Source organism: Salvia miltiorrhiza, chromosome 8 (assembly GCF_028751815.1).
Source record: "Salvia miltiorrhiza cultivar Shanhuang (shh) chromosome 8, IMPLAD_Smil_shh, whole genome shotgun sequence".
Taxonomy (NCBI): domain Eukaryota; kingdom Viridiplantae; phylum Streptophyta; class Magnoliopsida; order Lamiales; family Lamiaceae; genus Salvia; species Salvia miltiorrhiza.
The window spans coordinates 51,808,167-51,950,455 of record NC_080394.1 but is presented as its reverse complement, the minus strand read 5'-3'; the positions used below and the strand labels follow the sequence as shown (position 1 = coordinate 51,950,455).

The following is a 142,289-nucleotide window of genomic DNA, read 5'->3' as shown; positions in this document are numbered from 1 at the left end:
CAACAAATGGAAGTGTTATACTTAGGGTAATGAAGACCTTTGAGGACCTAACGACATTTCGTGATTTCAACTTGTGCGAGTATGTTGTGGAATCTTTGATTTTTAGCAAGGGGAAGTGGGAAAAAGATACAAAACAAATGTTCATTAGACCTATAATGTTTCTTACAGTGAGACAACAACAGTTGTTGACATATATTTATTTATAATAATTTTTGTTGCATATGTTGTCCCTAAAAATTGTATTAATGCTCGACATATTCGACCACTGTGCAGTGGTCGAACATCAGTGTAAAATGAGGAGATACTAGCTATAAGTGGCTGAGCATTAATGCACTAAGTCACTAACGTTCAACTCACCTATACCATTAATAAAAGATGCAAGTTTTTTGAAGATCTAGAGAGAGAGATGCACGCATGTTATATGTCACCATTGAGAGATAGACGGCCAGAAAAAAAACAACACTAAATCATTACAAACGAAAAAAATAAAAATTCAGATACCGACGAATCTCGCACCATTGTTGATATCAGTGGCAACTATGTAGAAGAAATAAATCGACATAGTTATGAACGTCAAAGTTTTATAATCTTTCTCAATCTCTTCCCTTTAAATGCACACCAATTTCAATCTCCAACCATCACCTCCAAAACTCACACTATAATATTAATTAATTCATTCATTCATTCATCATATTCTTCAATGGCTTCGATTGCTTCCACCGTACAAGCTCCTCCGCCCGCCGCTGCCGCCCTCAGCCGCCGCTCCATTTCCGGCGCCAGACCCGTCTCCGCCGCGTTCAGCGCCTGGCCGAGGGCGGCGGGGCTGAGACTGGCGCCCAAAGCCCGTCAAATCCACGTGGCGAAGGCCGGAAAGTCGAGGATTTCGTGCGCCGCCGCGCAGCCGGAGACGCTGCAGGTGGTGCGGAACACGATCGCGAAGCAGCTGTCGGTGGAGGAGTGCACGGTCACGCCGCAGACCAAGTTCGCCGATCTCGGCGCCGACTCCTTGGACACGGTGGAGATCATGATGGCGCTGGAGGAGAAGTTCGGGGTTTCCGTCGGAGAGGGCGGCGCCGAGAGTATCGCCACCGTGCAGGACGCCGCCGACTTGATCGAGAAAGTCAAGGCTGCCGCAGCTTAATGCAATAACCACTGCTTTTTTTTTTCCTCGTCGTGTTTTTTTTTTTTAATCTATTCGTGGTTTAAAGTTTGAATGTCATCTTTAAACTAGAACGAAAAAGGTGAGTTTAATTACATAATTAATAACTAGCTCGATGCTTCTGCTTCCGTCTCGGAGAATAAAGAAAAGGATAAATCTATACGGATCAATTTGACCCGGATCAGTAGGGGTATAAAAGTCCAAAAAAAATAACTGAAAATGTGTTTTACCTTAAATGCCCCTTATAAAAGTTTATTATTTTAAAATACTAAATTTAATATATTGTGAATATAAATTGAATGTCTTTTCAATTTTCTAGGCCATAAATTAAGTTCATGAACATATGCACTTAAATCAATACATTGAACATATATAGGATACATAAAATTCGGTGCTATGTAAAATTGAACATTTCATTTAATTTTTTTATAAAAAATTAAACATTTCATAATTCGTAGCATTTTTTATTTAAGAAAATAATTACTAGTTTGGTATATATAAATAACTTGTTTTTTAATATGTTTTCATGTTTTATCTGACTTTTTTGTTTTTGTAACATTTTTTTATTTAAACACCCCTGATCACTATAAAAAGTATTTCAATTTAAAAATGTATATATTTATATATTATTATTATTATTATTATTATTATGTTGGATAATATATCTAAATTAAATTTCTTTACATAAATCATTAATGAGTATTGTAACATTTTTTTTATTATTATTTATCAAGTTTGTAACATTATTTATCAAGATTATAAAAGTTTGTAACATTTTTTTATAATATAAAATATAAAATATTTTTTTATAAAAGTTTGTAACCAAAAAAAATTGTAAATTTTTTTAGAATATAAAATATAAACTATTTTCACCCGTTAGATCATCAAGATCTACGATAGGTTCAATCTCACACACACTAAAATTAGTAAACTCAAATTCTTCGTAATTTATTCATGATTTCATTGGAGATTACAATAGGCTCAATCTCACACAATTTTTTTTTCATACTAAAAATAATTACTTGTACAAAATATTCTAATTTATTAAGTATGTGATATACATATACATATAAATACACACACACACACACACACACACATATATATATATATATATATATATATATATGTATATATATATATATAGGAGGGCTATCGTGAGAGCACCTCTTAAAATAAAAAATAACAACTAGAAATAATGTACTCCCTCCGTCCCAAACGAAATGTCCTCCTTCTTTTGGGCACGGTTATTAAGGATGCATTATCTACCTAATCTAGTAGAAATTGAAATAATGCCGTGAAATGTCATTGAATCTTATATGCTACCTAATCTAGTAGAAATTGAAATTTCCTTAATATTCTACTAGATTAGGTAGATAATGCATCCTTAATAAGCGTGCCCAAAAGAAGGAGGACATTTCGTTTGGGACGGAGGGAGTATGAATTTTATGTTGAACACATATCAATTCGCTGTATAAAGGTATGAATTGCGAAAAATAAATTTTTGCTACTTTTGGGATTCGAACTCAGGACCATGAATTCATCCAACAGGATGTTGAATCAACTGTAGATCTTGATGATCTAAGGGCTGAAAATGATTCTTATTTTATATTTTAAGAAGTGTACTTATTTTAGCCCGTCCTATACATACATACATACATACATACATACATACATACATATATATATATATATATATATATATATTTGTAAATAAATCATATCATATATATATGAAAGCTCAACCAATTACATAAATAGTGACATATTGCCTAAGTTTATAATATTATGAAAAAATTTCATATTTCATATTGATTTTTAATGGGTTTTCCAAAAGTGATACATGAAAAGAAACGCCAACAGCACGCGGTGACTTTTTGGTCTGCCTTTTCCAGCAGCCCACGCGGATGCGCCACCGCACGCCCCCTCCTCCAGTGAAACTTCCGCCACGCTTCTCCCCTGTCGCTCGGCCGGCAAGCAACAGCACGGCCATCGACGCCCCCGCGTCGACAGCAGCACAGCCCAGCCGCAGCATCCCTCCGCCCATCCGCCTCCTCTCTTCTTCCCTCGAAGTGGAGGAGGATTGATTCCGATCAGTGGTTCGCCCGAGCAGCGGAAAGCGTCAGCCTCTCAACTGCGGCGCCACGCCGCGCCACGCCGAGCGCCACCTCCTTCGCCGGAAACTGGCAGAAGGACCGCGCAGCTGCGCAAGAACCCATCTGGGCCACCTCTCCCCGCTGCCCAGTTCCCCTGCAGGCCGTTGTGCCTCCTCTCGGCAGTCCAATGACTACCTCATCGGCCGGAACTCAAGATAAGGGATTCCTAAATCTCCCCTCTGTTTCTGCGAATTTTGAACACCCTCAACCTCGATCTTCTTCCGCTCGGTCTATATCTGCCACGGTTGGTAACAGCGCGGTGAAGACTACTGAGGCCCAGGATGCCGCTGGGAAGACATCGGCCACAAATCCTTGTGGTGCTGATTGCACGACAGTTGATAGGAATTCTGTAAATCCTAGCGTGGCCGATAACGCTAGGATTTCTTATGCTAGTGCTACTGTTAAGCGACCTGTTAAACGGCAAGATTTAGCTGCTCATATTTTTCATGATTTGCGTCCAACGAAGGACGGAGATCAATTCTCTCTCAAAATTCCTAAGGCTTTATATTTAAAGGAGGTCCAAGCTTTTGAGCATGCACTAACAGGACGACTTCTGTTGGGGAAAGGCGATAAGCCACGTTCAACTATGGAGTTGAAGTCGGAGCTTCAACAGATTTGGGGTATAAATTATGACTGGCAACTGATTCCGCTGGGAAAGGGATTTTACACGCTCCGTTTTACTACAGCGACTGATAAAGCTACGGCAAAGGCAAAGGTGATCTGGGAGCTGTCAAAGGGTCTTCTTCGGCTCCGAGAGTGGACTCGCAACTTTGACCCATTCAAAGAAAACTCTCCCTTGGCGAATGTTTGGGTGCGAATTCATTATCTTCCTATCGAGTATTGGAATCCACAAATTATCTCTGGAATTGGTCGTTACTTGGGCCATCCTCTAAAGATTGATGGTGCTTCGGCAGGTAGAGATTTTGGACATTTCGCCCGTATTCTTGTTGAAATAGATATGTCTAACCCTCTTCCTAATACTCTTCTTATTGATATGGAGGATTTTTCTTTTCATATTGAGTTTGTTTTCGAAAACCTCCCTCTTTATTGTGGTCGTTGCAAGATTACGGGACACTCCCCCGATAGATGCCGCAAGTCGAAGTTTGGGGGGATGGGTGAGCAGAATGACACTGTGAATGAAAATGCTAAACTTACGCAAGTTCACAATGGGCCGCATTGGCAGGCGGCGATTACCTCGAATGAACAGGCTGCAAATATAAATGTCCAACAACAACTAACTTGGAAGCCGGTGCAGCCAGAGTTTGGGCAGCAGGAGGCTGCCCCTTTGAAGAAGCAGCAACAGGTTGCTCCGACGGAATCGACAGAGAAAGATTCTACTTTTGGGAAGACTCGTGATAAACCTGCTGCGGCTTGGTCAAAGGTCGCCGAACAGGCGGTAAAAAATCAGATTGTTGTTCCGGTTCTTCAAAAAGAGGCTGTCGAGACGCGAAATGCATTTCAGGCTCTGGACTTGGAGAATAATGCGGAGACTTGTTTGGATACGGGCGTGGATCCTATTTCTGGACCGTCTTTCGGGGTTCATTTATCTGAGCCGGATTTGTTGGAGAAAATACTGGTTCCGATTCAGGGGGATAAAGATGTAATTAAAGATAGTGACTTGGTCATTAACGAGGAGGACTCGGATGTGGATGAAACTTTGGAGATGGAGGCTCCGGATGGCACGGGTTTGAACACACCGATTATTGACGACACAGCTGTTGCTCTCGAACGTGACCCAACTTTGGACAAAAGCGGGGGTGTTTCGCATGAAGGTAACAAGGATTTGTCCACTCTTGGCCCGGACAATATTACTAGTCGCATTAGTCGGTTAGAGGAGCAGGTTAGTCAGGGGATGCAATTACTCTCGGACAAGACGACCAAGCGGGGACGTGGCCGCCCAAAGGGCACGGGAAAGGGCATGGTAAGTGAGCCGATGCAAGCAGTTCCGGAAGGTAGCATAAAAAGTCGCCTCAGGAATGCGGGGGAAATGGGCTACAATCCGAGGAACTTTGTGGTTGATTATAGCAATAGTGATAGCATGAATGCAATGAATAATATAGTTCATAGACGTTGGTCAGATGAGATGGACGACTATCCTGATTTATGGGATCACTAGTGTCTTCAGGTTTCTTTGTTTAACGATCTCTTTTCGAGTTTCGTGCCCTTAGTCTGCGTTTTGTGCTCTCAAGGGATTTTTTTACTTTTTCTTTTATAAAAAACCTCTATATTTGGATGAAAAAATTTCATATTGCGTAAATTAAATTATTAGTTAATTTTTTATCTTTTTAAAATTTATATTGGTAATATATATTATTAAAATAGAATTAAAATAGACTTTAAATGAAATAATAATACTATATTTTTGTATTAAATGATCACACATGTTCAGTAAATGTAAATAAAATATTTAGTAAGTATATGTATTAGAGATTTAACAAATGGTGGTGTTAATGATTGTTATGCATCTATCGATCTCCTTTAGTGTACATTGGCATTGCTTAATGCATCTAAAGTTTCAATAATAGACATCATTTCAAATGGTGGTGTTAATGATTGTTATGCATCTATCGATCTCCTTTAGTGTACATTGGCATTGTTTAATGCATCTAAAGTTTCAATAATAGACATCATTTCAAACATTTACACGTCCTATTCTAACGATCATTTCCGATCGTTTTTATTTTGATATAACGAGCAATAATTGTTCCTACCCGTTTCTTGTATAACATAAAATTTTAACATTCATATAATATTATTTTCATAATTTAAATATAAAATATACTTTAAAATAATATTTATTGTTGAATATAAAATGCTTCTCAAACAATCTTAAAGTCAGTGGATTGACTCATGTGTGCATGTGTTTTTGAAATTTAAAAAAAATGTATATATGCAAGGACGATGTACGAAATTGTAAACCCTCTACCCTTGATAAAATATTGAACTCTTTGTTTATAGTTAATGAATATTAAAATTTATGAATTAATTATATTTAATAAAGTATAGTTTATTTTCGTCAAGTTACCATACTAAAAGCTACAAAACTAATACAATCATTGTAGTTAAGCCGTTTTTTCGTATATATTAAGCAATAACTTTTTAATGCATTAAGATATTCACCGAAAAAGAATGAAAAGTACACAATATATTTTAAAATTATGTTGGCGATCACTAAAGCTAAAGTTGTTATTCATATATATTTGTGAGCAAGGAAAATATATACTTCAATTGTAGCAATTGGACAAGAGGTGACAATTTCATTTACATGTATTTATTTTTAAAATATAAAATTTCGACTCTTTATTTTTAGTTAATAAATATAAAAATTAATTATATTTCATACAATATATATAATTTATGAATTATGTGTATATTTAAATCACTTTACATATTATCAATCAAATGCGTACGAAAACTTTAGCTTAAAATGTATCCATTGAATTTAATCTTTACATTTTCATGTTGTACATCGTCGGAATTCATAAGACTATCATCATCGCTTAATCCCAATAACTTGTGCATAACATGTCCAATATTATCCATGTCACCCTTGTTTACACAAGTCACAAAAGAAGTTGTTGTAATATTTTGAGATTCGAAATGGAAATCAACAAATTAGAGAGATTATTAAGTTAGATTATAGATTCAATGAAATTATACAATTCTTTTAGCAAGAAACTTGAATAGTCTCATTAAAACTTTGAAAATATTGACCACTATAGCTTCATTTATGTTTTTAGTGACATGAAAGAGTGGTGACATTTTTTAATTACCATCATATATAATTTCGGTTTTTGCAAACATATATGGATCAAATATGTAAGTTAAATTTTGGCTTTAAAATAAAATAAACTAAAGCATGTTAATTAACAAAAAAAATATAACAGATTCATGCATGTCATGAAATAATAGATTCATGAACTTAATTTAATTTATACACTCAAAATTAAACATTTCTTTTCATGAATATTTTATGAAGATTTTAAGTTTTAACTAGGGGAATATAATTCTATCAAAAAAACTAGAGAACAATATTAATAGAGACGTATTTTTTTATTTTTATTTTTGGACATGGAATAGTACATACGTATTAATACAACTTTAGTATACTTACTTTGATATCTATGTTTTTATGTTTTGTTTCATATTTTTGTTTTTGTAATATTTTTTATTTAAATAAAGGGTGTGTTTACAAAAAAGAAAAGCATACATAACAAAAATAAAAGTAAAGAAACACTTCAGGAAAATAAAAGTAAAACATGTTAACAAAAAAAATAAAAAACGTCAGTTACATAAAGAATATCAAAGCATGATAACAAATGCATAATTGAGTAATTAAATACATTCATGTTGGTTTACAAAATATATTACTCCCTCCGTCCCAATAATGAAGACACACTTTCCTTATTGGGTTGTCCCAATAATAAAGACACACTTCTAAATAAGGAAATAATTAGGGCACTTCAATATCTAATTAATTGTGGCTTAATTACGGTATAAATAAGAAAAAAAAACCTTATTCTCCTCAAACCCTCTCCGCCTCTCTCATTCTCTCTTCTCGAATGTTCTCTCTTCTCACTCTCTCCACCGCCGCCTGCTTCTTCTTCTTCCCCCGACGGAATCTGGTCTAGTTTGTAGGCGCGGCGGATTTGGTTCTGGTTCTAGGGGCTAGGGATTGCAGGGCGGCGGATTTGGGGGCGGGCTAGGGTTTGCAAGGTGGCGGCGCCATCGCGTCTGTGAAGAGAAAAGCAGAGGCGAAGGGAAAGGGGGTGGGGGGACAGCGACGATGGCTGACTTCCAGTGCCTGCCTCCTCAGCTTCTTCCGGTGAAGAGCGCCGCTGCTGAATTCCGTTTCACCGCCGCCGCTTCCTTCCAAATCTCCGGCGAGCAGCAGGAAGTCACGACTGCCGCCGCTTTCTTCCAATTTTTGGGTTTTCTTTTGGATTCGATTGTGAGTTCGATTATGAGAATTTAATTTAAGTAATCTGTTGGTTCCATTTATGAATTTGTTCGATTTAATGAATTTTTTCCATTTTGGTTCCATTTATGAATTTTTGGTTCCATTTTCGTTTTCTTTTGGGATTCCATTTTAATATCAACATTCAAGGCAACTGAATCCAGCTTTCATTTTAGAATCACATTGAATTGTTGACAGTAGAAGAATAAAAAAAAATCGCATAACAGTAAATTAAAAAATACTAATAATTTTATTTAATTAATTAAAAAATTCAAATTTTATTAATTTAAATATTTATTTTTCCAGAATGTTTTTAAAATAAAAGTAAATACAACTCCTAATCAATTCCTTAATCAAATACACTAATGAGGTGGACCACAACACTTTATCACTTAAACTACCTCTCCTTAACCTCCGTGCCCAAATGAAGTGTGTCTTCATTATTGGGACGGAGGGAGTATAAATTAGTCAAACTTCTCATTGAAAATACAAACGTATTTATTGAAAATAATGTTCTCAATAATATATATACATATTTCATTAATATTAAAATGAAAAATACATAAAGGGTAAATATGTCTTTTTATGTTGAACATTAATTATTTTTTGGATTTGATCCGGATCAAATTGATCCAAATAGCAAGATCCTAAAGAAAAAACACATAAATTTTGAGATATATAGAGAAAGATGTGGGCGGAGCTAGGATTTGTCAGGAGAACTATAAATTTGTTGAAGCATGATGTCTAAAAGTATTTGCACCAAGTTCAGGAGCGGGAACTCTAGAACTATTTTTCTTTTAACATTATAACTAAAATTTTAATGAACTTTGGATTACAATTCAATTACTCCTTGATATAATAAATAGTTATTTGCACTTTATTAATTTAACTAGTACTACTACATTAAAGGTATATAAAAACATAACCCTATGCATTTTTTTAAACCAAAAAATGTTTCATCTTTTAAAAAAAAGAAACTAATTTTCATTGTTAATACTAGGAATAGTTTATAACTTTACTTTAACTTCAGAATTGACTCAAATTCAATATTAAAAATTAACTAAGAGAAAGAAATAGGATAAAAATAACATAAATTTAACAAATCGTTGTAAATTGTTTAGCAATTACATGAATACTACAATTATTAAAATAATGTATTAATGTATAATATTCTCTTTTATATTTCTGTTATATATATATATATATATATATATATATATATAACTCAAAAATTGGAAGGGGCCCCCTGGATCCGCCACTGGGTAGAGCCGCCGTAGACAGCGGAGGAGGATTGGCGGTGCTGACGTGGCGGAGGACGGTTATATTAATATATGGTGGTTTTCCAATATTTATGAATATTCAAGAGATTTCTTGCACTATACAATCGACAAGCTGTAAAGTTGTTCCACGCTTGCAAAATCAAAACAAAACTATCCAAGAAAAAGAATCAAACAAACAAATAAATAATTAAAATATTGCAAAATCCGGTGGAGACAAAATTTATTTTGCATGCGTGAAAATTAGTATTTCAATGGTACAAAAAATGTTTGACTCTTGACTCCGTGATTCTGTTTCCACGAGTTGATGTACAGCCTCATTCTTTATGAATGATCCTTGCAATTATCTGTTAATTGATAAAATTATCTGACTTTATAATTTTTTGAGTTGGATAAAATTATTTGACTTTAATTTGAGAGAGAATGGTCTAATTCTTATTCTTCACGTATAAAAGGTAAAACAGTCTCTCATTCTTTGTTTGGTACATTCAAACAAAATATTTATCTAATGTGTAATTACTTGTGGCTGTTTATAATTATAGGAGATTCACTATCTATCAGGATGAGATCCAAACCACGTAAATCCAACTCGAGCTGAACTCAACTAAGACTTCAAAAAAAGATCGAGCAAATAATTATAGGAGCATCATGCATGTTACAATTTAGAATTACATAAAACTAGCACTTATCTGGTTTGATCATTGACCAGTCTTTCGAAAGAAATGCTCAATCTGCAAGACTCCTTGTGCCCCCAACTTGCTTGGTTTGCCACTTTGCTTGGATTTAGTATCCTGGACGACGATAAAATCAGCTCAATGATTCATGATTTACTAAGTGGGAGATGTGAGTTATGAAGAGTTGTATTTTCAGATTGAGGAAACTAAGTAGTGGTGAGTAATGTTATTATGTTAAGACTCTCACCAGTGATGGTTGATGAAGAGGTCTCATAACCTTGATTCGGCCACCTCTGCCATCAGCTCCAACTGCGATTAAGTCGCCTGCTCTTGCATTTGATCCTTGGTTCTGAGCTTTCTTGCACCATTTCCCCAAGTGCCAATTGGTTCCATCAGGGCCGAGTAAACCACCAGTGAAGCAATGGGTATCTTGAAATTTGGCAGAGGTTGTTGAAGTGATGTGAATTGCTAAATCAAGATGTATAGTGTTTTAAGCAAGAATGGACTAAGAATTGATAGGTTTGGATTTACCAGGTTCAGAAACTGGAGTGGATGAACTAGTCTCTTTTCCATTATGTACTGAGGTTTGAACTGGATTAGTGTCCCCAAAGCATATCACCTCATCATCTATGTTGGATGGAACTTCATCGGCCCGATGCCTCTTTCTACTCTTTTTCAAAGACAAAGAGAAAGATACTCCAACTTTGTTGTCAGAGTTTACCAATTCTACATCATCTTTCCCACCATCAAAGCATGGGACTGGTCTTGGATCACGGCATTCTTCAACAATTACATTGTCATCAGCACATGGTATTGAATTTTTGTACGAGGATCCTTGTATTGAAGTAGAGGAGCACAGTCTATCCTTATCTTCATTTGGTGAGGGAGGGCCTCTGACTTGTTCATTCCGGTCATGAGTAAATCCAGGTACCTTATTGTTGATTGTGCATTTTCCACTCATAGGCTTGGGGAATTCTTCTTTCTCCAAACTAAATGATATGTCTAGGATATCATCTAAACCAGTCTGATTTACAGGTCTCTTCATTTGATTATCATGTGAATTCCTCTTGAGTTTAATATTTTGATCTTTTAGCACTCTCAGAGCAGCATTCTCCTTCATTTCAACAACAGTCGCAAGTTCTCGGACCCTCAGCTGAATAATACTGGGTATTAGCTTATCCTTAACATGAATGAACAAATTTATCTGTTGGGATCAGACTTACCTTCAGCTTCTTAATCTTTTTATTAGCATTCTCAAGTTCTTCACTGCACCGAGCCTCTCGTCTTCCTAAATCATTGCACTTCGCCAACAGTTCCTTGTAACTCCTGCATGGAGAAGTTAGATGATGATCAGAAGGGAGAAACAAAAAGATGAGAAACAGAATATAGAAGTTGGTTGTGAAAAGCTCCAGTTGGAAATGGCTAAGCAGCACTTAGACACTACTTTTACGTTCAAACCTGTGGAATGAGGTTGCTAGTTTGGTATGTGAAATAAATAAATTATCAACCTTCAATTAGTACGCACTCTGAAACTAAAAACATCTTGCCTCACTCAATAACTGAGTCGTGTTTCAAGACTTCTGAAAATTCCATTCATGGCTAGAGGTCTTTCAGTGAAATAAAAGGCAATCGATCCATGAAAATAACCGATTATTAATATATTATTCAGGAAAAGATCTAATCGAACAACTGATTGTGAGAACTGAAATTGGCTAGTGCTTCATTCTAAGAGTAGAATTAAGAGCAGCCACGTATAAGAAGATAACAATTTTATTCCTGCCACAATCAGACATCCAATCACTTCAGTAATTGAAGACGATAGGGTGTCTAAAAGAAAGAAACTTGTATATTGGCCGCCAAATCTGTTGGATAGAGGGCATTGCTCCGAATATACATACTCTTACTTTTTATGAGTGTCCAAAGATTTTATTAGAAGATAATTTCCTTCTCTGCTGCCACCATCATTTCCTAGTGAAGCAAGTTTCATGGCATCATCTTCTTTCAAGTCCATATCATAGGCCCTGTAACAAAACAAAAAAAGATCCAGTGAGCAACAAAAAGTTATATTGTAATCAAACATGAAAAATTTGTGAACCCAACACTAGCTTTTCATACAGTCTATATGTTGCAAGTTCCCTTGCCAAAGCCATATTTCTCTCTTTAAATCTCATGCACTCCAAAGTTGATCTGTCAAGCTCCTGCAAAATGATCCACTAGCTTAATGAACTCATATTACACTATGAAACTAAACCAAAAAGTGATAGTCCAGTGTAAGAGAAATCTTAGTAAGTTCCTAGAAGTCCATAACATCTCAATGATGCAGAAACATAATGCTTACCTCAGATTTCACACGAAGCAACTGCTGACTGGTTGCTGTCTGACTTAAAGCTTCATGTTTCAGAGCCACCTCAGTTTTCAATTGCTCACTGCACATAAGGAGCTATAGAAAAGTTCACCATTAGATGGGCAACAATTTCACTTTATATCCTTGACAGGAAAGTAAAGAGGAAAAAAATAGATTCCACATTGCATGAATATTAGCACCACCTGTTGTGAAAATGGGGATTAAATATTTAAGATATGTTCAATCTTTTGTGTCTGAATTTTAAATTTTGTTTAGAGTTGTTGCAAATGTAGTAGATGATCAATCCAAGCTGCTAAAGAATGACCATCACTACTCCAAGCTTGTGTAAGATTCCCACTAATGAAGCTAACCAAAAAGAAAAGCTCAATGAATTACCTCCTCTTTAACTTCCTTAAAGTCTTTCTGTTGCTGCTCCAAGGACGAAGAAAGACCTGCAACTTTTCCCTCCAATCTATTGACCTCTCTCTGCAATTCCTTAGGATTCCCCTCGCAATCATGTGGCTTTTGAGAACTACAATCATCTGAATCACCAATTGACTGGAAATAAAGGCGTCCAACATTTGCATTTGTGCAGGCTTGTTTGCATATAGGACAACTCCTCTTCTTCACATTGGGACAGTACTCAAACCATTGTTGTAGGCTATGTTTTTCAGTAAATACAAAATGTCAGGTTCACTACTATTTCAAATAGAAGATCTAATTCTCATTTACTGGTGGAATGCCTTCAGTAACCATCAATATGCCCCACGCATTCACATGCATCAATTCATGGCTCCCCAAATCAAGAAAAGAGAAGAGATTCTCCCAAGATTTTAAGGTGCAAGTGAAACTAATACATCAAAAGTACAGTAAGATACATGTAGCATATAAAAATCAAAATGAGTTTTAAAGGTTCTATTCTTACACTGTTACAATACACACACTGCACTCTTTGTATAAGTTCTTTATATCCAAGATATAGAATGCATCATTTCAAGTAAAACATCTACATCAAACACCAGGACAACTCCGCAAAACCTGCTCAATCTATCGCATCTCCTAAGTGACATATAAAAATCTACTCACTTAACCCATTCCAAAGTTTCTCCACCAAAAACAACTGAAACAAAGATCAATTCCACTTTCTTCAACATCCCGAGAATCAAAGTCGGAATCAATCAAGAAACAAATGAGGAATTCAAATGCAACTGACCAGAGCTCGTGAAAGACGTGGCCGCAAACAGAGATTGATTGAAGATCTTCTACTAAGGGTTTCAGATCTTCGAAGCAAATTGAGCATATAGTTTTCGCGAACGAATTGCTGTTGGAGTCGACATTGCTAGCCCGAGCCATAGCCCCGGCATTCTGGCCATAATCTCTTCGATTTTCTCCGATTTATTGCTTTTGGACAAATTTTTTGAAATTTTGAGAAAAGAGGAATTTGGCGCGGAAGAAGCGGAAGTAGAAAGGTTCGCGGAAAACAATTTCCCTCAATTTCACAAGTATTTGGGCTTACAATTTTAGGGTTTGCAATTTCATAAATAAGGTAAATGGGCTTAACACTTTGGCCCAATTTAAGTTGGGCTAGTTTTGGGCCGCTTGCATAAGTGTGTTGGGGAAATTCTATATGCAGCCTCTTTTCCTCATTGAAATCCACTTTCCTACTTGATGAGAACGTGTGGGCCTCCAATAAAGTAAGTAGAAGTTAGTAATTTAATAATTAGAATTTATTAATATACAATTAAAACTTAATACTCCATTCATTTCACTAAAAGTGTGGTCTGTATCTGTTGGCCTAGCGGTGGGTGGTTAATATCCAAGGTCTGAGGTCCTGGATTTGAGTTCACTATCGTGTGGTCTAATTTTTATTTATTTATTTATTTATATATATAATTTATTAAAAATAAATAAAAATGTGGTCTTTTTACTTGTCATTTTGGTTGATCCACAATAAGTCTGGTGTTTTTATTTTGGTACATATAATTTTATATTTTCAACTTCATTCTCACTCAATATTCACAAAAAAAAAAATTACCTAACAAATCATTTAAAAATTACCTAATAAATTAACTTTAGTGAATCTCTCGTTTTTTTTAATCTATACACATCTATTAACTATTTATTAAAATTTAAACCCCCAAACTACACTACACCTATGGTGGATCGATGGAGTGATTTATGGTTTGAATTTATTTAAATTCTAATTGAAATATCCCTCTTCCGACACGACGGCAATAGCATGATGAGCCATCACAAGAGTCGAGCGAAATGTAAGGCTTTTTTGAATGACAAAAGGAGCAAGTAAGCTAGTGATGGGGAAATATTGGAGATGCATATTTTACCTCTTAGTATGTTAGATTAATAATGCATGAAAAAAAAGATAAGAAATCGATGGGATTGATTTGATTGAGTAATTCAAGAGTGCCCCTAATAGTGGAGGAAAGTGGAATTTATCTAATCCATCTAACCAAAAAGTCGATAACAATGACAATTCTTAACCTAACTATGTCTATCTCTATCAATAACTTTAATTTTGGTTTTCTAATCATTTTTTCAATTGCAAATTTTGTCAAGTACTTCTTAACACGGCTCTTGCACATAATCGTCCATCTACTACGATACATTCCTCACACAACAAATTTAATTACTTGAAATTTTTTTGAATGTATGTATTTCATACCATATTTCACTTTGTTATATGGTAGAGAACATGAGTTTCGAAATAGTTACTTGTAATGAGGTTGGTGAAGCCATGAAAAATGAGGTTAGAGGTGTTTATGGTGATATAATTAATTGCAAAAATAGTCACATTATATATCTTGCGACGAGAATAAAATAAATAAATGCAATGACACGAAAATAGACTTTGGAAAAGCAAATTAAGAAACAAATGACCCGCATCGAAACAAATTAAGTACACACGTGATTCTCATGATATAGTATTAAAAAAATGTTTCTCGTGAACTTCAATATAATTCCACTACATTTATCGAATTTTCAAGACCCCCATTTAGTTCTCCAAATGCAAGTATATATGCAAATAAAAGTGTATATGTATTTTGGTCGTATATACATGTATCGTATTTAGTAGCATGTATTAAAATATTTGTGATATGTAATCTATTGTTTAGTAAAATATAGTATTAAAATTATATACAATTAATATTTGTAATAATATGATTTGTATTAGAGCATCCACATTCGTTGAGTCAATTATTAGATCATCCATATCCAGGATCACTTATGAGTCAATGCCTCTACATTGGTATGGCTCATCCTGTTGACTCATATCTTTTACTCCTTCCGTCCCAATAAGCTTGTCCCCTTTCTTTTGGGCACGGAGATTAAGGAGAGTTGTATTAGAGGTTAAGTTGTATGACCCACATGTTTAATTATATTATTAATTGATTTAAGTATGGTTCACAAAGCAATAACTAATTCTTCAAAATTATGCTGCCGTCGTCGCTCTCAACTCCGGCAAGCCGGCGCCGGCGCCGACGCCTCCTTCCCTTATACACCATCATTCCAACAACCAACTGATAAATTTAACACACATCATTTCCCCCAAATTGAAGAAGTGTTTATAGAAATTCAAGAAATTAAAGAAACACACCATTTCTGTAAACCCCAACCCCCAAATTGCTAACCCTCATTTCTATAGGTGGCGGCGGCGGTGGCTCCGGCCGTTCAGCCGAAGAAGATGAAGCAGGAAAGGTGGCGACACGGCGGCGCGGGAAAGGGAGAACATGGCGCGCTGGTCGTGGAGGTGGGAGAAGGGTGAAGGCAGCGCATGGGTGGAGGCGAGAGGGCGAAGGAGCTCGAAAGGGTGGAGGTGGGAGAGCGCCGGATGTGGCGCTCAGATTCAGGTGGGAGGGCGGCAGGTGCATTGAGGCTCCTCTACGGTGCCGATTAGGGTTCCGTCGACCTCTCATGGGCTTTTCACCACAACGGTTTTACAGATCTCCCCTCCCTTGGCTTAGATCTGAGCACAGTGGCGCGATGGAGAAGATGAAGCATGAGGGGTGACGAGTCTGACGACGGCACGGCGTGGGCCATGTCCGTGTGTGTCAGAGAGAGATAGAGAAGATAGGACAGAAGGCGCCGGCCGTGGTGTTGAGGCGGCGGCCGTGAGGATGGAGGAGAGGCGGCGGCCGTGAGTTTCCGGCAAAGAGAGAGAGTCCAGAGGGTGGGTAGGAGAGAGGGGTTTAGAGAGAGAGAGCTATGAAAGAGATGTGAGTGTGTTAATTAGGAGAGAGATAGAATGCTAAACATTTTTTAATTATTACCAAAAAAGAAAATGAGACAAGATTATTGGGACAACCCAAAAAGAAAAGTGGGACAAGATTATTGGGACGGAGGGAGTAATTTTTTAAATTTTCTTTTGTAAAAGTGGCGCGTGCATTCCACGCACGTGTATAAAATAATGGATGAATTCGGCTCATCTATATGAGCCACAACTGGAGTCGGCATGCCCTGCACCAGTTGGCTCATCGCCAACATCGACTCGAGCCGGGGCGATGAGCCAACCGATGTCAATATGCTTATAATATATATTATATGTGACGTGATATAAAAAATTACATAAATGTGTTTAATTTTTATAGATTTTTGGTATTTCAAAACGTTATTTTATACCCTCTTATAAGTATTCTATGTGTGTTTAAAAAAATTAACAAGTAAAAAATAAAAAAAAAATTAAAAATCGTGCTATAATAGACTTGAATTCAGAATTTTTGATCTTAAACATTAATCATACAGTATTATTATTAGGCCAGCACATACGCACAATATTATACGTATATTATACTACCCTACCCGAACTGTACCATTAAATTACAAAATCATATTAAAGAAAAAATTGTTCTCTTGCTAAATAAATAATCACCGTAATTGAGTATTTATACAACGTAACTGCAAATATAAAGGATCGGCGCAATTGACTTGGTATTTTGTCAGCGCAATAATTACAAATACAACAAATCAACGTCAATATAATGTCCTTATCTTAAGGTTCTCAAAAATAAAAGTAAAAGTTCTTACAAAAATAAAATAATTTTACAACCGTCGTAGCAACTTGATTAACAATATGCACTTTTTTTTTTTTCAATATTTCACGTTCCCAATCAAAATATCTACCAATTTAATACTCCTTCGATCCTAAATTCCTAATGATATGCGTTTGTTTCATTTTTCAGAATGTCTTAAATATATAAAAATGATTTTGATAAAAATTAATATTTTCAGTTCATCTATATAATATATAATAACAACCCTGTATGCTATATATATAGTAAGTTCCCTTCAGCCCAAACAATAATTTTCAGATCAGGAAAATACAAATTATAGGAGATGATTGAGATAATTAAGCTGTAAAAAACGTTTCTGCCTCATTTCTAAGTAAGCTAAGTTTTATCATATTTCTGCAAGTCAAACTTTAATTTAGTATAATTGTAATTGAAATGCTGCAGAGCTCAATTAATGGCTACTAATAGCCGAAAAGTCATTATAAATAATTGTGCTTTCTGAAAAAATTTAAGCATTCTTTTATTTTCACTATTTGCATCAAATTTTTACCATTATTTTACGTGCATCCAAAAAATATGGCTCATTTCTATAGCTTAATCAAACATATACAAAACACGGGGGAAAGTAGAGCGGATTTGGTTTTAAAGCTACGAGTTGTTCGGTCGTATACGTTATCTTCCTACGGGAAGACCAATAATTTTACATCACACGAGTTAGTGTTTCATGATCGAAGCAGTAATCGGATCCATGGATTGATTAAACCCGTTGATCATAAAAGACTTGATTTTATTGTTGGTAATATTTACGCTTTTCAATTTGTTAAAGTACAAGACAATAACATGCGTTTCAAAACTACCACAAACATTTTTAAATTTACGTCCACTTCAAAGACTCGTGCGGTTGAGGTATTCGATGATACTTTTCCATCGAATTCATTCATTTTCCGTGAATTTTCTACTCTAACAGATATTGCACAATTGGATGCCAATAGTTTATTTGGTAACATTTTTATATCTTTTTTTTATTAAAATATTACTCAACAAGTTGCTCTTTTTTAAAATTTGTAATTTGCAGATGTTATAAGTAAAGTTGATCATGTTCTAGAAGCACAAAGGAAAAAGATCAATGATCGTGATTCTATTTTGGTGGATGTATATCTCAAAAATATCGAGTAAGTTCACTATTTTTTTTAAATATATTTGTGATTTACTGCAATTTAATATTATTTGTTACTATATTGACGACTGACAATGATGTTAGTGATTTTACATTGATCACAAATTTTAAATCCTCCACTAATCACGTGGATGAGGATTTAAAAAGTGGACAAAGCACGTTGGTCACTATACAATCGTTGAATGAAAGAAATCAGGTTAATTATATTTATTTGAAATTAGGAAATATTAATTTTAATATAATTTATATATAGTTATATGAGGTAATATATAAAAGTGGCCACTTTGATATTGTAAAATTAAATTTAAGCCTATGAAATTAAAAGATTAAAAAATGGCCAGTTTTTGTGTAAAAGTACAAAATTACCCCTAACAATAAAAAATTAAAAAGTAGCCATTTTTCTCACCCTCTCTCTTCTCTCTCTATTGTACACTCATTTTCTCTCTCTTCTCTCTCTTCTCTCCCTCTCCGGCACTCCCTCTCCCTCTCGTCCTCGCCGCCGGCCACCGCCTCCGCCGCACAGCGAACCACCACCACCGCGACGCACAGCGGCAGCGGATCTCTGGAGGCGCGCGGTGGAGGATTTCGACGATTTTTCTCTCCCTCTCCCTCTCGTCCTCGCCGCCGCTCCACAGTCGCCGGCCATCGCCTCCGCCTCCGCCGCACAGCGAACCACCACCACCGCGACGCACAGCGGCAACGGATCTCTGGAGGCGGTGGAGGATTTCGACGATTTTTCTGTCCCTCTCTCTTCTCTCCCTCTCCGGCTCTCCCTCTCGTCCTCGCCGTCGCTCCACAGTCGCCGGCCTCCACCTCCGCCACACAGCGAACCACCACCACCGCGACGCACAGCGACAGCGGATCTATGGAGGCGGTGGTGGATTTCGACGATCTCTCTCTCTCTAGGGTTTTGTTTGGTCCTCTTCCTCTCTAAGAGATCGTTTCTTCTTCACCGAAGAATTTTCCAGCGTCCGAGGAGGATTGAAGAATTTCCAGCGTTCGACAAATGTGTTCAAAGCTGTAAATAGGCACATCATTGAAGAATTTCGATCTACTTTTCCTTCACAATTTTTGTCGAGATTTTTGTTTTTAGCTTGATGAATGAGAAATAGATGTGAAAAAACAGAGGAAATTTATTTCACTGATGTATAGTCGATTGATGGTAGATTGAGTTGTTGTATTTTGGTGTTATTCACCAATTTGATTGAGCTGTATAATTATTTTTTTAATGTTCTTAAATTGACAACCAAATTTATGAATTCACAATTTAATGTTCTTGAATTCACGACCACATTTATGAATTCACAACTAGATTTAAGAATTCACAACCAGGTCGATGAATTCACAACTTAATGTTCTTGAATTCACAACTAGCTCGATGAATTCACAACTTAATATTCTTGAATTTACAACCAAATCTATAAATTCACAATCAAAATAAATTACAGTTTTAATTGTGAATTCAAACTTTAAAAACTCAAATTCACAACTACTTGAATTAACAACCAAAATAAATTCTAGTTGTGAATTAAATTCAGGTTGTGAATTCGACTGATTGTGAATTCACAACCAACATAAATCTGGTTGTGAATTAAATTTTGGTTGTGAATTCGTTTGTTGTGAATTCACAAGCAAAAAATTCTAGTTGTGAATTAATTTTTGGTTGTGAATTCGACTGGTTGTGAATTAAATTTTGGCTGTGAATTCGACTAGTTGTGAATTCACAAACAAAAAATTCTGGTTGTGAATTCTCAATTCACAACCAGTGTGAATTCACAACCAAAAAATTTTGGTTGTGAATTCACACTGGTTGTGAATTGCGGGATTTTTTAAAGGGGTGATGTAAAGTGGCCATTTTTTTAATTTTTAATGTGGAAGGGCATTTTGGTAACAGTGGCCATTTTTTAATATTTTTATCTTAGTGGACAATTTTTAATTTTACAATATGAAAGTGGCCATTTTAAAAATCCACTCTAGTTATATCTCCATTTTTCATCTATGACTAACTACAATTATACATATCTTAGGTTGGTACTGTTTGAGTCTATGGAAGGATTGATTCAATTACTTCAAGAGGAAGTTGGTTTTATCTATCATGCACACGTTGTTCAAGAAAAGTTTCCAAGGTTGGGGATAAATTGTTTTGTGGTAAGTGCAATTTATCCAATGCAATTGGAACTCTAAAGTACAAATTAATAGTGAACATTTTCGATGAGACTGGAGATGCATCATTGTTATTATAGAACAAAGAGTGTGTACAATATTGATAGGAAAAACAACAACCGAATTAAGAGCTGCACATGTTATTGTAAGTTCGTACTAAAATATAAGCACTAAAATATTTTTTAATATTTTTTTATTTTTAATACTTTCTGAAAAATTATTAACTAATTTATTATATGTATGTAGGGTGATCAAAGCTATGAATTGCCCAATAAAATTACATCAATGGTTGATCGAGAGGTTATGTTCAAAATACATATTAAAGCCGGTCACATATTTGGACAATCATTCAATGTTGTCGCAATTAATTTGGATACTGATGTCATTTCAAAATATGGTGGCATGAAGAACTCTACCAATGAGGTTGAATTTGAATAATGCAATTAAAAAAATCATATATTATAGGAATTTGCATAATTACATTAATTTGTCTATCATTCTATTTCAAATAGGGAACCGAGCCGGATTTGATTTCAATTCTCGCTAGCTCGAAATTTGTTGATGAAATGCATGGATCTTCAGAGCAACCAATTGAATGTTCACCAAACACAACTCCAACCACAGAGTGGACCATTGAGGAAAATGATTGCAATTCGATAAAGAAATTTGAATGATCAATTTTCTTCGACCATCAATGCGAAGAAGATCAAAACGATGGTCAAATTGGAGAAATAGTGGAATTGTGTAGTACTATACGTCGCTTTATTTATTTCATACTTAATTTTCCAAACAATTTGAACTTGATATTTGGTATTCTGCACAATATGAAGTTTTTATGTTTTGATCATGAAAGTTTTTATCTTTTATTTATTTATTAATCGATGTTATCAGAATACATATTAGTTTAATAGGTAGTGTTGAGCTATAATTTAAAAAAATTATACGATTTCTGTAATACCCCGTTTCCCCGAGATAAATTTAGAATTTATTTTGAACTTAGAAGTCAGGATGATTCACGTCGGATGTAAAGAAAATAAATTTATTTTTAATTCCAACAAAAATAATTTACAAAAACATTTGTAAATTTAGTTATTAAATTTATGTGCGTCGCATATTTATTTAATTTAGCATTCAAAGCATTTTTGCGAGCATTTAGTCAGCAAACCCTGAAGAATTATTACAGTTTTCATAGTACAACCCGGAAGATTTTTATTTTATTTTATTTTATTACTCCCATCTACTCCTACACCCACCTACTCCATCAGCCACCATATGCCACAACTTTATAACTTTTGTTGAGACACCTCATTCACCACCATACCTTTCAATCATACCATTCTCTGCAATCATACCATACACCTCATTCATCACCATACCTTTCTCTACAAAGTCATTTCACTTCAATAAAGGATCTATCTTTTCCCTCACTTAGCATTTTCGATCAATCTCATTTCTCCCTCAACAAACCCAAAGAAATCCAAGTACAGAGCTCAGCCATATTGCGAATGGATCAAATTGCCACAAAACTCAGATTTCAGCAACTCAAACCAGAGGTTTCATCTTTGAATCTCTCTATCTATTTTATACTTGCTCATTCAGTTATGACACTGCAATTGTAACACATCAAACCTTCACATACTTTCATCTCATCATTTCGGTGCATATGTATACACATTCATAAAGAACAACAATTTCTTAAAATCACCAAGTGTTCAGACATACAATTTATGTGCATATAGATACATATATGAAGCATGCCAATTTTGATGTATTTTTGAAAAATGGAGTCGAGAGGGAGGCTAGGCGCTGCGGCTCTGCCGTTGCTGCCTAGCCACGGTGAAGAGTGGAGAAGGAGTCGGCGGACGGCGGTGGTGGCCGTCTGTTTTGCTCGCTGGAGACCGAAGAGGGGTGACGGCCGGCGGCCTTGCTGCCGTCGATCTGAGGAGGGAGAACCGAGTGTCGTCAGCGGCTGTCGCTGCTCCCCGGCGAGCTTCCACGGCGGTGCGGCTGGTTGTTGCTGTCGGCAGCAACCTCGTCGTTTGTCGCTGGGAGTTTGATGGGGGCGGCTGGTCATTGTAGGTGTCGGGTAGGAACAGGAGGCGGCTGCTCACGGCCGGCAACGGCGCGGCGGCAGGCGGCGCTCAGTCCCTGTTCTGCCAGAAAACAAGAGAGGAGAGGAGAGAGTTTAGGATTTCAGTTTTCAAATAAAAAAAAAAGAGAGAGAAAGGGGAGGACAGAGAGAAAAGGGGGAGAAACTTACCTATTTCCGGTGGCGACGCGGCGGCAGAAGCACCACGGCTGCTGCTGTCGGCCAAAGGAGAAAGAGAGGCAGGGCAGTGGTGGCGCCGGATCCGGAAAAGGAGGGCGCGGCCGCTGCTGCCCGGCCACGGCTGGAGAGAGAGAGAGGCCGGAGATTCGAGGGAGAGGGGCGGACCGGCAGTAGCTTCTCGCTGCTGACTCGCCGGGGTTCCAGAGAGGAATCGTGGCGGCACGATTTGGTTAGGTCGAGTGAGATGGGTGGCCGGCGATAACTCTTCGCCGGAGAAGAGGGCGGCACCGCACCAATCTCTGGTGTGTGCGTGCGCCGATGTGTGAGTGTGTGCGTGTGTTTCAGATGTGTGTGTGTGAGATTAAAAGAGGGGGAGGATAAATGGGAGTGTTGGGCTAGGGCTTAGTTTGGGGTTGTTGGGCTTGGGTTGGGCTTAGAGGTTTGGGCTTGAGGGACTTGGGCCGAGTTTTGGGCCTATTTTTAAATAGTTTTGGGCTGCGATTTTTTTTTAAAAGCTTGGGCCGATTTTTTTTAATTTTATTTAGCTGGGCCCGATTCATTTTATTCAGTTTGGGCCATTCCTATTTTATTGAGTTGGGCCTCATCTTTTAAATTTATATGGACTATTATTTATTTAAGCATGGGCTCTATTTCATCTATATAAATGGCTTCCCTATTTTATTTAATTAGACTATTAATTAGTTTGATTAATTATTTTTAAAGACTTTGGATTGCCTTCAATTAATTAAATTGGGCTTTCTTATTTTTAATTAATTGAACTATTACTAGTTTGATTAATTTATTTAAAGGATAATTTTCATAATAATATCATATTATTATTATGTGCATATTTTAAGTAAATTACTTATTATATGCTAAGCATGACATGAAGTTGCATTTATTTTGCAATAAAAGTATTTAATTGGTTTTAATTATAATTCCAATTATTAAAGAAAGATGAGTAAGAATATTGTTGGTGTTCTTAACTCAAGAAAAATGTTTTCAATTATTTATTCATTAAATTTTGAAAACCCGGCTAAGTGAATCATAGAATATTAAGCACTTCACCGTGACTTAAGATTAGATTTAAGGAGACCTATTGAGAATAGATTTCTTGTAGGCTTTGAGCATCATGAGGATTAGCACTGCTATTCCGAATCAGAGATAACGTTAAACGACAGGCATTGCCTATACAGGTGGGCATTACTTTTACTATATGTATATAGAGATCCCCTGCGTGTCGTAGGCCTCTTATACGAATATATGCATGAGATGATTTTAACTGTTAATTTCAGTTTATTATTATGCCCAAAATGATAAATGAAATGTTTATGAAAATGAAAATGTTTATGAAATGAAATGAAATGAAATGTTTATGAAATGATTGACTGCCAAAAATGTTTATGTTTTACGTATGTATCCTATCTGTGTTGGTTCGCCAACTTTAAAAGGAAATCCAATTGGGATCCTATGCTAGACAAAGGTCGCTAGCTAGGGTTAACGTGTACACTTATGGAGACCGCGAGTCGCTTGCGACCGGTCTTGGCGTCCGTGGTAAGGAGGCCTCCTTCCCGGCGCGTGATAGAAAGGAACAGATATGGATCATATGAAGGAAAATGATCGGCCGATCGACTTTATGAAAATGAAAGAAATATTTTAGTAAGCGCAGGTCATTTAAGAAAACACCTGTGTGTTACTGTTATGGCAGTTCAATTTATATATGTATGCATGTTGTATTTTCGGCTATGCCCACTGAGTATTTTTATACTCAGCCCTGCATGTATTTCTAAATGTGCAGGTTGAGCAGCTGATGGAATGGAATGATGTTGAGCGGGTGTTCCTTTGACATTTCAAGAAATGTAACCTTGAGTATACATCTTCATATGTATATCTCACACGTTTTCCGCTGCAAAACACTTTGATTAGGATAACTTTATGTTATGAAATTGTGATACGTGTTATTGGGTAACCCACCTTAATCAGTTCTCATTTATGTGTATGTTTTATAAGTATCCAAATAATCATATATGATCCTAGCATTTTATCTATGAGTGACATTTCCATATACTTTAATGTTAAGTAATTGTCCATTTCCATTTCTTATTGTTCACCCCAAGTCATAACCCCTGTTAACCCGTCATTGGGATAGTGGGCTGTGACAGAGTGGTATCAGAGCGGTTCGTTCGCTCTGGCCCTAGAAACCTTATTCTAAAGAGTCGAGTTTAGTTTGATTCTTTATACTTACATGGGTTCATATGGCACCGCTCAACACTCCATTGCATCGTGCTCAATCAAGGAAAGAAGGTAACTGCAGTTTCAACGTTTTAAAGATGTTAATGTTCTAAAATGCTTCATGAATATGTTTATGTGAAGAGCATGTTATGATGAAATGTTGAATGTTTTGCCTTTCATGGCATATTTTCGCAGTCTATGATGTTATGATCAGATGAATGATAGAAAAGTGACATATGTTTTCCCAGAGAACATAGATTGCTATAAGATGCATGATCACAATTTCAAAAGAACATAGACTACTAGATTAGTAGGATATCTCTACAATCTAGATTCTTAAGGTAATGATTTAGAAGAATGAAAGAGAACTTAGAACGTCTCAGCTCCCTTAAGAAAATGATGGTTCTTTTGAACTACAAAGAGGAATGAAAAGATATGTACGAGGTAAAGGAAAAGCACAGAATGAAAATACGAGACGAATTCAAGGTAAACGTTGCATCAAAGGTTGAACCATAGTCTCTACGTTCGAATGTTCAAGTGCGACGGAACATCGAATCGACTTTTGCTACACGATAGATTTTAAGAATAGTGTGTTTTGCCTGTGTACGTATGTCTGTGTATATATGTCTTAAGAGAGGTTTGGGGTTTGAGATCAATAGGATAGAGAACCTTAAGATAAGTTTAGTTGTCATAATGAGCTTATGTTTTGTTATGTATAATATGTTCATGGCTCTTCAAGTTCGGGACGATGTTTTCCCGTGTGACTGGGAGGTGATGATGTTGGACCTGGCCAGTCCACATGATCCAAATCTCAGTAGACGTCTTTTGGGTTGAAAACCCATGTGTTTCAACTTTCGGTTGAAAAGCCAGATAGGTTCTTACTCGAGGTCATTTTGTTCGACCTAGTAGTTAATCATTTCATACCCTCTGGTCATTCTTTTGATTCTCTTGAACAATTTCTACAACACCTTGCTTTGATGTTGTGTTGAGTTTGAGCCGTGCAACTCGTGAGTTGTCATAATAGATTCCCTTGTTTGATAAGACCAAGAAGTGTTAGTCTACCGATGTAGTATACTATCCAAATTATGACTTCGTATAATTGTGTCTCATTGTAATTAGTTGAGATTATTAGTCTTTGTCCTATAAATGATATCGACCACTCATTATGATAGAAATTCAGAGTTCAAGCTAAGACCGTAATATAGTGTTCGAGTACGAGGACTTAAGTTAATTGGTCTATGATAGTTTTAAGATAAATTCATAGGAAAGTGTTATTCATGTGATAGGTAACAAGAAATGGGTTGATGACTATTTTAGTCTTTGGAAAAAAAAGAATACCCCGTAGATGAGCCCTAGGAATGAGGTAGGAGCAAAATGAACCGCCGAAAAAGGACGAGGGAACTTATTCTCAAGTAAATCTCGTATATATAAATTGGAATTAGGAATCCAATTGATATGAGGAGAGACCCGAATCTATTCTAGATCGGAAAGTTAAAGTACTAAGGAATAAGTCGATACCCTTAGTAATAGTTCTTTGGAAGCACTATGATCAAGAAAAGGCGATGTGGGAACTCGATTCTAGCATGAATGAGAAGTACCCAGAATTATTTTCTGTGGTACAAATTTCGTGACGAAATTTCTTTTAAAGTGGATAGTATGTCATACCCTGACTTTTAATCCCTGATTAAGGGCTTAATTATTAATAATTAGGATTCGGCATCCATTTATAATAAAAACTGGTTTGATTTATCTGATGTGATTTGATCGTTATATATGTGTTTTAATGTGCTTAGTTAAAGAAAATTTTTATAAATGTGGTGCATAAGTTTTAATTGGTGAGTTAAGTGTATTTATATGAGCCACATGAATTTTAAATTATGCATGAAGTCATGAATTTTATCTAAATTTGATAGTACATGTAACACCCCGTACTTTTCCCTATGTTGTGAGATAGTGTCTTAACACTATTGAGAATACTGAGATGTCAGAGAGATTGACTGTCCTATTAAGAAAATAGGAATAATGAGTTGGAAATAGAGTCGAGAAAGAAAGAGTGAAAAACCTTGATAAAAAAAAAAAAAAAAAAAAATCGGTCGGAGAGACGTCTAGTTTGTCTGTGTTTGCCGACTGCTTTGACGTGATATTATGTGAAATTACGTGACTGATTGATTATGTGAGTTTTGTTACGTATGTCATTGTGAGCAAGTTATTATGATTTTTTGAGGATATTAGCACTTGAAATTTTAATTAAGTTTCTAAAGCAAGTGCAGTTTATTTTTACCGAGAAATCAAAGAATGCTGGTTAATGAAAATATTTCCAAGCATATATTTTGTTTTAAAATTATTTTTCCTATGAGAGGAATATTATAATTGAGTGGGTGCACTAATATTAGTGCTATAATTATTTTATGTGGTCACATGAATAATTATGTATTGGTATTTTATTAATTAGTACATTTCCATAGTTTTTGTGATTTATTTTTGATCACCCTTCTCACCCTATTACTTTAATTTCCCTACCATGTGTCTAAATACCACAATTTGCCAAGTGTAGAGATTATTGAAGAGAGTGTAGAGATTAGAGAGATAGTGTAGAGATTAGAGAGAGAGAGATCAAGGCATTAATTGCCAATATTTCCTTAAGATTACAAAATCCTCTTTAAAGATCACAAGATCATTTACAATCTTGCAAAATCCTCTCTCACTACTCACTCATCATTTTCGACCAACACCTCTCTCCCTCTTTCTCTCACTTTCCTCCATTTTCCTCCATTGAAGAGACCTTCGGAGCTTTCAAAAAAAAATTTTTGCAAAACACTTTGATTAGGATAACTTTATGTTATGAAATTGTGATACGTGTTATTGGGTAACCCACCTTAATCAGTTCTCATTTATGTGTATGTTTTATAAGTATCCAAATAATCATATATGATCCTAGCATTTTATCTATGAGTGACATTTCCATATACTTTAATGTTAAGTAATTGTCCATTTCCATTTCTTATTGTTCACCCCAAGTCATAACCCCTGTTAACCCGTCATTGGGATAGTGGGCTGTGACAGAGTGGTATCAAAACACCTCAATCCACTCTAAAATCTTCCATAAACACATCCTAGCTACTTATATTCAAGAGAATCATTGAAGAAAGGCTTCCAAGCTAGAGTGAGAAAATGTGAGTTTTGGTGAGAAATTTGGGTAAGTGGTCATGTATTCCATAAATCTTGCTTGAATGATGTTGTATGAAGAAAGAAAATCACCTCTCCCTTGTTCTTAAAATTTTCAAAAAAAATGGGTCTTTACCCTTCAAAAATTTTCTTTTTCTTTCCTTGATTTGGGGGGAAAAAAAAATGAGACCTATGTGGTGTTTGTTGATGATTGATGTGTGTTGTGAAAGTATGTGCTTTGAGATGTGAAAGTCGATTGAGTTTAGTTTACAAAAAAAATTGGGAAATTGTGAGTCGATGATTTATATGATGATTGATGATTATTGAGTTAATATATATGAATATCTTGATGATTAGCCATGAGATATAGATTTTTCTATTAGGTTAGTTTACCTAAAATTGGGATGTTGAGATCCTATGAATCAATTGATGTATTGATGATGGATTTGAGTTTATGAGATGATCTAGATGATTAATGATGGATGAGATTGAAGTTTGAGGTTGAGAGGTGAAAAATGAAAAGTGTTAGTTTGAGGAAGAAGATGACATACATGTGTATCTATATGTGATCTTGTTTTATGATGTTCAATTGTGCTAATTGGTAACCTAGGATGTTAGATCTATGATTTGATCAATAGGTTATACATGATTAGTGATATTTTCAAAAGAGCTTAGTTTAATAAAAATTAGGACTTTTGCCTATGTGTTATTAAAGTGATTTTGGCTTAAGATATATGTATTTGAGCATGATATTAGTGTATAATTATGTTTGAGTAAGTCTTTTGTTGGCTAAGAAAATTTTTGACTTAGTTTAGTTTATATGAATTTTTGAATTTTCATATTTTGAGAAGTCGATGATTGATAAAATGAGGTTTAATTGCTTTATGACCATTATGTGAAAGTTTGTCATGTTTTATTAAGAGTTTTATGATGATACATGAAGTTTCATTAGAGTTTAGTACATGATAAAAGGGAATCTATATGTGTATAATGATTTATATGATGAATGAGATCATGTTTGAATAATTGAGTAATTTTGTGCATGAAAATGAAAAGAGAATTTTAATGATGCGTTCATTGAAACGTTTTACTAGAGATTTGAGGTTATGATGTAAGAAGAGAGTTAAGATTTGAGTATGATGAGCATTATAATGTGCTTGAATGTTTGTGAGTGTTATATGTGTTTAAAATAAGCTTTGATGAGTTTCCTTGAAGGAATATTGAGTTGAGTATTTCAAGAGTTTGAGATGAGATTTTGGTGAATTTCGTAGGCCTACTGACCTACTGTGATCGACGGTTTTTCAATGTCAAAAAGCTTTGAAAATTTTATACCAAGTCTCTACATGAGTCTTGAGAACATCGGTAAAATTTCAAGTCATTTGGACTTCGTTTACTATTTTTATAAAATACAAAACCGAAACTGCACATTACTACCAAGAGTTTCAGATAGCAGGGGAAAGAGTCATTCATTTCAGTAGCTTCCTGTGTGATCTAGCTTTCCAAAATTTTATGGTATTAACCTTATTGTGTTAGCTAGATATCCACAAAATTTGAGCTCAGTTTGACAACATTTACTATTTTTCAAAAATCCAAGTTTTCGATTGCTCAAAACTGCCGAATATGGTAAACTGTAGTAAAACAGTCATATCTCCTACAATACTTGGAGTTTTGACTCTATTTTTTTTTATATGAAAATAGACTCGAAGACCTTTCTTTTGGTATGAGTCTCGAGTCCAGGAGGTGTCGAAGTAAGAACAGGATAGATTTTGAAGTTGAGTCAGTGTAAAAACAGAGCATGTTTTGATAATGTTTGATTGTGTTTTCTTATATGCTTTATGTGATTGTGTTGTCTATGTGTTGAATGAGATTGGACGAGCCTTATATGAGAGATAAATCGAGACTTAGTACCATGATCTTCTTGAAACTTATCCTTGAACTTAAGGATTTGAGATGAGTGGAGAGTTATATAGAGATGAGTAAAGAGATAGAATATGAGATAGAGCATGAGTTAAGGCTTTATGAGTATGGATTTTAAAAGGATTAAAATGTTTTAAATCAATTCCTTTTTAATGGAGTTTAAAATGCTTATTTAAGTCATTTATAAATGAATAATGAGAAATGCGTAAAGGAGTTCGTAAATGAATCGCGGCATGAGATTTTCAATTTCCTAATAAACTAGGGAGATATTATGAAGGAACAAGCAATGAACGAGACTCTCACTACCGAGTCACTACAACAAATGGAGAAGTAAAAAGTTCACGCACAAACAAGATATGTACACCACCTCAAGATGGAGGTAAAGAAAAAGGAAATGGAAGGAAAGCACTAGAACTAAACTTAAGGTATAACCCAAACCCAAGGCTAGTAGGCTCTAGCTAAGAGAGTGAATGCTTTGGCTAAAGTGCCAGAAGCTACAACAAGAATAAAGTTGGAACGCCACCACAATGGAAACTTAGAAACCTCATTAAATAATCATTTGGAAATGAGAAAATGAGTTTACATGGCAGAAGGGAGTGCCATTAATCTTTAAGTGAAAGTTACCAAGATGATGAGAAAAGTTTGATGTTAGAATTTCCTAGTCAAATCTGAGAAGGTGACTTAGGACGAAGGAAACAATTAAGGTAGTTCACCACTTTACTAAGATGAAGTGGGTGAAAGAATGTTGTTAGGTCCTAAACTGGTCCAACAGATGATTGAGAAAGTCGACCACATCAAGCAAAGAATCAAAGAAACCCAAGATAGACAAAAGTCTTACGCCAATAAACGCCGATCGAAATTAGAATTTAATGTTGGGGATCGAGTTTTCCTCAAAGTCTCTCCCTCAAAGGGAGTTATACGTTTCGGAAAGAGGGGCAAGTCACGACCCCGTTATATAGGACCTTTTGAGATCCTAGATAAGTTAGGTCTTTGTAGCCTATAAGTTGGCTCTGCCACCAAGCATTGTGGATGTATACAATACGTATAGCATCTCGCAATTAAGAAAGCATGTGATTAAGCAAGATAAAGTAGTCCTAGCCAGGACTTAAGTTGTGAAGAGAAATCAGTCCAGATACTTGATCGCAAGATTCAAGTTTTACGAGGCAATGATATTGTTCTCGTCATGTAGTGGAACCAACACAGGATGGAAAGGGCCACAAAAGAGAAGGGTTAAATGAATGACTAGTATCACAAGCTAGAATACCAGATATGCAATTCCGAGGACGGAATTTTTTTTAAGGAGGGAGGGATGTAATACCCCGTTTCCCCGAGATAAATTTAGAATTTATTTTGAACTTAGAAGTCAGGATGATTCACGTCGGATGTAAAGAAAATAAATTTATTTTTAATTCCAACAAAAATAATTTACAAAAACATTTGTAAATTTAGTTATTAAATTTATGTGCGTCGCATATTTATTTAATTTAGCATTCAAAGCATTTTTGCGAGCATTTAGTCAGCAAACCCTGAAGAATTATTACAGTTTTCATAGTACAACCCGGAAGATTTTTATTTTATTTTATTTTATTACTCCCATCTACTCCTACACCCACCTACTCCATCAGCCACCATATGCCACAACTTTATAACTTTTGTTGAGACACCTCATTCACCACCATACCTTTCAATCATACCATTCTCTGCAATCATACCATACACCTCATTCATCACCATACCTTTCTCTACAAAGTCATTTCACTTCAATAAAGGATCTATCTTTTCCCTCACTTAGCATTTTCGATCAATCTCATTTCTCCCTCAACAAACCCAAAGAAATCCAAGTACAGAGCTCAGCCATATTGCGAATGGATCAAATTGCCACAAAACTCAGATTTCAGCAACTCAAACCAGAGGTTTCATCTTTGAATCTCTCTATCTATTTTATACTTGCTCATTCAGTTATGACACTGCAATTGTAACACATCAAACCTTCACATACTTTCATCTCATCATTTCGGTGCATATGTATACACATTCATAAAGAACAACAATTTCTTAAAATCACCAAGTGTTCAGACATACAATTTATGTGCATATAGATACATATATGAAGCATGCCAATTTTGATGTATTTTTGAAAAATGGAGTCGAGAGGGAGGCTAGGCGCTGCGGCTCTGCCGTTGCTGCCTAGCCACGGTGAAGAGTGGAGAAGGAGTCGGCGGACGGCGGTGGTGGCCGTCTGTTTTGCTCGCTGGAGACCGAAGAGGGGTGACGGCCGGCGGCCTTGCTGCCGTCGATCTGAGGAGGGAGAACCGAGTGTCGTCAGCGGCTGTCGCTGCTCCCCGGCGAGCTTCCACGGCGGTGCGGCTGGTTGTTGCTGTCGGCAGCAACCTCGTCGTTTGTCGCTGGGAGTTTGATGGGGGCGGCTGGTCATTGTAGGTGTCGGGTAGGAACAGGAGGCGGCTGCTCACGGCCGGCAACGGCGCGGCGGCAGGCGGCGCTCAGTCCCTGTTCTGCCAGAAAACAAGAGAGGAGAGGAGAGAGTTTAGGATTTCAGTTTTCAAATAAAAAAAAAGGAGAGAGAAAGGGGAGGACAGAGAGAAAAGGGGGAGAAACTTACCTATTTCCGGTGGCGACGCGGCGGCAGAAGCACCACGGCTGCTGCTGTCGGCCAAAGGAGAAAGAGAGGCAGGGCAGTGGTGGCGCCGGATCCGGAAAAGGAGGGCGCGGCCGCTGCTGCCCGGCCACGGCTGGAGAGAGAGAGAGGCCGGAGATTCGAGGGAGAGGGGCGGACCGGCAGTAGCTTCTCGCTGCTGACTCGCCGGGGTTCCAGAGAGGAATCGTGGCGGCACGATTTGGTTAGGTCGAGTGAGATGGGTGGCCGGCGATAACTCTTCGCCGGAGAAGAGGGCGGCACCGCACCAATCTCTGGTGTGTGCGTGCGCCGATGTGTGAGTGTGTGCGTGTGTTTCAGATGTGTGTGTGTGAGATTAAAAGAGGGGGAGGATAAATGGGAGTGTTGGGCTAGGGCTTAGTTTGGGGTTGTTGGGCTTGGGTTGGGCTTAGAGGTTTGGGCTTGAGGGACTTGGGCCGAGTTTTGGGCCTATTTTTAAATAGTTTTGGGCTGCGATTTTTTTTTAAAAGCTTGGGCCGATTTTTTTTAATTTTATTTAGCTGGGCCCGATTCATTTTATTCAGTTTGGGCCATTCCTATTTTATTGAGTTGGGCCTCATCTTTTAAATTTATATGGACTATTATTTATTTAAGCATGGGCTCTATTTCATCTATATAAATGGCTTCCCTATTTTATTTAATTAGACTATTAATTAGTTTGATTAATTATTTTTAAAGACTTTGGATTGCCTTCAATTAATTAAATTGGGCTTTCTTATTTTTAATTAATTGAACTATTACTAGTTTGATTAATTTATTTAAAGGATAATTTTCATAATAATATCATATTATTATTATGTGCATATTTTAAGTAAATTACTTATTATATGCTAAGCATGACATGAAGTTGCATTTATTTTGCAATAAAAGTATTTAATTGGTTTTAATTATAATTCCAATTATTAAAGAAAGATGAGTAAGAATATTGTTGGTGTTCTTAACTCAAGAAAAATGTTTTCAATTATTTATTCATTAAATTTTGAAAACCCGGCTAAGTGAATCATAGAATATTAAGCACTTCACCGTGACTTAAGATTAGATTTAAGGAGACCTATTGAGAATAGATTTCTTGTAGGCTTTGAGCATCATGAGGATTAGCACTGCTATTCCGAATCAGAGATAACGTTAAACGACAGGCATTGCCTATACAGGTGGGCATTACTTTTACTATATGTATATAGAGATCCCCTGCGTGTCGTAGGCCTCTTATACGAATATATGCATGAGATGATTTTAACTGTTAATTTCAGTTTATTATTATGCCCAAAATGATAAATGAAATGTTTATGAAAATGAAAATGTTTATGAAATGAAATGAAATGAAATGTTTATGAAATGATTGACTGCCAAAAATGTTTATGTTTTACGTATGTATCCTATCTGTGTTGGTTCGCCAACTTTAAAAGGAAATCCAATTGGGATCCTATGCTAGACAAAGGTCGCTAGCTAGGGTTAACGTGTACACTTATGGAGACCGCGAGTCGCTTGCGACCGGTCTTGGCGTCCGTGGTAAGGAGGCCTCCTTCCCGGCGCGTGATAGAAAGGAACAGATATGGATCATATGAAGGAAAATGATCGGCCGATCGACTTTATGAAAATGAAAGAAATATTTTAGTAAGCGCAGGTCATTTAAGAAAACACCTGTGTGTTACTGTTATGGCAGTTCAATTTATATATGTATGCATGTTGTATTTTCGGCTATGCCCACTGAGTATTTTTATACTCAGCCCTGCATGTATTTCTAAATGTGCAGGTTGAGCAGCTGATGGAATGGAATGATGTTGAGCGGGTGTTCCTTTGACATTTCAAGAAATGTAACCTTGAGTATACATCTTCATATGTATATCTCACACGTTTTCCGCTGCAAAACACTTTGATTAGGATAACTTTATGTTATGAAATTGTGATACGTGTTATTGGGTAACCCACCTTAATCAGTTCTCATTTATGTGTATGTTTTATAAGTATCCAAATAATCATATATGATCCTAGCATTTTATCTATGAGTGACATTTCCATATACTTTAATGTTAAGTAATTGTCCATTTCCATTTCTTATTGTTCACCCCAAGTCATAACCCCTGTTAACCCGTCATTGGGATAGTGGGCTGTGACAATTTCTCTCCGTGGACGTAGATCTTAACGATCAAACCATGTTAAATACTTTGTGTTATTTTTATATTATTTATGTTGAGATTAATTTCACATTCATTAGTTATATTATTATTATTATTATTATTGCACTCATATTTGTAATAGTATAATTTAAAAAATAAATTATTTGCTTAGTTAAATGTTATGCATTTTTTTTCAATATAACACAATAATTTTTGTTTATTATTTTAACACAATACAATGTTAATTAATATATAATTAACGTTATACAAAAAAGACTACAACAATTTACCCCGTGCGTATGCACGGGTGGAATACTAGTTTACTAATATAAGTTACTCTCTTCGTCCCGCGAATCTTGACACATTTTCAAATAAGGTAATAATTAGTCCAAAAATATTATATTTTCTCTCCAACTTTATTACTTTATTATATTCTCTCTCCTACTTTTATCACTTTATTACCTTCTATCTCATATTTTATCACTTGTATACTAATTTATTACCTACACACTTAAACACTAATCTACAACTCCTTAATTCTCGTGCCGAAACCAAACGTGTCAAGATTCGTGGGACGAAGAGAGTATATAACCATTTTTTAATATTTTAAGCATTAATTTAATATTAAAGAATCTAGAGTTAATTGGCTATAAATTCACAAAATTTCAATTTTTCATATATTTTCCATGATTTTATAATTTTTGCATAATAATCCACCACCTATAAATTTCATCTTAATATTTTTGCGGTGATAAAATTCAGCCAAATTACATGACAATCATTTATGATTGGACATTCATTTATTCAGCAACAAATAATCTAATGTACTTCAATTTATTAATTTATGGTTGAGGATTCTTTTTTATTGATATTTGTAATCTTGGAGTGGCTTGAAAAGATGAAATTTGTCCGAATTTTTTCATCGCTGAAACATTAAAAAAAATTACAAGTGATGGATTATTATGCAAAATTAAAAAATCGTGAAAAACATTTGAAATAAAATAAAACTTCATGAATTTTCAGGCAATTAATCCAAAATCTATATAAGCATATAAATAGAAAGTTATATAAATTTTAATCAATTTATATATTCCATCCATCTCATTATTATTGGTATATTCCTTTTGTTGGGGGGGGGGGGTATTTAGAAGAATAAGATTGTAATCTGAAAGTGCGTAAAAATGTGTAAGATTATATTATTTGTAGTGTAAAATTATTATTAAAAATAAAAATATACCAAGATTAATGGGACACTTTAAAAAGGGGTTCAAGTTTTTAAATACCACCTTTTAATAGTAAAGTGTTTAATAACCCCTCTTTAAAACTAATTCTTTTGAATACCAAAATGAATTAAAAGACTAAAATACCATTTACGATCCCCATCATTTTGACTTCCGCGCAACATGACACGTGCCCACAATCGTGGACAAGATCGTGCCCATCGTGTCTACGATTGTGGGCACGTGTCATGTTGCGCAAAGATTAAAGTGACGGGGACCGTAAGAGGTATTTTAGTCCTTTCGCTGAATTTGGTATACAAAAGAATTAGTTTTAAATAGGGGCTAAAAAATACTATATTTTTAAAAGAGGTAATTGCCCCTAAATACATAAATTTTTCTCATTTTCTGGAATTGCACATCATCTTTAAAATTCGTCTTATAATACATCACTTTTTTGGGAATTTCCCACCCCTCACAATACATATTCTCGTGACATTTTTCGACGTCCACGTTATTTTCACGTTGGGTGGTTGGATGGCCGTGAGAAATTCTAGAATAAAAAGAAAAATGATATACTATGAGGTGAATTTTAAAGATGACGTGCAATTTTAAAAAATGAAAAAAGTTTATGCATTTAGGGACCATTAACCTTTTTTAAAAGGTGGTTTTTTTTTTTTTTTTTTAGGTTTCGACCTTAAAAAAATTGCCAATAACAATGAGAAGAAGGAATGAATAAAAAAGGAAGGAGTAATAAAATAGGTCAACATATGCGACCTCAAGTATTAACTAAAGAAAATTGACGTATTGGGAGAAAACGAGTCGTAAATTTTTGAGATAATTAAGCATTATTGAAAAAAAAAAGGGGTAGATGAGGAGAGGCGTAAGATGTTGAGGTAATGTGAAGCAGAGGCGTTGGATATACAATACGATGCAGTGCAGTAGAAACAGGCTTTTCAAAGTATTGGTATTTAAGACTACGGCGCACGCTTGTCGCTCTACCCCTTGCGGGGTCCACCATATCTCGCTCTACCCCACGCGCCGATCTTCCCACGCGCCCTATCTCAGGTGTGAACTCGCCTCAGATGTAGAAGTGGAAAAAGTCAGCCTTCCAGTTCAGTCCAGTCGCGCGGATACAAATTGAAACCAAAAAATAAAAATGAATAAACTCACAAGTTTTCTAAATAAATACCTCCTCTCAACTAATTTGATTAATATTTTTATTTTATTATCTTAATTAACTTGATCAATTTTTTATATAAAATAAATTTAAACCCAAAAAAATCGATCATATATTGACTTTATTATCAAATATATTTAAAATATTGATTTATTAAATTTCGTGCGAAAAGAAATTGATCAAGTTAGCTGGAATAGATGATGTATATATTAAGATTAATTATCTATAAATATATGAAGTATATTTCAATTTTATTTTTTAATTAATAGGAGTATTAAAGATCACTTTTATGTTAATAATTTTTTCATTTGAATAACGCATTACATAATTCACAATTTTGAGCACCATAATATTACAAATATACATCTTTATGATTATTAATAATAATAATCATACTTTTTATTATTATTATTATTATTATTATTATTATTATTATTATTATTATTATTATTATTATTATTATTATTATTATTATTATTATTATTATTATCTTTTTGGGTCCTTTTTAGGACGAATAATTCACGTAAAATGTATTGATAAAATCGAGGATGAGTGATACGTGATTTATTAAAAAAATAATGATACCATGTCACAGTTGTTTTTTCTAACAGTTGAGGTATAATTTTGACAAATAAAAATAGTACTCTATTGCTTTAATTTTGACAAATAAAAATAGTATTGTATTACTTTATTAACATGGATTGATATTTTGATATATTTTAATTTTTTTGATAACTTTTAAATTTTGGACTATAGTTAATTAATTTCCAATTAAAAAATAAAATTAATAATAAAAATATAGATATTAAACTATATATAAAATTCATCATGACAAATAAACCCCTTTTAGTGCAATTACACAAAGTTATGACTCTAAAATTATTTATTCCACATTTAAAAAATAGCATTCGTCTCCTAAGAAAATAGATAATAGTCGTCTCAACTATTAAGGATCCATTTATTTTAATGGAAAAGAAGAGAATACATATATTCCCACTACTTTTTTCATCATCTTCACATATTTATTATAATATAATTTTTTTTAGAGTATGGTGGAATATTTCATTGAACAACTCATTTCCACTCATTTTATCTTTAATGTTAGATAATACTCCCCCAACCATGAAAATGACGACACAATTTTCTTTTTCGTCCATCCACATAAAATTTGTCTCATCCATATCATTCCACTCACATTTAAAGTAGGCCCCTTACAACACCACCAACTCCACTCACATTATCAAAATTCATGTAAAAAGCAATGTGACTTATAGGGGTGGCACAGTACGGTATACCTTATTAAATCGACCATACCTTATACCTTACATTTACCTCCGGTATGGATAAAATTCATACCTTTACCTTACCTTTACCTACGGTATACCTTAGTTCGGTATACCTTAAGTACGGTATGAAGAATATACAAAACCTTTACCGTACCTTTATTTCGGTATACCTTACCGAATTTCGGTATACCGTACTTTCACGGTATACCGCACTTTAACGGTATACCAAAATAATCGGTATTATCAAAATCGAAAAAATTCTATTGGTATACCGTACTTTATATTCGCATACTTGTATGCATTCATGTAATATATAATAAATTATATAAATGTTATAAGTTACATATAATTTATATGTTAGAAGTAATATTATTTATAATATAATACTAATATTATAACTATGCTATTATATATGTAACTATTATAAGTTAGATGTACAATTTATTGTAAAACAATAATTTTAGTTATATATTATAACTATACTATAATATCAAAATAAATAATTTTATTTTATTGTATAACTTATACTATATATTATATTTTATTTGTTTTTGTATCATTTGATGATATTTATAAATTTATAAGTTATATAGTATATACTATATACTATATAGATGTTATAAGTTATATAGTATATACTATATACTATATAGATGTTATAAGTTATATGAGATTTATAAGTTAGATGTAATCTAAGTTATAATATAATATCAATATTAATTATAGCTATGCTATTATATACATAGATGTTACACGTCAGATGTATAATTTATTTTAGAACAATAATCTTAGTTATATAATATAGAATATTATATTATAACTGTGTTATGATATCAATATAAATAATTCAGTTATATTAAATTATATAACTTACATACTATATTATATTTTATTCACTTTTATATCATTTGATGATATTTATATTCGCATACTTGTATGCATTCATGTAATATATAGTAAATTATATAGATGTTATAAGTTACATATAATTTATATGTTAGACGTAATATTATTTATAATATAATACTAATAATATATGTAACTATTATAAGTTAGATGTATAATCTATTGTAAAACAATATTTTAGTTATATATTATAACTATACTATAATATCAAAATAAACAATTTTATTTTATTGTATGACTTATACTATATACTATATTTTATTTATTTTTGTATCATTTGATGATATTTATAAATTCATGTACAATTGTATATATTCACATAATATAGATTATATACATCATTTTATAAAATTTATAAATATTTTTAAAAATATAGACATAAAAATAAATATTATATATTTTAAAAATATAGATTTTGATACGATATATACCGCGATTTTCGGTATACCAATATATACGGACAACTACGGTATATCAGAATAAGGTATTGTACCTTGTTACCGGTATATACCGAATATTAAGGTATACCAGAATAAGGTATGATACCGCATCACCGGTATATGCAGTAATATTCGGTATACCAGTAATACGGTATCATACTGTATTCTGGTATATACCTTTAATACGGTATTTATTGATTTTTTCGGTATATACCGCGGTATCGGTATACACCGATATACCCCGGTATTTGGAAAATCCATACCTTTACCTTATCGTAAATCTCCGGTACGGTATCATACCTTACCAAAAAAACCGGTATACCTTAAATTCGGTATTTTGCGGTATTTTATGGTACGGTATGACCGGTATACCGAGTTTTCGGTATATTTTTCCAGCCCTAGTGACTTATTTATCGTGGACGAAGGAAGTACTCCCTCCGTCCACGAAATAAACTCCCACTTACTCTTAAATATTTGTCCATGAAATAAACTCATACTCTACTTTTTGGACAATTATACCCTCTTTTATTTCCTAAATTTACTATCCTTCACTATTCATGGGCCCACCACACAACACCTTTATCATTTTTATATTCTATATTTACTTCTCTTTACCACTCATGGCCCCACCTCATAATACTTTATCATTTTTATATTCTATATTTACTACTCTCTATCACTGGCCCACCTCACAATACCTTTATCACTTTTGGTCAACTACTCTTTTATTTCAATCACAACACCTTTATCAATTTTCTTAGTCTTCGTGCCGAGCATCAAATGAGAGTTTATTTTGTGGACGGAGGGAGTATTATTTTTGGATAATGGTGTGAAAATATTTTTCAATATTCTATCCACCCATTAATAATTTTTTCACTAATTTTCAACCAAGTAAATAAGTGTATAAGATAAATGTAGTACTATATAATAGTCTTTTTTCAATCTATAATAAATATATGATAAAAATAGAGAAATCTAAAATATTTTCTTATATTTTTCGTTTATTATTTTTTAATAAAAATTTTACAATTAAAATAAAAGTAACCTAATTATTAAACATTTGTAAAATAAAATGGAAATTAAGCTCGATTTTACGAACATGAGGATTGAGCCCCCATCACGTAGTTGAAGTTGTGAAGAAACGAGGTGGTGGCCTCCACCACCACGTGGCTTGCCTCTCTTTGTTTCCGTCGGCAGGTGCCCCCCACCACCCCCCCCACCCACATAAACTCTCTCACGAGCCGAATGAATACAAAACCGCGTGGACCTCTTCTCTTTTCTAATCTCCCTTTGACAATCACCAAAGTCAACTCACAAAATATTAAATCACCATTATTTATTTTAAAGAAAAAAGAGGGCTACAAGATAAGCGAGAAGCGAGAAAACTTCCGTGAGCCTTTGAGAATGCCCATCAACCCCCTCTCTCTCTCTCTCGACTTTTTTAGTGAGAGAAAGACAGAGGCATCCTCAGCCGCGCATCCCCTCTCTCTCTCTCTATAAATAAATTTGCTTTCTTTTCCACTCATTTCATTTACATATCCCACCACTTCTCTCTCTCTAAAAAAGTCAGCGCCTCCTTTTGTCCCTGCTTCATAACTCACAAGAGCAAAGGAATGGAAGATGACTGGGATCTCCACGCCGTCGTCAGAGGCTGCGCCGCCGCCACGAGCAACACCAGATCCCTTCAAGCTCTCTACGGTCATCAGCAGGCTTGCAGCAGCTTCTCCGCCTCCAGCTTCCAAGATCTGCTCGAGCCCAGACGAAACGGCGGCGTTCGAGAAGGCCTGATTGATCTCTACAATTACAAACCCCTTTTCCCCAACTCGGAAATCCCATTCTCTTTGCCGGTTTCAACCATCTCCGCCCTCGTAGGATCGCAGGATCCGCCACCGCCGCAAACGCAGCTCCGCCCAAAGCACCACTCTTTCTCTGTTTCTAATGCCTCGAAAACTAGTGCCTCTCACTCTCCCACCCCAAGGTCCAAAAGAAGGTATATTTTTGGATTTAAACTTCAAGATTGGATTTTTTTTCAATTTTTTTGCAGTTTTTTACTAATTTTTTTTTACAGAAAGACCCACACCAAGAAGGTTTGCCACGTGGCTGCCGAGAATTTATCTTCCGACGTGTGGTCGTGGAGGAAATACGGCCAGAAGCCCATTAAAGGCTCTCCATATCCAAGGTGTGTGTTTTTTTAGAGAGAGAGAGATTTTTGTCAAATTTTTTTCTTGTAAAAGTTTGTTTATTTTTTTATTTTATTTTTATTTTTTAGGGGTTATTACAGATGCAGCACCTCAAAAGGTTGTATGGCGAGGAAGCAAGTGGAGCGGAATAGATCCGACCCGGGAATGTTCATCGTGACCTACACGGCCGAGCACAACCACCCCATGCCCACCCACCGGAACTCCCTCGCCGGCAGCACCCGCAACAAGCCGGCGGACCCCATCGGCACTTCTTTCTCGCCGGAGGTTTCGCCGGCGACAAGCCTCTCGCCGGCGGCGGAGAAGCTGGAGAGCAGCAGGGAGGAGGAATTGGCGGAGGACGACGACGACGGCGTGTTCAGCGTCTCGGAGATGGCGTTGGACGACGATTTCTTCGCCGGTTTGGAGGACTTCACGGCGGCGGATCCTGACTGCGCCTCCGGCCACTTGCAGTTCCCCTGGCTGTCGACTAGCGCAACCACTACCACCACCGCCGGCGGCGGTTGACCGGCAGAGGAGAAGTGATAAGATAGTTAGATGCTTTTCTTCTCACTCACTTTTCTTCATTTTTGTATTTTGTAGTACAAGTCAACATTTTTTTTTATCTTTTTCTTTTTTGTTGTTTGTGGGTAGAGTTGTAAAGAATCTAGAGATCACAATGTCTTTTTTTTTGGGTAAAATAAATTAGTTTCTTTTTTTTTGAGGGAAATAAATTAGTTTCTTCAATCATGTATATATGAGAAAAGGGGTTATTTATTGTTATGCAAGATGGCATATAACAAGGTATAGGCTTTATGCTTAATGAAATCATGATTAATATTATGCTTAAATGAATACCTTTTAACATTCCTTTAAATGGGGTTTCGATCATTGCTTGTTTGGTGTTGCTACTTCTGTCACCCAATTTTTATTCCCACTCCAAAATGGAATCTATGGTACAAATACATTCAATGTGGCCTTATTCCTTATAGGGACAGATTCCGAATCGGATCTCTTCTATTACAAATCATGTTTCACTTTCTATTAGCGAGGCTTCGGAATTTTCTAGAAGCTTTGGTGTTATTAATCAAGAATCAAGATTCCCATTGCCAAATACTATCAAGGTTTTTCATAGTGATTCTCCAAAACTCAAATTACATGAAAATGCAGGTTTTCAAGAGAGCTCAAATTCTCCCACCTCCACCAAGAAACTAAACAATGCTACAACAAAGGCAGAGGCGCATCATCCCTCGATTCACCTCTCACTGTGAAGCTCTACACAGTCGGATCAGAAGCCCGGTAGGCCCGGACGAACTCTTTCAACTTCTCCGTCTCGCCAGCTGCAGAGAGCCACTCGGTGAGGATCTCCATCGTCGAATAATCCGGCACACATTCTTGCTCAATCATCTGCTTCATAAACTGCAGAGCCTTTTCAGACCAATTCCTCTGCTGCAGGCCTTTAAACAGAGCATTATACGTGGTGGTGCTTGGCTTCACCCCACGGTCCCTCATCTCATCCATTAACGAAAGAGCAGTGTCCACGTGGTCCCCCTTGCAATGTGAGTCGATCAAGATGTTGTAAATCACAGTGTTGGGAGGCACCTTCGATGTGGATTTCATGTCTCTGAATATCTTCATCGCTGATCCGAGCTTCTTCTTCGAGCAATACCCTTGAATCAAAGCACCATAGGTAACAACAGTAGGTGTTAATCCATCACCCACCATCCTCTTCATCACTCTCCGTGCATGCTTGAAATCCCCCTTGTCACAGAAATACGAAAGCAGAGTGTTGTAAGTGACGCGATCCGGCCTCAATCCGACACTCTCCATCTCTTTCAGAAGCTCAGAGACTTCATCGATCCTGTCCTTTCTACAAAATCCACCAGTCATGATATTGTAGCCAACGATGTCCAATCGGAAACCGGCTTCCTCCATCCTCAACTTGATACTCATAGCATCATCCATTTTTCCAGCCCGTGTAAGGCCCGAGATCAAGGTGTAGTACACGATAGCATCCGGGGTGCATCCGTTTTCTTTCATTTCATCGAACAAATCCATTGCCTTCTCAATATTGTTTGCACCACAGAAAGCAGTTATCAACACGGTATATGTAACTGCATTCCCTTCCAAACCCTTCTCCTTGCGCATTCTGTTAAAGAGTTCCATCGCAGAGCTAACTCTACCAACCCTACACATCCCTCCCAGCATTGCATTAAGTGAAACGACATTGATTCCCGCCTCAAGATCGCTCATTTGCTCAAAAAGCTCGCGCCCCTTATCAACGTCGCCTACTTTACAAAATCCATCGATCAAGCAATTGTAAGTGCCAGTGTTTGGCTCACACTTGCTATCAGACAACCTCATCCACTCCATCAACTTCAGCCCCTCTTCTTGCCTCCCAACTTTGCACAATCCATCAATCAACGTGTTGAAAATGACAACATCCGGTTCAATGCCAGCTTCCCCGTCTCTCATCTTCTCGAGCACCTCCAACGCCTCATCCAACCTTCGAATCTTGCACAAGCTCTTGATCATGATCCCATAGGTCACAACAGTCGGTGTGATCCCCTTTTCCTTCATCTGTTGCATCAACAAGTTCATTCTAGCATAATCGCGTTGGTGCCCTAAGCTTGACAGCAGGAAATTGCAAGAGTACACCTCCACATCAGACCCCGAATTCATTGCTTTTTGCATAGCATTCCAAGCCTTGTCGCAGTCGCAATTCCTACATAACCTAGAAATCAGGCGCGTCAACCGAAATCCGCTCAGGCAAAGACCACGCTCACCAAAACGCGAAAAAATATCGTAAATTTCCTCATCCGTCACGCTACTACCTACGCAATTTCTTCCCAAAATCGACGAAAAGACAATGCTCAAGGTGTAGCCATTGGGAGGATTACAAGCATCTGGTTGAAGCATTTCGTCGACCAGCTTCAATGCATCATCGAAACGGCCCAATTTGAACAACCCAGAAACAACAAAATTCACCACGTATGTATTCCTCACCTGTCCATCGATGGAGCCGAACACCGTGAACATCTCCTCCAGCATATTCGCGCGACTAAAGCACTTGATCAGTAGGGTTCCCGCGTTGACGGAGAGAGGGGTATTTTGCTCCTTCGACATTGCGAAGAGCTCGTACAGCTTACCGGGGGAATTAGGGTTTTCGCGCATGGCGAGCTCGAGAACCGCTTGGAACGCGAGGGGGGCTGAATCGGATAGGTGGGGGCTGGCTTTGAGGTACTCGAAAAAATTGAGGGCACTTCGGGAATCCGGGAGCTGGCGGGTGATTTTTAGGACGGACGGCGGAGAGACGGCGGATAGGAGATCGGCGAGCTTAGGATTGGCTGGCCAGGAAATGGGATCGGAGGTTTGTAGGAGGGAGAGCGTCTCCGAGATGTGGCAGGACGGGTCTGGTGGCGTGGAGTGGGGATCGGCGGAGAAGCGACGGAGAGTGGCGGCAGCGGCGGCGGCTGCCGGAGGTTTTAGGGAAAGCCTCATCATGGCTATGAACGGAGGAACAGAGTGGAAATAAATTTAATACACTCTTAATTTTGTGAAATAGGCAAAATAAGGTGAACAGTGGGTAATATTATCGTGGAAAAGTAGCATGAGTACTATTTAAAGATGAAAAATACAAGTATAAAACTGGTACATTTTTTTAATGCATTTTTCCACACTCTGTTTCGACTACAAATAATCGAACATCTAGGAAGTATTCAACTAATATCGATTTATTGTTTTTCGAAGACGTTAAACTTTAGTGTGCATTCTCATTTCTCATCGATGAAAAATAGTGAAATACATATACTTTTTCAATTTTTTCACTCTTTTTACACGTTCTATTTGTTAGAAAATTTTCTTCGAATAAAAGATAATATTTTATCACAAGTTATAGGTGTGATAATATTTTCCTACATTGTATATCTTTAATATTTTTCAATTTTACCATCAAAACTTATAATTTAAATGTGATAAAATTTCCTGTATTTTCTAATGATAAACTTACATTCAAAGAGAACACAACCTTATTTAAAAAAAAAGAGTTAGAAATAACATAATACATGAATGATAATCCATATTAAGATATTAGGTTGTCCATTACTCTTTCATTGCAAATAAAATTAGAGAGGGAAATCAACACCACGACGCCGGAGGGACCGAGGAAGGGAGCGACGCCGGACCGAGCCACAAGCAAGCGAAGCGAGTGCCAAGCGAGTGGGTCTGGACCAGAGGGAGTACGCGAAATGCATACGACGCCGGAGAGAGGAGGATGACGAACGCCAAACGCCGGACCAAGAGAACGAGAGAGACAAAGTTGAGAGCGGCTGTGCTTGTGTAGATTCAAAATTCTAATTAGTTTAGGGTTTATGGGAAAAATAAAACATTCATTGAAATTATAAATGGAAATAAAAATATATTTACTTATTAAATATAATCGGTTCGGTTCGGTTTTGGGCGAGTTTGGGCTACCCAGAATCAAAACCGAACCGACAATTTTTCGGTCCTAGGTTTTGGAATCGGCCCGGATCGATTTTCATTATCAAACCGACCGGTTCGGTTCAGCGATTCTGATCCGGTTCTGCTCACCCCTAATATTATCCATGTTGCAAACACTCTTATTTCATCAAGCGTAGCATCTACCCACCATACCTCGTATAAAGTATGTCGATCAAGGCTTTGATCACGAAATATCAAATTACCTCTTTTGCTGCCTTTAATTTAGAACAAGAATGTTGTTTCTAAAGCATAATTCCCTATTCAAACCGTGAGATTTCCGGAGCCCGACGGAGCAGATCTCCAGCGCGCATCTTCGGAAACTCCAGTTTATTAAGCCAACCCTAGAGGAAAACCTACCTTTTAGCACGTCTTCCATCACTTCATTTGGGCTTCCATCTTTGCAGCTGCGTCAGCCGCTGCAGACGCTGCGTCTCCCAAACCTAGCTTCTCCAACGCTTGCAGGAAGCCGTCAGTGTCAGCAGCTCCGATCTTGTAAGTGCTGTGAGCCGCGCCAGGAAAGGCACCGCTCGTTACTTCCTCCCGGTATTCTGAAAGAGCCTTGCCGATGGCCTCTCCTACATGGGCATACTGTTTACAGAACTTGGGAGTGACCTGTAGAGAAGAGACGAAGCCAGTTTCGGCTTTAGCAGATAATAAGAAGACTCGAGCAAATTCGAGATATTGGCAGCACTAACCTTGGCATGGTGAGGGTGTTGTAGCATTCCAAGCAGATCATGGTAAACTAGAACCTGCACAAGAAGTTCAAATTGTGTATCTGTTACTCCCTCCGTCCCACTCTAATAGGCTTATTTTCTGTTTTGGGACGTTCCACTAGAATAGGCTCGTTTTCCATTCTAAGTAAAAAAAAAAATACTATAATTAATTGGTGTGGACCACACCACTTTCCTTCTAAAAAGTAAGTTTCTTAACCTCCGTGCCTAAAAGAAATGAGCCTATTAGAGTGAGACGGAGAGAGTATAAGCAACTATGCATAACAAGAACGCGGTATGTTTCCAGAAGCCGTCTATACTTGAACAATGAGACACGAAATAGCAAGCTAGTCATTGATCAAGAACCCGAGGCATGGCTAGGAGTGGAAGCTTTCTTAGTCTAACTAGCATGAAAAGAGTGTCTAATCCATGCCTAAAAAGATTTGGAAACATAAGCATGACACAAAGAAATAGTACATGAAAGTAGAGATAACTCAAAAGCTTCCACAGCTTCCCACCAAATTGAGTTTGACATTAGATGACAATTGTTACTCCTACAAAGTATTTGGTAGTATAAACAATCTGGGCAATTGCGACTCTCAATTTATCTGTACACATAGACGAGAAAATAGCTGATCTCTTTAGCTAAAACTAAGTGCATATCTCCAAAGAGAAGTAGACTCAGTCATGCTAGTGGAAAAACTTGAAGTATGACAGAACAAAAGTCAATCATGGATTACTACGATGTCGAGAAAAAGGGCATAAAGATCGTATAACAAAAATATAGCATCCTCTTCCGATAAAAATGCAAGGAGGTTTATACTTACTTGACCACTACAAAAGGGTCCGGCCCCAATGCCGATGGTGGGGATCTGAAGCGCTGATGTTGCTGCGGCCGCCACAGGTGGAGGAACACATTCCAAGACTACTGCAAAGCACCCTGATTCTTGCAACGCCATTGAAGTCTCCACAACCTGCAAAATCAAGAGAATCATTCGAGAATGTCCAGTGCTGCCCTCAGTGAATCTTCGGAAGCAGTACCTTGACTGCACTGTCGATGTTTCTGCCTTGAGGTCTGAACCCTCCAAGAACACTGATTGCCTGCGGTGTGAGCCCCACATGCCCGATCACAGCTATACCAGCTTCAACTATACCTTTAGCTGCTGTGATTCTTGAAGGTGCCCCGCCTTCCAATTTGATTGCATCCATTCCTCCCTCCTTCAATACCCTCACAGCTGTATCAACTGCCTGCTCATAATTCAAACTGCAAATCAACAACCATATATTCACAACCGACAGTGAAAAGCAAAAAGGAATAGTGATTACAGACATTAAAAATACAAATCTTCCACTCCAATCTGAGTCATAACTATGAGCATAGATTCTAGGCATACACACAATGAAACTCACTTCTTATTTGAACTTTTCATTCAGTGATTCAGATCAGTCCAAGAATGTGAATTTTTTGCTAATACCGAAATCAGAGAAATAGTAAGGAAAAACTCTCTTTAGATTGCTCCTCACATGCTAATCATACATAAGTAATGAAAAAATCAGATCTTGCTGCAAAATTTCAATATAGACAACAGCTAAAGCATAAAGAATACAACATAGAGATATGATATATGCTGCAATGCTAAAACATAACTCTGATTATGGATATTAAGCACTTGTAATGAAATAGCATAAACGCATAGAGCATTTCAATGACCAAAATACACATTTTCCACTGTCATTTTCACAAACCCCTAGGGTTCACAAAAATAGCCTTAACCTGTTGAGTGCTGGACTCGTAGGTTCCAAACGGCAAGTCCCCGACAAGCAGCGGGCGCCTGGCGCCACGCGCCACCGCGCGGCAGTGGACGAGCATCTCATCCAGCGTGATCGGCAGGGTGGTGTCGTGGCCGTGGACGACCATGGCGGCGGAGTCTCCCACCAAGCAAATGTCGATGCCGGCGGTGTCCAGATGCACCGCCGACGGGTAGTCGTACGCCGTGACCATGGTTATGGGCTCGCGCCTCCTGTGCTTCTGGCGGATGTTAGTGAGCGTGACGCGCTGGTTAGGGTTCTGCGGCTTCGGGCCGCCGTAGACGGTGTTTTCCGGCACGTTACTCAGCCACCGGAAAATGGACTTCGCAGAACTGAGGCGGTTGGTGACGGAGGTGCGGCGGAGGGTTTTGAAGAGTGAAGAAGACATTTTGGTGGCAGCGGTGGAGGGTGGCGGCGCCGCCGGGAAAGGAAAATGATGGGTAGTTGGAGGAGTAGGAATGTACCAAGTTTTTATATTGTTTTGTTAAATTCCATTCAACGGAGGCACAACTTGCAACACAAGTATTAAATTAATTGATACAGCATCGGTAATGCCGAGCCAACATACCGGTCTAGCAGGTAGGCCCCTCCATTGATGAGCCTCATCTTCTTTATTGTCGGACTCGCAACAGATTTAAATCGAATTATTATTATTATTATTAGTATTAATTATTAGGGTTAAATTGCACAAAATATCACCAATTTTCCATGAATTTCACTTTTCCCATAATTTTAAAAAAAAATCAATTTTTTTTATTATCACAGATTGAATTAGTCGTTCATTTTTTTCACGATTTTTTAGCTCCGGTGACCGAAAAGTTGACATAGCGCTGATGCATATTTAAATTTACACACAACATTGATGTGGAATATATATTAATTTAGGGTTAATTGCACCAAATATCACCAACTTTGCTTGAATTTCATTTTTCCCATAATTTTTAAAAAAATTATTTTTTTATCACAGATTGAATTAGTCGTTCATTTTACCTACGATCTTTTGCTCCTCTCAGATTGGAGATGACGTGGCGCTGATGTGGCTCACCGGCACACATTCCACTCCAGCAATTAAAAAAATTGTATTTTTTTATTATACCAAATATCACGAACTTTGCCCGAATTCTATTTTTCCCATAATTTTTCATTTTTGTTCATTCTTCCCCTAATTCCTCTCTACCTTACAAAATAGCTCAATCAAAAAGAGTATTATCAGTAGCTCAATCATAAATTTCATCCAAGCCTTAATTACATTAGTTTCTCCAATAACATTACTTCCACAACTACTTCGCTTGGCTTTCTTAAGTTGATAAGTCTTTTGTGGTTGATGCTCGATCACTTATATTTCCAGACCTTCCAGCACCTCTAGGCCCTCCACCTCTTGGTCTGCCCCTTTATCTAGGCGGCACAAAGTTCACCCTATTTGCATCACCCACACGAAATCCATAAAATAAAACAAACAATTAAGGAATATGTTCAAAGTAGTTCAAGATCTTTTTCAACCAAAGCATTGTATAGTATTCACATGTAAATATATGTTTCCAGTTACTTCACTTTGTAGTACACCAACTTCATTCTTAGCTAGTGATCTCTCCTTCCTTATCTGAGCTTTGGATGATGAAGATCCACCAACTATTGTAGCTAAATCAAATATAATAATGGCACACATACCATAAGGTCTATTGCAAAAGGATCAGAAAAATAGAAAAGTAATCATAAGCGGCTACTTGAGAATTGAGACAGGTTAGAAGACAAAGCTATAGCAAAACGCATTCCAAAAATAAATCATGCATGCGTATAAACTACCACGGCAACAACTATTGGGTAATTAAGCTTCTAAATGCTAGCTAAAAGTTAAACTACTTTTGCTAGCTTCTGCTACTTTTCTTTATTGTTAAAAGATGTCTAGCCTTAAGGACTCTATGCTGCAACAAGCAAAGAATATAATAGACAGTGAAATTTCTAGCAACATATCAGCTACATGCAATGTTTTAAAGTACGTTTTATGAGGTGAAACGTTTTTCCTCCACCTCACTAAGCGTAAGTTTCGAAACGGGGCGAGGCGTAAAAAAATGAAATTCATATAAAAACACATAAATTATACTATCTAATATGAGTGGATTTTTAAAATGGCCATTTCATATTGTTAAATTAAAAATTGTCCACTAAGATAAAAATATTAAAAAATGGCCACTGTTACCAAAATACCCTTCCACATTAAAAATTAAAAAAATGTCACCCCTTTAAAAAATCCCGCAATTCACAACCAGTGTGAATTCACAACCAGAATTTTTTGTTTGTGAATTCACAACCAGTCGAATTCACAGTCAAAATTTAATTCACAACCAGATTTTTTTTATTTTGAATTCACAACTGAATTGAACTGAAACCCTAAACCCTAAACCCTGAACCTAAACCCTAGTTGTGAATTATTACGATTGTGAATTCACAACTGAACTGAACTGAAACACTAAACCCTAAACCTAAATCCTAGTTGTGAATTATTACAATTGTGAATTCACAACTGAACTGAAACGGTAAATTCACAACTGAACTGAACTGAAACACTAAACCCTAGTTGTGAATTATTACAATTGTGAATTCACAACTGAACTGAAATGAAACCCTAAACCTAAACCCTAGTTGTGAATTATTACGATCGTGAATTCACAACTGAACTGAAACAGTAAATTCACAACTGAACTGAAAACCTAAACTCTAAACCCTAACCTAAACCTAAACCCTAGTTGTGAATTATTACGATTGTGAATTCACAACTGAACTAAACCCTAGTTGTGAATTATTACAATTGTGAATTTACAACTGAACTGAAACAGTAAATTCACAACTAAACTGAACTGAAACCCTAAACCCTAAATCCTAAACCTAAACCCTAGTTGTGAATTATTATGATTGTGAATTCACAACTGAACTGAAACAGTAAATTCACAACTGAACTGAATTGAAACCGTAAACCCTAGTTGTGAACCCTAAACCCTAAACCTAAACACTAAACACTAAATCCTAAATTCACTCTAAACCCTAAACCCTAAACCCACTCTAAACCCTAAACCCTAAACCCTCAAACCTAAAATTTATAACCAGTCGAATTCACAACTAGAATTTAATTCACTACCAGAATTATTTGGTTGTGAATTCACAACCTGTCGAATTCACAACCAAAATTTAATTCACAACTAAAATTTTTTGGTTGTGAATTCACAATCAGAATTTAATTTACAACCAGAATTTATTTTGGTTATGAATTTGAGTTTTTAAAGTTTGAATTCACTAAAACTAGAATTTATTTTGGCTGTGAATTCGAATTTTAGTTGTAAATTCATAGATCTGATTGTGAATTCAAGAATATTAAGTTGTGAATTCACCGAGCTGGTTGTGAATTCAAGAACATTAAGCTGTGACTTCATCGAGCCGGTTGTGAATTCATAAATCTAGTTGTGAATTTAAAAACATTAAGTTGTGAATTCATAGATCTGGTTGTGAATTCATAGATGTGGTCGTGAATTCAAAAACATTAAGTTGTAAATTCATAGATCTGATAGTGAATTTAAGAAAATATAAAATTTCATACTACAAATTAAGAAACACATAGACTATTAATTAATTCCCTTCGCAAAATAAGCATCAAAAGCCTCCATTTTGTCCTTGGGCAAAGACAAGCAAATCTTGAATCCTCCCACAAAATCCTGAAATTCGCCACCCGACTACAACTATTGAGAAGAATGACTCCTGCAACGCCTCGCGGATCTCGCCCGACCATTTCTCCACATTCTCTAGAATCTTCTTACCCCCGTCCTCTTTTCTATCGCTGCTGCTGCCGCCTCCGCCGTCAGAAACAGCCCCTCCTCTCCGGACAGTTCCCACCGCCCGATCCTCGGCAGCGTGAAGGACATGCAGTTCCCGAAGTAGTTCCCCGGAACTGGCGGATCCAAGCGCGGCCGTAAATCGATCGGAATTAGGAAAAACGCATCGCCGTCGTTGTCGGCTTCAGATCTGAGTGATTTCGCCATGGTAGTTCAGATATAAGCTGCGATCGAATGCGGTTCGTCCGCAGGGAAGGGTGGCGCGACTGCAAGGGGATTCTCTTAGCATTTTTCCAGTAAATCGAGTCCAATTTCAGAGGGTAATTGATCAAGGATCCCACGCCAGATCTGCCGTTCAGTGGGCAGCTCACGGCCGCGCCAAATCTGCCCAATCGCTGCAATGACTCCGGCGAGGCAAACGGAGGGGGAGGCTTCCGAGGGAGCGTCGAACCAGGGAGGCGGCGTGTCGGATCGGGGAAGGCGGAGCATCAGACCCGGGGAGGCGGCGCGGCGGAGTCAATGGTGCCGAGCCAGAAGAGCGTCTTCTTCCCCGGCGAGTTAGCAGTGGCGGAGCACTGCTGCCGCGTGCGCGGCTCCCTCCGTCTTAGAACAACAGTGTAGCGGTGGTGGTGGGCGGCAACTGTGCAGCGGCGGCGGACGAGAATGAGAGGAATAGGGAGAGAGAGAGAGAGAGAGAAAGAGAGAGAAAGAGAGAAATGAGTGGCCATTTTTTTAAATTTTTAAGTGGGGGGTAATTTTGTACTTTTACACAAAAACTGGTCATATTTTAATGTTTTTATTTCATAGGCTAGATTTTAATTTTACAATATGAAAGTGGATACTTTTATATATTAACTCATCTAATCTAATATCATAAAGCACTTAAAAACATAGCAACTATTGCAAAACACATAAAAACATAACAAATATTCCAAAATCATAAGTTTTTAACTATTAATAAATAATAAGTCTTTAATAAGTTCCGAAACTGCTGGCAGCTGCTCCTCGAGACTGCTGCTGTGAGTTCGAGAGAATAGGAGAGGAGAGAGAAGTTGGGTCGGTGGTGCGTTGACTGCGTTGTGCTGCTGCTAGGTTTTTTTTTTAGTTTTTATAATCTTAGTCTTTTATTTTAATTAAAACTCTAATTACTGCTAAATTATTAAAGCTCATTTAAATTAGGGCTAAAATTCATAAAACCCATGAATTTTCGCAGCACATATGTATAGAAATTCCATAAATCAGTTAGTTTGGATACACGCTCGCCTCGCGATGTGAGGCGCCGCCTCACCACCTCGGACCGCCTCAACGGGGTGGAGGCGCGCGTTCAGGGGGAAGGAGGTAAACGCCGCCTGCCAAACAAGAACCTACCGCATCGCTTCAAGGCGGCGTTTAAGCGTTGTTTCTAATCGTTTTTTAAAACATTGGCTACATGAACAATGTAGTAGGAGTTGTCCACTTTCCAATATCAGGCAACAACAAGTAAATTTAAAATAAGTTCAAAAATTACAAAGTTACCTTTTGCTGATCAGAAATAAAAGTAACTCCTAGACCATCCTCCATTCCTAACTCTTCAAGCAATATCTTTAGAAACCATCTCCAACAGCTTTCATTTTCAACTTCTACCACAACCCAAGCAATTGGAAACATTTGGTTGTTTCCATCATTGGCAATTGCACACAAAAGCTGCCCTCCTAGATGTGTCTTCAAGAAACAGCCATCTAACCTAATTATTCTTCTACAACCTTCCATAAACCCCTTCTTTAAAGCACTAAACCCTATATAATGCCTTAAAGATTGTGTCCTCAGTTAGTAGCTCATATCTTCTCTCTCTATCCACTCTCATCAATTCACTGATGTAAGATCTCAACATTCCATAATGATGAGTTACAATCCCCCTCAACATGCGAAGTGCCTTCTCCTTGGCTCTATACAATCCTCATTTAGATGGCTGAATTGCATACTTCAAATTAATGTCATCCTGCAGCTAAATCACATTCATTTTGAGGCATGAACCTAAACATGTTCATGTACTATTTAGCAATCCACTTATAGTTGGCAAGTGATAACACTCATATTTCCATGGTTTTTAATGTTCTTATGATGTTAATTTTATAGGGAATTGAGTGTTTGATTATTGTTTTGTGCTTAAATTGTTTTATCTTGTGAAATATGATACTTGCTCGTACTTTGGTGATTTTTACAGATATATGAAGTTCAAATTTGGACTATTGGTCTTGATGAAAGTTGTATATCATCGCGATACGAGTTCGTAGGCGCAAACGGTTCGCAAATCCGAGTTTGGACGAGAAAGATATGGCCAGAAAAAAAAGTCGCGTGCAACAATAAATAGTGTCCGACGGGAATTTTTCGAATTTTCGGAAATTTTCAGGATTTCCGGATTTTATCAGTATTTTCGAGTTCTGTACTGTATTTATCCATTGTGCCTATATATAGGTCCTTTTCCTGACCTATTAGACACATCTCTTCACCCATTTTCTTTCCATTTTCATATTTTTCAGTTCTAGCTTAGAATTTTATAGCTTTCATAGATTACATATATTTTCTGCAAGATTCAAGATTGCAGTTGTTCTTCCTGAATTCTTTCCGGATTTTATCTATTTTATTTATTTATATTATTTTCTTTTATTTATGCTTTTGATTTATTTTCTGATGTTTGGCTAGTTCTTTTATCTGAACCTAGGGTTTGTACATAGTTGATTGAATATGTATGCTTGATTTATTGATATCAATTTCAGTGGCGGAGCTACCGCTTAAGCAAGTGGGGCAATTGCCCCCCTCAGTTTTTTTAATATAGCTAATATATTCGTATATATATGTGTATAATTATAAAAAAAAAATTAATTCTTGACCCACCAAAATTTTGACAAAAAAGGGGCAAAGTTTTTGCCCCCAATCTTTAGGGGCCTGGCTCCGCCCCTGATCAATTTGCCCTCCAGCTTGTGATTCATGATTCCTGGTGCTTGATTTCTAGTGAATTACCTTATCAATAATTTACATGTGTAACTATTCAGTTTGAGTCTTGAATGTGATGATTGTTCAGCTGATTCAAGAATGCATGATATAGTGTTAGCCTTGAGTCTTGAATGCGACAGGTGAAGCTATAAGAAGCTATTCTTTGTATGTTGTTGGGAGTTAATTTATTCATTTGAGTCTTGAATGTGATAAGGGATTTATTAATCTACGTTTATAGGTGTTCGTTAGAGAAGCTTATGAATAGTGTTGTGATCTTTCATCAGGGCTAGATTAAATTGATAATTGAATTAATAGGTTGAATGCAGGTGTTTGATTAATGGCAGTACATCCCTAGGGTGTGTGTATATATTTATACAATTTCAAAACCTGGCTATCTTCTTCGAGCGGTTCTCGATCAAAGGCGCGACGATGTGTGGAAAAGAGAAGAGGGTTGGCGTGCAGCGGTTGGGGCGGTGACTGGCGATGCCGCAGCGTGGAAAAGAGGGATGGCGTGCAGTGGTTGGGGCGGCGACTGGTGACGCCGCAGTGTGGAGAGAGGAGGGGTGGCGTGCAGCGGTTGGGGCGGCGATTGGCGACGCCGCGGCGTGGAGAGAAGAGGGGTGGCGTGCAGCGGTTGGGGTGGCGACTGGCGACGCCGCGGCGTGGAGAGAAGAGGGGTGGCGTGGATGACACAGGGGTGGCATGCAACGGATTTTTGGTGAAGAAGAAGACAGCTACAACGATTTTTTTCTAATTGATATTAGGGCTTTTTGTGTGATTTTGTTATTTGAGTAATTTTAAATTAATATATATTCCACATCAATATTATGTGTAAATTTAAATTCACATCAGCGCCACGTCAACTTTCCGGTCACCGGAGCTAAAAATCGTGGAAAAATGAACGACTAGTTCAATTTGTGATAAAAATGAAATTTTTTAAAATTATGGGAAAAGTGAAAGTCGGGCAAAGTTGGTGATATTTGGTGCAATTAACCCATTAATTTTAAACTACTCAAATAACAAAATCACACAAAAAAGCCCTAATATCACTTGAATTAGAAAAAAAATCCCTAAGAATCGGCTGTCTTTTTCTTCAACAAAAATCGACCGTCTTCTTTTCCTCCATCCCAATCTCGTCGGCCGCCACTCATCAAGCAGCCACCCATCTCGTCGTCGGGGCGCTGTGGGCCATCGACACCCACCGCCGCCTGTCTTCCATCGCGCCGCCAGCCGTTGGTCTTCATTCTCGCCACCCACCCGCTGTGGGACGGCTAACTCCGCCGCCGACGGCTGAAATCGCCAAAGCTCCGCCGTCCTCCGTCCCCAAGCTCGGAAATATATAATTCTGGGTGCGTGGGTGAGAATAAAAAACATTAAAATAAATTATGGGCAAAAATAAGAATTTCGGGCAAAGTTCGTATATTTGGTGTAATAAAAAAAAAACGTAACTTTTTCAATCGCCGGAGTGGAACATGTGTGGCGTTTGCCGGTGAGGCCAAATCATCATCGCCACGTCAACTCCCGATATGAGAGAAAAAAAATCGTGGGAAAAATGAACGACTAATTCAAATGTGACAAAAAAGGAAATTTTAAAAAATTATGGGAAAAATGGAATTCGGGCAAAGGGTGAGATTGTGGTGCAATAACCAGTATTATTATTATTCTTAGGATTAGTATTAGTATGATTATATTATGATTATATATTATGATTGATAGATTCGAGACGATAGTACTACTATGACGTATTACTATGACGATATATACTATCTATAGACGATGATATTACTATTATTACTATTATTATTATTATTACTATTACTATTACTATTACTATTACTATTACTATTACTATTACTATTACTATTACTATTACTATTTATTATTATTATTATTATCATCATCATCATCATCATCATCATCATCATCATCATCATCATCATCGTCATCGTCATCATCATCATCATCATTATTATCAGCAATATTTTTATTGGATTGTGCACTGCACACGTCCATTGCTCTCTCCTTCTAAGTCCGGAGCGAGTCTTGAAGGCGCGATATAGGAGAGGCTCGGCCAAGTTCGGTACGCATTGCTCTACGAGCCTCCCACTACGGATGCTCTGATAATACAAAATGCTCCATTCATCGTCGGAAAATAATTCTATAAAAGGACAACACATATTTTAATAAAAATAATTGTGTTATAGGTGGAGAAAAAATCTCATTTAAAAATTAGTGTTAATAATGATAATTAATTGTATTTAGTTCTATTGTGAATTAAGAAAAAAGTCTCAGTATATAATAAAAAGTTTTAAAAAATACTCCCTTCGTCCAAGTTTAATAGTACACGGAGTGTTGACTAGTTCTATTGTGAATGGCACTACTCGAAGGATGGTCGGTATTCTGTCAAGACTGCTTATAACTTGGCTAGTTCTCTAGTCCTTGATGATACTCATAAGGTCGATGGGCGGTGGCGACAACTTTGGAGTGTTGACGTACCGCCAAAGGTTCGTCATTTTCTTTGGCGAGCAACCCGGAATAATCTCCCCACTAAGGAGAAACTTCTTACTCGCGGTGTTTCGGTTGGAGGTGAGTGCGCAATTTGTAAGAGTGGGTACGAGAATCGGTGGCACACCTTCTTCGGTTGTCCCTTTGCCGAAGATTGCTGGCGTGAGAGTCACCTTTCTGATGTTTTGGGTGTGATTTTGGGTAGAAGTGATTCCTTTGTGCAAGCTCTTTTCTCGATTTTAGAGGAGTTGACGGGAGATCAACGGGTGCATACCTGTATGTTGCTTTGGCAGTTCTGGAGGGATAGAAACTCCATGGTTTGGAAGAATATTATTCCTACCTCTTCGCGCTCCGTGGGGGCTGCTTTGTCCTACAGACAAGAGTGGCTGATTGCGCGGAAAGTTGTTGGGATGAAGAGCAGTCCTCGTTCACAGCAGCCTTCCTGCTTAGGCTGGCACCCTCTTCCGAGTGGCTCGGTTCACTATGGTGTGGATGCGGCTTTCTTCAGTGATTTGGACTCGGTAGGTATTGGGATGGTACTTCGTGATCATGTTGGTGGTTTTATCAGAGGTATCTCACTAAGGTTGGCTGGTATGAGAAGTGTTGAAGAAGGTGAACTCATTGGCATCAAAGAAGCGTTGTCATGGGTTAAAGGCCTCAGTTTTGCTCATGGAGTTCTGGAATCTGATTGCAAAAGCGCCGTTGATATGATCAGCACGGGGGTGAGAAATATTTCAGAGGTGGGGGCTATTGCTAGTTTTGTCGTGGCGAGCTGTTATCTATTCCTGATTTTAGTATTATGCATGTCAATCGTGATAAGAATGCTATCGCTCATTGTTTAGCGAAAGCTGCGAGAGATTTTTCTACACGTTATGTTTGGAATGAACCTCCGACCTTTGTGGTGGGTCATCTCCATATACCATGTTCATGTGAATAATATTATCTCTCTCGTTCCCTCAAAAAAAAAAAAATAGTACACGGAGCCTAAGCATTAAGAAATTTGAAGAAATTAATACTCCTTATAATAAAAATAGGAGAGAAAAAGTAAATTTGTGAATAAGTATGAGAGAAAAATGAAGATATTATTTTGTAAGTGAAAGAACATATAATTTTACTTTTTATTTATATTTGTATATAAAAATATATATTTTTTAAAATATATTTTATATTTATTTATATTTAAAATTAATTTAATATTTATATCTATTTATTCATTTAAATATTTCGTTTAATTTCGATGTTCGTCAAGCATCCACAAATGGACGTACTAGTTTGAGATAAATAATGCGTTGTGTGGAAATATTTATTATATACTCCCTCCGTCATTATAAAAAGTATCAATTTGATAGCACGAGTTTTAATAAAATAGTTGAATGTTGTGAGTGAAGTAAGAGTCTCACTTTATTGTGAGTGGAAAATTTATGAAAGTATATTTGATATATTTTATGAGGACAGACAAAAATGACAAATTAAATACATTTTATAAGGACGAATAAAGTATATTTTTCCATTTTAAGAAGTGATCAATTCAATAAGGATGTCCAAATAAGAAAATATAAACTAGTAAATTGGGACCCAGAGAGTAGAACTGTAGAAACTAGAAAGTGATTGATTTTTATAGAATATATTTTGAAATAAATTACTCCCTCCATCCCAACGAAAGCGGTGCGTATTCCTTTTTGAGCTGTCCCAACGAAAGTGGTGCATTTCCTTTTTTAGTAATAATTTTACACTACAGATATTGTGGCCTCACACACCTTTACACACTTTTACATTACAATCTTATTCTCCTTAAATCTCGTGCCGAAAAGAAGCGTGAGACCAAGGAAGTAAAATTTAAAATCATTTTAGCAATTAACCTTAAATTTTGAAGAGTTAATTGCCTATAAATACACGAACTATACTCAAATTTTGGTTTTTGACCAAATCTATTTTTTTGGTAAAAAAAAGGGAAAATTGCACCTAAATACACAAACTTTGCCGAAAATCCATATTTGACGCGAAGTTAGGAATTTATATTTTAATACACCAATTTAAGAAGTTGTTCAATTTTGACATATTTTTCAATTCCGGCGACCGGCATTCTGACGTGAACACCGGAATGCCACATCATCACCACGTCACACACACACACACACTCCACTCTCTCTCTCTCACACCCCACTCTCTCTCTCTATACACGTCACCTTTCACTCCCGTTCCCCCGTCGGACCCTCCCCCCCCTCCCCAGAACTGCGTCGCACTGCCGCCGTCGAGCCCCACAGGGCCTCAGCCGCAAACCCTCCCTCCCCCCGTCGGACCCTCCCCCTCCCCAGAACCGCATCGCACCCGCCGCCACTTCCCCCACCACCCGCAGCCCAAAATCGACTCCGCTCTCTCTGACCTCCGACATCAACAGCAGATCCTCGCTGCCTCCGTGCTTGTACTCCCTCGATCCTGAGTCACGCTGCCGCCGCCGCTGCTCACGGCCAAGCACAGACCCTAGATCTGCAAATCTGTGCAAACCAAAAAAAACGATGGTGGTGGAGATTTGGTGACGGTGGATATGACGTTTTTGGTGGTTATGGTGGAGGTGAGGGAAAACGGTGGTGGTGGGAAATCCGGTTGGTTTGGTTGGTGGAGGTGGCGGGTGCGCCGCGATTCTGGGGAGGGGGAAGTGGCTGACGGCGGGAGGGAGGGTTTGTGGCTGTGGGGCTCGACGGCGGTGGTGCGACGCGGTTCTGGGGAGGGGGAAGTGGCTGACGGCGGGAGGCTGGGCTCGGCGGCGGTGGTGCGACGCGGTTCTGGGGAGGGGGAGGGTCCGACGGGGGGAGGGGTGAGGTGACGTGTAGAGAGTGAGAGAGTGGGTGTGTGACGTGGCTGCGACATTGGCATTTCGGCGTCCACGTCAGAATGCCGGTCGCCGGAATTGAAAAATGTGTCAAAATTGAACAACTTCTTAAATTGGTGTATTAAAATGTAAATTCATACTTCACGTCAAATATGGATTTTCGACAAAGTTTGTGTATTTAGGTGCAATTTTCCCTAAAAAAAATACATAAATTTTTATATTTTTGGAATTTGACCGGAGCTGAAAGTTTGTCGGCTAATAAATTGATTATCTGAATTCTGATGGGCAATCCGAAGGTACCATTGGAAAGCTCTTAATGTTATCTTTCTAATGATACTTATATTGTTGGGTTTTTATAATCGGAAGTAGTAAAAAAAATGGCATGAAAGTCGAGGTCACAAAATTCTATATTTTTTCCTTTTTTTAATCACTTTCGGTTACCAAAACCCAACAATATAAAATCATTAGAAAGACAACGTCAATAGCTTTTCAATTGTACCTTCAGATTGACCATCAGAATTCAGACAATCAAGTTATTGGCCAACGAACTTTTAGGGTCATGTCAAATTTCAAAAAATTAAAAGTTTATGTATTTTTTTGACCAAAAAAATAGATTTGGTTAAAAATTAAAATTTGGGTATAGTTTGTGTATTTATAGCAATTAATTCAATTTTGAATAATCTTTTAATCACGATTTGCCGAAAATAATCCCAACGACCTTATCCTGCACACCTCCACACTCAGCAACTCCCCCTTCTATCTCTCTCAGTCTCAAGTCAAACGTCAGTCAGTCATCACGAATCCACGAGCTATAAAACTAAAAGGATGCGAGCACTCGGGGCACCCCTATTATTGCTAGCGCCACTCCACTACTTTCGTATTTCCCCGTCTCCTCCATATTTGCGCACGCTCTCGCCATCTCCACCCCGGCCTCTGGTCAATTTTTTCTACTTCTACTCCTCAGCAAGACCGATCGCCGGAATCGTATCATCAATGGCCGCCGCCGGCGAACGCGTCACGAGCGAGTGGTTCTCGGTGCCGGACCTCCGGCTCCGGAACCACAGATTCACCGTGCCTCTCGATTACTCTCTCAGTGAACCTGCATCGCCGAAGATCTCCGTCTTTGTCCGCGAAGTCGTTGGTGGTAATTACTGATTCTACTGCTAGAGAACTGAATATCGCTGCTGCCGCTGTGTGTTGTTATTGTTGTTTGTTGCGGTGAAGTGGATTTGTTGATTGAATTTTGTTGCTTTGACTTGTTTGTTTCGGATTACTTTTCCCCTAGGAATTGCGGCATTTGTGTTTTTTTATTTTATTTTATGTCAATTCGTTTTGCAAGTGTTTGAAGAAATGAGGCGATCAGCTGTATGTGTTCATCTGCATTGCATATACTGAATAGTTTACTGTTAATGTACTTCAAGCAGACAAAAAAAAAACGTAAATAGTGGATTGGCTTTGATTATTGGAAATATTTATTTAAACTTTTAATCTTCATTTGAATTAAAATTCAAATGATTATGACTTATGAGTAAAGCTAATTTTGGCCAAAACCAGAACTGAAGTAAGAACATTTTCCTTGCTTCTTTAATTCCCAAGTGCAATTACTTAATTCAATACTCCTAAGAAGTACTAGTTCAATATCTCAAAAGGAAAAGGTTCTAGTTCAAATATGTTTTATGTAAAATCAATCTACGTGAAGAGTTTTTGTTATGTGCAGTATTCCAAAATGGATCAATGAGATATATTATGTGTCATGACTGCATTGCATGATGGATGTGGGAGTCGTGTACATATATAGTTGAGAGTTTTGGTGTATTGGGTTGATACAAATCAGAGAGTACAATAGCTGTTAGATGTTAGCTTCATCTTTCCATGTTTTCATGAAAATCTGCCACGGACCAGGATTTAGGTTTCACATGTTTATTGTGTTTCCAGCTGAATATTTATTTTCTACCTTAAGATTAGTTCAGCCTCTTCAAGAGATGGATCGTTGAACATTCACTTTCTCCTCCCTCCCACTTATGAACTTTTTTTGGACATTACCCAAGTCTCCAATATGGAAGTATAATTGACCAATGCTTTTTACATGCTTCTCCTCATTGGCCATTCAATACTGGTGATTGATGATCATTGCACTCACAGTTGGGAAGGAAGAACTAGACCTCCCCTTTTTACTGTACTTGCAGGGAGGGCCGGGTTTTGAGTGCATGCGACCATCTGAAGCCGGTGGATGGATAAGCAAAGCATGTGAAGAGTATCGCGTTGTTCTACTGGACCAGGCATGTTTTGAAGCACCTGTTAGATTCCTGGTGTGTGTGCTTGGTACGTTCTGTCTTATGTTCTGCTGAAATGTTTAAATTTCAGCGAGGAACGGGCTTATCGACACCTTTAACAACATCATCGATGTCTCAATTTAAATCTGCTGAGAAGTTGGCTGACTACTTGAAACATTTCCGAGCTGACAACATAGTGAGAGATGCTGAATTTGTACGCAAAAGGCTTGTCCCTGATTCTAGGCCATGGACAGTGTTGGGACAGGTAAGAAAGTGCCTTCTTTTTAATTAGAATAGGCTTATCAACAAAAGCATGTATATGCGTAATCAGACACTTTTTTTATCACACTTCATTTACTAGAAAACTAAAATCTTGTTATACCTGTGTCAATCCACAAGAGAAAGATGCCCATACAAAGTACTGCCACAAATTTTTAGAGAAAGATAACCCTTTTATTCTTCCGGTTAGTTTTTATTGAATGAATATTTTGGTGTGATGCAAATATCTTATTTTGTATTAATATGTACCTTTTAACTTTTCATCATGACAGTCGTCCCTGTCTCCCTGCAGAGTTATGGCGGCTTTTGTGCAGTAACTTACCTGAGTTTTGCTCCACAAGGACTGAAACAAGTCCTTTTGACTGGTGGAATCCCTCCGATAGGAAGTGGATGCACTGCAGATGCTGTTTACAGAGCTTGTTTTGATCAGATTGTGAAGCAAAATGAGAAGTATTACCAGAGGTTTCCTCAAGATATACATATTGTTCAAGAAATTGTAAAATATTTAGCAGAATCTGAAGGTGGTGGGGTGAGAAGATTTCTGAACTTTATCCTTTCCCTTCAGAAAATTTCCGTCTCTTATCCTCACCCTTTCCCTTGTGTTTGCATAAAGGTACCTCTTCCATCTGGTGGCATCTTAACACCACGAGGGCTTCAGCTTCTGGGTTTGTCGGGTTTAGGATCAAGTACTGGTTTTGAACGTTTGCATTATATGTAAGTCTGCCCTCAATACCTTAATTCCTAAACCTCTTGATGTGCTTTTTGGAATATTAATTGCTTCTTTTTCACTGTTGCCCATAGGTTTGAGAGGGTATGGGATCCTACATTAATTCCAGGTGCCCCAAAGAGAATTAGCTACGTCTTTCTAAATGCAGTAAGTTCAGAAAAGCAACTAAAACATCTGACAGCTGTGTGCTTAAGTGTGATTGTGATATTGGTCTGTGTAATATTATTGAATCAATATATTAACTTATTAATTTGTTCATATGCAGTATGAGAAGTGGTTGGATTTTGACTGTAATCCTCTATATGCTCTCATGCATGAGTCCATTTACTGTCAGGTAAAGGCGTTTCTTGTTGGGAATATTTGGCTTTTATCCAAAATATACAGGCGTTCTTTATGTTGTTCAATATAGTATTATTTTTTTAACTATGCACTTACAATAAGAAAATTCCTTTGCCGCTTTTGATTATGCATCCTTTATGATCAAATTTAATTCTGGGATGTTTTTAAGGGTGCTTCTTCAAGTTGGTCTGCTCACAGAATAAGAGCTGAAAATGAGAGTCGGTTTGATGCAATGAAGGCCGTCAAAGAAGGACGTCCAGTGCTGTTTACTGGAGAGGTACGAAACAGAAGCATTTTCACTAACCACTATTCAAAAGTTCAAACATAAAACAGTGATCCACACTCCTCATTTTTCAAAGGATAATTCCTGTTAACACCTTTCTTCCCCCTCTTTCAAGCATATGGATTGAGTAGATTTAGCCTTTGGTTCTTGCGTCTCTGCAGATGATTTTTCCATGGATGTTCGATGAGATGCATGCCTTGAAGCCTCTCAAAGACGTTGCTCATTTATTGGCAGAGAAAAAGGACTGGCCTCCTTTGTACGACGTTGCCACATTGAAAAATAACAAGGTCTGCTGCCCTGCATTTTACTTTTGATAGTTAGGGCTGTTTTGTGATATCGTCTCCTTGTACCATGAGCGATGAGACAGGCAGTGCTGAGATGTGTTTTGGTCGAATGCAGGTCCCCGTTGCTGCTGCTGTTTACTACGAAGACATGTACGTAAACTTCAAGCTTGTGATGGAAACAACTCCTCAGATAGCAGGGATCAGATTGTGGATCACAAATGAATACATGCATTCTGGTCTCAGAGATGGAGGTGGCCACGTTTTGGATCATCTACTAGGTTTGCTCAAAGGGAAAAAGCCTCTATTTTAGTTTCTTTTTCTTTTTCTAAATCTTTGACATTTTTACATACTTTGAAAATAATAAAAACTAGAACGCGAGATTTTCTTGTTACACTTAGTGTTTCAATCGCAAAATTAAGTAGTTTTTTTCTCGTAATAAATTCGGTTGTGATTTTGGAATTCCACCGTACATGAACTATGAACATCTATTTATTAATAGGATAAATATTGAAGAGCCCACAACCATTACCAATCCAACGTGGCACCCTCACAATTAAGCTTTTTCTTCATCCTCGATTCTACCTTATACGCCTTCAAATTCAGCTGTTATGTTCTCTCGCTTTGCATTTTCTTTCATCGTCAATCTCTCAGCGGATCTCACGAAGCTCAGAGATTTTCCTCGCCCTTGATCTCAGCATTCAAATTCGTTGATCACTGAAACAATCTTCGTCGCCATGTCCATCTACAGATTCACGAACTAGTTTGTGATATGAGCACGTAAATGGAGCACAAGGTTTGATAAAAACGAATTTAGAAGCGAATTTCTGTAATTATTATGATTTTTTATAGCTTAGTGGATTGAATTCAGCAGTCGTGCTGTTAGTGGATTGGATGTGAAGTCCGTATTGTCATGTGACTTTTGGTATTGAGTCTTATAGACTACTCCCTCCGTCCCACTAGAATTGACACTTTTGAAGTGGACACGGAAATTAAGAACAAATGGTTAAGAGTGTAAAGTAGGTACGGTCCACTTATTTTATGTGTGTAGAGAATATAAGGACCACATACCATTTTATGAAAGTGTCAATTCTAGTGGGACAAACAAAAAAGGTAAGTGTGCCAATTTTTAATTTAATCGCAATTATATCCGGTCCACCGCCAATAAGCCCAACAATTAAAGAGTATAACAATTAAACTACAACAATAAAAGACCAAAAAAAAGAATACCTAATTTAAACTATTCACGCCCAAATTTTAGGCGGTGCCGCTGTTCTTCATCTTCACTCTTCACACCCATTTCGCCGTTCTTCATTGATCTTATTTTCCTTAAGTCCATTTCGCAGAACTATTGCAGCCATCTCGCCGCCGCACGGCCAGCTCCGTCCCTTTCTTCTTTTGCAGCAACTGCAGGCACGACACGTCTCCCTCTTTCCTTGTTCTCTCCGCCTTTCTTTCACTCTTTGTCTCTCTTGTAGCCTCGCATCTCTCTCGCCTATCACTCATTGCCGTACGTACTATCCTGCCTTCTACAGCAGTAGCAACGACACCGCTCAGGCATACCATGGCTCCACCTCAGGCTCAGCTCTTCCATGCGGCCTTAAAATCAGCAGCCGACACGTAATTTATGCCTTCAAACATCCTTTTTCCTTCTAATTCTCTTTCTCCATCCACGAATTTTGAATACTTCAAAGCTGTAAAAAATTTAGAAGCGTGTAATTTTTTCAGAAAAGAAGTGCAGAGAAAATTGTGAAATAGTAGATGAACGTTATTAGTATTTATAAATTGTAAATCTGATGCCCTATAACAGTTTGTTACCGTTTTGAGTAATGGGTTGTTGTAGTTCATTTGCTAACTAGCGTAGTGGGTTGTTCATTGGTAGTCCTCGAATGCAAAATAAAGAAAATATGGGGTGTGGAAAAACTGAATAAGAGAGAAAATTTGGTGTCAAAAAATGTAAGTTAGAATTATTTTATAAATAGATAAATAGATTTAATATATATGTGGATACTGGATCGTGGGTTAATTTGAAATTGCTACTTTGTTATGGACTGAATCGGTTTTTGCTCTAAAGTGCCTGCCTTCTTGTTCTTGCTCTTCCTTTGTGCTGGAACCATCTCTGTGAATGGGAAAATCCCAATTTTACCATGAAACAACACACTCCCATCTGGTGCAAAGATGGGTCTGCACACAGCGCACATGAACATCACTTTTGTGATGAATTTTTTCGATTTGCAAGTTCTGTGCGGTTCAGCCTCGTCGGGTGTTAAACCTTTGAGAAGTTTTGGTTATATAAAACCACTTCTCATCGATATGCATTGTGTTGTGCATGCTTTTGAATTGAAGAATCTTGAGGATTCTATCATATTCAATGGCTTCGAGAGAGAATCTCAAACGTAACAGCTTGTTAGGAGCAGTTAAGTCAGGTTTAATTGCACTAGTGTGAGCTCTGATCAAACCTTTGTTAACCCATCTCCCGACTGTACTTTTACTGCAATTTATTCCAACAACAAGCCTTCTAATTGTGCTTCTCTTGCTAAACTCCAAGCTTGATATGAGCTCTAAGTCAATTTGCACTCTTTTTCTTCTTGGTTTTTGAATTTTTGTGCTTATTGAATTAATATGCTCACCATTGTCATGTTGTTTCCTTGCTGCAGCCCATAGCCGACTCACGGTCTGTCGAGAGCACCCAAACTTGATGATAGCTTCTTGGATCTTCCCTCGTTTCGGCTTCCCGTTGTTGGAATTGTGAAGAAGGCACTGCATAATCGTGTTTCTCTCGACCGTAGTTAAATCGGGCCTTCTCATTTTTTAAAGTTTTGGAAGTTGTATCTTTTGGTTTGATAGCTTTTGTAAATTTTCAGACTTGAAAATCCTAATCTCAGCCAATTAAAGGCTTTTATAGAAGCCTTAGGAAGATATTAGAGGGAAATTTGAACTTTTGGTAAAAGTGTTATGAAAAGTTGGTCACTTTTTTAGCTTTGCCACAACTTACCTTTGTTTCATCATTTATGTTTCATTATTTATTTTGTTAAACTGTTCTCCAGGATTTTGAAATTTAGGAAACAAAAAAAAATAAACATGTTTTTTATTTAATTAAATTAATTTTAGATTAATTAATTAATTAATTTATTGTAAGTCAACATTTAATTTAAAGTCAACAATAATTAGTAATATTAACAACATCCTTAAACATGTCCTATTTATCCATCTACTTTAACTCTCATTAGTTCCCGTGCCGAAAAGAAACAGGCCATGAATAGCGGGAGGGAGGGAGTAATAGTTTGTTTCAAAAAAATAAAATAATCTTTTCTCACAACAAATTATGGGCTCCACCACTTTGTATCAGTTTTCTGTGTCAATTTTATCTTTTAATATTTTTTTTAATAATTGTCGAACAATAATGAGCCATTATCAATTGGACAAAATGAGTAATATATTTTAAAAAAATATAAATATAAATATCCCAATTGTAAATAACACATGAAGACGAGTTCAAACTAATTAAAGCAAATATATGGACATTTAGATTTTGAAAAAGTTTTCATAATTTTTTTAAAATGAAAAAAAAAAAGTTTTCATAATTAAACGAAAAGGTTGAGGAGCATCCGAAGCCGGTTGCCGGTAAAACCCTCACCTCATCTTCCTCCACCCGTTAGGGTTTTAGAATCTCGCCCTTTTCAGCTTGAAATTCTCATTAGCTCGTGTTATCGATTTCAGATTCGGAGGAAATGCTCCGAACTGCAGCGTATTCGAGGTTACTAGCACGGCCGTTGCTGGTGGCTGAGCGTGGCCTCTGTACATCGGCGCCCAAGATCGGCGGCGCCGAGAAGATCGTTGCTGCCGTACTGTTCGAGAGGCTTCCGGTTGTGGTGCCGAAAATCGATCCGGTCGTATATGCATTTCAGGAATTCTCGTAAGCATTTCTTTGTTTTGATTCGCTAAATTTAGTTGCCTGTTCTAGTCATCTGGAAATTTAACATCTTCAGCAGTAAGTTGGAATGGGAGTGCTATTTCTCTAATTTTATGTCGTTTGTTAGAATAGCGTATTGCTCAAACTAGTGAGGTTGGAAGTTGCAATGAATCGATAATTTTGGTTAAAGAAATAGGATTCTATTACGCGAGTAAAGATTGGAGGTGATATTTTTGTTTGTTTTCTTTGGAGGCATTGGGAGGGAATAATCGGAGTTGTTAATCTCTGTAAGAATGAGTGGTTGGATGTATACAGAATTTTGATTCCGCATTCATTATCAGTTGAGACGTTATTATAAATTTGTAATGAATGTATGATATTGGGAGCTGGGGTTTGAATTTAGGTTCCGATGGCAACAGCAGTATAGACGAGAATATCCTGATGCGTTCTTGCAAAAATCTAAGTCTAACACAAGGTACATTTTCTCTTTTCCTTTCTGGATTGCCATATTTAAAATGGCTCTTCAATAGGTCTGTAGTTTGTAATCAATCTTCGTCAACAAATGCTAGTGGGAGATAAATGTTCTAATGTTGGCATTTTTAATCTCAAATATTCATTTTATTCTCTGTTATATGACATCTTTGTCTTCTACATATAGAATAAAGAACTGTTGAAGACCTAATCTAGAGCATTCCTTGAATGTCTTGGATAGAGTTTGGGATGATTTCTTAGTCTCCAATGTTACTCAACAAAAGTGCTTGGCACAAATGCTGATAAAATATAGTTATGCAATAGTGTGTTTTTGGTTGGAGCATGTAAATTCAAGAAAAGTTTATTATATGTCAAAGATGAGTAGCATCAGATTGTTGGATACATCAAATATGGCATGTTTGCTTTGCTGTCTGTTTTGTATGTATACTTGTTGGCAATTGTTTATATGGACTATTATGACATGCAGAGGACCAGGAAAACATGATATTGACTATACTCCGGCTCCACGGATCACTGAAGCAGATAAAACCAATGATAAAAGGTAATGCTCAATTGCTCATTGCTGTAGTATATATTTGCCTTAAGAAATTCATGTTGGAGAGTATTGGAGCCTTGGAGGTGATTGCTTGTAAATCTTACTACTTAATGAGATTGGATAAAACCTTTCTGGTTTTCTCCTTCTAAGTGCTGAAAGTAGAATCCCTGAGCCTTTTTCTCTTCCAGATGAATCTCGTATTAACGGGTCCCTCTTATAGTTCTGCAAATGAATATTATGTTGCTCTTTAGTATTCAGGTGGTTGTCTTCCAATTTTACTGGTTTTTCAGAGAGACATTGATATATGGTTTCTACTGGTTTTTCAAAGAGACGTTGGTATATGGTTTCCGCACAATGCCGTTATAAATTTTTCAACTGTGTTTTGTAGGCGACGATGTGCATCACTGCATAAGATAGTGTGCACTAACAAGTGTGTCTTTATTATCATACAGGTCATTGCAGAGAGCACTTGACCGAAGGCTCTATCTTCTTTTATATGGTTCTTCATATGATTCTAATGGAACACCAGTCTGGCACTTTCCTGAGAAGGTTTACGAGTCTGAACCAACACTACGCAAGGTAATTCTGCTTCCACCTTAGAATTATGGTTCATCATGTTTTCCCCTTGTCTGGTGTTTCTGGTTTTTCGAAGTGTTTAGTAAAAAAAAATTGTCGGAATTGAAATATTTGCAGTGTGCGGAATCTGCTTTAGAATCTGTGATCGGAGATCTTTCAAAAACTTATTTTGTTGGAAATGCTCCAATGGGCCATACAGTTATACAGCCTGCAGAAAATGACAAGGTCGATGCATCTCTCAAGGTACTCGCCTTGTCTTTTTGCCAGCCACGTCTTTTTGTTATCTCATTCCAATTTTGCTTATATATGGAAGCCAAGACACCATTCATAAAGGTGGCATATTTTGCTAAATATGTGAAGTATTTTGTCCTTTGTCAGCGATTCTTTTTCAAAAGTCAACTCATCGCCACCGGCAAGCTCAATGTCGGAAAGTGTGAAGATCACTTATGGGTGACGAAGGATGAGCTATTGGAGTATTTTCCTCAGCATGGTGAATACCTCAACAAGATGATCATCAGCTGATATTTTTGCTGCTCTTTGCTTTTGTAGCTTTTTGATGAACTTCAGACGAAAAGATGATGAACTGTTTGATGTGTTGATACGACGGTGTTGTCGGAGTTCTAAATTTTGGAGTTTAACTAGGTTTTGATGTGACTGAGCCCGGGATCAAGGTATTTTAGTTGTTTCAAGAAATGTAATAATTATTGTAGGCTTATTATGCCTATAGTTCTTGGAATCCAGAAATTGCTCTCTAATGTGAAAAATATGGGGAAATCTAGTGATTTTGATTGCAACCCATTTGAATTTGTATCTAACTTTCAAAGACGATTGTCTTGTTTGGTTATGAATCTGAATCTTTGAAAAATGGTTATGGATTATAGCCTATAGTTATAGATTGTGTTTGGATTAGTGTACTGTTTGTTTATTTCATTTTAGTGTACTCTCAAAACAATTCTATTGATACTTGAATTCAAAAGTTGAAGGCGACAATTCATATATGTGGCAAATAATTATATGATTTTGTTGATAAATATGGGTAACGCTAATTTTTGGTTCACCTAAACGAGCCCTTCAAATTTAAGAATGTTTGTAATTGCATTATATGATATTTACACAAATGCACAATGTGTACACGTGATGGATTGTTCAGTTTCATGATAAGTTCTTGTCAAATGTCACACGATTTTTCAATTATGAAAACAGTCATAGTGATTAGAAGTTACGATCTTTCAACTTTGATTTTATATGCATTTAATCCTAATATAATTGTGCAAAATTATGAATTAATTATGTACTATAACACTACAACAAACTGGCCGATCGCAGAGGAGAACTCAGCGATACACAGTTCGGCGATGACTTCCGATGGTAGGGAGAACGCAGGAGGCGGAGGGGAGAACGCGGGTGGTCGAGGGGACGGCCCGGACACTGGCGATTGGGAATCAGAGGGGGAGATCTGCTCTTTTTTGAGGGAGATGAAAAATAGGGTGAAAAATAGAAGGGGCAATTTTGTGAAAAATTGAAAACAAAGGCTGCCCAAGTAATCTCGTTTTTTTTTTAGGACCCACCGACGGAAACTTTCGTCGTTGACTCCGTCACTACCACGAGTCCGTCGCTGTTACCTATTTTAAAAATCGAAAAAATTAAAATCAAATAACTTACCGACTTTAAACGTCCGTTGGTACTATCGACGGACCATTCTCCGCCGTCGTTTGAAATTTTAAGATTCAAAATATTTAAAAATAAATAACTTATGGACGGACAGTGTCCGTTGGTAGTACCGACGGAAGACTGTTCGTCGCAGTTGTTAATTTTAAAATTCAAAAAAATTAAAAATAAATATATTAACGACGGCTCATTGTGTGTCGGTAAGTTTCCATCGGAAGTCCGTCGGTGATTCCGACGATAATTTCGCGGGAAGTTTTCCCGACATTGCTCTCTCAGTTTTCGTCGGTATATCTGTCGTTAAGTCTAGAACTGTAATTATGTTGTATTCCATCGTTAAATAGTCGGTATTCTGTGACGGAATGTATTCCGTCGGTGTCCGACAACTTTTCTTATAGTGTAAGTTACTGAATTTTCAAACGATTCTCATTATGCACATCAACTTTAAAAGTTGTACTCCATCCGTCCCTAAAATAATTTCCTCTTTTTTTATTTTGGGACGCCCCCTAAATAACTTTCTCTTTCTTTCTTTCCATTTTTGGACATCTACCCCACCACTAATAATACTTTATTTATTCTTACTTTTCACTTTTCACCACTCTCAATACTACTTTTCACAACTTCCAATAATAATTATATTATTTTTTCTCTACTATCAATACGCTTTACAACTTTTTATTAAAACTCGTGCCGTCTCCAAAGAGGAAGCCATTTCAGGGACGGAGGGTATTAAAATAACTTTACTATTAATTTTTTTTCTTTTTGTTTTTGTTATCTCGCTCATTTTTCGATCAAACTTAGTATTGAAGTTGCGGTACGAAAAGATTTCATATGCTATCTCATCCATTTTACTGTTATTGCAAACTTGCATCATTTTAATAATTGGCGAATTTGGTTACGTAGGATTTTAGACAACATGAAGTTTAACCGAAAAATGAGCGAGATAGTAAAATGAGAAAAAATTAATAGATCAATAATTTTAATATTAATTCTGAAATTACTTTGCAAAATGAGAATTATTGTTTAAGAGTTCAATAATTTAATTGCAATTTGTTAGGTTCGGGGGGTCTCGAATAGGTGTATGGGGGGGGGAATACACCTATAGGCTATTTTTAATCTATCTACCAACCTCAATTAGAGGGATCTCAGTCAGAGATAGAAAAGAAACTTTTCATGCAAACCAGACATCTGTTTAACCGAAATTAGTTTTGACCAACAGGGTTGACGACTGATACTGAAAGCTCTTCAGTAAAGAGTTATCAGTTAAGTGACTAGAACTTAACTGATCCACGTAAGGGCTTCAGTCGTGTTTGCAAAGATAAAGATGATATCTCTCTTCCTTACTATCAGAGGATAGTGAGTCAGATTGATATCATACGCAGCGGAAATTAAACTTAGTTTCGAATAGCCTCGGTGGAGTAGATAGTTGGATTAGGGTTTCTCTAGCTGTTAGTCAGTGTTCAGTTTTATCAATTGAAATAGCACAGTTAAGAATGTAAAACTGAAAGCTGTAAATAACACAGAGACTTTTACGTGGTTCGGAAAAACTCTTTCCTACATCCACGGCTGGTTGATCAGACCAACAATCCACTCCGCAAGTGCTTGCCTGGTGCACTGCAAACCGTAAACTGAAGATAAACTCTCTTCAGCACCTACACACCTCGCGTAGGGTTTCCCCACCTACACACCTCGTAAAGGATTTCAGCACCTACACAACTCGCGTAGGGTTTCCCTGCTAAGCACACCTCGTGCTCAGACTTCCCTTTCAGAGTTCAGAGTACCTTCCTGAATCTCCGAGTCACTCAAACACTCTTATGGGGGAGAGGTTTAAACGAGTGCCAACTATACTTACAAAGAACAAGTTCTTTGAAGCAAGTTTGACCTTTGGCTTCTGGGTACACAGAATATACGCCTAGGGTATAAGAGAATGTATGTAATCAGCAGTGACTGATTTTGGCTTTGTAATTCTCTTCTTCGATTCAAGCTTTGAGCGGTTAAGCTTTAGGCTGAGTAGCTATTTCGGCAGAGCTTCAGCTTATGTCGTTGAATCGGTGAAGATTGAAGTGATCCTCGAGCGCTATTTGTAGGAGAACTCTTGAATAGATCCGTTGGCGTAAATCGTCTTCAAGATTTCTTCCGTTGGAGAGCAATTCGAATTTGGGCTGAGGCTTCAATCTTCGAGGTTCCTTGTCTGTGTGGAAACGGCTCTCTTTGAAGGACAGGAGATGTGACATCTCTGAAAAGTAGCCACCAGATAGGAATGACCTCTGCAGAGATAAGATATTGAGATATCTCTGCATTTAATGCGGCTGTACTTGAGCGTACCTGGCTTCCTCTGAACATTGGAAGATCAGTCATAGGAGGAATGTTCAACTGATACTTGACTTTAGTATCAGTCTATGGCGCGCATTAAATAATCAGTCTTCAACTGATTCTTCAACTGATACTTCAGTTGGTAACTCCAGTCTTCAGTCTTCATTCTTCAGTCTTCAGTCTTCGACACCGTAACTATACTAGAAACGAACTCTAACACTTGAGTTCAAAACGATTCTAGTCTATTACATTTAAGTCCTATGAATTTTGGTATCATCAAAACAAGGGTTAGGATATTCCACAAGTTTCCCAACAATTTCCCCCTTTTTGATGATGCCAAAACCACACAGCAGTTCTAGACAATAAAAAGACTGAGCTCTCAGTACAAGTTCTAGACGAGGGGTGAAAACAGTTCCCCCTTAACAATAGAACCTAAACAACTTGTACTTAGAGCAAAAACGAAAACAGTTCTAAACACAGAACTTAAAGAAGACAGAAAAACCATAAATCAGAGCCTGGACAAAGAGTCATTGTCTTCAGGGTGAGATCAATAAGAAGTTCATTTCATTAAAAGGACTGATAAGTCATCAGTCGGGGTACAGAGCAAGACTTACATTGGAGTAACACGAAAAACAAAAAAAACATCATGGATAAACCATGGACTCCAACAGTCTGCTTGGCTGCGCCTTGAACTTCTTGATCTTCATCTTCTGTCTTCTTGTCTTCATGTTCCTAAGCTTGTTCCACTCTCACTTGTTTTCCGTTGAATTGAGGTCTCTTCTGAAACATCATCCTTCTAACTTATGGTGATCCTTTGCTGTTCCATCATCAGTCAAGAGTTAGAGGACAGGGAGCAACCTCAAGAAAAGGTTTCTCTTTGACTTCTGACTTTCCCAACTTTCCCCCTTTTTGGCAACATCAAAAAGAGAGATGACGATGGAGGCTATGATTAGACGGTACCCAACTCCTAGTCTCAGAGGTTCGTGAGAAGATTTGAGAACAGAGTGAGTCCGGATAAACAGAAGAGGAGGACGTCAGTGGTGGGGTGAGGAGATGAGGGAGACGGAGAAGTGGAGGAGGACAAGAAAACGTAGAAGGCGGAAGGTAGAAGAAGGCTGCCTTGGAAGAAGGAGAGGGCTGCCTTATGAGGAGAAGGATCAGGTTGGTGAATTGGAAAGAAAGAGAAAAGAGGGAAGGGTGTGAGAAGGAAGAATCGAAGCGGTGGCAGCTGAGAAGACTAACACCGTCGACTCGCCGACCCAGGGTCTATAAAGAATAGACCCGGTGCGGCTGAAGATGCCGGCCAACAACAAGAGTGATCTCGTTGTTTGTTGCAAGCCAGGGAGGAGCACGAGATATGCGATACGGTATATCTCTTCCAGAAGCGGTGAAGCTTCTTGGCGCCAAGCATGAGAATGGAAGACACTCGCTTCGTTGGATACAAGTGAGGGTAGAGCAAACTTTGACGTCGGAGAGACGTTGTGATCCAGTGGAAGGGTCCGGTGAAGACCAAGACTATGAGTGTCATTCTTCCACTCCATGACTTTGCAGTCATAGATTTCTCCTTTAGTCGGAACAATTTTTCTCTGCAACTTAAAAAGAAAATTGAAACTTTTTCTCACAGTGAAGGCTGTGGAGAGTTGTTAGTTGATGCAGAAAAATCGTGAAGACAGCATGGTGTACAAATAGACAAGATGTGAACCATGTAGAAGATGAAAAAGGTTTTTCGAAAACTGTGCCTAAAATGCAATTGAAGAAAAATTTCGCGTCCGCCGTCACTGCGAGGGACTTTGAAAAGCATCATTACATATGTCGTGTCAATGAGCGTTTCTAGAAATTTTATTGCAGAGGCAAAAAGGTTGGAAGGATTTTTGGCAAAAAGATTAGGACAAGTTCAATCAAAACAGATTTTCTCCTAAAAAAAAACTTGTCCTTTTCAGATATTCCATTTCCCAACAATTCCAACAATCAGTTAAAGTTTTTGAAAGAAACTGATCAGTTAGAGAAAAGGTTTTGCACTAAACACTTAAAGCTCTAAACTGAAATAACTGATTTTTGAAAAGGTAAGCATTTAAAATACTTACTGATCAACTGAACATAGTAGTCAGTTGATACCACGTGATCCTGGTTGAATCATCAGGATGACTTCTTCTTCAGATGAGCATTCGGACTTCATTGCTTTCCACGTCGGCAATCGTAGAGGCAGTAGTTGGTTGACCACCAGTCAGCAAGACTGTTTGAGAAAATCTTCAAACACAGCATCACTCTTCAGGGTTGATGAGGCCGATCTTTGCACATAGATCATTGAACCTCTCTTCTGGAAGAGCCTTGGTCAGCAGGTCCGCTCTCTGAATAGCAGTGGGAATCCATTCCACAGAGATATTCTTCTTTTCGACATGATCACGAATGAAGTGATGTCGAATCTCAATATGTTTGACTCTGGTGTGATGAACTGGATTCTGGGAGATTGCAATAGCACTGGAGCTGTCGCAATAGATAGGAACTTTCTTTTCCACTATCCCATAGTCCTTTAGTTGATGGACTAACCACATGATTTGTGAGCAGCAGCTTCCGGCAGCAACATATTCAGCTTCAGTTGTAGAGGTAGCGACTGAAGTCTGCTTCTTTGAAAATCAAGAGATGAACTTGTTGCCTAGGAATTGACATGTTCCGGAGGTTGACTTGCGATCAAGCTTGCATCCACCGAAGTCGGAGTCTGAAAATCCGGTGAGCTTGATGTCGTCGTCTGCTTGGTACCACAATCCTAAATTGGGTGTGCCCTTGAGATATCTCAGAATCCGCTTAGCTGCATCCAAATGAGCTTCCTTAGGATCTGATTGATATCTTGCACAAACCCCGACTGCAAATGCGATATCTGGTCTGCTCGCAGTCAAATACAGCAAAGATCCAATGATTTCTCTGTACTTCTTCGAAGAGACAGAGCTTCCTTCTGAACCTGGATCAACTTTCCAGTTTGTGTTCATTGGGATCTTGACTGATTTCATGTGCTGAATACCGAACTTAGCTATCAGCTCCTTGGCATACTTGGACTGGCTGATCAGTATTCCTTCTTTGGTCTGCTTGACTTGCAATCCGAGAAAGAAATTCATTTCTCCCATCATGGACATTTGGAATTTGTTCGTCATGATGTCAGCAAACTAATTGCACATCCGTTCGGATTTGGATCCGAAGATTATGTCATCGACATAAATTTGAACAAGCAAGAGATCTTCTCCTTCTTTGAGAGTGAACAAAGTTCTGTCCACAGATCCCTTTTTGAAGCCTTGTTCAATCAGATACTCAGAGAGAGTATCATACCATGCTCTTGGTGCTTGCTTCAACCCATAGAGCGCTTTCTTCAGCTTGTACACCTTTTCTGGTCCAGCAACCTCAAATCCAGGAGGTTGTTCTACATAGACTTCATCTGTGAGCACTCCATTAAGAAATGCACACTTGACATCCATTTGGTGTACCTTGAAACCTTTGTGAGCTGCGAAGGCTAAGAAGAGTCTGACTGCTTCCAATCTGGCAACTGGGGCGAATGTCTCGTCGTAGTCGATTCCTTCTTCTTGACTGTATCCTTTAGCCACAAGCTTTGCTTTGTTTCTCACAACGTTTCCTTCTTTGTCTTCCTTGTTCTTGAAAATCCATTTCAAGCCAATCACCTTTGCATCGTCTGGTCGATCCACAAGCTCCCAAACTGAATTCCGGTTGAATTCATTGAGTTCTTCTAGCATTGCGATGACCCATTCAGTGGACTTCAGAGCTTCTTCAATATCCTTGGGCTCTGTAGTTGATAAGAAACAACTGAAATTCTTATCTTCGTTGATGCAGTTCTGGTTGATGTCGAAGACGAGGTTGCACATTGATCTCCGAGTCTTGACGCTATCTGATGGTTCTCCAATGATGTTCTCCTTAGAGTGGAGTTCAAACCATCTTCGATACTTCTTGATCTCTTCAGGGGATGGTGGAGCTTCTTCGGTCAGAATAGCTCTGGGATGTTGAGCACCTTCTGGAGCAGGGGTGAGTTGAGCTGGGGCGGCTTCTGCGCGTTCAACTTGAACTTCAGCAACTAGAGTTCCCCCTTGACTGATGCCATCTGTATTGGCTCCAGTCTGGACTTCAGACCGTTGGTTGATCTTCTGATACTGAAGCATCTCAGTATCTTCATCTTTGCCAGGTCCCCACTCCAAGACAGTAGAGGGCTCGACAGTGTGGATTTCAGCTTTGGAACCTTCAGCGATCTGAACACCCTTTTCAGCATCTTGTTCCCTGAAACCATCTGTAGACTCATCAAAGATCACATGAGGTGTTTCTTCTACACAAAGAGTTTGAGTATTGAACACTCGATAGGCTTTGCTTGAACGTTCTGTTCCAGAGTATCCAAGGAAGACTCCTGGATCAGCCTTGCTATCGAAGGTGTTCAACCTCTTCTTATCATTGTTGTGTATGAAACACTTAGAACCGAAAGCATGAAAGTAGGCAATCGATGGCTTTCTGTTCTTCCATAACTCGTATGGAGTTCTTCCATGTCTCTGAGTGAGGAAGGAGCGATTCTGCGTGTAGCATGCGTTGTTGACTGCTTCAGCCCAAAACTTCAAGGGGAGTTTTGACTCGGCTAGCGTCGTCCTGGCTGCTTCCTTTAGAGATCGGTTTCTTCTTTCTGCAACTCCATTCTGCTGTGGAGTTCTTGCTGCAGAAGTTTGATGACTGATTCCTTGTTCATCACAATACTCACGAATGACAGTATTGAGGAATTCAGTCCCACGATCTGATCTGATGCTGATGATGTTGACTTCCTTTTCAACGCTCAGTCTTCTCAGCAGCTTTGGCAGTTCCTCCAGTGTCTCCTTCTTTTTGAAGAGAAAGATAACCCAAGTATATCGTGAATAATCATCCACAACTACCAAGGTGTACTTCCTACCGTTGTAGCTTCTTGGAGTGATCGGGCCAAACAGATCCATGTGAAGTAGATGCAGAATCCTTCCAGAGGAGTGTCTTGTCTTTGACTTGAATGACGTCCGCGTCTACTTTCCTCTGAGGCATGCTTCACATTCTTGCTTCTTCTGGAATACAATAGAAGGAAGACCTTCTACCAGTTGATGTTTAGCAAGTTTGTTGATCGTCTTGAAGTTGAGATGGTTGAGTCTCTTGTGCCATAGCCAATTGAGCTCCGAGCTGCTCTTGCTGATGAGGCACGTTTCTGGTGGGCTGTCTTCCCAAGAAACGACGTAGAGACTCCCTTGTCTGAATCTCTTCAGAACCACCTTCTTCTGATTGTTTCTAACAGTGAATTCATCCTTTTTGATTTTCACTGTGAAACCACTGTCACAAAATTGACTCACAGACAACAGATTATGTTTAAGACCAGAAACAAAGCTAACATTACTGATACTGGCGTTACCCATGTTGAGCACACCGTAGCCTTTTGTTTCTCCAATCGAGTTGTCTCCGAATGCAACTTTGGATCCAGCTTTCTCAACATACTGGGATAGATATTCTTTGTAGCCCGTCATATGCTTCGAACAGCCACTGTCCAGATACCACGTTCTGATTGAAGCTTTGGCCTCTTCCTTCTTTTTATGTTTCCTGACATTGACCTGCAAGGAAGAGTTGCTTCAGGCACCCAATCAAACTTTGGGTCCTTCAATGTTAGTTCGAGTTCCCTTTGGAACCCAAATCTGCTTCAGAATTGGTCTGGCTGATCTTTTGCGCTTTGTTGGATGTCTGATCGATGTCGTTGGCACTTCAGGTGGCACGTGAGCATTCTTCTGTTGAGAAATCCTTTTGAAGGCCTCACTCTTGTAGCAATTCTGTCTGATGAGTGGTTGAGGTCTTCTTTGCTCGGCGAAGTATCTCCTTGAGATACTTTAGTCTTTGCAGACTTATGGAGATTTGTCTGACGTCCAGTGGCTTGTCGTTGAGGAATTGGCATGGCTCGACTGGACTCAGCATTGCTTGATCTCCATGGATGTTGTTCCTTCTGAAACTGAACTGAGGATGTCAGTTTCTGACTGATGTGGCCTTTCTTCCCCCTGGATTGATGAGGAAGATTCTTCTTGGCTCCTAATGTTCCTTCCCGGATCTTTGACTGAAATCTGCTTTCCAGCCTTTTCAATAAGGTGATCTGGTTGGGAGCCTCCTTAGCTCGTCTGTAGCTTCGTGGAAGTGGAACATTTGATCTGGCCATCAGTCTGCGCTTGTGAACTTCATCCATATCATGGTCTCTTGATTCTTCTGAGGTTGTGATTTCAGAAGGATCATTCTTAGAGATGATCATGATATTCTTTCCTTTGGCAGCTGCAACCTTTCCTCCGATGCTGTTGACCAGTCCTTTCGATGGAAAGTTGCTCATCATGGGAGACTGCATCATGCAGTTCTTGACTGTTTCTTCCAGCTTGTGATTGAGCCTCTTGATTTCATGAGATACTCTTTCACATTCTGAATTGGAGACTCTGAGCTCTTCTTCCAGTCGGCTGTTCTCCATGATTAGATGATCAAGACAAGTTTCATCCGGAAAGTAGATGATTGTCTGATGTTTAGCTCGTTCATCATTGATCTCTTTGTCCATTTTCTGATTCTGCTTGAGGAGATCTTCGAACATTTTCCTCAGCTGACAGTGATCAGTCAGGAGCTGATCAAACTCGTCAGTTTCAACGGATGAGCTATCTCCAGATTCTGAGTGGTCTCCTGAAAGCATCAGGAAGTTATCAGTATATGGAGTTTTTGTGAGAGATTTTACCTCTGGGCCATTCATTCCATTGTCGTAGTTGTTGTCGGCTACACTTTCTGATTCGTTGGCCATCAGGGCTCGGCTCTTATCATCTGAGCTGGAACTGTCATAGTCGGATGATTCTGATGTGTCGTTGGAAGAATCAGCATCATCAGCAACCATCGCTTTCTTCTTCGAAGATCTGCGATCTTTCTTCGCTTTCAGTTCCCTGCGCTCAGCTGGAGTCAATTCAGGGCATTCATGTCGAAAGTGCCCTTTCTTTCTACATCCAAAACATTCCAATTCATTGATGTCGTAAGCGGCTGACTTCCTTTCTCCGCTTCGATCGGTGGAATGTCTGGAGTCCCCTTCTCTTTCTTTTCCCTTGTAGTGCTGCTTGTGGAACCTTCTGTACTTCCGGAACTTGGACTCCATCTTGTTGAATCTGTCAGTCAATAGGGCATATTGACTGAAGAAGTCCTCAGGGTTGAGTTCCGTTGGCTCCTTGATCTGCTTCTTGCCTTCTCTGGTCGAGGCCTTCAATGCAACTCCTCTTGAGGTTGATGGACCATCTTCGTCTGATCCTCCAGCCTTCTTGTTACCAAGATTTCTCAGAAGGTCGAACTCATTTGCCATGAGATCGGAGAAAAGCTTGTTTGTCGGGAGCTGACTGAATCCTGGCTTATGTTGATGAGCGACTGAGTAGATCTGCCATTCTCCACGTGGCAGTGCTCGAAGAATCTTCAGGTTGATTTCTCGTTGAGTGTATTTGTCTTTGGAAATGAATTGAACTTCATTCAATATAAGATTGAATCTTTGTTCCATTTCCTCGACAGATTCATTCTTGAGCATGTGGAAGGAGTCGAATTTCTGGCAAGCTATGGAAAGCTTATTCTCCTTGATTTCCTCAGAACCTACGCACATTCTTTCCAGAATGTCCCACATCTCCTTTGCTGTTCTGCACTTGATGATCTTCATGACATGCTTGTCAGGAACGGTGCCGGAGATGATGCTTTTGGCGAGGTTGTCTAACTCATCTTGCTTCCTTTCTTCTGTGGTGAAGTCTGCCTTTGACTTGGGCTGGTCCTCATCGTAAGGTTCCTGATGGATGTCATTAGGAACCATTTTTACGTTTCGGTGATGATGATCGGACCGCTGGTGATGACTTCCCACATTCTGCAATGTTGGGCGGTGAGGAAGCTTTCAAGCCGAAACTTCCATATGTCGTATTTTTCAATACTAAACATAGGTAGAGAAGATAATTTGTTGTGGTTAGTCTCCATCAAAAAAGAGAGAACAGATAACAGCAGATAGAGCAAATAGCAAGCACAAAAAAAAAGAGTAAAACTTCTTCGAGACCTTTAAGGAAGGATCTAGTTCAAGTAGGAACTAGTCAGAGACAGATAGTTCTTGCGAACAACCTGCTCTGATACCAATTGTTAGGTCCGGGGGGTCTCGAATAGGTGTATGGGGGAGGGGGGGAATACACCTATAGGCTATTTTTAATCTATCTACCAACCCCAATCAGAGGGATCTCAGTCAGAGATAGAAAAGAAACTTTTCATGCAAACCAGACACCTGTTTAACCGAAATTAGTTTTGACCAACAAGGTTGACGACTGATACTGAAAGCTCTTCAGTAAAGAGTTATCAGTTAAGTCACTAGAACTTAACTGATCCACGTAAGGGCTTCAGTCGTGTTTGCAAAGATAAAGATGATATCTCTCTTCCTTACTATCAGAGGATAGTGAGTTAGATTGATATCATACGCAGCGGAAATTAAACTTAGTTTCGAATAGCCTCGGTGGAGCAGATAGTTGGATTAGGGTTTCTCTAGCTGTTAGTCAGTGTTCAGTTTTATCAATTGAAATAGCACAGTTAAGAATGTAAAACTGAAAGCTGTAAATAACACAGAGACTTTTACGTGGTTCGGAAAAACTCTTTCCTACATCCACGGCTGGTTGATCAGACCAACAATCCACTCCGCAAGTGCTTGCCTGGTGCACTGCAAACCGTAAACTGAAGATAAACTCTCTTCAGCACCTACACACCTCGCGTAGGGTTTCCCCACCTACACACCTCGTATAGGATTTCAGCACCTACACAACTCGCGTAGGGTTTCCCTGCTAAGCACACCTCGTGCTCAGACATCCCTTTCAGAGTTCAGAGTACCTTCCTGAATCTCCGAGTCACTCAAACACTCTTATGGAGGAGAGGTTTAAACGAGTGCCAACTATACTTACAAAGAACAAGTTCTTTGAAGCAAGTTTGACCTTTGGCTTCTGGGTACACAGAATATATGCCTAGGGTCTAAGAGAATGTATGTAATCAGCAGTGACTGATTTTGGCTTTGTAATTCTCTTCTTCGATTCAAGCTTTGAGCCGTTAAGCTTTAGGCTGAGTAGCTATTTCGGCAGAGCTTCAGCTTATGTCGTTGAATCGGTGAAGATTGAAGTGATCCTCGAGCGCTATTTGTAGGAGAACTCTTGAATAGATCCGTTGGCGTAAATCGTCTTCAAGATTTCTTCCGTTGGAGAGCAATTCGAATTTGGGCTGAGGCTTCAATCTTCGAGGTTCCTTGTCTGTGTGGAAACGGCTCTCTTTGAAGGACAGGAGATGTGACATCTCTGAAAAGTAGCCACCAGATAGGAATGACCTCTGCAGAGATAAGATATTGAGATATCTCTGCATTTAATGCGGCTGTACTTGGCGGCTGTACTTGAGCGTACGTGGCTTCCTCTGAACATTGGAAGATCAGTCCTAGGAGGAATGTTCAACTGATACTTGACTTTAGTATCAGTCTATGGCGCACATTAAATAATCAGTCTTCAACTGATTCTTCAACTGATACTTTAGTTGGTAACTTCAGTCTTCAGTCTTCAGTCTTCGACACCGCAACTATATTAGAAACGAACTCTAACACTTGAGTTCAAAACGATTCTAGTCTATTACATTTAAGTCCTATGAATTTTGGTATTATCAAAACAAGGGTTAGGATATTCCACAAGTTTCCCAACACAATTCATCTTAAAATTAATACTAACTTGAAAGAGGTAGCACGATCATAAAACATGTCGGTAGATATTTTGGAGGATCAAATATTAAACCATATGAATGAGTAAAAATAAAGCTCCAAATACTTGAATTATTAAAAAAAACTCTCCCTACTCTCTCCCTCTAGATATATATTCACACACATAAATATAGAAATTCATGCTTTGTAAATAACGTTAGACCTAGAGAGAAGCATGCACGTATATACCCAGTGGGGCAGTTGAACCGAAATTAGTTGAAATTTAGTTGGCCTCAGTTTACTACAAAATAAATTCTCTCTCATCTCCATAAATAAACCTCAAACCTTCACTTCATTTCTCTCTCTAGATTCTTCCCCATCATGCAAGAACATCATCTCTTTGCGCCATTTCAAACACCTTCCTTTTTCCCAGATTCTTTTCCAGAAATGGATCAGATTCGGAGCCAAACGCTGCAAAATTCTGTGCCTAAATTTGAGGAAGATTGCAAAGTTGATAACAGCAGAAACAAAAGAGGAAATTATGAGAGGAGAAAAATGAGTTTTCCGCAGCGGTTTGCGTTTCAGACAAGGAGCCAAGAGGATATACTTGATGATGGCTATCGCTGGAGAAAATATGGCCAAAAATCTGTCAAGAATAGCAAGTTTCCTAGGTGAGAAATGTTTCGATTTCGCATTTTTAATTTTGTAAAATTAATGAAATATGAGACTGAAATATAAAATAATATTTCCTCCCGTTCCATTTAAAATAGCACAATAGAAATGAACGCGTAAATTAAGAATAAAATGTTAATAGTGTAAAGTGAACATGGACCGTATACTATTTTCAAAAAGTATAATTATAAATAGGATAAATTAAAAAGGAAAGTATACTAGTATTATAAATGGGACGAAGGTGAGTATAATTAGATGAGTATTTTATTTTATAAAATTAACGAAATACAAGATTGAAATATAAAATAGTGACATGTTTTAGATGCAAGATGTTTGATCTTCTTATTGGCAATTTGCATTTAGGATCAGAATTTTGGTTTCACATATATATAATTGAAAAAAAAATGTTAATTGGTTAGTTTGATGAACTAATAACAAACTCTTTGACAACGCCACAAATTTAAATTCCTACAATTGCTTTCCACGCTCATTGATATTCTTATATTTAATTATATATAACCAAACAAAGGATTGGAATTTCTTGAAATAAAAAGGTTAAAAGGAACTTAAATGGCCTAGTATGCATATATCTATTACTCCCTCCGTCCCAATAAAAGTGGCCACTTTTTTTGGGCACGGAGATTAAGAAATTGAGTGTTATATGTTTTAATAGAGTGTGACCTACAATTGTTGACCAAATTAGTGAGTAATTGTTGACTTAATTAAAGTAATTTTGGCATTTTTAGAAAGTGGCCTACAATTGTTGACCAAATTAGTGAGTAATTGTTGACTTAATTAAAGTAAACTTTTGCCATTTTTAGAAAGTAGCCACTTTTAATGGGACACCCAAAAAGAAAATGTGGCCACTTTTATTGGGACGGAGGGAGTACAAATTGGGAGTAGGCCTCAATATCTCACATTAATATGCATGTAAAAATTATGATAAGGAACAGAGCTAGGAATTTTAAAAATGAATAAATAAAATTATATTTCTATATTTAAAGAAATGAAATTAATTCAATTTTATATATAAAAAATGCAAAATACCACCTAAATATAATGAATATTTTTTTTTTGCTCGGGTGAATGCTGAGTCGGACCAAGGCTTGGCTCGGTCTCTAGCTGTGATAATTTTTAATTATAAAATACGTACGTATGTGATGTACTCACTCCATCCCACGAATTTTGAGTCACTTCTTTTTGGCACATGAATTAATGTTTTAAGTATGTAAGTAATAAAATATAGAAAAGTGATTAGTTAAGTGTCTAGGTAATAAAGTAGCTAGAAAAGTGATAAAGTAGAAAAGTAATAAAGTAGAAAAATACACAATTAATTAAGATAAGTTTAATTAAAACTCCTAAATTTTATTATATATAGAAATGACTCAAGATTCGTGGGACGAATGAAAAAGAAAATTGATTCAAGATTCGTGGGACGGAGAGGGAGTATAAAATAATTTAATTAATTTGATATTTTGTGTATTTAGGAGCTACTATCGATGCACGCACCCCACATGCAATGTGAAGAAACAAGTAGAGAGGCTAAGCAAAGACAGCAGCATTGTTATGACAACCTACGAGGGAACTCACAACCATCCATCTGAGAAGCTCATGCAATCTCTAACTCCTCTTCTTCAACAGATTCACTTCCTCACTTCTGCTAATAAATCATCTATAGTTTAACTCCTATAATTTATCATGTAATTTCAACTTTCAACAATGCATTAATTTAGTTTAATATTCTCTACGTATTATGTACGCCCTCCTAATTTTATTTAATGATAATTAAAAAAATATAATTAATGTAGCGTGCATCTCAATTCTTAGTTAAAATTTATTAATTTATAACTATAGTCCTAAGGGAGGGTAGCACGGGTACTAGAAAAAATTAATTATTTATTTAGTAAATGGAGAAATTGGCGAATAAATTTAAAAAAAGTGAAGAGAGGTTGTGGGAGAAAATGGCTCATATAATAAAAAATGGTGGGTGGGTCCATGAATTTTTTTTTTTGATCAGGTGGGTCCATGAATGACAAGAAAATGACAGAACATGTTTTCGTGAATGGACAAAAATGGTAAATTAAGGCTTTTTCGTGGATGGAAAGAGTAATATATAATTAATGCGGATGCTCCAAGGTGCCTCTTATTTATAATGTAATGGATAATGTCGCACAAATTGACAGGAAATGATCTCAATTATTAATTAGATAATGTCACATGAATTAGCAATAAAGGATCTTAAATGTTAATCCAATTAACATTAATTTAAGATTCTTTATTACTAATTTGTGCCACAATATTATCTTTTGTATATATAAATGAATAACATGTGCTAATCCTAGGGTTCAAAATTACTTAATACTAGTGTTATATTTGTGCGAAGCACGATGTAAGTGATGAGTTTGGAAAAAATCGAGCCAAGAACACAAAGAATTTGCCCAAAACTTGTAGGGAAAGAAAGGAGAAGTTTTATAAAGACGATTGCTCATCCCTTTTATTTGCTTGAAGTTCCCCTTTTATAGGCTATTATAAGTCTAAAACTAAAACCCAATACCAAGGGTCCATTAATGAATGTCCCTTGGCCCAAGCCTCGTTAAAAATTTCTGGTGAAAATCTAGTGAGAAAAACACTAGTAAAGATAAAAGAATACTTGGTTTAAATAATAGAGTTTAGGTTATAGGTTTTCTATCTTTTAGAGCTAATAAGTCGGGCTGTCGGACTTGACTCAGGACAATTGGATTTGACATATGTCTTCAGATCTGTTGGTGGGCTTTCTCGGATTTGACTTCTTAGCCTTCTTTAGGGCTGACTCAGGGCGACCTTGCTTAGGGCTACCTTTACTCGGGACTGCATTGTTCAGGGCTACCTTTGTTCGGGGCTGCCTTTGCTCAGGGTTGTCTCTATTCAGAGTTAACTTTGTTATTTGCTCAACCCCTCTCCACATTTGAGCTTCTATTTAATGTTTCGTTCGTTGAGCTCATTTGGATTTTATGCTTGAGTGTTGTGAAACAATTTATGAACACGTGCCCAAAGCGATTCTCCTCTTTGATTTTTTCCTCGAACGTTATCTTCGCTAGCATAGATCCAAGATGACATAAGGGCAACATCTTCCTTCACACACCAAGCTACATTTTTTGCCCCTTTCTGATTTTTGTTTGGGCGTTGAACACCCATAAATAAATTATGAGAGACATTTTCTGATGTGGAAATTCTTTGAGAGGTAGAAATTTGACATAAATTTGGAGAAAATTGAGATTCATAAAATTGAGAATTTGGTTGATTTTCGAAATTTGAAAAAAAATGAGTCGGATAAGATGAAAAATTTGCAGAATCTTGAGGATTAGGATAATCTTGGGAGTTTTGGTGATTTTGAGAATTTGGATAATAATAATTGGGATAATTTGGATCCATAATGGAAATATAGTGAAATGAAGAAAGAGAGAGTTTTTGTTTTGGTGTGAAAATATAGTGAATTTTTTTTTTTAAAACTAAATTCAAACACTTAAAAATAAAATTGTAGAATCATAACAATACTTAGCCAAAATCCATAATACCAGAAAGCTAGATTCAAAATTATAACATAAAAAACAGCGTTCAAATCAACATATAAAAAACGCCTCAATCACCGGCGGTCTTATTGTAGACGTAGGTGAGCCCGCACTTACCGCAGTAGTGCCTGTCGAAGTGGTTGGCCATGAAAGTTCTGGCGCCGCACTCGGCGTTGGGGCACTCCTTCCTCAGGCGCTGAACCTTGCCGGAGTCATCGACCTTGTAAAACTGGAGCACGGCGAGCTTGACCTTCTTCTTCTTGTGCTTGATCTTCTTCGGCTTGGTGTAGGTCTTCTTCTTGCGCTTCTTCGCGCCACCGCGGAGGCGGAGGACCAGGTGGAGGGTGGACTCCTTCTGGATGTTGTAGTCGGCGAGGGTGCGGCCGTCCTCGAGCTGCTTTCCGGCGAAGATCAGGCGCTGCTGGTCCGGCGGGATGCCCTCCTTGTCCTGGATCTTGGCCTTGACATTGTCGATCGTGTCGGAGGATTCAACCTCCAAGGTGATCGTCTTACCCGTTAGGGTTTTCACGAAAATCTGCATCGTTGAGGCGGGATTAGGGTTAGGGTTTGGGTCGAAAATATAGTGAAATTAAGCTCTATTTATAGAGCTAAAAATAAGAAAAATTTTAATATAATTTTAATATATTTTTTATAAAGATAAAACATTATAAAATTTTGTTTATCCAAATATTTAATCCACCAGTTAAAATTTGACATGTGGCAGGGAGAGAGAAAAAATGGAGAAGCGTGACTTGGGGCGGTAGATCCCCCAGGTCGAGCAATTTTGGTGACTTTCCAAATTTTTTTTATCAACTGTTTTGTCCTATTAGCATGACTCTCCCCAAATATCACGGTTGGGGGTAGTCTTATGAGGTACTGGAATATGGACAAAAAAAGAAGAAGGATTTGGTTAAAAGGAGTTAAGAGACAGAAAATATGATGTGGGAGATGCCGAAAAAACTGGGTTTTCTAAAACTGCTAAAATTGGCGCCAAAAAAGAGCCACTAAAAACTGGTCTTTTATATAGATTATTAGCACACGCCCATTCGTGCGAATAAATGTAAATATAAATCTTGATGAGTCGTAAGTGCATACATGCTATGTAATTTGAATAAACATAACAATAATTATTTTTATATGCATCAAAATTTTTATTTGTGTATTTTACTGACAAATATTTTTTATCAATGGGTTAGCAGAATTTTTATTTGTGTATTTTACTGAAAAATATTTTTTATCAATGGGTTAGCAGAAAAAATATGGAGTATATGATTAAATAAATTTGAATAGACATGTTACTATAAAATTAAACTCTTTAATTTACTTTTATTTTATATTTTAAAGAGAATCAATAATGATTCTCCAATTAATGATTTTCCAATTAATCATTTTTTTTGCTTCATAGATAAGTAATTGTCAATCTAATATTAAATTCAATTAAGAAATACTCATAACAAATATGTTAATATAAATAAATATAAATATTCATATAAAAACATACTGAAAATTTAATAAATCTATATCGTATTTGAAAATCTATTTTAATATATAAATATATAGTGTGTATATATATATATATATATATATAAATTTATATTAATATAAAATTCACTTTAAAAAATTATGTTTAATTGAAAGAGTTCTAAAATGAATAAATATAAGTTTCATCTTTTTAGTTGCATTAAATCGTTATAATAAAAAATAAATAGAAAATATGAAAAATGAACGGAGAAAGAACCGTATAATTAAAAGAAATTAGAAAAGAGAAAGGAGAGATAAAAGATGAGAGAGAAAAAAAATTGTAACTTTAATTAATAATAACTTATTCGTTTTAAATTTATTTTTTATAATTTTAAAATCAAATTAAAGATCTTTTCGTTATCTTTAATTTAACATTAATTTAACATCCATGTGGAATATCTTTTTATTAATCAAAATTGATGATTTTTATAAAAGAATCAAAACAAAAAAAGAAAAATGAGGAGAGAGAAATTTTGGTGGGAAAAAGTAGTTGTTGTTATACTGTTCTTTTATATATAATATATAGATATAGAAATATACTCCCTCTGTCCACGAAAAAGTACCCTACTTATCCCTTTTTTTTCCACGAAAAAGTGTCTTGTTTACTTTTTTGTACATTCATACCCTTTACTTTTCAATTTATTTACAACTTATGTCATTAATAAATCCACAATTTTATTTAATCTATGCAATTAACCCACACAATTAACTCACTAATTAAAACTACGAAACCAACTCCCCCACGCCTAATCAATCCCATTTCCCCCAAAATTAAATTACTCTTTCTCTGAACTCAAACAAGTGGAAGAAATACACACAAACCCTCCAAATTGTATCTCCAATCATATCTACAACCCGATTTAATGGCTTTTGGGCTATGTGTGTTTGTTGATTAGCCAATGGAATAACTCCACTTCACGTGTGAATTCCGCACTAAAAGAAATTGAGTTTTTACCCACACATAATTATCCACACATAATAATGAGTGGTAGTTTAGCCACACATAATTTCAAAATGTGTAGGTAATTCACACAAAAAAATTCATTAATTATTGACATTTAAAATGTGTGGCAAAAATATTTTCGTGACACTTATTATTTTACGGTTATTTTTAAGTTTTATTTATGTATAATAAAATTTATTTTTAAATTTGTTGCGCCAACGTGGCAAACTAATAAAAGTTATTAACCACTCATAATTCTAAATTATCTATGTGTAAGAATTCTAAATTATTTATGCAAATCTTAATTGATGTTTTACCCACACATATTTTGAAAAATGTGTAGGTGAAACAATTTGAAACTTTCAATTAGTTATTGACATTTAAAATGTGTAGCAGAAAATTTATTTGTAACATTTATTATATGGCGGTAATTCTTTTTTAAGTTTTATTTTATTTAATGAAGTTTATTTTTATATTTGGTGTGCACCTCTATTAATTTTTTTAAACCACACATAATATATGTGTGGATAATAATTTTTATATTTATATTTTGACAAATTAAAGTAAATTTAATTTTATTTTTATATATTAGTGCCAACTAATGAATTGATTTCTCTACAATTATATAATAAAATAAAAATTAAATAGTAACATTAAAATAGGCATAAAAAACAAGAATGAATATGTTAAAAAAAACACAAGAATTAAAATAGGCATAAAAATTAAATACTAGTCTTTAACATCAAAATCGAACTCAATAAGGAGTATGATTGTTTAAACTCTCAACAACTAAAAGACAAGAAAATATTAACAAACTAATTGTTGGGAACCCCATGGAATATCTTGTCTTGTTTTGATGATACCAAAATCCTTAGGTTTAATATGTAATAGACTAGAACAGTTTGAACTCAAGTGTTAGAGTTCGTTTCTAGTTTAGCTTGCGGTTCTGAAGACTGAAGAACGAAGGACTGAAGATTGAAGACTGAAGTTACCAACTGAAGTAACAGTTGAAGAATCAGTTCAGAACTGATTACTTAATGCGTGCCCCGTGGACTCAGCAGACTGATACTAAAGTCAAGTATCAGTTAAACATTCTTCCTCGGACTGAACTTCCAACGTTCAAAGGAAGCCACGTGCTCACATAGTACAGCCGCATTAAATGCAGAGATCTCAGGATCATCCCTTTCTGCAGAGGTCATTCATATTTGGTGGCTACTTTATCAGAGACGTCGCATCTCCTGCTCATCAACATAGTCGTTCCCACCAAACAAGGAACCTCGAAGATTGAAGCCTCAGCCCAAATTCAAAAAGCTCTCCAACGGAAGAAATCTTGAAGACGTTCTCCGCCAACGGATCTATTCAAGATCTCTCCTATAAGTAGTGCTCGATGATCACTTCAATCTTCACCGATTCAACGACATAAGCTAAAGCTCTGCCAAAATTGCTACTCAGCTCAAAGCTCAACCTCCCCAAAGCTTGAATCGAACAAGAGAATTCCAAAGCCAAAATCAGTCACTGTTGATTACACACATTCTCTTAGACCTTAGGCTGATATCTGTTTACCCAGAAGCCTAGGTCAAACTTGCTCCAAAGAACTTGTTCTTTGAAGTTTAGTTGGCAAGTTTTCAAACCTCCTTTCGAGAGATAGAATCGAGTGTTTGAGTGGTAAATGAGTTTAGGAAGGTACTCTGACTCCTTGAGATCCTAGTGCAAGGTCGTGCTAGGAGTGAGAAATCCAACGCGAGTGAAGTGTTGGTACTGAAGAGTGGAATCTTCAGTGGAACGGTTGTGTGCACCCGGCAAGCACACGGTTCGGTTTGCAGTGCACCAGTTAAGCACTTGCGGAGTGGATTGTTGGTCTGATCAACCGACCGTGGATGTAGGAAAGTGTTTTTCGAACCACGTAAAAGTCTCTGTGTTATTTACAGCTTTCAGTTTTACATTCTTACTTGTGTTGTTACTTTTGATAAACTGAATACTGATTAACTGCAAAGAGAAACCTAAGACTAACAACGTGCTCAACCGAGGCTATTACGAAACAAAGTTATTTCCGCTGCGTATGATATCAGTCTAACTGATCTATCCTCTGATAGTCAGGAAGATTTATATCATCTCTGTTTTAGCAAACTCGATTGAAGCCTTAACGTGCATCAGTTAAGTTTCAGTAACTTAACTGATAACTCCTTACTGAAGAGTCTTTCAGTATCAGTCGTCAACCCTGTTTGGTCAAAACTCCTTTCAGTTAACAAGTGTCTTAGTTTGCTTGTAAAGTTTCGTTTAGATCTCTATCTTGAGATCCCTCTGTTTTTAGAGGAAAGAAAAATAGCCCATATGTGTATTCCCCCCATACACCTATTCGAGACCCTCCGGACCTAACACTAATCAATGTCATTAGAACTACCCCTATTGTAATTTTTACCCCACTCAAAACAATTTTATCAGCTTTCTTAGTATCCGTGTCGCACCCAAATGAGACACTTTTTCGTGGACGGAGGGAGTAGATTTTAATCGTTGTGTAATTTTGTTATTTTTTTTTAATTTTTCTTTTTTTTTTTTTTCTTTTTCGCTTTAAGCCCTAGCCTAATTGGGTATAGTTCCGCCACCATTCAAAATTTCTTCCGCCCAAACCCACGCCACCCACCCAGCGCCGGGCTAACAACTGATTCCCGTCGTCCTCTGCTAGCCACCACCGGGAGAGAAGACCGAACTGCTCGAAGTATGTTGCTCAAGGTAATTGTGAATTTGTGCTACTTCTACTTGCTGAAGGGAGGGAATCTTATGTAATTTTTTTGCAAATCTTACTCCCAGCGAAATTGTCCACCGCCCAAGTCACATATATCGCCGAATCTTCCCCACCTTCACATTCCGTCCCACAGCCACATATATCGCCGATTTCGCCTTCACTCCCCATATTCCGTTCCTCATCAATCCACTTGTTTGATTTTTATCTGTGTGAAAAGGAAGATAATTTTTCGTGGAAGAAGTTAAACTAAGTCGTGTTGAGTAGGAAATTGTAGTGGTATGTGAGCTGCCCACCTTTTTTTTGGATTTTCGTCAAAACCAATGCCCACTATGTGTTTGTAGTTGTGTCCTTTAACATGGAGTAATAATTATTTAAGGTAATAAAGACTTTGTTAGAGTTTACCGAGAAAGTTTCAAATTCCTCAGCACTTTCACTATGTGTTTGTAGTTTTTTGCAATGGGGCTCCAAGTATTCTGATTATTTTGTTCAAATATTTTCTCATCTGTTTTGAGATTCTGGCTGTTGTTGGTTGTAATTTCTTTCTCTTTTCCGTGTGGGTGAATCTGATGAATTGTGTTATATTGATTTTCTTCTTTCTCCATAGAATTAGACTGTGAAGCAATTGAAGAAATCTTCTCCTAGAGAGAAAGAGAGAGAGCAATTTTAGTCGGTGATGAATGATTGAGGCGTTGCAATTCTCAGAGTGGAAAATTCAGGTGAGAAATATTGCTAAGAGTTTTGAACTTCACCACATGTTGATTGAATGAATGCTCAAAGAAAATGCCTTTGATCTTTAATCTATCCTGCACAACTTTGCGTTTCCCATTCAAAAGAAAGACAAATTAAAGCACATTTTGTTGTTTTATTTTTGTGTTTCCCATTCGAAATCATACATTTGTGTAAGAAGCTTATTCCTTTTTTTTCTTGATTTTGATTGAATATTTAATTTTTCCAATTTGGGTATTTTATTTTGGTGTTCCACGTTGTAGCTTGTTTTCTAGTTGCAGCTGCTGGTTTTAGTTTTCTCCTATGTGTTTTATAACAAAAACAAAAATATGTAAATCCATTTCCAAATTATTGGTAGGAAGAATAAAGGTTACAAGTTTCTCCATAGGCTGCGTTTACTTTGATAGATAAATTTATCCATGGAAATGGATGGATAACAAGAATTTATACCTTGAAATGTCTCCTTTCTTTTCCAACATTTGACACAAGAGCATTTTTCCTTCCATATTTTCACTTCAAGGGTGAATAATATTATCACACCAAAAAATGGAGGGATAATATTATCCACCCTTGAAGTGAAAATAAGGAAGAAAAAATGTTTTTGTGTCAAATGTTGGAAAAGAAAGGAGACATTTAAAGACATAAATTTTTGTTATTCATCCTTTTCCATGGATAAATTTATCCATCAAAGTAAATGCAACCATAAAGGATACAAGTTTCTCCACAAGAAACATACACTCACGAGGAGAAAAACAGAGCAATAGAAAATAAATTTGTGAAATACTTCAAAAGCTTAGGATAACAAATCTCAATTAGTATATTGACTCGATGCATTTTGACTATAGATCCAAAAATCTAGAGATATAATACAGTGAAGTGAAATAAAAAATGTATTTATTTTTTGTAAGTTATATTGTGTTTTGAGATACAGCTAGAAATTGAATAACTACTTATAAATGTGACTTCATGTGCTGTCTGTGGCAAACACTATATCATTTCATTTCATCTTGCCCAGAAAAACTTGCTTTATTTCCTGATACATTGTACTCGATATACTTTTAATTAACTTTTGATTTGAGGTAATATTAATATCTTTCATTGGAGTATTTATATTGTTAGATATAATAGTAATTTTTTTTATCCAGCACTTGGAGCTACGTCCCGTCCCTTAATACATAAATTATACTATGATCAAGATAAAAGAAGATACTCTATCTCAATTTTGAAATAAAACTGCATCTATAAAAATTTATGCTTTAGAGTTGAAAAGTTGGTAGTAATAATTCTCAATTAGAATGAAATGCATGTAAGTGTGTGTGTGTGTGTGTGTTTGTTCACATGTATGTACTGTTTATAATTTGTAAATACTTTGTCAGAGTAAGCTAAATCAAATTTGCATATTTTCTTGATTCATGCGAGTATTATTTCTTAGTCTCTTCCTTCCACTTAATTTGATTTGTGTGTTTTTTCAATTGTTCTATTAAATATGGATTAATATATTTTTATAGTATTATATAATCTCCAGATTAGGGGGATTAAGCCAAGTTGCAGACCAATAATAAAGTGAAATTTAAATTTTTTGTCCAAATTTAATATGATAGTCCCACGACTTCTTGTTTCTCACTGTAACATCATATTGAATTTGAGCGAAATTACTCGTCGTGGGACGATTCAGAATCACTCTTAAAATCATGTATATTTTTTGTTAAAGAAAAAAATCATGATATAAATTAGAAAATTGACATAGTTCAAGTATTTTTCGATAGTATCCTCCTATTTTTTTTTGTCGTTGCTCGAATAGTGAATTTATCGCTATGAAGCACCAAATTTACGAGTTTTAGGCAAAATTGGAGTTTCTGAAAAGGAAATGGAGAAAGAATAACTCATATATAAAACATTAAAAAAATGAATAAATTACTTTTAGCAGTATTTTAACAATCGACTAAAATCTGTGGCCCTAAATCTAATCTCCTCCTTTCTCTCTGGCAAGTCACAATCCAAGTCATTTTGGACTGCTCTGAGTTGTGAGTTGCGTAGAGTGAAGTCAGCCTTGCTCAGCTCTACACAAATTCAATGCTACACCGATTATTGCACCAATAGCTCTAAACTTATCCCAAAAGAAATTGCTGCACCAGACCCTCTTTCAATAACAGTAATCCATTGTAATAACTGAGTTCGCCCATGTTTTTGGAAAAATTATCTCTTGAGGAATAGATTTGAGCATCGGTCGTTGTGGGTTGAAATGATTTTGTGGGGTTTTGATGAATGCGGTTTTATTTCTGCTCGTCAACTGTTTGATGAAATGACTTAAGTGGTTCTTCCATCCGTATAGTGAAGCTCTCGACCTGTATATTTTCATTTCCAAAGAGATCGAAAAGGAGCGAGTTTTTGCGGGGTTCCCATTGCTGAAGAAAGAATCACGAATGGATTGGAGCGTTGTGCGAAGGATTTGGGAGAAATGGGCAACAAACAACGTAGGGTCTTCAGGTGCAAATGGCTGCAATTTTTTGTAAAAAAAAGTGAGTCGTTTTTTGTGTGCTATCATAAAGGAGTGATGATATCTAAAGGTTTGTTTGAATTTTCAGGCCAGGATTTGAAGGCAGCTCTCTTGATCAACTATGATCCCACTGGACCTTCTCGCTTGGTGTCTACTATGTAAGCAATAGCTTGAAGTTCTTGTTCTTGTTCAAAAAGAAAAGTGATAATTTCAATTACTTGATTAATGGAAATTTAGCTTGTTGTAATCTTTGATGGAATGAATAGTCCTTGGATTTGATTGGTTGAATCATCACTATCACATTAGTTTCTCGTTTTTTTCTTCCTCTAATACTTAGGTTTTTGCAGATTCAGTCATGTTGAATATGCAAACTTAGACCAGACTTAGAATTGAGTTTTGATATTTAAAAAGAATCTGTTTCAGTTGTATGGTTTAGTATACTGAACCTAAAACTAGGGTGTTGAGGAGTTCAAAAACAAGAACACTTTGAATGCTATGCCGAATGCACTCTTTATTTGTTAATGTGTAGTCTATACCTCGTGCTAATAATCATCTCTGTTTGGTATAATTTGTTTCTCAAAATCTTGGATGTTGTTTTGAGTGGTCAATGTGATAACCTATTTCACATACATTTGCCTCTTCTTGCAGTGCAGAGCAAGAAGGCATAAAAGCAGATCCAATTGAAATCAGTCAATTTATCAATTTTGTCAAGAGAAACAAACTTCAGACTGAGACCTTCTTCATCGGGCCAAACCAATGTAAGTTCTACTCTCGCAACAACTCCATTACATGCACAACCATTGCAGTAATGGTTCTTTTGTCTAGGAAATGATCTCTTAGTTAACTAAAATGCTATTATATCATTTCTTGAGCGCAGATTATACTAGTCCGTTTCATTCTACTTGTTCTTCATCTTTCTAGCTTTTTGATGTTTTTGTTGAATCTCAGAATGTCGTAGCTTCTCCGAAGAACAAGGAGGCCCTTAATTATGTTTGTGGTATTTACAAAAACATATTTCCATTGATTTTACATTTCTAACAGATCTTGTCACCTCGATTCATGAGAGTTGGTTCTGTGCAAGGAGCTTGAACTCTTCGAAGCATGCCGGTGAAGGCGCTATAGTCATGCAGACATCATCATTCCTCTTGGTTGGACTGTGAGTAACCACCAAATTTTAGTCAAATATACCATAAAATTTTGCCATCCTTTTTAAGTGCTCGAGTCATTTTGCAATTCAGATTGGTTTATGCATGCCATCCATATGATCTTCATTGCAGATACGATGGCTCGATTGGTGCAGCATCATGTGCAATGATGGCTGTCGATCAGTTTGCAAGCGAAACTAGGTCGAAGAAACTATTGATTTCATTGAAGGATCTAGCATGAAATAGAGCATCTTTTATGAAACATTTTGGCTTTTATATAAATATATAAAATTGTGGCATCTTATTAATGCATTTTATGATATAAAATCTTTTGCAGACAATAAAATACATTACTGTTTTTTAACAATATTTGACGCCTCCATACAAAAAGACAGTTTCTCCGCACTTGGTTTATAATTTTCATTATTTGCAAATCCTTGATGAATGATAGGAAACTCTTTCTGCATATCTTCAAATTATATATCTTTCATTAATCTTCAATTACGTATCCTTCAAGAACCCCTTAATCCTTCAAAAACGCGGTTGTGACAAGTCTTGTCGCAAGGGTAAGGACAGTCGATCTTTTGAAACGGGCTTCTGTCGTAGTACCAATCTCCGACAGCTTCTGCTATGTTCTGCCAATTTAGACATATATACACTCTTCGTATCAATGATATATACAATAGAAAAATGCGAGTAGAGACTAGCAGAAAACAGCTCACCTTGCCATTCAACACGGGGGCAGTCGGCTTTCAGCCATGTCTCCTGCATTTCAGTCTGGCAATGAGCGTAGCAAGAGTTGATGAAATACCCTTTCGATGCAGAGTTTTCTACTCCGCTCAACGCGCTCAGAAACTGCGTTCTGAAATCTAAAAAATACGCGAAAAATATGAGAAATAAAAAAAACCAGACATGAAATGTTGTAACTAGTCATATAAACTAGGAGATGGAAATGGTTATAGGTATCAAACCTTGCATGACTTGCAGCTGGGTGGTAGAGCACTTGTTTATATCGGTCTTGCAGTTGTGCCAGAGGCCGTGTGGATCGGCCACACCGGGCGCCAAGATGTTCTTGATCTGCCACGAATCATAGGCAGCATTGACCAGGAAGATGGGTGTTTGAATTCCTTGTACCATGTTTTGAGGGAAGAAGCACTGCAATTTCAGACATACCAACATGTGAAAAAAGGTCTAATAGTTTGCAAAGAAAAGCATCTAGTTATGAAGATGGCTCGAACTAGGCCTGGCTTCATCTTTGACGTGCAAGACTGAGGCAGATTCTTCGCTGATCCCTGCAGTCGAAAGCCAGGTTAGGCTGCAGAAAATGAGCCAGAAAATGGGACAAAAATTTCTTACAAACTTACATGTGTTGTGACAACATCATTGTAGAACTGTTCAATGTGTTGAGCTCCAGAAACATCCTCCCTATTGTTAGGTCATAAACAAGACCGGATAAGCTGAGATAAGACGACCTACATAGTTGTTGATGTGAGAGCTTACGTGTTGATGAAGAAGCCCGCGTCTGCAAAGCATTTCACCTTTGTGGTTGCGGGAACAAGAGATCTGAATCTATCGCAGTGAAGAATCGAGGTCAATCCACCAGCTGAGCATCCAGATAGAATAGCCTGCATAGGATAATAGTGTTAAAATCAAACTTCAAACCAGACAATCAAGCCTCTCTCTCTCTGTTTCTCTTAGCACTTACATTTTGAGCATGGCTCATTCCTTTTGCTAAAAGGTCCTCAACAATAGCAACAAAGACCCTTGCTCCTCTGTAGTATAAACCAGTATCCTGATCAAATTCCACACATCAATTAGAGTTGTGCATCACCATTATTATATGATGAAACGAGACATGACAACAGACTTACTGGATTAACTGCTTCTACATCACCAGTAAATGATGCCCCATCACAATACCTAACCTTGATCCTATTCCAGTTATAGAAATCTGGAAGCCAACAACATCACACCGAGTCGTTCATTTAAGACATCATCATCAAACAACTACAACTACAAAAGCCATTCCAAAGCCATACCAGGATTGAACTGAGGCTTGTTGCTGAAAATCCCAGAGAAGGCCACCTGTTTAGCCATTTGCTTGGAGGAACCTAACCGGGTGCTTTTTCGGGCTAGGCACGTCGTTTCATTGTTGCACCACCCTCCTCCCTGTATCCAAGAATGGAAAAGCTAGCTCCTGAGATATGAATAAAGCTAATAGTCCATTCAAATACTCGAAACTTGCCTTAAACAAAAACCATCCTGACCTTCAACACTACTTAGCAACTTCATTTGAAAAATCATAACAATATATTCTTCTTACATAAACCTAGTACCTACTAAAAATCTTTCGAATTGAACAATGAATATCAAGGTCCTAGTCCTAGGACAAGAGGAAACTACCTCGATGTGAACCAACCAATTGTTGATTCCTGCTCCAAAACCATTGTCAAAATGGTATGCAGGTGGACTCCCATCCAAACAAACTGTCAAAATACAGAGAGAGAGAGAGAGAGAGAGAGAGAGAGAGAGAGAGAGAGAGAGTTAACAGAATCTATAGAGACCAACTAAAACAACAACTTGAGATTTTGGATTTAGCATTATTTCACCTGCTCCTTTAGCCACAACGCTCTCAACATAAGTGATATCAACAAAGAAGCTTTCACTTCTCAGCAAAATCATCAAAGAAACCAGAATCAACACCCATTGATGCAATCTCCCATTCATTTTTCTGCCCATTTTCAGTCCCAAATCGCCAAATCAAACAACAAGAATGAGTGAAGAAATATAAAGCTAAAACATCAACAAATGTGAAGAATTGAAGCAGCAAATATTTCACTTTAAATAGACCGTTGTGACACTAGATTACTATTTTAAATGATTATGTAATTTCCTTCTTGAATACAGATTCCATCATTATTTTTTTCGACTTAACTCTTTTAACTAGAAATAAATGCGTTAGTTCGATTACTGCAGGAGTGAGATACACATTAAATGACAAATTTATTAACGACAAAAATAAAAATGGAAAATGATTAGAACGTACAATGGTTGTTGGCTGAAACAACTAACTAAATCCCAGTTCAGGATATTCAGAGCTGGAATCAAGCAGAGGAAAACGATTAAACGAAGGTTACTTCTTCCAGATGTCGACTATCGAAAATTTGAACCCCAAAAAAATGGATTTAAGAAGAAACAGATACAGAAAAAAGAAAATGAAATTAAAAATTATTTAACTATAATAACAGCTTTATATAGATTCGGTTAGACAATCGAAGAGGCTACAGACACTTATTCTCGTGTAAGAATTAATAAATGGTTTTGGGATTTATAAATATTTACTTTATTTTTCCAGTTACAAAAGAGCATTTTGGATTAAATTTTGGTTATTTACTTGTAACAGAAATTGATAAATTATGTTATTTTATCGTTTCTACACGCACTGAGAATTTATTTTTTCGTGAGAAATGAGAGTAATGAACAAAATCAATAAATTCTACGAACATATCAATATAATTGATCAACAATCTATTTAATATGTTGAAAATCTCGTTGGATTCGAACCCAAGACTAAAATATGTGTTCATAAAAATTATCTACTTGTTCATTAAAATGGAATGACTTGTTCAAACGTATTCTCATTTCTTACGTTACTTGTCGATTCTCAATAAATCTTTCTCTGTATATATATTGAGAAAGAAAATATTTGAATTGATATAAAGAAACACTATAATGTAATCAATGAGCACTTTTAAAGTAGCTAGCAAAGAGTTTGTGCATTTGACACCATTCATGAACCTCATTTTAATCAATTACTAGTATGTCCACCCGCGCGATGCACGGGCCATGGCATATTTATTTATTTTAAAATTTTAAATATATAAAAATGTTAAAATGTTTATTTATGAGTTACATTAATTGATAATAAAAAATTATGTTAATTTAAATATTAATATTTGATTTAAAATAATGTATAATAACAATGTTATCAACTTAATGAGTATAATACTAAATCCAATGACTGTTGTATGCTAATTGAATAGGTAAAATAATAATTAAATTTATAGATTGTAAAGAAAATAATTTAAGTTAATTTAATTGATTAAGCAAAATATACTAAACTATCAATATAATAAAATTAATAATGATATCATTTAATATAACGACATTGGGAGTCCAAATTGTACTATTATTAAAAGTTCATATTTAAATAGCCCAAAATTAATTAAAATATCATAGAAAATATGAATAGCATAAAAATGAAAATATAACAATAATAAATAAATAATTTGTACACATAATTAAATAGAAGTATATAATATTTAAAACTTTAGTTTTAAGATATATCATTATTTTTTATTTCCAAATTCATATTAAAATTAATACAAATTTCCTTCTCCTTAATTGTATTAAAACTACTGTAATTTAAAAATATTTAAATTTAAAATAATTATAATTAAACAATCATGTAAACTTTTTTAAAAGAAAAAATGCCATCTACTTATTTTCTCACTAATAAACAAAAACAAAATGAAAAAAGAGTATGATGTTCAACATTAGAGATAAATGAAAGCAAACAAAAATTAATTTCGACATTTTAAATATCAAAATTTATTCATTTCAATTTTTTTTTAATAATTTTTACATCAAATTAAAGATCTTTTTCATAATATTTAATTTAACATCCATATTGAGTATTTATTTTATGAATCGAAATTAATGTTTTTTGAAAAAACATAAAATAGAAAAAAGAATAAAAAAAAGAGTAGAAAATTTGGAGGGAAAAATTATTAAGAGAGAAAAATTGGAGGTAAAAAAATTCCTCTTTTATATTATACTAACATTTGCACTCAACGCACGAAAAATATTTTTATATTTTATTATACTCGTTCCATCCACGAAAGAACTTTCTATCTTTCCTTTTTGGGATGTCCACAAAAAAACTTCCTACTTATTTTTTGACTATACCCACTATTTATAATTACTCATTTTTCACTTTTGCACAACCCTCAATATTAATTATAACACTTTTTCACCACTCTCAATACACTCAACAACTTTTTTCTTAAAACACGTGTCACTCCCTCCTAGGAAGTTCTTTCATAGACAATGGAGTATATAAAATTGATTATCATTTGATTATTATATCAAAATTCTAAATATAATTAAAATGGAGTATAATTTAAGATAAATATATTTTAGTTTAATATAAAAATAATAAACAATAATTCATATTAATAAAAAATGATATTGTGAAAAAAGAAAACAATATAAGTAAAAATATAATTGAAAAAAATAGATTTATTCAAAAAAAGAGGAGAGAGGAGAGAGATTTTTCTTAAGTTTTAATCTTTAAATAAATATAATTTTTATATTTTAAATCAAATATTTACATAACATATGCATATCAAATATTTTATAATTAGTCGAATTTCACAATTTTAAAAAAGAGTTAAAGAAAAAGAAAAAAAAAGATGTAGAGCTTTATAAATAAACCTTTAATTTTATTCTAACTACAAAATTGCCACTCAATTTTGAAATTGATTTGAAATCAATTTGAAATTGAAAACTCCCTTTTTAATATAGTATAGATATAGATTGGAGCTGGACAACGTACTCCCTCCGTCCACGAAATAAACTCCTACTTGCCCTTAAATATTTGTCCACGAAATAAACTCCTACTCTGCTTTTCGGACAATTATACCCTCCCTTGCTTTTAAATTTACTACACTTTTATCTATTGGGCCACTTTATTCCACCATTACTTATGTAATTAGTCTCCCCTAAACTAATTATTATTATTATTATTATTATTATTATTATTATTATTATTGTTGTTGTTGTTGTTGTTGTTATTATTATTATTATTATTGTTATTATTGTTATTATTATTATTATTGTTATTATTGTTATTATTATTGTTATTATTATTATTATTATTGTTATTATTATTATTATTATTATTATTATTATTATTATTATTATCATTACTCTTATTCTTATTGTTGTTGTTATTATTATTATTATTATTATTATTATTATTATTATTATTATGATTATTATTATTATTATTATCCTTATTATTATTATTGTTGTTGTTATTATTATTATTATATTATTATTATTACTACTACTACTATTGTTATTATTATTATTATTATCCTTATTCTTATTCTTATTCTTATTATCCTTATTATTATTATTATTATTATTATTCAAATTATTATTATTATTATTATTATTATTATTATTATTATTATTATTATTATCCTTATTATTTTTATTGTTATTGTTGTTATTATTATTATTATTATCAAATTGCTAGTTGAAGATTAGTAAAAGTAATCACAATACATAAACACTACCCTTTTAGTCTTTTACACCACCTTTACACCACCTTTTTCAGCTTTCTTAGTCTCCGTGCCGAACCTCAACTGGGAGTTTATTTCGTGGACGGAGGGAGTAATAAATTACAATATATAATAATTAATATTAAAATTTTGATTTTTTTTTTCATGATTAATACTCCCTCCGTCCACCAATTCAAGGCCTACTTGCCTTTTTGGTCCGTCCACAAAAACAAGGCCTACCTATTTTTGGTAAGTTTTTATTCATTATTTAATCAAAAAAGTCAAAGATTCTTTACAAAAAAAGTGGGACCCTTTCTCCACTCAACTAATAAAAATACACTTTTCTTAAAAACACCCTTTCTCCACTCAACTAATAAAAATACATTTTTTCTTAAAACCCGTGTTTTTTCATATAGGCCTTTAATTGGTGGACGGAGGGAGTATAAAATTGAAGGTAGATAAATTTTAAAAATAATTTTTTTTTACAAGAGAATCTTGTTTAAGACCATCAGAATTTGACATGTCAACATATCAAAATTCAGATCCAATTTTTCCAAAACACTTCGAAATTATTATTATTATTATTATATGTGATCAGATATTTGACATGTTTGATAGATATTGATCCATCGGAATGTAATTACACAAAGATTATTTTTGTGTTTCTCTATAATTTAAATTTAAATTTGAAGTAATCTCTAAATTCAAAAGAAAATATTTGAAATTTTTCTTGATAGTTCTGCTTTCTGAAGAAACGAATATTGATAGGTTACATCAATTGTAGTTAAATATTGAAATCACTATCAAATCTGTTAATTTGTAAATATTACATTAGACGGAAACTATATGTAGTTAAATAGAAATTTGAGAAGGCAATAATATTAAGGAATCTTATCGACTTACGCGTCCTGCTATCTGCTACATTGAAATGAATGACGATGACGGTTGCTGAGTAAACTAGAATAATTGAGACAGTAATACTATTCGAATGCAAATTTAATCAATTCCTATTTTCCATCATTATTTTTTTCGACTTAACTCTTTTAACCAGAAATAAATGCGTTAGTTCGATTACTGCAAGAGTGAAATACACATTAAATGACAAATTTATTAACAACAAAAATAAAAATGAAAAATGATTAGAACGTACAATGGTTGTTGGCTGAAATAACTAATTAGAGGGTGTTTGGCTGAGCTTATAAGCTCCTCAAAACAACTTATAAGCTCCTCAAAAAATAAGTTCCTCTACCCCAACTTATTTTTTTATAATCTCATATGCAATAATCATTTTACAAATATTTTTCAACAATAATTTATTATTTTCATCATTAATCATTTAAGTTCAATTTTCTTTGATTTTCTCACTCTAGCAAAAAATTGTCACTCTAACTTATAAGCTCAATTATCCAAATACTTTGACAACTTATAAGCTCTTAAAAATTACATATTAAAAACTCTTAAAACATATTATAAGCTCCAAAGCTTATAAGCTCTTTAAAATAAGCTTAGCCAAATCCCAATTCAGGATATTTAGAGCTGGAATCAAGCAGAGGAAAACTAAGGTTACTTCTTCCAATGCCATTATCGAAAATTTGAACCCCAAAAAATGGATTTAAGAAGAAACAGATATAGAAAAAAGAAAAAGAAATTAAAAATTATTTAACTATAATAACAGCTTTATATAGATGCGGTTAGACAATGGAAGAGGCTACCGACACTTATTCTTGTGTAAGAATTAATAAATGGTTTTGGGATTTATAAATATTTACTTTATTTTTCGAGTTACAAAAAATGAAACATGGGCTTACCAGATGAATTGGCGGAGGCTTGAGTGTTTTGAGTGAAGAGGTGCTGCTTGAAGAAGATATGCGGTTAATGAGAATGAGTAGATTTTACAGGTAAGATGAGAAAGAGAAGTTGCAGAGGGTGGGAGACACGCTGAAATTTGGAGGCGCGGCGGATTGGAAATTTGCAGAGAGGGAAGGGAGGTGGCGAAGGTGAGGGAGTAACAATCATTCCTTTTATATTAATAATAATAAATCTGTATTTTATTTAAAATGCAGATTTTATATGGGCCTTTTTGGTATATTGGGCCTGTTTTATTATAGTTGAATTTAAATTCAATAACATAGTAGAGTATTTGTTGGGCTTTCAAGAAATTGGATGCTCATTTCGCTTCCCAAATAGTACTCCCTCCGGCCACCAAAAATATGTCACTTTACTTTCGGCACGGGTTTTAATAAAATGTGAGTGAAGTTGGTAGTGGAGTAAGGGTCCCACTTTAAATGTGAGTGGAATGATGTGGACCCTACTACTAAAAATGGATGTGGCATACTTTTTGTGGACGGACGAAAAAGGAAATTGTGGCATATTTTTGGTGGACGGAGGGAGTAACTTTTAGGAAGAGTATATTAATTTAAGATAGAGTTATTGAGTATATTAAAAAATTTATTGAGTATATTAATTTAGGAAGCGAAACAAATAAATACTCCCTCCGTCCACGAATCTTGACACGTTTTCCTTTTTGGGCCGTCCCACGAATCTTGACACGTTTCCTTTTTTGGTAATAATTATTACCTTCTCTCTCCTACTTTATCACCTTTATTATATTCTCTCTCCTACTTTATCACTTTTATTACCTTCTCTCTCCTACTTTATCAATTTTATACTTTATTAATTACACACTTAAAACACTAATCTACAACTCCTTAATTCTCGTGCCGAACCCAAACGTGTCAAGACTCGCGGGACGGAGGGAGTAAGATATTATCAAGTGATGAGGTATATTTCAAAAAATAGAAAGAGAGATTTGTTTAGGCACATCGAAAAGGAAAATTATTTGAAAAATAGAGGAAATATAATAACAGTGAAAGTCCAAAAAATTAGTAGAGTTATGTTTTTAATTAAATTTTATTAGTTTAATGAAATCGCAACTATAATTTATATACTTTCTCTGTCTCTAAAAATTATGGTCTGCTGAAATAAAAATTTTATTAAAAAGGAAATAAAAAGCTCCGTCTGGAGGCAAAACAAAATCAGGCGACAACAACCGCAAAAAACCACGGAAAAAAAAAAACAAACCAAGACTATGAGAAAATATTTAGAGAATCATCCTCGTCCAAAGAGTCTTCTTCGTCCAACATATCTCCCCATCTTTTAAAAACCACAGCCGACATAGATCGAGATGCGTCGGAAGAAGAATGAATCACAAAATTTTGCAGAATCGCACCTCCAGCCTGAGCATGTTGTACTTTATTCAAGAACTCCATCGGCGACGAAGTGTCAAGAACTGCGCCCTGCAAAAAGGCCCCAACAACATTACCCATCTTGCTCATATCCGAAGACATGTCATTCTTGATTATACGCCTGAGCCGGTGCCTTCAGACGCCCTCGGCCGTGAGATACGGGAGGATCCACAACCACCACATTTCCTGGCGTCGCACTCAAAGCATCAAGCACAACAGGAGTCAAGTCCGAAGCTGGGTGACCAATCGCCGGAGAATGAGGGTGAACAATCTCATGCTGCCTAGTGACAAACAAAGACTGCCGACTCGGCTCAAAAGCAGCAGCCGAATGCGGGACCAAAGAACCCGTAGCTGCAGGAGCAGACGTGACAATATCCTCATCATCTCCCTCATTCTCCAGAATGGCAAAGGGGTTAGAAGACACAACGCCACCAACCGGAGCAGATTTTGGCTCCTCCCCCTCAGTAGGGTCTTAGGGAATGCCAGTGTCGAGGTGCACGACATCAACAACAATTTTGGGGGAAATTTCATGCCAAACAATCGAGCGGCCCCTAAGCTTCCTGCTCCCCTGTTCTTCCTTTTGTGATTATGCTTGCCCTGATCGGCGGCTGGGGAAGAAGGCTCAATACGACTCTTCCTGCAATCGTCTGTAGCATGGCCAACAACAGAGCAAATCGAACAAAAATATGGGAGATTTTCATATCCAAATTCAATTTCATAAACATCATCACCACATTTCACATCCAAATAATCAGGAACCTCTGCAGCAATATTCATTTCAACAGGATCTAGTTCAGTAGAACCGGGTCAAAGTAAATTGTTCTTGCGAACAACCTGCTCTGATACCAATTGTTAGGTCCCGGAAGGTCTCGAATAGGTGTATGGGGGGAGGGAATACACCTATATGCTATTTTAAAACTTAAAACAAACCAACACAACCTTTGACAGTAAAAGAGTTTAGAAAAACTTCGGTTGGCGACTGATACTGAATCTCTCTTCAGTAAAGAGTTATCAGTTAAGTCCAAGACTTCAACTGATATGCGTTAGGCTTCAGTCAGGTTTGTAAATCAGAGTAGTGTTATGAATCTTACTGACTATCCGAAGATTTATCAGTTAAACTAATAACATTGGCAGTGGAAAAACTTTTCTTTTGAAATAACCTTTGTGATTAAACACGTTGTCAAGATTTAGTTTCACTTTGCAATTAATCAGTTTTAGTTAACAAACGGTTTGTGCACAGATAAGAAAATAAAGGCTGAAAGCGATAAACGATAAATGGATTTTTACGCGGTTCGGAATCCAAGTCCTACATCCACGGTCAGTTGATCACATTGACAAACACTCTGGGCTTGTGCTTACGAGTGCACAACAAATCTTAACAACCGAAGATCCAATCTTCAGTACCAACACACTCGGTTGGATTTCTCACTCTTAGCTTCGCTGAGATAAAACCGATGTCAACCCTACGACTGCTAAGATCTCACGGAGTCAGAACACTAGTCTGAACTCCTCTCGGCTCAAACACTCTTTTCGGTCAGTTGAAAGGAGGTTCGAAAACTTGCCAACTGGATTACAAAGAACATGCTCTCTGTAATCAGTTACTTAGGCTTTGGATAAACAATATTTGCCTAAGGTCTAAGAGAATATATGTAATCAGTAGTGGACTGATTTTGGCTTTATGATTCTCTTCTTCGATTCAAACTTTGGAAGGCTTTAATTTGCTGAGTGACAAATTTGGCAGTGTTTCAGCTTATGTATTTAAATCGGTGAAGATTGAAGTGTTCCTTGAGCTCTATTTATAGGAGAGGTCTTAAATAGATCTGTTGGCGGAGAAGATCTTCAAGAATTCATCCGTTGGAGAGAAATTCGAACTTTGCTGAGGCTTCAATTTTCGAGGTTCGTTGTTTGGTGAGAACGGCTACTAAGGAGCAGGAGATAGGACATCTCTGAAAAGGTAATCACCAAGAAGGAATGCTCTGCAGAGAAATGACGATCCTTAAAATCTCTGCATTTAATGCGGCTATACTTGGGAGTACGTGGCTTCCTTTTAACTTTGGAGGTTCAGTCCGAGGAAGAATGTTAACTGATACTTGACTTTAGTATTAGTCCGTTGAATTCACGTGGCCTGCATTAATGAATCAGTCGCAACTGATCCTTCAGTTGAGAAACTCGATCAGTCAAACATCAGTATTTGACTTCTGCCTTTAATCGCTACATCAGTCGAGTTCTTCAGTCTTCACTCTTCAGTCCTCCAGTCTTCAGTCTTCAAACACTAGCTAAACTAGGAAAAGAACTCTAACACTTGAGTTCGAAAAGTTCTAGTCTATTACAAAGAAACCTTAAAGATTTTGGTATCATCAAAACAAGGGCAAAGATATTTCACTAAGTTCTCAGCAATTTCCCTCTTTTTGATGATGCCAAAACCATACAACAGTTCTAAGACAAGAAAAGACTGAACTCAAAAAGTAAGTTACTAAACAGGGTGAATACTATTCCCCCTTAACAGGATAACCTATTACTTGCACACAGAGAAAAAACAAAACAGTTGAAAACGAACCAAAACAAAGACATAACTGAAATAAATAATCAAAGCTTGGACAAAAAGGTATTGTCTTCAGGTTGAGATCAAAAGAGGTTCATTTCATTAAAGAATAATTGATGAGAAATCAGTTGAGGTACAGAGCAAAACATACAAAAGAAAACAAAAAGAGAAACACATGGACACCCATAGACTCCAGCAGTTTGCCTGTTTGCGCTTTGAACTTCATCTTTGATCTTCATGTTTCTAAACTTGTTTTTTCTGCACTTGTTTTTCATTGACTCGAGGTCTTATTGGTTTGTCTGCCTTGAACTTCTGGTGATCCTTTTGCTTTACCAACTTCAGTCTTTGAGAAGGCTTAGAGAATCAACCTTGAGAAGGTTTTTATCTGCCTTCTTCTTTCAGAAGGTTTTCTGCCTTCTTCTTTCCCCTTTTTGGCAACATAAAAACTGAAGAGCTGATGATGGAAGCTATGATCAGAAGGTACCCACTCCGAGTCTCAAAAGCTCGTAAGAAGATTCGAGAGTAGTGTGAGTATTGAGATGCAGAAGAGGAAGACGCCAGTGGGGAGGGAGATGTTGAGGGAAAAGGAGTAGAGGACCGTGGATGATGAGAAAAGAAGTATGGATGGAGATAAATGTTGGGGATAGAGGTCGGAATGCATGGCTCTTTGGGAAATGCTTTGAAAAAGCGGCCATACACACGGACCTTAAAGGATCGGAGAACAAGATGGAGAAAGGACAAGGTGGAGAAAGGGGGAGAGTATGTGAGATGAGTGTGAGAGGCGAAAATCGAATCAGTGACAGTCGTGAGGACTAACACTGTAGATTTTTCGGCATGAGGTCTTTGTTGAGAAGACCATGTGCGGCTGGGGATGCCGGCAGACAACGAGTGAGAGGTCGTTGTTGTTGCATGTCATGGAGGTGGACTAGATATATGAGAAAAAACTTGATAACCTCCTGAAGCTTAGAAGCTTCTCAGTGCCTGACATTAGGATGGAAGACACTCTTGTCGCTAGATACAAGTGAGAGAAGAAAGAAACTTGACTTCTGAGAAGTGTTGTGATCCAGTGGAAGGGTCCGGCGTAGACCAAGTGTACGAGCATCATTCTCCCACTCCATGATTGTGTTGTCATTGATCTCTCCATGGTCGGAACGAAGGTTGTCTGCAACTTAGAAAGTATTCTCACAGAGGAGTATGTGGAAAATTGTGAGTTATGTAGAAGAAAAGTTGCAAAGTAGTATTTAAAACACAAATGTGAGAAGATGAAAAGTAGTTCGATTTTTTGTGCTTTAAAGCAATTATAAGAAATTTTCACGTCCGCCGTCACTGCAGAGGACGTAAGCCTAAAAAAGGTAGAAAATGAATAAAATCATTACAAATTGTCTAATCGGTGAAATTTTCAAGATTTTATTGCAGAGGCAAAAGAGTTGGACTGAGGCTAATTAAAGGATCAGGACAAGTTAAAACATTTTAAATCCAATTGAAGGTACTTGTCCATGACGGATATTTCATTTTCATTTCCAACAATCAGTTAAAGCATGTGAAAAGAACTGATCAGTTAGAAAAAAGATTTGAACACTCATAACTAAATTAACTGATAGACAAAAAGTCAAGGTAAGTTTAAATACTTACTGGTCGATTGATCATTGTAGTAAGTCGATACCACGATTTTAGGTTGACTTATTAGGATAAGTTCCCCCTCAGATGAAGACTCATCTTCTTTGGTTGCCACGTCATCAGTTGAGGAGCACCAATTGACTGAACATCAGTCGTCGTGATTTTGGTTGAAATATTCGAAAGTAGCATCATTTTTCAGGGTTGAGTAGATCGATCATTCTATAGAGATCGTTGAACCTATCTTCCGGAAGAGCTTTGGTCAGCAAATCTGCTCTCTGAACTGTGGTTGGAATCCATTCAATTGATACGTTCTTCTTTTCCACATGGTTACGAATGAAGTGATGACGAATCGCGATATGTTTGACTCTTGTGTGGTGAACTGGATTATGAGAGATTGCAATAGCACTGGAGCTGTCGCAATAGGATTCGAACTTCCCTTTCTTCGATCCCGTAGTCCTTTAGTTGTTAGGACTAGCCATAGGATTTGTGAACAGCAACTTCCCGCAGCAACATATTCAGCTTCAGTTGTAGATGTGGCGACTGAAGTCTGCTTCTTTGAAACCCCATGAAATAAGCTTGTTGCCTAGGAACTGACAAGTTTCTGAGGTTGATTTCTGATCAATTTTGCATCCCGCAAAATCTGAGTCTGAGTATCCGATAAGCTTGAAGTTGTCGTCAGTTGGATACCAAATATCTATATTGGGTGTGCCTTTGAGATATCTTAGAATGTGCTTTGCAGCGTCCATATGAGCTTCCTTTGGGTCTGACTGATATCTCGCACAAACTCCGACTGCAAATGCAATATCTGGTCTGCTAGCAGTCAAATAATTTAGTGATCCAATGATTTATTTGTATTTTATTGATGATACAGATTTTCCTTCAGAACCTGGATCCACCTTCCAGTTGGTGTTCATTGGAATCTTTACTGATTTCATGTGTTGAATGCCAAACTTGTTGATCAGTTCTTTGGCATACTTTGACTGGTTGATCAGTATTCTTTCTTGAGTTTGCTTTACTCGTAATCCCAGAAAGAAATTCATTTCTCCCATCATTGACATCTGGAATTTATTTGTCATAATGTCAGCAAACTTTTTGCACATCCGTTCGGATTTGGATCCGAAGATGATGTCATCGACATAGATCTGAACTAGTAGGAGACCCTCTCCTTCTTTCAGTGTGAATAGTGTTCTGTCAACTGATCCCTTCTTGAAACTTTGTTCAACTAGATACTCAGAGAGAGTATCATACCACGCTCTTGGTGCTTGCTTCAATCCATAGAGCACTTTCTTCGGCTTGTACACCTTCTCTGGTCCAGCAACCTCAAAATCCTGGAGGTTATTCCACATAGACTTCATCAGTGAGCACTCCATTGAGAAATGCACACTTCACATCCATTTGGTGTACTTTGAATCTTTTGTGAGCGGCAAAGGCTAAGAAAAGTCTGACTGCTTCCAATCTTGCAAAAAGGGCAAAGGTTTCATCGTAGTCGATTCCTTCTTCTTGACTGTATCATTTGGCCACTAGCCTTACTTTGTTTCTCACAACGTTTCCTTCTTCGTCCTTCTTTTTCTTGTAAATCCATTTCAAGCCAATAACTTTTGCATCGTTTGGGCGATCCACTAGTTCCCAAACTAAATTTCTGTTGAATTCATTGAGTTTTTCTTGCATTGCGATAACCCATTGAGTGGACTTCAGTGCTTCTTCAACATCTTTGGGCTCAGTGTCTGACAAGAAACAACTGAAATGTTCATCTTCGTTGATGCAGTTCTGGTTGATGTCGTAGATGAGGTTGCACATTGATCTTCGAGTCTTCACACCGTCTGATGGTTTTCCAATGATGTTGTCTTTAGAGTGAAGTTCAAACCATCTTCGATACTTCTTGATTTCTTCTAGTGAAGGTGGAGGTTTTTCAGTTACAATTGATCTTGGTCCATCATTTACTTCTCAAGCAGGGGAGTGTTGAACTGGTGTTGTGGTTGGTTTAACTTGTTCTTCAGTCACAACCTTTCCTGTATCTCCAGTCGTTGGAGTTCCCCCTTGACTGATGCCTTCATCAGCATTTTTAGTTGGACCTTCAGCTCTTTGACTGATCTTCTGATACTGAAGCTTTTCAGTATCTTCTTCTCTTCTTGGTCCCCACCAACACTTCAGTGGGTTCGGTGCAGTTCATTTCAGTATTGGAAACCCCAATGTTCTCAGCATTTTCTTTAGTTTCTTATTTCTTGAAATCATCAATAGACTCGTCAAAAATAACATAAGGTGTTTCTTCCACACAAAGAGTTTGAGAGTTAAACACTTGATAAGCTTTGCTGGATTGTTCAGTTCCAGAGTATCCAAGAAAGATTCCTAGATCAGCCTTGCTATCAAAAGTGTTTAACTTTCTTTTTTCATTGTTATGAATGAAACACCGAGAACCGAAAACATGAAAGTATGAAATTGTTGCCTTCCTGTTCTTCCATAGCTTGTATGGAGTTTTTCCATGTCTTTGAGTGAGGAATGAGCGATTCTAAGTATAGCAAGCGTTGTTGACTGCTTCAGCCTAAAACTTCAGTGGTAGTTTTGATTCAGCTAGCATCGTCCTTGCTGCTTCCTTTAGAGACCTGTTTCTTCTTTCTGCTACTCCATTTTGTTGTGGAGTTCTTGTTGCAGAGGTTTGATGACTGATTCCTTGTTCTTCACAGTAGTTCCGAATGACTGAGCTGAGAAATTCAGTCCCACTATCTGATCTGATACTGATGATGTTGACTTCTTTTTCAACGCATAGTTTTTTCATCAGTTTTGGTAGTTCCAGCAGTGTCTCTCATTTTTTGTATAGAAAGACAACCCAAGTGTATCTAGAATAATCATCTACAACAACTAAGGTATACTTTCTACCGTTATAACTTCTGGGAGACACTGGACCAAAAAGATTCATGTGGAGCAGTTGAAGAATTCTTTCGGATGAGTAACCTGTTTTCGATTTGAAAGAAGTCCTTGTTTGCTTTCCTCTTTGACATGCTTCACATCCTTGCTTCTTCTGAAAAACAGTAAAAGGTAAACTTTCTACGAGTTGATGTTTAGCAAGTTAGTTGATCGTCTTGAAGTTGAGGTGGTTGAGCCTTCTGTGCCATAGCTAGTTGAGCTCTGAGTTGCTTTTGCTGATGAGGCATGTTTCAGGTGGGCTATCTTCCCATGATACGACGTAGAGACTTCATTGCCTGATTCTTCTCAGCACCACCTTCTTCTGGTTGTTTCTCACAGTGAATTCATCTTTCTTGATCTTCACTGCGAATCCGCTGTCACAAAATTGACTCACAGACAACAAATTATATTTTAGTCCAGAAACATAGCTAACATTACTGATACTAACATTACCCATGTTGAGCACACCATAGCCTTTGTTTCACCTATTGAGTTGTCTCCGAATGCAACTTTTGATCCAGCTTTCTCAACGTATTGAGTTAGATATTCTTTGTAGCTTGTCATGTGCTTCGAGCATCCGCTGTCCAGGTACCATGTTTTGATTGATGCTTTAACGCCTTCTTTCTTTTTATGTTTCCTATTTTTGCCTTGCATGGAAGAGTTATTTTAGGTACCCAATCAATGTTTGGGTCCTTCAATGTCAGTTCGTGTTCCTTTTAGAACCCAGATCTGCTTCAGAACTGGTCGTGGTACTGATCCTTTGCGGTTGACTGATCGTCTGAGTGAAGTGGTTGTTGCTTCAGTTGGCACATGAGCTTTCATCAGTTGAGCTTTATTTTTTGAAGCCTCTTTCTTGTAGTAACCTTGTCTGGTGTAGAATTGAGATCTTCTTTGCTTCATTGTGTATCTCCCTAGAGATACATGAGTTGTTCTTGACTGATACTGTGGAGCATGAGACTGATTCTGTCTGAGGTGAAACTAATGATATCCAGTTGCACGATGTTGTGAATGAAATTGAGCTTGCCTGGACTTCTCATTATTTTGTCTCCATGGTTGTTGCTCTCGCAGGAACTGAACTGGTTTCAGTTTCTGATTGTTCATGTTGTTCTTCCCCTTGGACTGGTGAGGAAGACTTTGCTTCTTTGCTCCGTTGGCATGTTGTTGTTTCAGTCCGGATGTTCCTTCCCCATACATTGACTGAGATCTTCTTTCCAGTCTTTAAAGAAGGTTGAACTGGTTGGGGGCCTCCCTAGCTTGTCTGTAGCTTTGCGGAGGGGGAACATTCCTGTTCACCATCAGGTTTCTTTTCAGGATTTCTTCCTTGTCATAATCCCTTGATTCATTCGTTGTATCGTCGTCTGATGTGTCAGTCACATCCTGGATCATTACTTTCTTTCCTTTATCGGCAGGAACCACCTTTCCTTGACTGTTTCCTCCAGTTTGTAATTGAGCCTCTTGATTTCATGTGAGGCTCTCTCACATTCTGTTGCAGATTTCTTGAGCTTTTCCTCCAGTTGATGAGTCCATCAAGACAATTTTCATCTGGAAAGTAGATGACTGTCCTATTGTTGGTTCGTTCTTCACTGATCTCCCTTTCCATTTTCTGATTCTGCCACAGGAGATCTTCGAACATTTTTCTTAACTCACAATGATCAGTCATGAGCTGATCATACTCGTCAACTTCATTGGCCGAGCTGCCTCCAAATTCTAAAATGTCTCCTGTAAACAACAAGGAGTTATCAGTATTAAGAGTTTTAGAGTAAGAGTTTACCTCGGCCCCATTCATTCCATTTTCGTAGCTGTCGTCTGTGTTGTCAGCTACGTTTTCAGTGTCCTTGGCCATGAGGGTTTGGCTCTCATTATCTGAGCTAGTAGAGTTAAAGGCCGATGATTCTGATGCATATTCGGAAGATCCTGCATCTTCAGCTACCATCACTTTCTTCTTCGCGTACTTGCGATCTTTCCTAGCTTTCAGCACTTTGCGCTCTGCTTGCGACAATTTAGGGCATTCTGATCTGCAGTGCCCTTTCTTTTTGCATCCAAAGCATTCCACATCTTTGAGATCTATTGCGGATGATTTCCTTTCTCCGCTTATGTCAGTGGAATATTTGAACTTTGTTCTCTCTCTCTCTCTCTCTTTTCCTTTGTAGTGCTGTTTGTGGAACTTCCTGTACTTGTGAAACTTGGTTTCCATCTTATTGAACCTGTCAGTCAACAGAGCATATTGACTGAATAAGTCTTTCGGCTTTAGTTCAGCTGGTTTCTTTTTGACTGCTTCTTGCTTTCCTTCGCTGAAGCTTTCAGCGCTGCTCCTTTTGATACTGGTGAAGCATCTTCGTCTGATCCTCCAGCTTTCTTGGTTTCTTGATTTCTCTGGATGTCGAATTCATTTGTCACGAGATCCGAGAAAAGCTTATTTGTAGGAAGCTGGTTGAATCCAGGTTTATTCTGATGAGCAACAGCATAGATCTGCCAATCTTCTCGCGGAAATGCTCGTAGAATCTTCAGGTTGATCTCTCGTTGAGTGTACTTGTCCTTTGAGATGGATAGGACTTCATTCAGGATCTGGTTGAATATGAGCTCCATCTCATCAACAGACTCGTTCTTGAGCATGAGGAAGGAGTCGAACTTTTGATAAGCTATGGATAGCTTATTCTCCTTAATTTTCTCTAATCCGATGCACATTCCTTCAAGAATGTCTCACATCTCCTTTGTCGTCTTGCACTTGATGATTTTGGTGGCGTGCTTGTTTGGGACAGTTCCGGAGATGATGTTTTTGGCAAGATTATCGAGCTCATCTTGCTTTCTTTCTTTTGTGGTGAAGTCGGCCTTTGATTTGATCTGGAACAGTGGAATCGTCTTGACCACTTCGGTGATGACGATTGGTCCATCGGTGATGACTTCCCACATTCGACAATGTTGAGCAGTGAGGAAGCTTTCTAGTTGAAACTTCCATATGTCATATTTTTCAATACTGAACATCGGGAATGATGAGGCTCTGCTGTAGTTAGTTTCCATTGTACAAGAAAAGAGACAAAAACAGATAAGGAACGCAGATAGCACTTTGAGAAAAGGAAAAATATTTTGAGACCTTCTAATGAACAGGATCTAGTTCAGTAGAATCGGGTCAAAGTAAATTGTTCTTGCGAACAACCTACTCTGATACCAATTGTTAGGTCCCGAAGGTCTCGAATAGGTGTATGGGGGGGGGATACACGTATAGGCTATTTTGAAACTTAAAACAAAACAACACAACCTTTGACAGTAAAAGAGTTTAGAAAAACTTCGGTTGGTGACTAATACTGAATCTCTCTTCAGTAAAGAGTTATCAGTTAAGTCCAAGACTTTAACTGATATGCATTAGGCTTCAGTCAGGTTTGTAAAACAGAAAAGTTATCAGTTAAGTCCAATCTTCAGTACCAACACATTGGGTTGGATTTATCACTCTTAGCTTCACTGAGACAAAACCTATGTCTACCCTGCGATTGGTAAGATCTCACGGAGTCAGAACACTGGTCTGAACTCCTCTCGACTCAAACACTCTTTTCGGTCAGTTGAAAGGAGGTTCAAAAACTTGCCAACTGGATTACAAAGAACAGACTTACTTAGGCTTTGGATAAACAATATTTGCCTAAGTCTAAGAGAATGTCTGTAATCAGTAATTGACTGATTTTGGCTTTGTGATTCTCTTCTTCGATTCAAACTTTGGAAGGCTTTGATTTACCGAGTGATGAATTCGGTAGCGTTTCAGCTTATGTATTTGAATCGGTGAAGATTGAAGTGTTCCTTGAGCTCTATTTATAGTAGAGGTCTTGAATAGATCCGTTGGCAGATAAGGTCTTCTCGAATTCATCCGTTGGAGAGAAATTCGAACTTTGCTGAGGCTTCAATCTTCGAGGTTCTTTGTTTGGTGAGAACGACTACTAAGGAGCAGGAGATAGAACATCTTTGAAAAGGTAATCACCAAAAAGGAATGCTTTGCAGAGAAAAGACGATCCTTGAAATCTCTGCATTTAATGCGGCTGTACTTGGGAGTGCGTGGCTTACTTTTAACTTTGGAGGTTCAGTCCGAGGAAGAATGTTAACTGATACTTGACTTTAGTATCAGTCCGCTGAATCCACGTGACCTGCATTAATGAATCTGTCACAACTAATCCTCTAGTTGAGAAACTCGATCAGTCAAACATCAGTATTTGACTTTTGCCTTTAATCGCTACATCAATCGAGTTCTTCAGTCTTCAGTCCTCCGATCTTTAGTCTTCAGAACACTAGTTAAACTAGGAAAAGAACTATAACACTTGAGTTCGAAAAGTTCTAGTCTATTACAAAGAAACCTTAACGATTTTGGTATCATCAAAACAAGGGCAAGGATATTTCACTAAGTTCCCAACAGGGATTGAACTTGGGAACCCAAGCTTGCAGATGGAGAATTCTAGTATGCAGGCGCCAAGAAACCTTAGAGAAGGCGATAGAATAATCATCATGAGAAGAAAATTTCAATGTGAAAAAACCCTTTCCAAGGGGAATGACCTCCCAAGGGTGCGACGGCTTCCACAGAGAAGATAGCTCATCATAGATATCAGTAGCGAAACGGGGAGCATCCCCATTGCGAAGAAACAGCCGGCCATGCACAGCAAATTGGAACGATCGGACCTGTCATTGATGGAAAGCCGGAGATAGGGCGAGACAAGGATGATCATCCTCCATCGATGGCTTGAGAATAACGTAATAGTGCGCCAGAACGTCAGCAGGCTGTTTCGACCACACCTTTAGCGTCTCGGCGAAGGAGGGTCGCCGAGCGATCTTTTTGAGAGAATCTACAAAGGAAGCCTTAAATTTCAGCGTCGGATGGCCATGATGATTGCAGGCATCGAAAAGTGGTAGATTCACCGTTTCTGGGAAGAGAACGTCGGTGGTGAGAGAACGGGACATCATGACAGCAACCGGCTGTTGTAGGGGCCCAACCAACGGCTGCAGCAACCGAGAACTCGGAGAACCACCTGAGGCCGATAGTATCGGGCCCTTAGCACAAGAAACTCTAGCAGCAGACGAGAGAGGCGGCAAGTGCAAAACAGCACTCGGCGGAACCCTAACAGAGAACGCCGCCGCTGTGAGTTTCAGAAATAACATGCCGGTAATATCATCGGCAGGAGAGTCGCGGCCAAGGGATGCGCCGTGTGACCTGTCGGAGAGCAACCTACAGCGTGTCACAAAGAAGGACGATCGAAGTTGTTGGAAACCTTGGGGAACATCATCGAGGAAGCTAGATCCGGGCGGCGGACGAAGGCAGCCGAAAAAGCTATGGGACGGCTGGAAGTTCATTGCCGAAGAAGAACCCTAGAGAGAAAACACACGCCATCTTTTTTCCTTTTTAGCCCCATCGAAAGTTGTTCAACGTGTGTTAATGTGTTAATAATTGTCTAAAAATTATGGTCTAAATGAGATGTTTTAAGAAAAAGTGTGTACTTGTATTTTGAGCAAAAATTAGATCCTACACTTTTTTGTAAATAGTGAGTGGAGAAATTTGTAAGGTCACTTTAAATAAGAAAATATCTAAAATCGCAATCTTAAAGAACGGAAATAGTACAATTTGGTTGAGCGTATAAGCTCTTTAAAACAGCTTATAAGTTATTTATGAGCTTATAAGCTCTTTCAAAGTGTTTAGCAAAATAAGCTCATAAACTGCTTATAAGTTGTAAAAATAAGCTCCAAGAGCTTATAAGTTCTTCTATCCCAATTTATTTTTTCATTATCTTATAAGCAACACTCATTTAACAAAAATAACTCAATTATAATTTTTTATTTTCATTATATATCATTCTAATTTCATTTTTCTTCGATAATCTCTCCCTAACATTTTTTTTTCACACTAGCTAAAAGTTTTCTCTCTAACTTATAAGCTCAATTACTCAAACTCTTTGACAACTTATAAGCTTGGTGAATCAAAGACCAACACCTAAGCTAAAACGACAATCATAAATTATACCTAGTTTGATTAGCTGAAGAAGACGAAGAAAAACAATCGGAAAGCTAGAACACAAGAGATAACTTTCTGCTGTATTCGAAAGTGAGAAATAACGTAGTTACAATACACGAGCTCAGACTCTATTTATAGATTACATAGGAGGGAAAAATGGTAAAATCATCTGTGGTGCATGCGCTTGGCGTGATAGAGGGGCATGTCGGTAAATTTGCCTTCACGCGGGAATTTTCCCGCGTCTCTGGCGATTCCGCTGATGAAGGTAGTTCCTCTGGCGAAGGCTGCTTCTCTGGCGAGGGCGACTTCTCTGGCGAGGATGACTTCTCTGGCGAAGGTGACTTCTCTGGCGAGGATGACTCCTCTGGCGAAGGTGACTTATCTGGCGAGGATGACTCCTCTGTCAAGGGTGACTTCTCTGGCGAGGGTGACTTCTCTGGTGCATGAGATGCCTTTAGTGAGTAAGATCCCTCTGGCGAGGATGATTTCCTCTGACGAGTGCGCTTCCTCTGCCATACTTATTCCGCTGGTGGAGTCGATTCCTCTGATTTGCATCATTTCCCTACTCTGCACATATCATTCCTCATCAACCACTCCCCCCTCTAGTCTGGTTGAACCGGGTATTCTTCGTGTTCAACCAGTAAAGTATTGTTAAAGCCAGCGTTGTGCTGTTTTCCTTCGTCCCTGCAAATCATGAAGACACGAGAATTCTAATTTTGTAAGAAAGTAAAGGTAAACCCTGTAAATTGTTCTCTGGCGTTTTTGTTACTCCCTCCCCTGGTCTGACTAGTTCACTCTGGGACGATGCAACTAGTCAGAGGATTCGCCCGCGTGGATGACGTCACTAGCATTAAATGCCCGCCCGTTCTACAGTGTTTTTTCCGTACCCCGAGGTTACTTTTTAACCTTCGCGTCTTTTCATCTCTCCGTAGAAATTCTTAACCATTAATTAATTCCCGTATGCCACGCGTCATTCATCCCGTATGGTGGTAGTTGCCCGCGTACGTTACTTAGTCAGTTTCAAAATTTTGCTTCCCACTATTCATCTTCTCCACTTTTTCCCTAATTCCTTCATCTGCGATTTCCGGTGATTCTCTTCCTGTTCCGGCGTATTTTCCCGCGACCCCTCCGCTCCAGTTTTTACTGCCAATCTTTTCCTGACCTAGGTAACTCGCGTATCCTCTTCTCCCGATATATGTGATCAGTTGTAGTATAGTGGTATATTTGTTGGTGCTCTGATTGAGCGTGCTAGAAACCCTAGGATTAAAATTTCTGATAATGGCTTCCACTTCCGCTCCCCAGCCCTCGCGTTCGCCCTCTCCCCGAGATTCTTCATCTTCCTCCCCCCAGCCTCAGGGTCTTGAAATCCTTCCTTCCCCCTCCGTCTCACGTGATTCTCAGGCTACTCCCAGTCCCTCTCAACCCAAAAAGAAAACTAAAAAGGCTCCCCAACCCCCCAAACCTGTCCCCCATTCTCGCCTTAGCTTCGCGGCGATGGAAAAAATGAGAAGCAAGTGTCGTTGCCCTGACGGCTTAAAATTCGAGGCCTTCTCTAAAGCCTCGAAACCCCCGGAACAACTTCGTGACCACAAAACAATAGCCATCTGGCAAGCCCTGATAGACGCTGGCCTAAGGCTTCCTCCTCCTCCTCTCCTGGTTGACGTCTGCAATCATTTTCACATCCCCTTTTATCAAGTTACCCCTTCTGCCATCCGAAGGTTATATGCCTTCCATATTCTCTGTCGAGCCCATGGTGTTGGGGACACCGCTAAACTATTCTGTCAGACCCAATCTCTCCGCATGCAGGGCAGTCCCTTGTATAGCTTTGCCGGTCTTCAGAAATATCCCACCTCCTTCCTTTCCTCCTTAAATTCTTTTGACAAGAATTTTTTGTTTAATTACTGTTACGTGCGCACCCTAGTTGGTTCCTGGCGCGATTATGGCGCCTTGGAGCTGGAGTGGCATAATCCTCGGACTACCTATAAACCAGCCTCTCAGGCTGCTCCCTCCAATTTTGACCTGGGCGTCATAGCCCACCTTAATGCCATGAATAAGGCTGAGCCCCTATCCTGTAAATATCTCGCCGAGAACAATTCGTCTCTGGCGTACAATGGCTTATTTTCCCTATATCCAAAGAAATCAATAGGTAAAAAATATGAGTTAGAAAATATATTAACTTTTGTTACCCTGATTCTAACGGTGTAGAATTTTTGTTTGCAGACATGTCTTGGAGGAAACAATGCGGAACCAATTTGGCTGCCGTTGCTTCTCCCACCCGCAGCGGGGAACATGGCTCGGGGGGCTCTGCTTCCCGCACGGACCTTCCCGTTCAACCCACTGGGTCCGAGATGGTTATCACTCTCCCTGTGGCGGAGGTCGTGGAGAGAAATGTGGAAGCCTCACGCACATTTGATGCAGAGGAGGTCGATGCAGGCGGCCTTGTTCACGGGCGCAGACGCCCCAGTACTGGTGACGCATCTGGTACTGGTGGAAAAGATGTCCAAATTATGGACATTACTGACGAGGTTCCTTCTCCCAACTCTGCCCAGGACACCGCCACTCCCGATCTCTCGAAGAAGCGGAAGAGGGGCTCTCTGATCTTCCGTAGGTGAGAAGGAGAGACAAGAAAGCCTGAAGAAGGCTGGCAAGTCTACGAATCCAGCCAAGAAGTCTGCTGGTGGTTCAAAAGTCCCTCCTTCCGCTGGGGAAAAGGGCAAGGCTGTGGTCCCTGCTGTTGATGAATCAGAGGATATTGTCCCTGGCCCGATTTCAAGTTTGTCGGGGCAGGGGTTTATTGATGCCTTGTCTTCTCGTGTTCATTCGAAAGACAAGGAGAAAATGGAGAACTTGACACGAGGGGCTCTGGCAAGTCTGCTTGCCCAGACGGCTCTTCAGGTATTTTGCAGCTTGTATCTTTATCTAAAAAATTGAAGTTATTAACCTTTTGACTGTTCTAGTGGCCCCCGTTTCTCTGAAGAAAATCATTCCTTTAGCGAAGAGTATTTCTTTGTTCTGACATGATCCATTCTATTTCCTTGTAGGTGGAGTCTCGGCTCTGGGGAGCTATCTTGCGCATCCACGATTATGATGTGCTGGAGAAGGAGAGAGAAAAAGAGCAGGCGGACATTGCCAAGCGTGACGACGCCGTCGCTGGGGTAGTGGAGCGCCTGAGTGGAGCTGAGGCAGAGATTGCTGAGTTGAAGGCCAAGCTGGCCCAAGTAGAGGTGGAAAAGTCGTCCCTGGCCTCCGAACTGACAAGGGTGACAAGGGAGAGCCATGAGAGCCTTATGAGGTTCAAGGCGGGGTACGAAAAATATTACAGGGAAGCCAGGCGTGACTGGAGGAAGACACTTGTGGAGGCTCAGAACCGTGCTTATGTCCTAGGGGCGCGGGATCAACGTCTGGAGTATTTCTTATCTCCACAAGGTCAGCACTTCCTGGGGTGATGCTGGAAGATACATTGGCGGCTTTCAAACGAACTCCCGAATATCTGGAAGACTTCGGGCCCCTCTTTGCTTACGTGATACAGCAATCCGCCACGAAGGCGTTGGAGATGGCAGGAGCATCCCCGGAGCAGCTTGCCACCCTGAACCTGCTGGCCTTGATGGAGAACATCAAGGATGAAGATGTGAACAAAATGATGGGAATTCCTGCAAACTCCCCGCAGAAGCCAGTGTGGTGGTATCCAGTGCTGGAGAAGGCCCTTCCTTATTTTGCTTTTGGGGTCGGGTCTGGCTCGTTGCCCTCTGCTCCCCTGTATATGCCTGCCTTCTCTGCTTCCCTAGTTGGCTTTGTGAACCGGTTGCGGGATCCAACTGGCAACAGCACCCGGACCTTTGCTCAATACAGCATGGAGCCTTCCCCTGCCCTCTGATCTGGCGGCCTCAGCCTTCGATGATTCTGCTTCCTCCTCCTCCGCAGTGGATAAACTTTTTGTCTTGTACAGAGATGAGAAATCATACGTACAAGAAGCTGCGAAGCTGCTGGACGTGGATTTCCGTCTGCCGAAGATGAAGGAAATTGGTATGCTGCCGGTGTTTACAGAGGGAGCCTCTGCTAGCCAGGTCCCCGCAATTGCCACCTCTGCTCCAGTCTCCCCTGCCCCTGCTGAAGATTCATCTGTTCCTCCTGCTTGATAACCATGCTCTCCTTTTTGATTTGGCAAATATTTTTGTAACTTTTCAATTTCCAAAAACTTGATACTTACCTCTGATGTTCAATGTATAGCTTGCCTCTTTGACATTCTTTGTTTGAATGAGATTGCTTTGCTATTTGTCTTGCCTTTTAAGTTTCTGTGCTGCTTCTGCCTTCCTTTGTACTTCGTGTTATTTTTGTTATCCGCTGATGTTGAGTTTGCGTTCCCGGATCTCCAACTGTGGTATATATTTTTGGTGTTGATGTTGATTTCTGACTTTGTTGAAATCTGAATGACCTCTCTGCTGATTTTGACTGGCTCCTCTGGCGAGAATTTTGATGATTCCTCTGGCGAGGATTTTGATGACTCCTCTGGCGAGTATTTTGATGACTCCTCTAACAAGGATTTTGATGACTCCTCTGGCGAGGATTTTGATGACTCATCTGGCAAGGATTTTGATGACTCCTCTGGCGAGGATTTTGATGCTGCTTCCCATCCAAGCACTCCTTTGCTGCTTCCCATCCAAGCTTGAACACTCTGCGCGGAGCATGGAAGACCCGGGGGGGCGTAACCAACTTTCTCTGCTTACGATTAAATAGTAACCCTCTGCGCGGAGCATGGAGGACCCGGGGGGTGCAACCAACTTTCGCGGCTTATGATTAAATAGTAACCCTCTGCGCGGAGCATGGAGGACCCGGGGGGTGCAACCAACTTTCGCGGTTTACGATTAAATAGTAACCCTCTGCGCGGAGCATGGAGGACCCGGGGGGTGCAACCAACTTTCGCGGCTTACGATTAAATAGTAACCCTCTGCGCGGAGCATGGAGGGCCCGGATGGCACAACCAACTTTCGCGGCTTACGATTAAATAGTAACCCTCTGCGCGGAGCATGGAGGACCCGGGGGGTGCAACCAACTTTCGCGGCTTACGATTAAATAGTAACCCTCTGCGCGGAGCATGGAGGACCCGGGGGGTGCAACCAACTTTCGCGGCTTACGATTAAAAGAACCCCCCTGCACGGAGCATGGAAGACCCGGGGGGTGCAACCAACTTTCGTGGCTTACGGTTAAATGCAACCTCTGCACGGAGCATGGAGGACCCGGGGGGTGCAACCAACTTTCGTGGCTTACGATTATGTGCAGTCTCTGCGCGGAGCATGGAGGGCCCGGATGGCACAACCAACTTTCGCGGCTTACGATAGCTTCCCTCCCTCTGCGCGGAGCATGGAAGGCCCGAGTGGCACAACCAACTTTCGCGGCTTACGAGCGCTTTCCTCCCTCTGCGCGGAGCATGGAAGGCCCGGGTGGCACAACCAACTTTCGCGGCTTACGAGCGCTTCCCTCCCTCTGCGCGGAGCATGGAAGGCCCGGGTGGCACAACCAACTTTCGCGGCTTACGAGCGCTTCCCTCCTTCTGATGACAGCGTGATTCCTCTGCTTTTCCCTTGACTTGCTGAGGAGCAATTTTTGGATTTTTGAATTTGAAAATTGGGGACTACGGGTATACACCCTACTCCCCCCACCCCTGGTGACATGTGCAATACTCTGTTATGAACATGTTGGCCCAATTACTCCTTATTCCATCTCCGGTCCATAAACTCGCGTGAGCCCGTTACCTCTTAGCCCTTTTCTTAAGCCCAAAACCATCTCTATATATACCCCTCCACCCTTCAGGACCTAGCTTAGAATCCCTTATCTTCTTTCCGCCGCCCCAATCTGATCTCCTCTCAAACCCTATATCTCCTGACCCCTTGTCTCTCGTATCATGTATCCCTTCCTATCTTGGTTGTAAAGCACTCAGTCGGGGGAGCGAGTCCTGTTAAGAAAGTGCACAATGTTGAAGACTGAAAAAACAGGACTCTCCCCCGCCTGAGAGTTTTATCTCCAGGGTTCCTGAAGAAAACTTCCTCGTCATCCCTAGTTTAGTTATAAAGCACCCAATTGCGGGAAGTCCTGTTCAGGGCACCCACATCTTTGAAGGCTCCGCCCTTCCCTTTGTGTTTCCGGGGTAGATCTCCGGTATTGTGGTTGCAGGGAGCAGGCTTCCGGCAATCGGGAGCATTATCCTCGGCTTCCTGAGATCTGGATGTTGGTTGGTCTGTTCCTCTTCTGTACTCTTTCTTTTTGGCACTTTGACTTGTTTGTTTTTTCTTGGTGTTCTGCAGGCGTGGGGTAGATCTGGAGTAGATCTGAGAAGTGGGCATGTCTCAGCGGAGAAGAAGAGCTTGAAATGTTGGCGCATGGAAGAGAAGTCGTCAATCCCTGATGTTTGCTTTCTCTTTGACCTGCTAAGAAGCAGTTTTTGTATTTGTTTCTCCCTTGTCCTGCTAAGAAGCAGTTTGTATTTTGAATTTGTAAATTGTGGGCTAAGGGTATACACCCTACTCCCCCCTCTGGTGACATGTGCAATGCTCTGCATGAACATGTTAAGTAGCATATGTGATGTAAGAAAGCGATAATTTAAAGTAAATAAAACAACACCAGGGAATTCCCTAGAACCACATATCTGTTTTATTGATATTATGGCCCCGGACCTCGTTAAAACCCCTGTGGGGAAAAAGAGTATCCGGTCTACATTGGCATTAGTCCTGCTAAGTAGCAGTTATATATAGAACTTTTTGAGATTGTTAATATTCCATGGTCTAGGAAGAGCTCTGCCGTCTGGATCCGACAATATATAAGCTCCACCCCCTAGGACCTCTGTGATGATAAACGGGCCTTCCCAATTAGCTTCGAACTTGCCCACTGCCTTCAATGCATCAGCCCGCTTGAGAACCAGATCTCCCCTTGATAATTTCCGCGCTCTGACCCGCTTGTCATACCCTGCCTTGATAATGCCTTTGTATTTTGCTGCTCTGACCCGGGCTTCATCCCTCTGTGCCTCCACCAAATCTAGCTCTGCTCGACGAAGTTCAGCATTGTGCTCAGTGTCGTAGGTTGTTATCCGATATGATTCCAGTCTTGCCTCCGCTGGTATTACCGCATTAGATCCATACACCAGGGTAAATGGTGCTTCACCCGTGGCTGTCTTTGGGCTAGTGCGGTAGGCCCAAAGTACAGTATCCAGCTCCTCAACCTATTTGCCTTTGCTCTGAGTCAGCCTCTTCTTGATCCCTTTCACATATTGTCATGTTGGCCAACTCCACTTGGCCATTTGCTTGCGGATGAGCTACCGAGACGAATCTTTGAGTGATGTCCCATCCGATCACAGAAATCCGCGATCCTCTGCCCCGTGAACTGGGTTCCGTTGTCAGAGACGATGATCCTGGGCACGCCGAATCTGCAGCATATATTCCGCCAAATGAAGCGCTCCACAGTCACCTCATCTATTTTCCGCCACAGCTTCAGCCTCGACCCACTTAGAGAAGTAGTCCACCGCTACAAGCAGAAAGCACTTGCCCCCTGGTGCCGTAGGCAGCTTCCCGACTATGTCGATACCCCACTTGTCGAATGGACATGCAGCGTACATAACACCCATAGGTTCCCCTGGAGTGTTGATTCTCCCTGGCGTGTGTCTGGCAAGCCTCGCACTTGCGGACGAACTCTCTGGCGTCTTTGTTGATGTTAGGCCAGTAGAACCCTGCCCGAATTATTTTAGCGTACAAGGTCCCGGAATCCCGTGTGACCACCACAGCAACCTGCATGAACCTCATTTAAAGCAAAATTAGCTTCCTCTGGGGATAAGCACTTTAGTAAAGGCTGAGTAAAGGATCACTTGTAGAGTTGGTCATTAAGTAGGCAATAATTTTCGTATCGGGCCCTCTGATTAGATTCCTTGTTTAACCGCTCCCCTGTCTTGAGAAAATATAAAATAGGAGCCCGCCAGTCATCTCTGATCTCTACGGAGAAGACCTGTGAAGTCCCCATCTCTCTGGTATCACAGAGTAAAATAATTTCATTACTCCAGGTTTGTTCCACTGCACTAGCCATTCGTGCCAGTAGGTCTGCTTTCGTATTATCTTCCCGGGAAATCTGCTCGATTTTGAATTCCATAAACTTGTCCTTCATCTCGCTGAGCTTGCGGTGGTACGCCTTCATGCGTTCTTCTTTGACGCTATAGCCCCCTGAATACTGTTGGGCCACTAACTGGGAGTCTGTCTTGATGATGACACATTCGGCCTTGAGTTCTGACAAAATGTGCGCCCCTCTGACCACAGCTTCGTACTCCGCTTCATTGTTGGACAATCGGCAAGTGAATTTGATTGCAAACTGATATGTACCATACCCCGGTGATGTGATGTATACCCCAATTCCACATCCCTCTTTTCTCACTGATCCGTCCACAAAGGCAATCCAAAATTCTGGTACGGGACGACGAGTTGTTTCTTGGATGAAATCTGCCAACGCTTGTGCTTTGATCGTTGTTCTTGGCTCATACTCCACATCATACTCCCCCAACTCCACCGCCCACTTCACCATTCTTCCCGACAAATCTGGGCGCCCCAGCACTTGTTTAAAAGGCAGGGCAGTGCGCACCACTACCCGATGCGATAAAAAATACGGCCTCAACTTTCTCGCCGTGATCATGACCGCCAGAGCAGCCTTCTTCTATCTCTGTGTAGTTCAATTCAGGACCCTGGATGATTCGGCTGACGAAGTAGATAGGTTTCTGGTGACTTCCCTCCTCTCTGATAAGCACAGAGCTGATTGCATCTTCCCCCACTGCTATGTACAGATACAACGTTTCTCCCAGGACCGGCTTAGTCAGAGTCGGGAGCTTTGCTAGATATACCTTGAGATCCTCAAATGCCGCTCGGCATTCCTCTGTCCACAGAAATTTAGTGCCCTTCCTTAAGATTTTGAAAAACGGCATGTTGCGCTCTGCCGACCGTGATATAAACCTGCTCAGGGCAGTGATGCGCCCATTTAGAGTCTGCACCTCCTTGATCCCTCTGGGTGGTGTCATTTCCATGATGGCCTTGACCTTCTCTGCGTTAACCTCGATCCCTGCAGGGGTAACCTTGTAGCCCAAGAATTTGCCTGTTGTGACCCCGAAAGTACATTTTGCTGGATTCAACATAAGCCGATGCTTTCTAACCACAGTGAAGATTTCCTCGAGATCAGAGACATGGTCCTCTGCCCTTATACTCCGCACAAGCATGTCATCCACATACACCGAGATATTCTTGGAGAGCTGTTCCTTGAAGACTTTCTCCATCATCCGCTGATACGTGGCCCCCACGTTTTTCAAACCGAATGGCATACTCTTCCAGCCATAAACCCTGCAACAGACGGCAAAAGCCGTTTTAGCAATGTCTCCCTTGTTCATTTTAACCTGATGGTATCCCTGATACGCGTCCATCATGGACAATAAAGCACATCCCGAAGTGGAATCCACCAGCTGATCAATCCTCGGCAGAGGATAGTGGTCTTTTGGGCAAGCGGCGTTCAGATCTCTGAAATCTACGCACATCCTCCAAGTATTTGTTTTCTTTGGTACCATCACCGCGTTTGAAATCCACTCTGGGTATTGCACTTCCACAATATGCCCTGCTTCCAACAACCCATAGACCTGCTCCCTTATTGCAGCGTCCTTCTCGGCCCCAAAATTCCTTGTTCGTTGCTTTACTGGCTTAATTTTAGGATCCACATTAAGGCAGTGCTCTGCCAACCCTCTGTCGATTCCCTTCAAATTGGCGGTGCTGAATGCGAATACATCCGCATTTCTGCGCAAGCAAAAAATGAGCTCGTCTCTGACTTGATCACTCATGTTAGACCCAATTTTAGTCTAAAAACCCTCTTTCCCCGAGAACAATTCGATCATGTTGCAAACGTCACTAGTAGACACCAGCGCGGTTTTTTCTGTACTGTCCCTGTCTTTCAATACGTCTGCCAATTCCTGGCGCTCCTCTGCCGAGGTATTCACTTCACCCACCTTCCCCTTCTTCCGTGTATCCAATCCCTCTGTCACTCTTTCCCTTTTCTGCCCCGCTGAATGTGTAAGCATTTGTACATGGTAAGCTTTCGATGCTGTTTGATCACCACAAACTTCTCCCACTCTCCCTCCCTCGATGGGGAATTTCATTTTCAAGTGAAACATAGAGATCACTGCCCTAAACGCCATCAATGCAGGCCGGCCAAGTATCACATTGTAGGAGGGCTTTGGCATGTCAACCACCAAGAACCGCACCATCCTAGTTTTGCTATTAGCAGCTGTAGTGCCGAGATTTAACGGTAACTCCACATAACCCAGAGGCATGACCATTTCTCCTCCGAACCCAAACAAAGGGGCATTCGTTGGCTCAATATGAACGTCCATTCCCATGTTTTGAAGGCACTCCCCATATAAGATATTCACCGCGCTGCCCGAGTCTACGAAGACACGGTGAACGATACAGCCGACAATGTTTGCCATAATAACCAATGCATCATCGTGCGGGTACATTAGTGTACGTAGGTCCTCTGCCCCAAAGGTGATCATCGGCTCTTCTGCCGCGCTTGTAACTTCCATAACCTGCTTGTGGTAGTATCCTGACTTCACTGCTCTAACCACTTGTTTCTTAGCCCTATTTGATGTGGGCGTCCCATTCTCTCCACAAATCATATAAACTTCCCTCCGATACGGGGGAGGAGGTGCTTGTCTTTCTGGCCCTTCCCTACGATTATCCCGATTGTCATTTCTTTGATCCCTATTATTCCCCTGTTCTTGTCGCTGATCCCGATTATTTCTCTGATCCCTCTGATCTCTATGATCCCTCTGGTCCCTATTATCCCTCTGATCATTCCTCCTCTGGCCCTCATTTCCTCTGTCAATGAACTGGTCGAGATTTCCCTGGCGCACCAGTAGCTCTAACTGATGCTTGAGATGTCCGCAATATTTTGTGTAGTGTCCAAAAGAGTTGTGATACTCACACAGCTTATTATTAGGCCCCTCCTGTGGCGGCCCATCCCGATAGGTTCCCGGTGCCCGAAAAAATGGTTGATCCTTTACCAAATGAAAGATTTCCTCATGTGGTTTATTTAAAGGCGTGTATTCAGTAAACCGTGTGACTTCGTTCACGGTACGTTGCTGCTGGGGCGGCATTCCTCCTTGGGGTGGCAGTACTCTCGGAGGTAATCCTCTGAATGGTGCTCTATCCTGGTGTCTCTGTCTCTCTGGGGCTTCCTCAGCTCTTTTAGCTTTATGTTTATCGTTTTCCGCTTTTCTCGCCATCTTGGCGTCTTCCAACTGTAGATAGCCTGGCAACCTTGCCATAATATCGTCGAAATCCCTTGCAGGCCGGATCTGTAGCTCGTCAAAGAAGAGCCCCGGCTTGAGCCCTCTGACGTAGGCACAATTTTTAATCTGAGATTCCGCCTCTGGCATCTCCAGAGCGGCTAAGTTAAATCTGGCAGTGTATTCTCTCAATGTTTCAGTTTGATCTTGTTTGATATCCATCAACGACAGAGCTGACTTCCCCACCCTTCGCGAGCTTGCGAACTGACGTAAGAAACGGGTCTGTAAATCCTCAAAGGAGTGAATAGAATTGGGGGCGAGCGTTCCGAACCATAGCTGGGCTGGTCCAGTGAGAGTAGTGGAGAAGATGCGGCACTTGATGCCCTCAGTATACGTATGCAGAGTGACCAACCCTTCAAAACGATTGAGATGGACCTCTGGGTCGGTAGTGCCATCGTAATCTAGCGAGATGGGTTTATAACTCCTGGGTAAAGTGTCTGCCAAAATATCATCAGAGAAAGGACTACGGTTGCTGATAGGATGAAACCTTGAAGTCTTGGCCCTCTTGTCCTCCTTATACCTTCCATGCTCCCTTCTGTCCCTTGGCACGTCACGGTCATGACGCTTGTGAGCCCGATGCCCTGGCCTGCCAGAGGAAAACTCCAGTTCCCTTTCTTCTGCTCTTTCGGTGTACCGTGATTTCTCTGGGCGGTGGGACTTCTCTACTCTGTACGACCGCTCTGATCTCTGTTCCCTGTCGTCCCTCCGAGATTTCTCCCTCAACGATTCTTCCAGATTCTCGAGTTGGTGTTTCAGCTGCGACACTTGCTTTTTCAACCGTGCCTTCTCCTTCGGTCTCTCTTCCTCAAACACAAGGGAGACGGATTGACTGTCAGACTCGTCAACCCTCTAATTTGTAAATTGTGGGCTAGGGGTATACACCCTCATCGTAATCTAGCGAGATGGGTTTATAACTCCTGGGTAAAGTGTCTGCCAAAATATCATCAGAGAAAGGACTACGGTTGCTGATAGGATGAAACCTTGAAGTCTTGGCCCTCTTGTCCTCCTTATACCTTCCCTGCTCCCTTCTGTCCCTTGGCACGTCACGGTCATGACGCTTGTGAGCCCGATGCCCTGGCCTGCCAGAGGAAAACTCCAGTTCCCTTTCTTCTGCTCTTTCGGTGTACCGTGATTTCTCTGGGCGGTGGGACTTCTCTACTCTGTACGACCGCTCTGATCTCTGTTCCCTGTCGTCCCTCCGGGATTTCTCCCTCAACGATTCTTCCAGATTCTCGAGTTGGTGTTTCAGCTGCGACACTTTCTTTTTCAACCGTGCCTTCTCCTTCGGTCTCTCTTCCTCAAACACAAGGGAGACAGATTGACTGTCAGACTCGTCAACCCTCTCCTTCCTGACAACACTGTTGAGCCTAACCCGGCTCCCCTCTGGTCTAGCTATTTCTCTGTCAGCAGCGTCCCCTTGCATTTCCCCAGGCATCACAGCCTGTTTGTTGATTGCCAACATGTTTGCCTCCTGAGCAGCGGGAGGTGGGGCCTCAGTGCCCTGCGGGTTGGCCGCTCCAACCGGGGTAGCTATAGTGGGGATGACAGACATCATCGGAGTTCCCAGTGCCTGACGCATGTTAGCATAGCTGAGTAAAGCCATCATTTGCTCCGCCAGCCTGAAGTTAAGCGACCCTCCTCCAGACGTGGGGGCCAAGTTTGGCAGATCAGAGCCCGGTGTTACCAGAGCAAACCTCTGGGTGTTGACGTTCAACCCTGTTGTCGGAGTGGCTGAGATGGCCTGAAAACCCGGTGGCACAGTGAAGGTGGGGTTACCCTGAAGGCCATTGAACATTGAGGTAGGCACCTCGGCAGTGACAGCAGCAGAATCGAACTCCTTCTCCAAATTGCGGTGAGCATCAGAGGATCCCATAGTACCTACATATAAACAAAGTGAGAAGGAATCTAGATAACAAATGGATAGATCCTTCCCTACTGATTGAAAACCCGATATGAGAAATTCCAAGCACCGGCGCAGAGGCCGTTAAAAAATTCCCCTTAAGACAACTCCATGCCCTGGGAAATAAACCCAGGGCATAGATTAGAACAATCAGAGCCCGAACAACAGAAATTTCCCTTGTAGACTCTTATCAAGATCCGGCAGAAGAAACAGAGTGTCCAGAGATAGGCAGAACAACCACTAAGAAGCTTGTTAGCATAAAACGTTAAACATGATATATAGTAAGGAATTTGCAAGAAAACGAACATCATAACCCAGAACTACCACGATCGTGCGCTATATTAACCGCAAAAACCCAAAAACAGCAGAGTTATCATGGCAATTAACCAGATTAATAGCATAATGCATTAAACAGGGCATAGAGTGAGGATTAGTCGAAGAAAACATAGAGCACACCAATAATTATTACCCTCAGTCGAAACATAGCCGCAAATTAACAGTGCAAACCCAATCATCACAGAAACATATCATTACCCCATAATCCACCGATAGAAAACGAAGATTAGCCACAAAAACACGAAAAATACCGACCATGATTACCCTTAAACGAAAAACATTCATAAATCAACAACACAAGCTCAATCGCAGCAAAAATGGAACGTTGACTAACATTCTACCGAAGCGAAACCCCATAAATCGTCAACCAAAACCCAATTCAAGTAGAAACAGAGCGATACTCCACAATTCACCGGTATAAACATCAGATCTACAAATAAAATCCTGATTCTACGAAGAAACGTTGTATTCACCCATAATTGAACCGATCAATCGGTAAGTAAAACACGTATCCCCCCAATTCATGATTTACGACGTTCGCCACCTTTTCCCATGCACCAAAAACATAATTAAACATAGATCGTAAAGAATTAAAAGCACATCAACCCGAGAAAACGTAAATAACAGCTCGCAATCATCTAGGTGTCCGAATTATCGGCTCAAACGGTACCGACGCACGCAAACCCGATTGGAATTTCAGATCTGCGCGCGCCGGCGTCCATAACCTCACATCCTAACTCAGTAGCCTTCCCACAGACGGCGCCAGTTGGTGAATCAAAGACCAACACCTAAGCTAAAACGACAATCATAAATTATACCTAGTTTGATTAGCTGAAGAAGACGAAGAAAAACAATCGGAAAGCTAGAACACAAGAGAGAATTTTTTGCTTTATTGAGAAATAACGTAGTTACAATACACGAGCTCAGGCTCTATTTATAGATTACATAGGAGGGCAAAATGGTAAAATCATCTGTGGTGCATGCGCTTGGCGTGACAGAGGGGCATGTCGGTAAATTTGCCTTCACGCGGGAATTTTCCCGCGTCTCTGGCGATTCCGCTGATGAAGGTAGTTCCTCTGGCGAAGGCTGCTTCTCTGGCGAGGATGACTTCTCTGGCGAAGGTGACTTCTCTGGCGAGGATGACTCCTCTGGCGAAGGTGACTTCTCTGGCGAGGATGACTCCTCTGGTGCATGAGATGCCTTTAGTGAGTAAGATCCCTCTGGCGAGGATGATTTCCTCTGACGAGTGCGCTTCCTCTGCCATACTTATTCCGCTGGTGGAGTCGATTCCTCTGATTTGCATCATTTCCCTACTCTGCACATATCACTCCTCATCAAAGCTCTTAAGAAACTACATCTTATAAGCTCTTGAAACATCTTATAAGCTCCAAGAGCTTATAAACTCTTTAAAATAAGTTTAGTCAAATACTCTTAAGTGATGGCAGGTATGTAGGAATGGAATTAGAAGGGAATGTAATAGATTTTGGAATGGAATAAAATGAAATATAGGATTCCTATGGTTGATATGTACAAGGAATGAATGGGTATGAATGAAATAAAATTAACACAACAACAACAACAACAACAAAATTTATTATTTTACTATTAATATTTTTTACTATTATTATTATATAAATAATTTTTCTAATTTATTATCATTGTTTTACTATTATTATCATTTATTATTTTACTATTAATATTTTTTAATTTTTATTACTGTTAAAATTATTTTTACTAATATTATCAATATTATTATTATTATTATTATTATTATTATTATTATTATTATTATTATTATTATTTATTTAAAAAAATAATTTTTTATTATAGAGTAATCCTCTCATATCTGTGGGAATGCATAATACCATGGGGGAGGGGAGGAATGTCTAATCCCAAATGCATGAGAATAGGCATTCCATCGGGAAAGACGATTCTCGTTATAAAAATTGTACCAGTCATAGGATTGGGAATGAGCGCAGGAATAATCATTCAATTCTCATTCAATTCATGTATACCGGCCATGCTCTTAGGGTGCATTCTCTTTAGTTATAAATTTATCATGGAAAAATGAGGGATAAACAAAATTTCACCCTTCAAATATTTCATTTCTTTTCCCTCATTTCCTATAAAATAGAATTTGACCATTACCCATTCCTCATTTTCACTACAAATGAGACATAATATTATCACACCAAAAATGAAAAGATAATATTATCCCTCCTTTGTAGTGAAAAAAAAAATGAGTAAGGGTCAAATTATATTTTATAGGAAATCTATATATTATATAAAAGAGCAGTATAACGGCTACATTTTCCCACCAAAAATTTTCTCACATTATTTTTCTCTTATCTGTTTTGATTTTTTTATAAAAATCGTCAACTTTGATTAATAAAAATATATTCAACATAGATGTTAAATTGAAGATAATGAAAAGATCTTTAATTTGATATAAAAATTATAAAAAATAAATTTGAAACGAATAAGTTATTATAAATTAAAGTTACAAAATTATTTTTTTCTCTTTCATCTTTTATCTCTCCTTTCTTTTTTCTAATTTCTATTAATTATACGGTTCTTTCTCTTTCATTCATTTTTCATATTTTCTATTTATTTTTTTATTATAACAAATTAATGCAACTAAAAAGATGAAACTTATATTTATTCATTTTAGAACTCTTTAGTTTAAACAAATTTTTTAAGTGAATTTTTATATTAATATAAATATGTATATATATATATATATATTAAAATAGATTTTCAAATACGATCTAGATTTATTAAATTTTCAGTATGTTTTTATATGGATTTTTATCCGTCCGCCAAAAGTAGACCACTTTGGTGGGAACGAGATTTAATAAAATTGGTGATGATTTTGATGTAGTGGAGAAAGGGTCCCACCACTTTTTGAGCTGTGTGGTTGAGATTGAATTTGGGGTGAGTTTTTTTGTAAATAAAGAGTGTTTGTAAGGATAAAGATTAAAGTGGATGGTGGGACCATTTCCTTAAAAGGAAAGTGGTCTACTCTTTGCGGACGCCCAATATAGTAAAAGTGGTCTACTTTTGGCGGACGGAGGGAGTATTTATTTATATTAACATATTTGTTATTATTATTTCGTAGTTGAATTTAATATTAGATTGACAACTACTTATCTATTAAGCAAAAAAAATGATTAATTGGAAAATAATTAATTGGAGAATCATTATTGATTCTCTTTAAAATATAAAATAAAAGTAAATTGAAGAGTTTAATTTTATAGTAGCATGTCTATTCAAATTTACTTAAATCATATACTCCACATTTTATTTTTGAAAATGAATGACAAGTTCAACGCTTTATTTTTTCTGCTAATCCATTGATAAAAAATACAGTAAAATACACAAATAAAAATTTTGATGCATATAAAAATAATTGTTGTCATGTTTATTCAAATTACCTGGCATGTATGCAGTTACGACTCACCGATGAAATCATTTTTCAGATAAATTTTTTATTATTAAAGTTGAAACCCCAACTAAAATAATGCAACATCATTATTCAATATTATAAAATTAAATTTCATAAATTGACCATTTTTATTATGAAAACGAATCATGTCTTTTCGTAAAATCAATTCTTCGGATGTTGTATAGGAACTTTATTTAGAATTTGTATTTAAACAAAATGACCACATAAATATGATTAAATATGCAATCCAAAAATATACTATTAAACTTTTTTTTTATCAAGAAAACAATAAATAAAAATTTCAAGGGGTACCAGTGGTACCAAAACAGAGTATTACAGAGGCAGCCGATCAGCCACACACCAGTCTACAAAACTTAAATCCACATTGATGATTCTATAAATTTTGTTCCAACTCCAAAGCCTACCCTTGATTTCCAATACTAAAGAGCGAATCTCCCAAACCTTTCCATCAAATCTACTTTCATTCCTGCATTTCCACAGAAGCCAAATTGTGCACGTCCAAATCGCTTTAAGTAAATTTTCATCCTTCTTTCCTCTCCCCAAATGCCCAAATGCGTGAACAAGTTAAAATGTTGCACAATACCAAAAATATACTATTAAACTATTTGCAAATAAATAGTTTTGAACATCTTAGAATATTATATGATATATAATGATACTCATTATCATTTATACTTACTTTTGATGATGAATTTATATATTTATACACACTATCAATGAAAATCAATTAATTGGTAATTGAAAATACAAAATTGAAAATTATATATTTTCGAATTCATGTTTTTTATTGAAATTATGTTTTGGATAATTTCAATTTTTATTTAGATTTATATTTACATTTATTTATATTTAGATTATACACCCTCCATCCCAATAAGCTTGTCCGTTTCTTTTCGGCACGGTAATTAAGGAGTGTTAAATTAGAGGAATAAATGTGATGATCCACCTAATTAAGGATTTGATTAGTAAAACTAAATTCTGTAAATTAAAGGCAACAACAAAAATGCAACAAATTTCTGCAAATTTCAATAACAAATTTCAACAAAATCTTCATCCTCCTCAACAAATTTCAACAATTTCTTCTGCAAATTTTTTATCATCTTCGTTAAGCAAGAACAAAAAATGCAACAACCAAAGATGCAACAAAATTCTGCAGATTTCAACAAGAAATTTCAACAAAATCTTCATCCTCCTTAACAAATTTCAAGAATTCCTTCTACAAATTTTTCATCATCTTCGTTAAGCAAGAACAGAAAATGTCTGCCGGCAGAAGTAGAAGGAGAGAGAGATGAGTCGACGACAGTAGCTCGGTGCTCCTGTCCATCCGGTGGGAAGAGAAAGAGAGAGACCGGTGGCGGCTATCAGTCGCTGTCGCCAGAAATTGAAAGGAGTAGAGAGAAATTTTAGATCTAGGTTTAGAGAGAAATAGAGAAACTTTATAGAGAAATTGAAGGGAGACCGGAGCCCGCACACTTCTCTACCGCTGAATCCGCCGCTGAAAGAAGGGGAGTCCCTACTGTTGTTGTCCAGCCGAGGTCAGAGGGTATCCCAGTGGTGGTAGTGGCGTCGTTATCAGGAGTTGAGAGAGAGACGAAAATTGGGGATCTAGGTTTGAGAGAGATGAGCTGGAGAAAGAGAAGGGAAGTGCGATGGCGGCGGCGCTGCAGCTGCAATCACCGGAGATCGAAAGGGAGACGACGTATGCTGGTGTGTGGGCGTGCTTTGTGTGTGAAAAATAGAGATGGTGAGAGTGTCGAGCGAGATGAAGGAGAGAAGGAATGATGTTTAGTGGATTAGTTTTTTATTTTTTTTATTTGTGGGAGTTGGGGAGGGGGAGCAGTGTGGGGTTTGAACTCGGGACCTCACTGTTCACACACAGGAGGTCGCACCGCTTGGTGTCCCCTTGGGGACTATTTAGTGGATTAGTTAGGATGGTGTTTAATTAACTAATCAAGCTTTAAATTTTTTTCCTAAAAAGAAAATGGGACAAGATTATTGGGACAAACCAAAAAGGAAAGTGAGATAAGATTATTGGGACGGAGGGAGTATATATTTAATATACATATTTATTTATTTAAAATATCGTTCAGTTTCGATACTGATCGTGCATCGCACAAGTGGGCGCGTGTTAATGAGAAAAAAGAAAGAAAAAATTTAAAGGATAAATTTTTATTTATCCCTCTTTTTTCACGTAATAAATTTACAATTAAAGAGAACGCATTTTTAATATTTTTAAAATTTTTAATTTAAGAAATTAATGTCCAAAACCTATAATCGAGTCCTCCAAAAAAAAAGTTATTCGGGACTGACGAAACGCGTAACTTGAATTGGAACTTCAGTCATATCTCTTCGAATTTAATAAATGGTTCTAAATTTAATGAGGAACTAGTGTGTAACCCGTCGAAATTCGACGGGGAGCCACTTTATGGTGTAATTATTATTGTACATTTTTTTTATTACAACATATAAATAATTTTTATATAAATTATTTAAAATTTTAATTTTATTTTATCAAAATAAATTGCTAGTATAGATCAAGCCTTTTGGCTAATTATAGTTCTTATTGAGAGTTAAAATAGATTGTCTTTTTATACATTATTTGATGAAATTTCATAAAAGTTGATGTAAGCTTGACGATTTTAAAAAATAATAAGAAAAAGATTTAGGTCTATATGACATAATATATGATGAAGAATTGACACATCGTATTTTTTTGTTAATTATATATAAAAAAATTACTAATTTTCAGGAGTGTAATTTTTATAAATTGATAGACAAAATTTAAGACCATGTCTTATACTTATATGAATATCATCTCATCGGAACCTTACAAAACTTTTGAACATCATCTTATCTGTAGCTTGAAATATCACATTAAACTTTGTACATTGAACTTCTAATCATTATTTTTTTTGAAGCTTGTTATATGAGATTTGGCTTATGGGTATCATCTCATCTTATTCTTGAAAAGATAAAACTTAACTCGTAAGCAACATCTAATTTGGAGCTCATAAGACCATAACTGATTTGTGAGCATCATCTCGTGCGAAGCTTGAAAGACTATAACTAACTTGTGAGCATCTTCTTGTGTGGAACTTGAAAGACCATAACTGATTTGTGAACATCATCTCGTCTATAGTTTGATAGACAGAGCTTAGTTCTAAGCATTACTCACTTGGAGCTTGAAAGGCTGGAGCTGAGTGCTAACCATTATCTCATTTAAAGCTTCAAAGACCGAAATTAAGTTGTGAACATCATTTTGTTTGGAACTTGACAAACTATATCTAATTTGTGAGCATCATATTGTTAGAAGCCAAAATACTTGTAAGACTATAATTGACTTGTAAGCATCATCTCGTGTAGAACTTGAAAGACTATATAATTGACTTGTAAGCATCATCTCGTTCATAGTTTGATAGATTGAAGCTGAGTTCTAAGCATCAGTCATTTGGAGCTTTATTTGAATCTTAAAGGACCAAAATTTAGTTATAAACATCATCTCCTTTGGAGTTTGACAAAGCACTTATAACTTATGAGCATCATATTGTTTGGAGCCAAAATTGAGTTTTGAGTACATCTCAAATGAAGCTTGATAGACCATCTCTGATTTTTTAACATTATCTTTCACCCGGAGTTTGAAAGATCAAAAGTGAATTTTAAGAATCATCTTGTTTAGAGCTATACAAAAACATATACCAAGCGAAAATGCTTATAAATAAATTAATCAATTTGTATTATCACTAATTTAGTA

At 38.0% G+C, this 142,289-nt stretch overlaps 11 protein-coding genes and 4 long non-coding RNA genes across 24 annotated transcripts; 8 read left to right on the top strand and 7 right to left on the bottom strand.

The window, feature by feature from the left end:
• Positions 1–519: 519 nt before the first annotated feature.
• LOC130998982 (uncharacterized) lies at positions 520–1,286 on the top strand. Its single transcript, XM_057924429.1, has one exon. The coding sequence runs from the start codon at positions 701–703 to the stop codon at positions 1,139–1,141; it is 441 nt and encodes a 146-aa protein (XP_057780412.1). The 5' UTR covers positions 520–700; the 3' UTR covers positions 1,142–1,286.
• An 8,677-nt stretch (positions 1,287–9,963) lies between these two features.
• LOC130998980 (uncharacterized) lies at positions 9,964–14,070 on the bottom strand. Its single transcript, XM_057924428.1, has 9 exons — positions 13,781–14,070; positions 12,964–13,228; positions 12,562–12,663; positions 12,339–12,421; positions 12,128–12,244; positions 11,447–11,549; positions 10,755–11,376; positions 10,471–10,652; positions 9,964–10,340 (listed from the first exon to the last, which is right to left on the bottom strand). Exons 1-9 carry the CDS (start codon positions 13,918–13,920, stop codon positions 10,248–10,250), a joined length of 1,707 nt encoding a protein of 568 aa, XP_057780411.1. The 5' UTR covers positions 13,921–14,070; the 3' UTR covers positions 9,964–10,247.
• Positions 14,071–22,185: 8,115 nt separating this feature from the next.
• Positions 22,186–25,292, top strand: LOC130998979 (uncharacterized). The gene is made up of 2 exons (XR_009093361.1): positions 22,186–22,484; positions 24,999–25,292. It is a non-coding gene; the product is annotated as an uncharacterized LOC130998979 (long non-coding RNA).
• Positions 22,562–24,326, bottom strand: LOC130998978 (uncharacterized). The gene is made up of 2 exons (XR_009093360.1): positions 23,192–24,326; positions 22,562–23,084 (listed from the first exon to the last, which is right to left on the bottom strand). It is a non-coding gene; the product is annotated as an uncharacterized LOC130998978 (long non-coding RNA).
• A 6,836-nt stretch (positions 25,293–32,128) lies between the features above and the next one.
• LOC130998977 (uncharacterized) lies at positions 32,129–35,237 on the top strand. Its single transcript, XR_009093359.1, has 2 exons — positions 32,129–32,427; positions 34,942–35,237. It is a non-coding gene; the product is annotated as an uncharacterized LOC130998977 (long non-coding RNA).
• Positions 32,505–34,269, bottom strand: LOC130998976 (uncharacterized). Its single transcript, XR_009093358.1, has 2 exons — positions 33,135–34,269; positions 32,505–33,027 (listed from the first exon to the last, which is right to left on the bottom strand). It is a non-coding gene; the product is annotated as an uncharacterized LOC130998976 (long non-coding RNA).
• A 6,464-nt stretch (positions 35,238–41,701) lies between the features above and the next one.
• On the top strand, positions 41,702–43,362 carry LOC130998975 (WRKY transcription factor 22). Its single transcript, XM_057924427.1, has 3 exons — positions 41,702–42,324; positions 42,403–42,513; positions 42,604–43,362. The coding sequence occupies exons 1-3, from the start codon at positions 41,948–41,950 to the stop codon at positions 43,037–43,039; spliced, it is 924 nt and encodes a 307-aa protein (XP_057780410.1). The 5' UTR covers positions 41,702–41,947; the 3' UTR covers positions 43,040–43,362.
• Positions 43,363–43,591: 229 nt separating this feature from the next.
• On the bottom strand, positions 43,592–46,149 carry LOC130998973 (pentatricopeptide repeat-containing protein At3g61520, mitochondrial). Its single transcript, XM_057924422.1, has one exon. The coding sequence runs from the start codon at positions 46,013–46,015 to the stop codon at positions 43,787–43,789; it is 2,229 nt and encodes a 742-aa protein (XP_057780405.1). The 5' UTR covers positions 46,016–46,149; the 3' UTR covers positions 43,592–43,786.
• A 320-nt stretch (positions 46,150–46,469) lies between these two features.
• Positions 46,470–50,033, bottom strand: LOC130998974 (3-methyl-2-oxobutanoate hydroxymethyltransferase 1, mitochondrial-like). Of its 3 annotated transcripts, none has more exons than XM_057924426.1 (6): positions 49,496–50,033; positions 48,763–48,969; positions 48,549–48,695; positions 47,707–47,760; positions 47,369–47,623; positions 46,470–46,844 (listed from the first exon to the last, which is right to left on the bottom strand). In XM_057924426.1, exons 1-5 carry the CDS (start codon positions 49,916–49,918, stop codon positions 47,387–47,389), a joined length of 1,068 nt encoding a protein of 355 aa, XP_057780409.1. In that variant the 5' UTR covers positions 49,919–50,033; the 3' UTR covers positions 46,470–46,844; positions 47,369–47,386. The 3 variants fall into 3 exon arrangements, with proteins under 3 accessions (XP_057780409.1, XP_057780408.1, XP_057780407.1); XM_057924425.1 differs by having other exon boundaries at positions 46,470–46,839; XM_057924424.1 differs by lacking the exon at positions 46,470–46,844 and having other exon boundaries at positions 47,110–47,623.
• A 12,381-nt stretch (positions 50,034–62,414) lies between these two features.
• LOC130998972 (uncharacterized) lies at positions 62,415–66,237 on the top strand. The gene is made up of 10 exons (XM_057924421.1): positions 62,415–62,803; positions 63,802–63,938; positions 64,024–64,197; positions 64,504–64,740; positions 64,825–64,925; positions 65,013–65,085; positions 65,204–65,272; positions 65,447–65,554; positions 65,722–65,847; positions 65,960–66,237. The coding sequence occupies exons 1-10, from the start codon at positions 62,485–62,487 to the stop codon at positions 66,152–66,154; spliced, it is 1,539 nt and encodes a 512-aa protein (XP_057780404.1). The 5' UTR covers positions 62,415–62,484; the 3' UTR covers positions 66,155–66,237.
• A 3,109-nt stretch (positions 66,238–69,346) lies between these two features.
• Positions 69,347–72,222, top strand: LOC130998970 (uncharacterized). Of its 4 annotated transcripts, XM_057924419.1 has the most exons (7): positions 69,347–69,465; positions 69,562–69,757; positions 70,158–70,229; positions 70,713–70,787; positions 71,234–71,360; positions 71,475–71,600; positions 71,736–72,222. In XM_057924419.1, exons 2-7 carry the CDS (start codon positions 69,573–69,575, stop codon positions 71,877–71,879), a joined length of 729 nt encoding a protein of 242 aa, XP_057780402.1. In that variant the 5' UTR covers positions 69,347–69,465; positions 69,562–69,572; the 3' UTR covers positions 71,880–72,222. The 4 variants fall into 4 exon arrangements, with proteins under 4 accessions (XP_057780402.1, XP_057780401.1, XP_057780403.1 ...); XM_057924418.1 differs by having other exon boundaries at positions 71,475–72,222; XM_057924420.1 differs by having other exon boundaries at positions 69,432–69,757.
• A 13,116-nt stretch (positions 72,223–85,338) lies between these two features.
• On the top strand, positions 85,339–87,534 carry LOC130998969 (probable WRKY transcription factor 43). Its single transcript, XM_057924416.1, has 2 exons — positions 85,339–85,730; positions 87,219–87,534. The coding sequence occupies exons 1-2, from the start codon at positions 85,441–85,443 to the stop codon at positions 87,412–87,414; spliced, it is 486 nt and encodes a 161-aa protein (XP_057780399.1). The 5' UTR covers positions 85,339–85,440; the 3' UTR covers positions 87,415–87,534.
• Positions 87,535–89,233: 1,699 nt separating this feature from the next.
• LOC130998968 (ubiquitin-40S ribosomal protein S27a-like) lies at positions 89,234–89,855 on the bottom strand. The gene has a single exon (XM_057924415.1). The coding sequence runs from the start codon at positions 89,818–89,820 to the stop codon at positions 89,350–89,352; it is 471 nt and encodes a 156-aa protein (XP_057780398.1). The 5' UTR covers positions 89,821–89,855; the 3' UTR covers positions 89,234–89,349.
• Positions 89,856–94,314: 4,459 nt separating this feature from the next.
• On the top strand, positions 94,315–99,223 carry LOC130998967 (uncharacterized). 2 transcript variants are annotated; one of them, XM_057924413.1, is made up of 7 exons: positions 94,315–94,473; positions 95,091–95,202; positions 97,545–97,699; positions 97,798–97,867; positions 98,358–98,467; positions 98,751–98,865; positions 98,987–99,223. In XM_057924413.1, exons 3-7 carry the CDS (start codon positions 97,636–97,638, stop codon positions 99,093–99,095), a joined length of 468 nt encoding a protein of 155 aa, XP_057780396.1. In that variant the 5' UTR covers positions 94,315–94,473; positions 95,091–95,202; positions 97,545–97,635; the 3' UTR covers positions 99,096–99,223. The 2 variants fall into 2 exon arrangements, with proteins under 2 accessions (XP_057780396.1, XP_057780397.1); XM_057924414.1 differs by having other exon boundaries at positions 97,545–97,731.
• Positions 99,126–107,198, bottom strand: LOC130998966 (pectin acetylesterase 8-like). Of its 4 annotated transcripts, none has more exons than XM_057924409.1 (12): positions 107,013–107,198; positions 101,464–101,585; positions 101,258–101,340; positions 100,894–101,023; positions 100,726–100,805; positions 100,560–100,646; positions 100,355–100,479; positions 100,219–100,279; positions 100,093–100,146; positions 99,826–100,009; positions 99,577–99,723; positions 99,126–99,489 (listed from the first exon to the last, which is right to left on the bottom strand). In XM_057924409.1, the coding sequence occupies exons 2-12, from the start codon at positions 101,579–101,581 to the stop codon at positions 99,386–99,388; spliced, it is 1,173 nt and encodes a 390-aa protein (XP_057780392.1). In that variant the 5' UTR covers positions 101,582–101,585; positions 107,013–107,198; the 3' UTR covers positions 99,126–99,385. The 4 variants fall into 4 exon arrangements, with proteins under 4 accessions (XP_057780392.1, XP_057780394.1, XP_057780391.1 ...); XM_057924411.1 differs by lacking the exon at positions 107,013–107,198 and adding an exon at positions 101,901–102,051; XM_057924408.1 differs by lacking the exon at positions 107,013–107,198 and having other exon boundaries at positions 101,464–101,761.
• Between the last annotated feature and the right edge of the window lie 35,091 nt (positions 107,199–142,289).

Bases quoted from the DNA above. Each gene is read 5' to 3' on its own strand.
- LOC130998969 (XM_057924416.1), top strand. From the start codon at position 85,441: ATGCAAGAACATCATCTCTTTGCGCCATTTCAAACACCTTCCTTTTTC. The intron at 85,731-87,218 runs GTGAGAAATGTT...TTGTGTATTTAG, and splicing joins AAGAATAGCAAGTTTCCTAG to GAGCTACTATCGATGCACGC.
- LOC130998970 (XM_057924418.1), top strand. From the start codon at position 69,573: ATGCTCCGAACTGCAGCGTATTCGAGGTTACTAGCACGGCCGTTGCTG. The intron at 69,758-70,157 runs GTAAGCATTTCT...GTTTGAATTTAG, and splicing joins TATGCATTTCAGGAATTCTC to GTTCCGATGGCAACAGCAGT. The intron at 70,230-70,712 runs GTACATTTTCTC...TATGACATGCAG, and splicing joins AAATCTAAGTCTAACACAAG to AGGACCAGGAAAACATGATA.
- LOC130998982 (XM_057924429.1), top strand. From the start codon at position 701: ATGGCTTCGATTGCTTCCACCGTACAAGCTCCTCCGCCCGCCGCTGCC.
- LOC130998973 (XM_057924422.1), bottom strand. From the start codon at position 46,015: ATGATGAGGCTTTCCCTAAAACCTCCGGCAGCCGCCGCCGCTGCCGCC.
- LOC130998974 (XM_057924426.1), bottom strand. From the start codon at position 49,918: ATGTCTTCTTCACTCTTCAAAACCCTCCGCCGCACCTCCGTCACCAAC. The intron at 48,970-49,495 runs GTTAAGGCTATT...AATTATGAGCAG, and splicing joins ACGAGTCCAGCACTCAACAG to GCAGTTGATACAGCTGTGAG. The intron at 47,761-48,548 runs GTAAGTATAAAC...CTTCTTGTGCAG, and splicing joins GACCCTTTTGTAGTGGTCAA to GTTCTAGTTTACCATGATCT.
- LOC130998966 (XM_057924412.1), bottom strand. From the start codon at position 101,593: ATGGGCAGAAAAATGAATGGGAGATTGCATCAATGGGTGTTGATTCTG. The intron at 101,024-101,257 runs GTAGTTTCCTCT...TCTTGGATACAG, and splicing joins ATTGGTTGGTTCACATCGAG to GGAGGAGGGTGGTGCAACAA. The intron at 100,480-100,559 runs GTAAGTGCTAAG...TATCCTATGCAG, and splicing joins GAATGAGCCATGCTCAAAAT to GCTATTCTATCTGGATGCTC.
- LOC130998975 (XM_057924427.1), top strand. From the start codon at position 41,948: ATGGAAGATGACTGGGATCTCCACGCCGTCGTCAGAGGCTGCGCCGCC. The intron at 42,325-42,402 runs GTATATTTTTGG...TTTTTTTTACAG, and splicing joins ACCCCAAGGTCCAAAAGAAG to AAAGACCCACACCAAGAAGG. The intron at 42,514-42,603 runs GTGTGTGTTTTT...TTTATTTTTTAG, and splicing joins AAAGGCTCTCCATATCCAAG to GGGTTATTACAGATGCAGCA.
- LOC130998967 (XM_057924413.1), top strand. From the start codon at position 97,636: ATGGATTGGAGCGTTGTGCGAAGGATTTGGGAGAAATGGGCAACAAAC. The intron at 97,868-98,357 runs GTAAGCAATAGC...CTCTTCTTGCAG, and splicing joins TCTCGCTTGGTGTCTACTAT to TGCAGAGCAAGAAGGCATAA. The intron at 98,468-98,750 runs GTAAGTTCTACT...CATTTCTAACAG, and splicing joins CTTCATCGGGCCAAACCAAT to ATCTTGTCACCTCGATTCAT.
- LOC130998972 (XM_057924421.1), top strand. From the start codon at position 62,485: ATGCGAGCACTCGGGGCACCCCTATTATTGCTAGCGCCACTCCACTAC. The intron at 63,939-64,023 runs GCATGTTTTGAA...TTTAAATTTCAG, and splicing joins GCGTTGTTCTACTGGACCAG to CGAGGAACGGGCTTATCGAC. The intron at 65,273-65,446 runs GTAAAGGCGTTT...GATGTTTTTAAG, and splicing joins ATGAGTCCATTTACTGTCAG to GGTGCTTCTTCAAGTTGGTC.
- LOC130998968 (XM_057924415.1), bottom strand. From the start codon at position 89,820: ATGCAGATTTTCGTGAAAACCCTAACGGGTAAGACGATCACCTTGGAG.
- LOC130998980 (XM_057924428.1), bottom strand. From the start codon at position 13,920: ATGGCTCGGGCTAGCAATGTCGACTCCAACAGCAATTCGTTCGCGAAA. The intron at 12,664-12,963 runs GTAATTCATTGA...ACTTTTCTATAG, and splicing joins TTAAGGAAGTTAAAGAGGAG to CTCCTTATGTGCAGTGAGCA. The intron at 12,422-12,561 runs GTAAGCATTATG...ATCATTTTGCAG, and splicing joins TGCTTCGTGTGAAATCTGAG to GAGCTTGACAGATCAACTTT.